Here is a 129714-nt window from a genome sequence, read left to right as displayed (position 1 = left end):
GGGTTGGTTTAATCCCTGCCTTCTCTGCCCCGGTGTCACATCCCCTGCAAGGAATCTGGGGGGGAAATATCCCCAGGGAGCTGTGAGGGACCCAAAGGGTCCTCCTGCACCCCTTCAAGCCCCCTGGTGTTTCCCACAGCATCCCCCTGCATTCCCAAGGAGACGGCACCAAGCACGAAGCCCCCACTCAAAGCCCATCCAAAAGGGGCTTGATAAAGAGCACGAGAGCCCTGGAGAGGAGGGGAAGGACTGGGAACGCCCGAGCCAGGAGCTGGGCTCCCTCCAGGAGGAGGTGGGAAGTGGCAGGGAAAGGGGATCCCAGCCAGGGAGGGAGCCCAGACCTCAGCATGAGCAGGGAGAGCGGGGCCTGGATGTCACCCAGGAGCTCCAGGATCTTCTCCTTCCATCCATCCCCCCGTGCCGGGCCACGGGCGGCAGCAGCATCCTGCACCCTGCGGAGGGATGGAGGAGGTGGAAGCATCCCGGCCCCCTTGCTCCAGCCACCCGATGGGATCCCCCAGAGCCCCTCTGCCCGCTCCCACCTCCTGCTGCGGCAGAGCCGTGCCGGGAGGTCCCCAGGGGTGTCAGCAGGAATCCGCCAGGAGCAGACAGCCAGGAGCCCGCAGACCCTGCGCGCCAGCCAGCCCCGGAACCTGCGCACGGGCACAGGGAGCCGTGGCAGAGGCTGCTCCAGGCCCGGAGCTCTCCCTCCCTCCCCACCTTACAGCTCCTGGGGCCAAAGGAAAAGGCTTGGGATGGGCGCAGCCCCGGAGCTGGGAGAGGAGGGAGAGGATGGAGCATTGGGAAGAGGCTGGGAGCCCGCGTGAGCTTGTCCCTGTGCCGGCTTCCAGCCCCCCAAACAGCCCCTCCTTGGAGGCACGACGGAGCAAGGCTGATGGAGAGGCGTCCCCAAGGCTCCTGCGCAGCAGGGGAAGGGGTTTCCATGGGGATTGGGAATTCCCTGGGGGATAAAGCACCGTTTATGCCCCGGCCTCACCGCGTGTCCTTCTCCGTCACCCGGCTGATGTCGCGGAAGCCGAGGGAAGGGAAGCGCTCGGAGTAGAAGCCATCCTGGAAGCAAGGAGGGAACGGGCATTATGGGGGTTCAGCCCCACATCTCCGGTGCCGAGATGGGGCTCATCCTCGCCACCAGCATCCCAAGATGCCCGGGGTAGCTCCACGAGGCTCTTACCCAGCTCATGGGGGTGCAGGTCTGGCAGCAGCGCCCCGAGTCCGGGTGGCACCTGCCCAGGAAGGGCAGCACGACCTCCACCCTCTGCCCCCCAACACAGAGCCACGTTCTCATCTGCGGCAATGGCAGAGACCGGGAGGCTCCGGGAATGCCGAAGGGGGGGAATTTCCCCCCCAAAACACTGAGCAGAACTCACTGCATCGGGGGGGGACGGGACAGGGAGATGCCGCTAAGGGGAGATCAAGGGGGGGTCACCCACGTTTCTCACTCAGACCCGGATCCGCTGGGATCAGCACTCGGGAAGGCTCCAGCAGCAGGTTCCGTGCAGGGAGGAGCCCTTGGAGCAGAGCAAAGCTGTGGGGCACAGAGCAGGGGGGCTCAGTGAGGGGTAGGGGGGGGGCCCTCATCCCACCAGCCCAGGACCAGAGCCGTGGGGCAATGGCGTGAGGCAGGATGTGACCTGTGGGGTGCTGGTGGCGTGAGGGGAGCGGGGTCACCCCCTTGCTGGGGGTCCCCTCCGTGCCCACCCTTGTCCCCAGGGGGTCCGGTACCTCGGGATGGGGCTGTCCTGGTGGAGACACAGCCCTGGGTGTGGGGCTGGGGCGGGGGGCAGCAGAGGGGCTGGGATGCTCCAGGATCCTGGAGAACAGGAGGTGGGAATGGGCAGAAGGGGTCCGTTGGGAAGGTTTAGACCCGTGTCCTTACAGGCACTTGTGGGGTGGGTAACACACCCCATAGAGGCCCCAACACCCCATAGGGACTGGAGGGGAGTCCATGGGGGACCCAATGTTCCCTATGGGGGGCGGGGGGAACCGCAACCCCCAACACCCCTTACAGAGCCTTGAGGGGGAACACACCCCACACAGGCCCCACACACCCCATAGGGTAACACCCGCCACAGCCCCTATAGGGCCTTAGAGGGGGTTATGGAGGATGTGGATGGGGGGGGGCAGCACACCACACGCTCCCTATAGGGCCTGGGGGGGGTTATGGGCCCCACATATCCCATAGGAGCAGGGTTACACAGCCCCACACGGGCCCTGCGCACCCCATAGGGGCTGTGGTTGGGAGTGAACGCATCCCACAGCCCCTGCAGGGCCTTGGGGGGGGGGTTACGGCCCCACACGAGCCCCACATCCCCCCCCCCAAGCCCCACTCGAGGCCCGCGGGGCCCCGCGCCCACCCCGGGCCCGCTCTCCCGCGCTCACCGCCGCAGGCCCGGCCGCTGCTCCCGCTCCGCCCCCGCGGAGGGCGGCACCGGCCCGGCCGGAACCCCCCGGGCCGCGACCCCGGCCCCGCCCGCGGCCTCTGGAGGGGGGGGCTCGGGCTCGGCGCCACCGCTGGGGTTACCCCGGGCCCCGCTCCCAGACCCGTCCCTGTGCGGGAGGGGCGGAACGAGCGCGGGGGCTGAGGCGCGGCTCGGAGCGTGCGGGCCCGGAGGGTCCCTGGGGAAAGAGGGGGCGAGAACGGGGGGGAAACAACGGAGAAGGGGAAGGGATGGGGGGGAATGGGAGAAGAGAAACGGGAAAATAGGGAAAGGGAAGAAAAACGGGGAAAAAAAGATTAAAAAGGAAAAAAAAACGACGAAAAAGGGGAAAATAAGAAAAAACGACAAATAGGGGAAAAAGAAAAATAAGGAGAGAAAAAAGAAAAAAAATAACGCAAGAAAAAAAGGAAAAATAAGACGGAAAAAGAGAAAAAAATGGAAAAAAGGAGAAAAAATGGAAAAAAAGGAAAAACAAGGAAAAAAGGGAAATAAGATGAAAATATGAAGGGGAAGTACAATAAAAAGGGGAGGGAAAAAAGGAAAAATAAGAAAAAGGAAAAATATCACGATAAAATGGAGAAAGACGATAAGAAAGGGAAACAGTATATGAAAAAAGAGGGAAAATATAGAAAAAAGGAGAAAAAAAGGCAAAATACAATAAAAAAGGATAAAAAAAGTGAGCAAAAAAAGAAAATATAAAAATGGAGGGGGGGGGGAGGGAACAGGCAAGGAAAAGGGAAAAAAAAGACAAAAGGGAGGAATAGAATAAAATGGGGCTGAAAAGACATTAAAAAAGAGAAAAAAAGAAAATATAAGGAAAAAATACAGGAAAAGAGAAATAATGAGGGAAAAAAGAAAATACAATTAAAAGGGAGGGAAAAGAAAATACAAAAGTAAAAGAGGGGAAAAAAGCAAGAAAAAATGAAAACTTCAATTCAAAAAGAGGAAAAAAAGGGGAAAGACAAGGGAAAAATGGGGAAAAAAGAGAAAATCCCAGAGAACAGGGAAAGCAGAGGAAGGAAGCCCCTTATTGCCGGGCACTCATTGCCAGTTGGGAGCGCAAAGCCCAGGCAGCAGCAGGCTGAGGCCTGGCCAGGGCTCATCCCACCTCCCACGGCAGCCAAGGGGCAGAAACCCTCATTTCACCCCATTTTAACCCAATTTAACCCACTTTAAGTGATTTTGAAGCCAAACCCCTGGAATTTCCAAGGCTTTTTTTCTGCTGCAAACCCGGTTCTGTTGCTACGAGCCGGGGGAGGTTGGGAATGAAGGCATCACCATGGCAACCCCTGGGATGGTTTGGGGGGTTCTGGGGGTGCCGCTGCCTGTGCCCCCCCCCCCCCCATGGGGCCACCCTATGGACCCCCCCCCCCGCACGCTGTGGGGCGCAGCCGTGGGGCAGAGGACGCGGTGCTGGCGGCGTGCGCGGCCCCGCGGCTCCAGCCCCGTTCACACGACCTCTCCCACCCCGAGCATCGTCCCAGCGCGCCGGGACGGGAGAGCAGCCAGGCTGGGAATGGGCTTCCCAAAGCTCCGGTGGAGCCGGGCGGGATGGAGGCGGGGAGATGGGGCCGCGTCCCCTGGGAAGGGGGCTCTGGGGTGGTGGTACCTCAATGGGGTCAGCGCGCGCCAGGGTGAGTCACGGCGCATCCGTTCCGTGTGAGTGGGGATGCACCAACACGAGTCACGACACAGCCGTGGGGGTCGCAATCTCCTGCTGCGGGTCACGACAATGCCACTGCAAGCGTGGGTTGCCATTCCCTGCTGTGGGTCACGATGTGGTGGTGTGGGTCACGATGTGGTGGTGTGGGTCACGATACGGTGGTGTGGGTCACGATACAGTGGTGTGGGTCACGATACGGTGGTGTGGGTCACGATACGGTGGTGTGGGTCACGATATGGTGATGTGGGTCACGATACGGTGGTGTGGGTCACGATGTTGTGGTGTGGGTCACGATGTGGTGATGTGGGTCATAATGTGGTGTGGGTCACGATATGGTGGTGTGGGTCACAATGTGGTGTGGGTCACAATACAGTGGTGTGGGTCACGATATGGTGATGTGGGTCACGATATGGTGGTGTGGGTCACGATGTTGTGGTGTGGGTCACAATACGGTGGTGTGGGTCACGATATGGTGGTGTGGGTCACGATATGGTGGTGTGGGTCACGATACGGTGAAGTGGGTTATAATACGGTGATGTGGGTCATGATATGGTGATATGGGTCACGATGTGGTGATGTGGGTCGCGATGTGGTGGTGTGGGTTACGATACGGTGATGTGGGTCACGATATGGTGATGTGGGTCACGATACGGAGATGTGGGTCATGATACGGTGATGTGGGTCACGATACGGTGATGTGGGTCATGATACGGTGATGTGGGTCACGATACGGAGATGTGGGTCACAATACAGTGATGTGGGTCATAATACAGTGATGTGGGTCACGATATGGTGATGTGGGTCATGATACAGTGGTGTCGATCACTGTCATGCATCACAATACACCAGTGTGGGTTGCGATACGGTGGTGTGGGTCACGATATGGTGGTGGTCACCACGCTGCTGTGGGTTACCCCAACCCAATTGTGGGTCACAACCCATGAACCCTCTTGAAATGCAGCACCAAGGCGGGCAGCAAAACCCCTATATGAGCCTCCCACGAATCCCCACTGGGCCCCCGAGGGGGGGTTGAACGCCCTCAGGGCCAGCAGCTGGTTCATCACTTGTGTTTAATTAATTAATTATTATCATTATTATTTATTCCTTCTATAATTTATGGTGCTGCCATAAATAACACCACCCCCCCCCCCAACATCATGTTCCTGCTGCTGTCCCCAAGTGTCCCCAAGGGATGGGGGGGGGGACACGACACACACGACACGATCACACCCCCAGCCCCCCCCTTGAAAACAAGGGAATGGTTTTCTTATTCCAAAATAGTTTTTATTGTTGAAAGGCCTGGGGGGGGGGGTCTCTTGGGATGGATCCCCCCATTCCATGTGCCGGGTCCCCATGGAAACCTGGCAACAAGCAGCCATGGGAGGGGGGGGGCACCCATCATCACTTTGGGGGGCTTCAAAGCTCAACCCAACACTGAGCGCAGGCAGGAGGAGGAGGAGGGGGTGTGGGAGCCCCTCACCAGGGCGTCGGGGCCCGGCAGCGGCACAGGAGCCGCCGGAAAGCCTTGCGGAAGTCCTGGTTGAACACGGTGTAGATGACGGGGTTGAGGGAGCTGTTGCAGTACCCGATCCAGAAGAAGAACTGGAAGACGCCGTCGGGGACCTTGCAGCGCCGGGGGCAGAGCGCGCCCAGGCTGTAGAGGAAGAAGAAGGGGAACCAGCAGAGCACGAAGACGCCGATGACCACGGCCAGGACGAAGGTGAAACGCTTCTCCCGGTTCACCTGAGCCTTCCTCCTCCAGGGGGTCAGGGCTGGCGAGCGCCGCGCCAGCACCACGCGCCCCGTCCCGGTGGCCACCGTGTCCCTGCGGGGTCCCGCGGGCGGTGGGGACGTCCCTGCCCCGGCGCTGGGGGACGCTGGGGGTTCCTCGGGGCTCAGCAGCGAGGTCCTGTCCACCGGTGGAGGGGCGCCGGCGGCCGGCGCGGGGATGCTCGGTGGCACCGGCGGGGGTTTGGTGGCGCCGGAGCGGGCGCGGTGGCGGCGCCTGGCGATCAGGTAGATGCGCAGGTAGACGAGGATCATGATGAGGCACGGGGCGAAGAAGGAGCCGACGCTGGAGGAGAGGATGTACCAGGCCTCTTCGTTGAGCTTGCACTGCGGCCGCTCGCCCGCCGCAGCCTTCTTCTCGCCCTTGTAGACGAGCGGCGGGAGGGAGATGGCGGCGGCGATGGTCCACACGATGAGGATGCCGCACTTGATGCGCCGCGGCGTGCGCTTGGCGTTGTACTCGATGGCGCGGCTCACGGCCCAGTAGCGGTCCAGGCTGATGGCGCAGAGGTGCACGATGGACGAGGTGCAGAAGAGCACGTCCAGAGCCAGGTAGATCTCGCACCACGTCCTCTCGAAGTACCAGTAGCCCAAGAGCTCGTTGGCCAAGGAGAAGGGGATGATGAGGGTGGCCACCAAGATGTCAGCGGCTGCCAGCGACACCAAGAAGAGGTTCTGGGGTGCCTGCAGCGAGCGGCTGCTCAGCACGGCCATGATCACCAGCGCGTTGCCCGCGATGGTGAAGAGCACCAGGAAGGTGATGGCAGCGGCGATGGCGGCGGTGGCTTGCACCGAGTACCCCCCCGGGGGGCTCCCCGTGCTCCCAGAGCCTGTATCCATCTGGATGGATGCGGCTGCTGTGCTCAGTGGTGCTGTGGGGTGCAGGAGGGCCAGGACACCGGGTGCTGGGGGACACTGGTGTCCCTTCCCATGCTGCCTGCCCTGCCTGCACCCCCCTTACCCTGCCTGCACCCCACTGCCCTGCCTGCACCCCCCTTACCCTGCCTGCACCCCACTGCCCTGCCTGCACTCACCTTACCCTGCCTGCAGCCCCCTTACCCTGCCTGCACCCCACTGCCCTGCCTGCACCCCCCTTACCCTGCCTGCACCCCACTGCCCTGCCTGCACTCACCTTACCCTGCCTGCACACCCCCTGCCCTGCCCGCACCCCCTTTACCCTGCCTGCACCCCCTTTACCCTGCCTGCACCCCCGTCCTGCCTGCACTCACCTTACCCTGCCTGCACCCCACTGCCCTGCCCACACCCCCTTTACCCTGCCCGCACCCCCTTTACCCTGCCTGCACCCCACTGCCCTGCCTGCACCCCACTGCCCTGCCTGCACCCCCCTTACCCTGCCTGCACCCCGCTGCCCTGCCTGCACCCCCCTTACCCTGCCTGCACCCCGCTGCCCTGCCTGCACCCCCCTTACCCTGCCTGCACCCCCCTTACCCTGCCTGCACCCCGCTGCCCTGCTTGCACCCCCCTAACCCTGCCTGTAACCCCCTGCCCTGCCCGCACCCCACCTCTTGCCGCCGCTGTCGGTGCCGCTGCCCGTCCCTGCCGGTACCGGTGCCGTTGCCGGTTACCGGTGCTGGTATCGATGCCGCTGCCGCCGGGCTCTGCGCTGCCGAGCGCCTCCTCCGCGGGGTTTTAAGCGGACGCGGGGGGGGGATGAAGCAGCCGCCGCCCCTGGGGCGGAACCGGGAGAGGGGACCCGGTGGGGCCGCGCTGAGCTCCGCTCCCTCCCCAGGCCCCTCCGGCCCCACATCCCCCCGTACCCGGGTCCCCCCCAGCACCCTCCATGCCCCCAGCACCCTCCCGCAGCTCTTCCTCCATCACCTTTTACCTCCCAGTTTGGGCTTTCTCCTCCCTTTTTAGGCCCCGAGGATGTGCTTGGAGCCCCACATCTGACCCCGGCAAACCCCACGCTGCCCTTCCCCACGCTCCAGCCACAGGCCCAGAAGCAGCTCCAAGTCCCAAAGGCTCTTTTCCATCCAAAGCAGCTGAGTTGATTCTATTTTTCCTCCTTCTAACCACTTCTGTCAGTGCCAACACACACAGTGACACCCCGGGGACTCCAGCGTGCAGAGGACGAGCTGTCCCCAGCACCCAGCAGTAACACCCAGTGGGCCATCTCCCACCCTCCTGGGTGCTGCTGGAGCCGGGACTGTACTTTGGAACACCATCTCCATGCTCCAGCATTGCTAAACTGGGGGTACAGATGGGAGCGTGAATGTGGGACACACGCACGGACTATCCCAGCCCCACGGCTGATAAATGCACCCTCTCGTCCACGTTTTCCTCCTTCACATCCAGATTCCAGCCTGGAAGGATTGTTTCTGGGGGGTTTGTGCCACAAGATCTCTCCCCTCGGTGGCATTCCAGGCTCCTGGCTCGGCCAGGGGCCCCTCTCCTCGCCCTGCGCCCACCAGCGAGCCCCATAACCGGCACTAGGAGCCGATCCGGGCTCTCCCTATGGATCCTCTCCCGGTGTTTCAGCCGAGCCGGGGCTCACCCTCCAGGTCACACAGGCCAGTGAAGCTGAGCTCCCGGCTGGAAGGGGAAGGAGGGGATGGGGGGTCAGGACCCTCGGCTGTGGGGCTGCGGTTCACAAAGGCTTCCAGGGATTTCAGGAGCTGCTTCGGCTTCCTTTTGGTGGATGACTCCAGCTCTGAGGAGGGCAGAGGGCAAGGTGTGAGGATGGAGAGTGGGGACGGGGTCAGGGATGCTCTAAAGCTGCTGTCCCTACAGATCCCCTTGGGAAAGGCTGCCCCATTTTCCTCACCAAACCCCAGCTAAGCTCAGCACCATCCCAAGATCCCCCCATAAGGGAATCCCGGGGTGAAGATGAAACAAGGAGCGGTTGGGGGTTTCTGGGGGTTACAACCCTCAGGCCAGACCCAGCGGGACACTAAGACCATGCCGGGTTCGGCCTTGGGTTGTTTCCCTTGGGAAAGAAGGAGGAAAACCCGGGACACAAACCCTTCAGGAGGAAGCAGGAGTCGGCGATGGTCTTGTGCTGCCCCTTCCAGACGCGGTAGAGCCGCAGGAAGGCGGCTGCATAGAGGTCGTTGAGCACAGCAATGACCTGCTGCCGGCGGTTGCACTCCCTGCAAGAGGTGCAGAGGGGCTGAGCCAGGGCCTGGAGCGCTGGGAAGCAGCTCCAGATCCCAAATCCCTTCCTGGCCTGCCTATGGGAACTGCTGGAACGCACCGGGAGAGCCGCTCCTCCCGCAGGGCCTGCAGGACGATGCGGGTGATGTTCACGGACATGATGCCGAAGGGGAATTCCTGCAGGAGAAGGAGTGTTACGGGAATCCCAGCTCGCTGAGGTGCCCACACAACCTCCAGCCCTTCCACACCGCCCCAAAGCCGTGGGATGCGGCCTGCAGGCCACAAATCCACGCGGCAGGATAATGGTCCTGAGAATACAGCTTCGATGGATGCTGCACGACAAGATCCAGGCTTAACCCCAACTATGTCCAAGATGAAAAGACCACGTTTACGGAGACACTCGCTCCCGTTTTTCACTTGGATCTTTGTGATTCCCACTCCCGGAGCGTTAGGAATTGTTAAGGGAGGACCTGCCTGGGTTTCGTGCTGGGACAGTTTGAAGATGTCCAGAGCCAGAGGCAGCATCTGAGGGTCCATGACGAAGAAGAGCAGCTGCATCAAGGCCAGCATCCCTGTGCCTCGCAGGTCTGTCCCGGGATCTGTGCCTGGAAGGGTGGGATGAGCCTGGAGTCATTCCCTGTCACCTCCCTGCTCCCATGGCCTTTTACACCACTCAAATCCCTTCAGGAACTGCATCCTTAGGACAGGTTTTTGAGGGGGTTCCCAAGCCGGTGTTGTCACCTCCTCCCTGTTGCTCCCCCACCCATGGGCCCATTCCCAACCCTGCTCCAGGAATGAGCACCTTTAAGCTCGACCAACCCCAAGACTGTGAAGCATCACCTAAAACCAGTTGTGGAGCCACAGGAGCTGCTGGGTTCAGGCTTTGTCTATCGAGTGAACCAGAAGGTGCCGGCGAGGCCACGTGTGACACCTTTAATCACCCTGGGTCTCTTAATGACATTGTTTTTCTTACCCAGCTGAGGCCACCTCAGTGACAGAGACCCGGCCTGCGCCAGGGAATGGGCCACGGCTCATTAGCTCTAATGAAGAGCATTAACGACACCATGGAGCTGGTGAAGGGCCTGGAGCACGAATGTGCTGAGGAACAGCTGAGGGACCTGGGGGGTTCAGCCTGGAGAAGAGAAGGCTCCTGAAAGGGAGACCTGAGAGCAGCTCCAGTGCCTGAAGGGGCTGCAGGAAAGCTGGAGAGGGGCTTGGGACAAGGGATGGAGGGACAGGCCAAGGGGAATGGCTTTAACCTGCCCGAGGGGAGACTGAGCTGAGCTCTTAGGCAGAAGCTCTTCCCTGTGAGGGTGCTGAGGCGCTGGCACAGGGTGCCCAGAGAAGCTGTGGCTGCCCCATCCCTGGCAGTGCTCAAGGCCAGGTTGGACACAGGGGCTTGGAGCAAGCTGCTCCAGTGGAAGGGGTCCCTGCCCGTGGCAGGGGTTGGAGCTGGGTGAGCTTTAAGGTTCCTTCCAGCCCAAACCAGGCTGGGATCCCATGAAATCACCCTGGGAAGGAGGGAGAACAAGGACCAAAACCTTTACCCTGTGTTTGCATCCCACCTCCGGAGGAGGGAATGGGACCAGTGTGATCCCTCCCAGCACAGGGAGCTCCCCAGGTCTCTCCCTCTGCCCTACCTTGAAATCCAAGTTCTTCCCAGTGCGCTCCATAGCGCGGGCAGCCCAGGTGGGAGCGGGTGAGTTTCTTGTAGATGGTCTGCAGGATCCTCATGTGCACGCTCTCGTTGTCATCCAAAGCACCTGGTGGAGAGAAAACACCTGTCAGCACCCAAAACCCACCACTTAGCACCCAAACCCTGCCCATCAGCACCCAAAAGCCACCCCTCAGCACCCAAAACCACCTCTTGGCACCCAAAAACCTGCCCCTTGGCACCCAAAAACCTGCCCCTCGGCACCCAAAAACACCTCTTGGCACCCAAAACCACTTGTCAGCATTCAAAAAGATCACCCCTTGGCACCCAAACCCCACTCCTAGCACCCAAACCCCATCCCTTGCAATACAAAACCCACCCCTTGGCACCCAAACCCCACTCCTAGCACCCAAACCCCATCCCTTGCAATACAAACCCCACCCCTTGGCACCCAAAACCACCGTCCCAGCACCCAAAACCTGCCCCTCAGCACCCCAACCCCACCACTTGGCACCGACACAGAGTGGAGAAAGAACCACCCCCTCCCCAGCAGCGGGGGGAAGCCAGAGCCCTGGACACGAATGGGTGCTGGTGCTGGTGCCAGGAGGACGTCCCGGCCGCGCTCATCCCGCGGGATGGAGGAGGGAAGAGCAGGACCACGTCCCCCGGAGCCACTCACACTGCGCCATGGCCAGCGCCAGCTCCTGCTCCCCCCGCAGCTGCGGCTGGAGCCGGGGGGGCCCGAAGAGGAAGCGGAGCAGAGCAGCCAGGCCCTGCCTGCGCCTGGGCGCACGCAGCTTCCTCTGCAGGGAGAGAACAGCGGCGGATGAGGGATGGGGAACGGGGATGAGGGAGGGAGAGGCAGGAGGGAGCTGCGGGAAGGGCAAAGGGAAGGAGGGAGCTGCCTCTCCCCTCTCCTACTTACTAAAGCTCCCCCCGCGGCGGGGCCCTGCCCGTACCCTGCACTCGCCCAGCTCGGCCGTCTCGAAGAAGTGCAGCGCTTCCCGGAAGGAGATGGGGGCTGCGGGCACCGCCGGCGTCCCCCCGAGCCCTGCGGGGGGCAGAGAACGGGGTCACCCCCCCCCCCCCCCCCCAGCTTCTCCATCCCAGCACGGAGTGAAGGGAACGGCTGAGGGACCGGGGGGGTTCAGTCTGGAGAAGAGAAGGCTCAGGGGGGACCTGATTGCTCCCTACAAGTGCCTGAGAGGAGGATGGAGCCAGGAGGGGCTGGGCTCTGCTCCCAAGGAACAAGGGATGGGACAAGAGGAAACGGCCTCAAGCTGCCCCAGGGCAGGTTTAGATGGAGCTGAGGAACAATTCCTGCCCCGGAGGGTGCTCAAGCATTGGAACAGGCTGCCCAGGGCAGGGCTGCAGTCACCGTCCCTGCAGTGCTCACACACCCCCGGTGCCACGGGTCAGTGGTGGCCGTGGCAGTGCCGGGATAGGGGTTGGACCGGATGATCCCGAAGCTCTTTTCCAGCCCCGCTGACTCCATGATTCCCAGCCAAGAGCTTGCTCCCAGCAGGAGGGTGAGGACTTGAGGAATCCCCCTCCCCTTCCCGCTGGGCTCTTTCCCAAGCTCCCTCCTCTCCCAGCCTTCCCCACCCGCCCCGTATCCCAGCGCCGGCTGTACCTGACTGGATCTCTTCCACAGCCTCCCATTCCTCCCGCGCCCGCTGCAGCTCCTCACTGATCCCTAATGAAAGAAGGGAGGAGGCATCAGAGACCCATGGCGGGGGGGGGATTTGCTGCCTTCTCCCAGGGCTGCTCAGGGCAGGATTCCCCTTCCCTAGGGATAAACCCCAGCTGAAGTGCTGCGGGGTTTCTCTCTGGAAGCTTTATGGAATCGTGGAACGGTTTGGGATGAAGGGACATTAAAGCGCTTGCCACAGGGACTGCTTTAGTGGGAGGCTGCCTGCGGCAGGGGGTTGGAACCGGAGGAGCTTTAAGCTCCCTCCACCCCAAACCATTCCACGACGCCGGGGCAGAGCCAGCGGGATCCACGCAGGGCTCCTGGGGCTCTGGAGCCGCCGGGATAACGCCCTGGAACCGGAGCTCACACTCACCATCACCCGCGGGCGGCTCCGCTCCCTGCACCAGCGCCTGCAGGAGCCCGTTCTGCCCCAGAGCCGAGAGCTGCGGGGGACACGGGGACACCGATCACACACCGGTCACACACCGGTCACACACCGATCACACACCGGTCACACACCGGTCACACACCGATCACACACCGATCACACACCGATCACCCACCGGTCACCCACCGGTCACACACCGATCACCCACCGGTCACCCACCGGTCACACACCGATCACCCACCGATCACACACCGGTCACCCACCGGTCACACACCGATCACCCACCGATCACACACCGGTCACCCACCGATCACACACCGATCACCCACCGATCACACACCGGTCACCCACCGATCACCCACCGGTCACCCACCGATCACCCACCGATCACACACCGGTCACACACCGGTCACACACCGATCACCCACCGGTCACCCACCGGTCACCCACCGATCACACACCGGTCACACACCGATCACCCACCGATCACACACCGGTCACCCACCGATCACCCACCGGTCACCCACCGATCACCCACCGATCACACACCGGTCACACACCGGTCACACACCGATCACCCACCGGTCACCCACCGGTCACCCACCGATCACACACCAGTCACACACCGATCACCCACCGATCACACACCGATCACCCACCGATCACACACCGGTCACCCACCGGTCACCCACCGATCACACACCGGTCACCCACCGGTCACACACCGGTCACCCACCGGTCACCCACCGATCACCCACCGATCACACACCGATCACACACCGGTCACACACCGGTCACCCACCGGTCACCCACCGATCACCCACCGATCACCCACCGATCACACACCGGTCACCCACCGGTCACCCACCGGTCACACACCGATCACCCACCGGTCACCCACCGGTCACCCACCGATCACACACCGGTCACACACCGATCACCCACCGATCACACACCGATCACCCACCGATCACACACCGGTCACCCACCGGTCACCCACCGATCACACACCGGTCACCCACCGGTCACACACCGGTCACCCACCGGTCACCCACCGATCACACACCGATCACCCACCGATCACACACCGATCACACACCGGTCACACACCGGTCACCCACCGGTCACCCACCGATCACCCACCGATCACCCACCGATCACACACCGGTCACCCACCGGTCACCCACCGGTCACACACCGATCACCCACCGGTCACCCACCGGTCACACACCGATCACACACCGATCACACACCGGTCACACACCGGTCACCCACCGATCACACACCGGTCACCCACCGGTCACCCACCGATCACCCACCGGTCACCCACCGGTCACCCACCGGTCACACACCGGTCACCCACCGATCACACACCGGTCACCCACTGGTCACCCACCGATCACACACCGATCACACACCGGTCACCCACCGATCACCCACCGATCACACACCGGTCACACACCGGTCACACACCGATCACCCACCGATCACACACCGATCACACACCGATCACACACCGATCACCCACCGATCACACACCGGTCACACACCGATCACACACCGGAGCGCTCCCCGTCGGGACCGGGACCGGGACCCGGCCCCTGCGAGCGGGCTGGGGCGGGGGGGACACGCACGGGGAGGGACTTGCCGGGCGGGGGGAACCGCTGCCGCTCCTCGGGCCGCTCCGAGCCCCCGGCACCTCCGCTCATGCCCTGCGGGGAGAAGGAACGGGCCCGGCCCGGCCCCTTAGCGGCGGCACCGGGGCGGGGGAGCCCGGGCCCGGCTCCGCCGCCGCGCAGTGCATGCCGGGAGCTGTAGTCCGCCCTGCGTCACCCGCAGGACTACAGCTCCCAGCAGGCACCGCGCAGGGCGGGGACGGCGGCCCTGGAGGGTCAAACCGCACGGAAGGCGCGATGGCCGGTCCCGGGGCTCGGTGCCAGCGCTCAGCGGTGCGGTGCCTCCCGAGGGCGGAGCGGGGTCCCGGTGCTCCGCAGCAGAAGGTGCCGGCGCCATGGGGCTGTACGCGCTGCTCTGCCTCGCCTCCTTCATCCTCCTTCCCCTCCTCTCCCTCGCCTGGCTCCTGCTGCGCTCCGGCGGCGGCCCCAGCCCCTTCGCTGCCGATGCCCGGCGCCCGCCGGCCCCGCTCGTCACCGACAAGGCGGTCCGCAGGACGGTCGTTAAGACAGGTACGGGAACCCCCCCCCCCCCCAGCAGCACCTCCGGTACCCCTGTGGGATCCCTCCAATGACCCGGTGCCACCCCTTCATCCTCCAGTGGGACCCCCAGAACACCCCAATGGGACCCCTCCAGTACCCCGCTGGGACCCTCCATTCCCCAGTGGGCCTCCCCCCATAGGACCTCCAATCTCCCTGTGGGACCCGCAGTCTCCCATGGGACCTCCCAGTCCCCGGTGGGACCTCAACATCCCCCCGTGGGACACCCAATCCCAGGTTGGACCCCCCCCAATCCCCAGTGGGACCCCCCCAGTGCCCAGTGGGACCTCCCTAATAACCCTGTTGGACCCTGCATCCCCCCCCGGGAGCCCCCATCCCTCAGTACAACCCCCCAGTCTCCCAGTGGGACCCTCCAAACCCCCGTGGGACCCCTTCATCCTCCAGTGGGACCCTCTCCCAATACCCCAATGGGACCCCCCCAAACCCCAGCGTGACCCCCAAATCTTCAGTGGGCCCCCCCCCAAATACCTCAGTGGGACCCTCATTCCTCTGTGGGACCCCCACATAGGACCTCCAGTCACCCTGTGGAACCTCCCAATCCCCAGTTGGACCCCCAAATCCCCAGTGGGACCCCCCAATACCCTGGTGGGACCTCACCATCTCCCAGTTGGACCCCCAATCCCCAGTGAGACCCCCCCCAGACCCCAGTGGGACCCCCCTGATCCTCAGTGGGACCCCTCAGTGCCCAGTGGGACATCCCTAACACCCCAGTTGGACCCTGCATCCCCTGGTGGGAGTCCCCCCTCCCTTAGTATGACCCCCAGTGGGACCCCCAATCCCTTATGGATCCCCCCCATCCCAGCTCCACTGGGTCTGTGTCACCCCTTGGAGGCATCTTCCCCCCCCACCTCCCAGCACAGCATCACCCTCTGGACCAGCATCACCCCCAGCACAGCTGGGCATTGCCCACAGCGGTTCCATCACCCCCCAGCACAGATTCAGAGGTCACCCCTGCGTACCCTGCGCATGCCCTGGGGGGGTGCTGCATGCCGCCACTGAAGATGCTCCCTGTGTGTGTGTGTGTGTGTGTGTGTTCTGTGCCCCCCAGTTTTCTCTGCAGACAAGGTGCCAGAGCAGCTCGATGCCATCGTGGTGGGCAGCGGCATCGGGGGCCTGGGAGCCGCGGCACTGCTGGCCAAGGCGGGCAGGCGGGTGCTGGTGCTGGAGCAGCACGGGAAGCTGGGGGGCTGCTGCCACACCTTCACCGAGAAGGGCTTCGAGTTTGACACCGGTATGGCCCCATAGCAGGGATCGCATCCATAGCCCTGTGGTGGGGATCACATCCATAGCCCCATGGTGGGGATCGCATCCATGGCCCCGTGGTGGGGATCGCATCCATGGCCCTGTGGTGGGGATCGCATCCGCAGCCTCGTGGCACTCCCCTGGCTCCCAGCCTTGGTTATACAAGTGCTTTTCCGCCTGAGCACGCGATATCCTGTGGGTTCCACACCCCAAAAGCCTCCTGCCAGAGGGCAAGGCAGGGCCGCTCACACCCCTAACCCCAACCCCTCGTGATACTCGATGGACCCAGCCCATGTCTGTAGAATTCCCCATAGACTGGGTTGGGTTAAAGGGACCTTAAAGCTCCCTCAGCTCCAACCCCTGCCACAGGCAGGGACCCCTTCCACTGGAGCAGCTTGCTCCAAGCCCCTGTGTCCAACCTGGCCTTGAGCACTGCCAGGGATGGGGCAGCCACAGCTTCTCTGGGCAACTTGCGTGTTCAACTGTGTCCCAGGGATATCACCTGAGGGCATATTCCCTTGACAAAGCCTTTCCGGCAAGACAAAGTCCAGCCCTGCATCATTAATGTTCGGGATTAATGATTTACAGCAAGACAGGCAGGAAAAAACAGCCACGCAGAACAGCGTTCCCAACCGCTGCTGAAAACCATGGCATCGAGCACTTTCCCCATTGACCTAAAGCGGTGGGAGGGTGTTTCCCAACTTTTCCCATTCCCCTCCACATGGAAAAATAAGAGGAGGGTCCTCGTGCATCCTGGGGGCATGAAAACAAGGGAACCCCCCCGTAAAACAAAGGGAAACCGCATCTTCCAGGTATCCACTACGTGGGGCGGATGCAGGAGGGCACCAGCCTGCGCTTCCTGGTGGACCAGCTGACGGAGGGGCAGCTGGAATGGGTCCCGCTCCCGCCTGCGTTCGACGCCGTGGTCCTGGGGGAGCCCGGCAGAGCCAGGACCTATCGGCTCTATTCGGGGCGGGAGGGCTACTTCCAAGGCTTGAAGCAGCAGTTTCCCGGGGAGGCGGCTGCCATTGAGGAGTTCGAGCGGTTGGTGAAGGTAAAGGGGGCTTTGCCTTCACCTGGGGGGATGGTTTTGGCTCTGGTCGCCCCCCAGCACTCAGCTATGGGGCAAGTGCACGTGCTGGTGTGGCACAACCTGCCCCTGCCCGGCCCTATCTCCCCTTCCTGCCTCAAAACCCTGGAGTTTGACCTCCCCTCCCTGAGGATGCTCATGGTCCCATGGGGTGCGCTGGGACACCCATGAGCTCCAGCACCTCCATGGGGTGGTGCTCCAGGACTTCCCCATGGGGTGATTGCAGTCCTTATCGAACCAGTGCTGCAGCAGTGTCAATTGTGCCTTGAAACCCTCACCACAGGGAGTTCTATGGGGGGAGGAAACGCTCCCTGTGCCCGAAGCAACTCGGGATGCTGTTGTCTTTGCCAGCCAAGCAGTGAACTGGATAGAATCGTGGAATCCCAGCCTGGGTTGGGCTGGAAAGGACCTTAAAGCTCACCCCAGCTCCAACCCCTGCCACGGGCAGGGACCCCTTCCACCGGAGCAGCTTGCTCCAAGCCCCTGTGTCCAACCCGGCCTTGAGCACTGCCAGGGATGGGGCAGCCACAGCTTCTCTGGGCACCCTGTGCCTCAGCACCCTCCCAGCCCCTGGAAGGGGCAGAGATGCCCCCGAGCCTGTCCTGAGCAGGCTCCTCCGTCCCGCAGAGCGCCAGCAGAGGGGTCCCGCTCCTGGTGCTGCTGAAGGTGGTGCCTCGGGCGCTGGCAGCGCTGCTCTGCCGCTCGGGGCTGCTCCCCCGGCTCTGCCCCTTCCTCCGCCTGGCGTCGCGCAGCCTCAAGGACGTGGTGGCCGCTCTGACCCCCAACCGGGAGCTCAGGGCCGTCCTCAGCTACATCTTCCCCACCTACGGTAGGTACCAGGGCGCTCCCTGCTCCTCCCCGTTTCCCACATCCCGCATCCGCCCTTCCCTGCAGCGCGCCCAGGGCTTTCCTCGTCCTCGCACCTTCAGGAGGAGCCACAGATCCCCGCGGTTTGGCACAAGCTCACCCGACCTTTCTCACCCCTTTCTCCAGGCGTGGTGCCCTCCAAGGCCAGCTTCTCCATGCACAGCATCCTGGTGGACCATTTCCTCTGCGGCGCATGGTATCCCAAAGGAGGGGCTGGGGAAATCGCCTTCCACACCATTCCTGTTATCCGGAAAGCTGGAGGCAATGTGTTTGGAAGGGCACCAGTGCAGAGGATCCTGCTGGACTCCCAGGGCAAAGCCTGTGGTGAGCATGGGATGGGGCGCCCGTGGCTGCTCCCTGCTGTGGCGTTGCTTTGAGCCATTCCTCCCTCTCCCACCTTTCCCTTCCAGGTGTGAGCGTTAAGAAGGGTCAGGATCTGGTGAACATCTTTGCTCCCATCATCATTTCGGATGCCGGGATCTTCAACACCTACGAATGGCTCCTGCCGGCAGAGGCGCGGGCATTGCCCGGTACCCCAGCACCGTCGGGCTTGGGTTGGGTTTCACTGGGCTGATGGTGTTAATCCTGCTCCGAGCCACAGCAGAATCCTTCGGATTGGTCCTTAGTCATCCTCAAACCTTGTTGCTCATGTTCCAAACACCACCCCTGGCCGGGCATTTCACCACAGGGGTTTTAGTGCAACCGAAATGAGCTCACCCAACCTGGTCATGGTTAGCAAAGCCTTGGCTTTGCTGCTCCATCTCCCTAAAAACCACAGCAGAGCACCCAAACCATGGGGCAGTCGGTGGAACGTCCACGTAAGGTTGGGTTTAGTGGTGCCACGAAGTCTTCGTGCTGCTTTGGAAGGGGCACGGTTGGGTGGGAGCGTTGTGGGCACCCATATGGTTGGTCTCCAAGCACTCAACAGCTGCAGAATTGGGTTCAAGGAATCCAAGAGATGAGTCAGTTCTAGAGGCAGCAACGGAGGTAGGAGTGGGGCTGCTTCTAGGAGAAACCACCTCTCTGTTGCTGAGGATCCCAGGGAATACTGATTTTCCCCTTCTTCCCTCCGTATCCAGAGATCCAGTCCCAGCTCCGCATGGTGACACACGGCGAAGGGGGTTTCACCATCTTTGTAGGTCTTAATGGCTCAAACGAAGAGCTGGGGCTGGAGCCCACCAACTACTACATATATCAAGGACATGACCTGGATGAAATGTAGGTTTGGCTTCACCTTGGATGTGCTCTGTTAAGCATAAAGAGATGAGTTCCAGGGTGGTGACGCAGCAAAGGCTCCTGCTTGATCCTCACTGCACGGGGGTTCGGTCAAAACAAGTCCTGTGGGCAAGGTTCGGGCCAAACCCTCCTCCGACCTCTGCATCCCTCTGCAGGATGAGTCGCTACCTGTCCTCGTCCAGGGAGGAAGCTGCCAAGAGCATCCCCATGCTGTTTGTCAGCTGCCCGTCGACCAAGGACCCCACGTGGGAAGCGAGGCACCCAGGTGAGGGCTGGAGCCCAACCACACGCTCCCTGGAAAGCACTTGGGGACTTGGTTGGGTTTACGGCTGCGCACGGGGAGCTCCTCCTGCCGTGGCCGTGGTCAGAGCTGCTGAGCAGGTCGCTCATGGAAAGCGGTCTTCAAGGGGCCTGGCTGAAGGATCTGGGGCCACAGAGGAGGCTTGTGGCAGCGCGATGGTGTCGTGAGGGCGGGCAGGGGGACACCAGCCCCAACCTTGTCCTGCTGCAGGTAAATCCACGTTGGTCGTCGTGACCTTCGCCAGGTACGAGTGGTTTGAGGAGTGGAAGGACAAGCAGGTCCACAAGCGGGGCGATGACTACGAGGAGCTGAAGCAGACCTTTGTGAACACCGTCATGCAGACCGTCTTCAAGCTCTACCCTCGCATCGAGGACAGGGTGAGGAAGCACCCTGGGGCTCTCAGGTGCTCCAGCTCTTCTCCTGGGTCTCCTTTACCCAGCCCCATGCAGTGAATGTAGGAGCAGGACGTGAGGTGACACCAACCCATCACCCACCCCTGACCATGCCTGGTGCGAGGGGAGCCACCGCAGGGGGTGCAAGGAAACCCATCCCAACCCGCACCCCACAAACGCAGCTCTCTGGGGCTGGGACACCCCACACCTGCACCCCCCTCCTCCCTGCAGACCACGTTGTCCCTTTGTCCCCTGCAGATCGAGTACCTGTCCAGCGGGACGCCCCTCACCAACCAGCACTACATCGCCAGCCCCAAGGGGGAGTTCTATGGCGCTAACCACGACATGGCCCGTCTGCAGGCCGAAGCCATCGCAGCCGTGAGGGCCCAGACGCCTGTCCCCAACCTCTACCTGACAGGTACCGTGCCCAGCACCATGAGGACCCTGCTGGGGAAGCGGGATATGAGGGAGGGAAACCTTCAACCCTGCAATGAACCAAGGGCACGAGGCACCCCTGTGCCATGCGCTGATGCACGGGCATGTCCGAGTTGCATGGACCCAATGGGAGGAGGACAGCTCCTGGGTGCTGTCCCCATGCCTGGTGTTGGGAGTGGCTGGGCAGGATGAGGCCCTTTCCCCACTGGGAAGGAGGAAGGGGGCAAGCAGGGACCCCCGGGGTGGTGCAGGGCGTGATGGTTGGGGCTGGCGATGCTGGAGCAGCGCTGGGGATGGAGGACACGGGACCATGGCTGCTTCGCACACGATTGCAGGGCAGGATGTGTGCGTGGGGGGCTTCGCGGGAGCCCTGCAGGGAGCCCTCATCTGCGCCAGCTCCGTCCTGGGGCGCAACCTCTACATCGACATGGAGCGGCTGAAGCGGCGCACGGAGGCCGAGAGCAGCGGCAAGAGGGACTGAGACCCCGGGACCGGGACCCCCCCATCCCACCGGATCACCCCCACTGCCTCGTTCTCACCTGCAGCACTTCCCTCCCTGGCGCCAGGCCCACGGGGGAACAGCCCAGGAGGGCGCTGCTCCCGTTTCCAGGCACTTTGCTTTGGACCTTGTGCACCTCCGGCGCTGATCCCTGCCACGCTCCCAAGGTCAAACCCCTCATCCTGGTGCAGGGACAGGGGTCTCCGTGTACAAGTCAAGGCAATCCCAAACCCGGCCTCCACCAGACCCAACTGTTTCCACCGGCATTTGGGGGCTGCTTGATCCCCACCAATGTCCGAGAGCTGCTGGACCATCGGGGGAGCATCACCCTCCACCTGCATCCCCAGAGCTGCAGCATCAGTGGGGATGTTTCCTCCCTTTCTGATGCTAAGTTGGGCTCAAAGGCTCGGGGAGGAGCTCACCGACGTGGTCCTTCAGGCAGGAACCAGCTCCTGCCTCACCGGGGTGGTGGATTAAGCAAATCCTCACATGCCAGGGCTGGGTGTGACGGATTTAAGATGGGATTAAAGCTAAAGAGCAACAGCGCGTGGTGCTCCCAGACCAGTGCCGAGGAGCAGGATGCAGCCCCATGGTGCTGCCACCCCCCATTGCCCGTGCAAACACCGATTCCAAGCCTGGGAAAAGCTTGGGAACGGGATCAAAGCCCTCTCCAGAGATCAGGAGTTAATAAAAGCATCCTCATCATCTTGTGATTTGGGCCTCGTGATGTGGGAGCAGCAGGCGGGGATGGGGGACAGCGGCTTCCTGAAGCTCCGGTTTGGGAAGGGCAGAGGGAATGCAGGGGAGCCCCATCGGTGGGAGTGTGGCCCTGGGGGGCTGCTTTGGGAAGGGATGATCACGGAACGGCCATAAACAGGTAAATCAGGCACTAAAACCAGCTGGGAAGCACCTCCTGGAGCAGGCAGGGTTCGCAGTGCGTGGCACCGGCTCAGGAGCCCGCTCCAGGGAGCTGGATGGGGTCTGCAATGGGAAACGGGAATTACCTGGTGAGGGAGGCAGCGGGATCCTGGTTGCTCCATGGTTCCCTCCGTGCCGGCGTTCCCAGCCCATCCAACCCCCTTGGAGGCACAAACCCTGCTCTTCGCTGTTTTCCTCCTTGATCCTGTGCCCAGTGACCTGTGCCCGGTGCCATCGCACACCCAGTGCCAGGCGCTGCCCTTCACACCCAGCCACGCCGGTGCCGATGGAGCGGGATCCATTCCCTGCACTTCCCAACGGAGCACTCGGGGCCCATCACGAGCCTGGGGGGGGTTGGACACCATTCACCTGCCGGGGGCCCCCTGGAGAGGAGCCAAGAGGGAAGTGAAGCTCCCCAGGACACTCAGCTCAGCTGAGAGGTGGAGCTGATGCACAAGGTGAGAGCCAAGGGGATAGCAGAGCTTTAGCAGCAAGGTACCTGTCCCACTGCCAGCCCCAGGACCCGGCTTCTCTCCCAGCCCCACTGCGTCCCGTTTTCCACCTCTCTATCCAGGTAACGCAGCCCCTTTTGGCTGGCTTTGGGCTGAATCAGGCTGGCACAAGCAGGAGGCTTGAGGCTGCTTCCATGGTGGATTTTGGGACACCCATGGGAGAGCTCGGGCCCTTCGTCGCTCCCCGCACAACCTCCCTTTTCCTATCTCCTTTTCCTGCTCCCGCTGGTTCTGAAGTCAAACTCCTCTGCAGGCTCTCCTCACCCACCCATGTGTCCCTTTGGGTCTTTCCCCAGCACCTCCAGATGGGAGCGTTTCTGGGTTTTCCATGAGCGGTGACCTTGCTGGGATCAACCATTGCTCCTGGATCCGTAAATCCATCACGCAGGACAAAGGACCACGCGCGAGCTGCGCTGCCCCGCTGGATGTGCTCCAAGGGAAACCCCTCCCGGCGTGTTCCCAATGGACTCTTGTGTTTCCATGCGGAATGGCACCTGTGGCAACGCATTTACCAGCAAAGGGGAAATGCCGCAAGGACGGGAACCAGCGTAAGGAGAAGAGGGAGTCCCATCTCTAAGCTCATCACAAGAGAGATGCAGTGGATGAGAAGGGGAGAGAATGGGTGAGCTGGGAAGGGAATGGAGATGGAAAAGGAGCCAGGTGGGGCTGTGGGACTGCGGGAATGGGAGCTGGAAGGGGCTCCTCATCCTGGGCTGGGCTCCAGGCTTGGCTTGGGGGGGGTCCTACAGCTCTGTTTGCAGCTCCCCAAAGACCCCAGGAGCTTGAGGCTTGCCCTGGAGGTGGGCAAAGAGGAGGGAGCACAGGGAAACATGGACAGGGGGATTGAGGGCACCCTCAGTGAGCTCACCGATGACACTGAGCTGTGTGGTTCGGTTGATACCCTGGAGGGAAGGAATGCCATCCAGAGGGACCTCGACACGCTTGGGAGGTGGGCTGATGCCAACCTCATGAAGTTTAACCATGCCAAGTGCAAGGTCCTGCACCTGGGTGGGAGCAATCCCAGGCACAGCTACAGGTTGGGCAGAGAAGAGATTCAGAGCAGCCCAAGGAGAAGGACTTGGGGGTGTTGGTGGATGAGAAACTGAACATGAGCCGGCTTCAGTGTGCGCTCACAGCCCAGAAACCAACCGTGTCCTGGGCTGCATCCAAAGGAGCGTGACCAGCAGGTCATGGAGGGGATCCTGCCCCTCTGTTCTGCTCTGGTGAGACCTCACCTGGAGCATTGTGTGCAGTTCTGGGGTCCTCAACATAAAAAGGACATGGAACTGTTGGAACAAGTCCAGAGGAGGCCACAGGGATGATCAGGGACTGGAGCACCTCCTGTATGGAGCCAGGCTGAGAAAGTTGGGGCTGTTCAGCCTGGAGAAGAGAAGCTGCGTGGAGACCTCAGAGCAGCTTCCAGTATCTGAAGGGGGCTACAAGGATGCTGGGGAAGGACTCTTCATCAGGGACTGTAGTGACAGGACAAGGGGTAATGGGTTAAAACTTAAACAGGGGAAGTTTAGATTGGATCTAAGAACAAATTCTTTCCTGTGAGGGTGCTGAGGCACTGGAATGGGTTGCCCAGGGAGGTTGTGAATGCTCCATCCCTGGCAGTGCTCAAGGCCAGGTTGGACAGAGCCTTGGGTACCCTGGTTTAGTGTGAGGTGTCCCTGCCCATGGCAGGGGGTTGGGACTGGATGATCCCAAGGTCCTTTCCAACCCAAACTGTTCTATGGTTCTATGAAAAGCAACAGGACACCCGCCCTGGAAAGGTTCCAGCCCTTCAGACACCATCTCACCCCTTGGTGGGGTCTGCTTTGATCTAAGCAAGCCCTCATGGGCCATGGCCTTTGTGTCCAGAGGCAGAACGGATGCATGGGCCTGGCTGGTGCCCTCCCCACAGGGACAGCGTGGAGGCTGTGAAGGTGAGCTCATGCTCCGATGAGGCTGCTCCAGGAGTCGAAGCCCAGCCAAGGAAGTGCCAATAAACCAAGGAGGGCAGGAGGCAGGAGCCCAGCTTCACTCGGCTCCTTGGTACCATCGAGATGCTCAGAACCCACCCGAGCTCCAGTGTGGGAGGTGGGCACAGCCCTGGTCTGTGGTGGCTGCAGGAGGACAGGGCCCTGGGAGGGGTGAACCCCTCCACCAAAGCAAGCCCCGTTCTGTGCTCCTGCATCAGCCTCAGCACTGATCCTGCCCCACCTCTCCCCGAGGGCTCGTGGATAAGCGGCTCAGTCGGCATCTCCTCAGCCCCGCTGCCAGATCCCTTTGAGCTCCTTTAGTGCAGGACCTCGGCTCCTGGGCAGCCCAGCTCAGAGCTCCCCATGGCCCACACGTGGGGTGGGATGGGAGGGACCTCCGGGGCTCTTCCTTCCCCGCTACAGGGAGACCTGAGAGCAGCTCCAGTGCCTAAAGGGGCTGCAGGAAAGCTGGAGAGGCCAAGGGGAATGGCTTGAACCTGGCAGAGGGGAGACTGAGATGAGCTCTTAGGCAGAAGCTCTTCCCTGTGAGGGTGCTGAGGCGCTGGCACAGGGTGCCCAGAGAAGCTGTGGCTGCCCCATCCCTGGCAGTGTTCAAGGCCAGGTTGGACACAGGGGCTTGGAAGGTGGAAGGGGTCCCTGCCCGTGGCCGGGGTTGGAGCTGGGTGAGCTTTAAGGTCCCTTCCAGCCCAAACCAGGCTGGGATCCCCTGAAATCACCCCGAAGACACCCAGCACTGGTGCTTTGATCCAACCCCTCATGTAGGAGCGCTCAACCCAACAACGCGGTGTGCGGATGAAATAATTCCCATTGGAACTCCCCATTTCCACCTTTTCTTCCTCCCCCAAGCACCCCCCTTGTTCCAGCCCATCGTCTGCTCTCAGTGTGGGGCTGGATGGGTGCAGGAAGGTGCAATCCCCCCTTTCAGTCTCCCAGCGGAGCCGGGGCTGCGCTGGGATCCTCCTCAGAGCCTCCCTGTGGGGGAAAAGGGGAAACACAACAGGAAGGATCCCAACGCAGCCCTGCACAAGCAGCTTAAGCTCTATTCTGAGGAGGAAGAACCCGGCTCCCGTCCTGAGCCGCTCAAGAGGAACGGGGCCGCAGACCAGAACCGCTGCAAATCCGCTCTGGGCTGGAGGCTGGCGGGGCTCCATCCGGCCCCGGGCTCTGTCGGTCACACAAGGGCGGGTTGAGCACACAAAGAGCCCTGGGCTTGCCCAAACGATGGTGTTTTGTGCACAAAGAGGAACCAAGCCGCACTGCTGGGGCCAGGTTTGAAAGGGGCCCGCGTTCAGAGCACCAACACTGTGAGCAGAGGTGAAAACTCGCTGCTTTTTTTTGGTTTTAAACCCATTTATTGACTTCAACACACAGGAAACCAGAAGAAAAAACTACAAAGAAACAGAAAACTTGAGATCCTTCAAAGCAAAGTGCAGCAGAAAACAACCTCTTTGCTCATTCAAACCCTCGAAGGAGCAACGGTGGCCCAAAACAGAGGTACCGAGAGGCCCCATCCACCCACTGAGCCAGGAGCCCCTGGGAATGGGGACAGGAGATCCAGGGAGAACCCCCTTGGTCTAGCCTGGCCTGAGCTGTGCCTCCTGCCGGCACTGAGCAAACCAAGGTCCTCATCCAGCTCATGCACGAGCTCCTCGTGCTTGGTCCCAGCTGGGCTCGAGGTGTTGGGGTCCGATGGTTCCCAAGAGCTCACTGCTCCCTTTGCTGACAGCAGTGGGGCTCCCAACACCCCCTGGGCTGGAGAGAGCACTGGGACAGCTCCCGGGATGGAGAAGCAAACAGCTTTAAAGAGAACGAACCCCTCTGTCAATCCGTTCTCCATCAAACCCAAGAAGGCAAAGCAGGAACACGGCACGCGGGAGCAGCTCGGCAGCGCCCGGCATTGCACGTGTGGAGCCATCACCTCCCACCCCACACCCCGTCCATAAGCCAGCCGCACACCACTGGAGCCCCAGGCTTATCCCATGGGATCTCGGACCAGTGGAGCCTTGCTGCAGGAGCCCCCCCGAGGTCCGCTCCCCCCGGGGGACGTTCCTAACCTTGTTCTCCTTTCCCTTCCCTCCCAGTCTCCAAAACAGCTTCTGCAAGCACGAGCTGGGCAGGCACTTCATGGCCTCCGGGGGAACATCACACAGACATCTTTGGAGTAGAAGTGCAAGAAGAAGCCGACACCTCAGAGCTGTAACCCCTTGATGAACGCATCTGGCAGCTCTAAACCACCCCAGGATGCCCCCACCCTGGTTTAAGTGCACCAAAGGGACCGGCCGCTGGTTTCATTACATTCAAGCCCTCAAAACCAGGGCCAGCAGAGGCGAGGATGTGCTGGTGACACCAGGAGCCCTTCACGTGTTGGTCACCGGCTCGAGGAGGTGACCTCAGGGGGAGGAAGTCCTGTGGTGATGCAGGCACAGGCGGTGGTGCCTGTGCTGTGGTTTCCCAAGGCAAGAGGCTCTGCCAAGGCTTGTGCAAGCAGCTCAGCCGGGTGAGAGGGCACTAGAGCAGGAGCCAGCACCGAGGGCCCGGTAGCAGCGAGCTCCATGGTGGGGAGGCTCCTTCAGCTTCCTTCTGGGGCCTCCATGCTGCACTTCCAAGGAAGAGGTTTGAAGGGTGCGAGTTCCGTTCATCCCAGTGCTTCGGGGTTACCACACACTCTACATCGCGGTGGAATGATGCCGACAAGGGGGTGGGAAGCCACCTTCCAGGCGAGGTCTGCTACAACCACACCGTGCCAAGCTGGCACAGAGCTTCCTCAGCCTCAGCTGTCCTCCTGCATAGCACTGGATGGCAGCTGCCACCTTCAAACAGTGCAAACAGCTCTGGGGGGGGGAGAGAGGGAGGAGACAAGCAGGGAGCAGGGAAGGAAAGAACCCCACGGGGAACAGAAGATGCAGGCGAGGAAGTTTAAGCTACAACCCAAGGGTCAAAGATGTGCAGGAAGAGAGAATCTGGATGTTAAACCCCAACATTGTCTTCATCACCCAGAGAGGGAAATAAATCACATCGGATCAGAGGCCTCAGGGGATCACTTCCAAACCAGTGCAGTTGGTCACACGCTGCAGTGGAGCATCCAAAGACAGCGGACAGAAGAGGAGCACGCGTGTGCCTCGAGGTGCTGGGTACGACCAGAGCTCTCGGGCTCTGGAAGGGGAGGGTCCGACGGCTCATTTCGCAGGCAGATAGATAGATATATCTCTCTCTATATATAATTTCTTTCCCCCAAGAGGAGACATCAGTACAGTAGTTGGCAAATTCCATTTCATTTGGCCACAGAGGCTCTGTCAAGTGCTGGGCGCTGGCTACAAGCCAGAGTTTCATCTTCAGGCAGGTGGAAAAGGAGGAACGTGTTATGAGGAAGTGAAGGGTTTAACGTTACCAAGGTGCAGGTGCAAAGCTAAAAGCACTTCCCCTTCTTCTTCCTGCTGTCTGGAACCTGACCATGGTGCGCAGCTGCAGCGGGGGAGGCGGTGGTGTCCTGGGCTTCCTGCACTTTCAATGCCATCCATCGCTACGCTGAGCATCCAAGGAGGAAGCTAGATCTGGAAAGGCAAAAAGCAAGGTGACGGCTCAGCATGGCTCTTCTGCTCTGAGAAAGCAGCGGGCTTTGAGCGGGCTGCATGGCTCCAATGAGCTCTTCCTAACTGCCTGGCTGCTTCGCTGTGCCCCAGGGACGAGTCGGGGAATTCCTGGCAAGGGAAGCAAGCTCCTGAAATCCTGCTGAGGTTAAATAGGGAAAGTGAAGCAGGAAAACCAGCCCCGTGGCACTTGGGTGGCTTCCGAGCCAGGTGTGGCTGCACTTTGGGAAGGGAGAGCGCTGCTCCCAAGGGCAACACTGAAACCGAGCTGGGCACTGCTGGAGTGCAATCCCTAATCCCGTTTGGAAGTGTCCATTGTCACGGCCCCCCACATGGCAACAGCCTTCCCAAAGCCTGAGCTTCAGCTTCGGGTGACTTTCTGCTTCCTTCCCGTGTCTCCTCCTCTTCCTACTGCAGAAAATAACTGCAGACACTTCCAGCTTCAGGGACAACCGGGGAGAAAAGGTTCAAGGGGGAAAAAAGTCCCCAAATCCTGCCCTTTTCCTGCTAAAATCCTCTTGGGAAAAAGCCATTTGAGCCCGTGACCCAGCAGAGCCGAGCTCAGGACTCCCAAACCTCCACCCTGTGTTAGCTCGGCCACCATTTCTCAGCACTTCCACTTCCCTGTTTCTACACCAAAAGCGGGGATTTTCCTTAAGAATCCAGCTTTCCAGCCCCAACCCCGTGTGGGTTCGGGCCCATTCCCAGGGCAAGAGGCCAAGGTACCGTGTTCACCACCCAGACCAGCCCCAGAACCTGCCCAGCTCCGCTTTTGGGCACATTTTACCTTCTGATCCAGTCTCTGATAGTCGCCAGATTTGGGTCGTCGACCGCTTTTGGATCTCTTTCCTTCCAGAGCAAAAGCAATGATCTTTGGGGAGAGAACGGGGGGCAAGGTGAGTGGGACAACAGCGACCAAATCAGCTTTTCCTCCCTTCAAACACGGGTGCTTTCTAATGCTTGTTCCAAAGCACTTGCAGCAACTGCACGCCACTACTAAAGCCAGCACAGATGGGAAGCAGGCGGTACCTGAGGTCCGCCTCACGCACAGCAAACAAGAGTTTGTTTTCTGTCTCCTGCCCCTAAAATAGCTTTACAGGAGGAAAAAAAAAAACCCAGCAGCAAAGTTACATCCCTTGAGCTGTGTGAAGACCATTTAAGGACAAAGCTTCTGCAACCTGCTCCAGAGAGCTCCCTGGCAGCAGGAAAACACGGGGTAACATCACTCATCTCCTCCTTTTCACCTCTCTCAGCTGAAAATAACCACCAGAGCTGAGGCCACCTGATTCCCACAGCGATCCAACCCTTTTCCCAGCTCCAGCACCCTCCCCGCTCCTCCCAAAGCTCTTGGGTCAAGGCTTAATAGTAAATTGACAATAGTATTAGCATTCTTATATCAAAGCAATGCCTCTCACCTTGCGCTTGTTGTGATACGCTACGTACAAGGCAGCGACGATAATCGCAGTGGTCACCAGGTAGGCGAAGAAGTGGCTGCTCTCCGACTGGTCCCTGGGAGAAGGAAGGCTCTTCCCTCTCTCCCTAGCAAAGGAGGAGGCATCGCTGCTCCCTTTAGCCCCTTCCTCTTCCTCCCTGGGGGTTTCTTCATTCTCTAAGAAGCTGTCGTCCTCACCAGCAGAGGAAGCTGGTTGTGGTGGCACGTTTTTATCCCTCGGTGAGCCCCCATCATTGCCCTGGCTCCCGGTGTCGCTCTCCTGGTTCCCATCGTTACTCTCCTGGTTCCCATCGTCACTCTCCTGGCTGTTTTCCTGCTTCTTGTCATCATTTTCCTTGTCCTCGGTGTTGGTGTCTTGGCTGTTGGCCTGGCTCCCACCGTTACCATCTTGGTTGCTGGCCTGGCTCTCATCCTCAGCTTTCTCCTTCTCAGTTTCCTCGTTGTTGGCCTGGTTCTTAGCCTCAGCTTTCTCCTTCTCAGTCTCTTTCTTGTTGGCGTGGCTCTTGCCAGTCTCGCTACCCTCGCTGCTGCCCTGTTTCTCGCTGCTGGTCTCCCCGTTCTTGCTCCCACCCTCAGCATCGCTCCCCTGGCTCTTGGTGTCCGTGTTCTGGCCAGTGACCTGACCCCCGCTGTTACTGTCGGTGGGCTTGCTCTCGTTGTCAGTGCCGGTGCTGTGGTTCTTGCCTGGGTTATCAGCGCTGTCAGCACCACCGGGACTGCCGTTACTGCTGGGGGTGTTGCTCTGCTCCTCACCTGTGCTGCTGGTCTGGGTGTTGGTCCCGTTCTCGTCGTTACCGCTGGGGCCGGTGCTCTGGTTTGTACCGCCACTGCTGCCACTCTGGGTGCTGTTGGCCTTGTTGTCCGTGCCGCCGGTGCCCTGGTTCTGGCCATCGCCACCCGCTTGTGTGCTGCCCTGGGTACCTGTGCTGCCGCTTAGGCCATTCTGGCCATCCCCATTCTGCTTCTCCGCCCCGTTACCAGCGCCAGCCGCAGCCTGCGGGACCCCCTCTGCCACCTCCCCACCGCTCCTGCCCTGCTTGTCCTCGCCTGGCATCCGAGCCGACCCGGAGCGCTGCCCTCCGCTCCCGTTGGCTCCATCCGCAGGCTCCTCGAGGACGCCGCTCCCTCCGGGCTGGGCCGCTCCGCCGGTGCCCGCAGCAGCTCCGCTACGCTCGGCTGCGGAACACAGAGCTCAGTCACCCGCGGCCCCGCAGCTCCCGCTCCCGGTCCCCATCCCGGTCCCGTTCCAGGTCCCGGTCCCGGTCCCGATCCCGGTCCCGATCGCGATCCCGATCCCGGTCCCGATCCAGGTCCCGCTCCCGATCCCGCTCCCGGTCCCGATCCAGGTCCCGCTCCCGCTCCCTCTCCCGATCCCGATCCCGATCCCGATCCCGGTCCCGGTCCCGGTCCCGATCCCGATCCCGGTCCCGGTCCCGGTCCCGGTCCCGGTCCCCCCATCCCCGCTCACCGTCCAGGCGGAGCAGCAGGAGCAGCAGGAGCAGCCGCCGCACCATGGCGGCCCCGCACGCACCGCGTCCGCTTCCGCTTCCGCCCCGAGATGTCGCGACAGAGGAGGGGCGCGGCGACAGCGGGAGGGGCTTGAGGAGTCCGGGGCGGAGCGGATGCGGTGTGGGCGTGGCTTATGGAGATTGAGAGGCGTGGCTTATTTCGACCGACGGGCGGGGCTTGCTGCGTAACGGGCGTGGTCTATGTAAATTAGGGGCGGGGCTTAGCGCCGAGGGCGCTGTGCCCGTGAGGACCGCTCACCCTGGAGCCTGCCTTACCCAGCCCGTGTCCATCTCTCCCTATGGGATGTCCCTGCTCCCTTCCGGGCTCCCTCCGCACCTGCACCCAGGGCTCCTCCACCTCGGTCAGCAGAGCGGCCATGAGGATGTCATCACCCTCCGCTGGCAATCCCGCTCCTCTCCAGCCTCCGGCTCTGCTCCGGGGATGGGAACCAGCCTGGACTTGACGCACACGAAACGAAGGAAGCTCCCCACATCCACCCGTCATCCTCCTGCCACGGTCTGAGCTCCTCACGTGGATTTGATGTCCTCGGGTCCGTTCCTTCGCCGTATCCCTCTTGCTGTATCCCTTTCCGAGCAGATGTCGGCTGAGCCGTGGCTTTTGTGGGATCCCGGTTAACCAAAGATCTCCACATGTTCCTCTTGGGTTTTCTCCCTGCCCATCACTGCTGCCTGGTGACCCCACACAGGTCTGGGTCCCTCTCTTTAGGGACTTTGGCATGGGGGCACATCATCCATACCCCCCTGCCTGTCCTTCCCAAAGCCAGAGCTTTGGTATCAGTTTTCCAGGTGCAGGAATCCCACCATCAAGTCCCTGTAATTTGCCTTATGAGTATCAATCCCCATTTGTCCTCACTCCTTTCAGATCAATGGATTTGCTTTCCTCTCCACCCAGGATGAACTTCCTTGGTGCTCAACCACTCCAGAGCATGCTGTCACCAGAGCTGTATCTCATCCCTAACACGACATCCTGCTGAAGGACACGCACCCAAGTCTTTAGAAGGAACCACAAGAACGTCCCAGATCCTTCAGCCGCTCCATTTAACACTAAAACCTGGAAAAACATCCCACCACCATTCACCATGCAACCAAATGAGTCCTGTGCAGCGATAATACCGTGGGGAATAATCCTGACTTGGCCTCAGAGCACAATGGATTATGTGCTCGATTTTTCCTTCTTTGCCCCCCCTCCAACCTCCATTCAATTCAACCCATTCCAACGTTCCCAGCAGCTCGGTTCTGCCCATTCCTGCCCTTCCAAGGAGACACAAGAGCAGTTGGCCCAGTGCTTTTGCTGACATTTAAAGCAGACAAGCGGGGCCGTTTCTCATGCCCAGCCACTTCAGCTTTCACTCACACCCTGGAAGTCAAGAGCAACGGAACAGAGGCCAAGTTCCTCTGGATTTACAACAATGCATCTGGGAATGGGATCCTGCCCAAGATACCAAGTCCCAGGCTGACATCAGCTGAGCGCCGGTGCCTCGCTCCGGGCTCCTTTGCCTTCAGCACTTTTCTTGGCTAAAATGGGATAAACAGGAGCAGTGACCTCCCCTGGCCTCCGGGGCTGCCCCCTCCCCGCGCAGCCGGGAAACGGGAAGCTGCATCAATGTGGACAACAAGGAAATTCCTTCTGGCTTCAGCACGGCCACACGGATGTGGGCTGGAGGGAGGGAAAGGAGGAGGATTGGGGATTATTCTGTCTGCAAAGCAGAAGGAGGAAATTCCCTCTCAGTCTCACCCAGGTGATGGCAGCTGCTGGTCCTTTATCACCTTTAACCCAACCCCGTTCCATTCCAACTCCAGCCAGATCCGCTTGGTTTCCTCATCTCTTCCCATAAATCTCTGTGGGATGTTGCTTTTTGGGGATGACTCTTTCTGCGAACGGCCCCTATGACCAAGACCAGGGTGTACACCCAAATCTGGACGAGAACTGAACCGACTGAGGCACTTCAATGCTTGGAGCTAATAAAGTCCTCACCTTGTCAGAAGCGCCTGCATCCCCCATCCCAACCCTTTCCCCCGGAGGGCTAATCTGGTCAGGAGAAAGGATCAAAAGGAGAAACAATTAGCAAATGGAACAATTTAATGATGCTAATTAAAATGTATTAAGTGTAGCCAGTGCCTCTGCACCAGCTGCTATGGCAGGAGCCTGGAGCCCACGGAGCGCCCAGTGCGGGGCCGGGAAACGGGACATCTGCTGCATCCCCCCCCTCCCCGGGCTTGAGGAACGCTCCGTCTCATTGCTGCCGCTCGCAGGGTTCACCGTGGAGCCTCTAATTAGCTCCATCTCTGCAGGAGACCCCTGGGACCTCATTAGGCATTTCAATTAGTGAATAGCCAGAGCTGGGGGGGAGCGGGGCTGGGGGCTGCTTGATGGAGATGCTGTAATTAAGCAAGAGGATGGAGGTGACAGGAGTAACCCTGCTTCCAAGCAGCGGCAGGGAAAGCACCAGCTCTACCACAGGTTTGCTCCTGACAAGCTTTGAACCAGGTCCCGGCCATAAGACCCCGGTGATGGGCGCAGGAGGCTGGGCTCTGCATGGAAGCAGCATCCTGCAATCCAGGGTTTAAACCTTTCCTCATTGCAGGAAAGGCTCATGGAGGAATAGCTGCCAGTGCTCAAGGCCAGGTTGGGCACAGGGGCTTGGAGCAAGCTGCTCCAGTGGAAGGGGTCCCTGCCCGTGGCAGGGGTTGGAGCTGGATGAGCTTTAGGGTCCCTCCAACCTGGCCTTGAACACCACCAGGGATGGGGCAGCCACAGCTTCTCTGGGCACCCTGTGCCAGCGCCTCAGCACCCTCACAGGGAAGAGCTTCTGCCCAAGTTTTCCTCATTTCATTCCCACCCCGACCTTTTCCCCTTTGTTGGATGTGATGGTGGGGAGCCCTGTGAAGAAAAGTCACCTCCAAGGCAGGAGCAGGAGTTGTGCAGTGGCTTTCTATTGGGAACCTGTCTAAATGCAACACTTCCATAAAGCATGAAGGGTATGCAGGTACCACCATCAGCCTGGGTCAGCTAGGAGAGCCTCAACATGTCCTCTTGAGATGGAGCACCTTGGAACCGGCCTTGTCCTCCAGGAGAAGCCAAGAGGGCTTTGGTGCCCAGTTGCATCTCTTCTAGCAGGGGATAATCCAAGCCTATCCCAGTTTGGGAGCACCGCGAAGGCATCGGAACAGATGTTCCTTTTCTGTATGGGAAAAGGCAGAGCAAAACAAAGGAATATTCTCCTGCTGAAGTCCAACATCTGTTGGAAGCTGTCTGGCTCCGGTTCAGCCTCTAATTCTTGTGACAGGTCTCTTCATGCCTTTAATTTCCCATGAAATCTAATTCAAGCAGTTGTTTGCCTGCAGCCTGCTCCCGGTGTTGGGCACGGCGGGGCCGCATGCGCTCCAGGCGTTCCTCGCAGGAAACCGGCTCCTTGGCACGGCCTCTCTGAAGGCAGCAGCGTTTTGCCTCTTCCAGCCCACGGGCACACGTGGTTCCAGGGGCTCTCTAATCCTCTGGAGCCTGGATCTCGCACCACGTGCCATCAGGATGCCATTAATGCAAGCTGCGTGCCTGGTCCTCTTGGGTGCTGGGGTGGAGGCACCGTGCCATGCCCCCGTGCTTCAGATCTGTCCTTTGAAAGCAAGAGCTTCAAACCATCTCCTGTGTGGAGTGGAAACCTCCAGCAAGGTCAGGGCTCTCTGGGCTGCAGCAGGGACTAAAGATGCTCCAGGCACTTTCTCATGCTCTGGGCTCCATCCGATGGGGTTCCAGATGCCGGCGTCACCCCATGGCACACGCTCGTCTCACGCAACATCTGGTAACGCGGACAGCATCCTCCTCGAGGACAAGACACCGAGATGGTCCCTTTTCCCCTCTACCTCCATACGGACATCTGCTGCCGCTAAAAGCACTTCCCTGGTGGCTCCTCGAGCAGCTCAGCACTGGAAAGAAAAATGTCACATATGCCATTAATGAGCAAAAGCACCCCCCAAACTGAGAGCCGAGCGGGAAGGGCTCAGCCCATCACCCAGGGAGGGTCTGGGTGCTGCTCGGACACCCTGGTCCCCCCCATGCAGCACTGGGCCAGGGGGAGAGGAGCCAGGCTGGGTCCTGGGCAGTGGAAACCAAGAGGCTCAGGAAAGGGAATGAACCAGGACTATAAACAGCACAAACCACCCCTGGGCAGGAGCAGCTCGGGGTTAAACCTGCGACAGAAAACACGGTTGTGATTTTCAGTGGGACACTTGGAAACAGAGATTTTCCTGTTAAAAAATACAGCACAGGAGGAGTCTTGATGAGCTCAAGTGTTAAACTGACCAAGAACTTCCGATTGGTTGAAAATCCACGGGGTGCCCCTGGCTGGCTTCAGTGCAGGTCCTTTGTCATCCTCATGTGGCATCCCTGGGCTGGAAGCAGCAGGCACAGGGCACCCTGCAGCTCCTGGCTGAGACAACTCCCGATCCTCCGCTCCTCAGGCCCCCCAGCACCTGCTTTACCCAAACCCCATATCCTGCTGCCCGTGTCTCCCCGATGGACACCCCTAAAGCACCCTGTGCCCATCGAGGGAGGCACCTGGGGCTGGACCAGAGCCCCAGCCTGATGCTTCCCAGGATGCGGTGGCACCGGAGCGCTGTGGAGGAGGCAGTGATGGGCAGGGAGCGCTCCCTGCACTGACCACGCTCACGCAGCGAGTTACAGCTGAGGTTTTATTTCCTTTAGTGAAAAATAACAGGGTTTCATGGGGAGAAAACGCCCCCAGCCAGGGCTCAGCCCCGGATCCTGCCCCCCGGTACGGCCGCAGCACGGAGCATCCCCAGGGCAGGATCCAGCTCCTCGCTGGGATGGAGCAAAGCCATCGCTGTGGCCGGGAGCAGAGCCACAGGACAGGAGGGGTTTGGAGCACCAGGAGGCAGCGGGTCTGTCGCTGGTGTTTCTCCTCTTGCCTCCGGGATGGATGCAATGCCCGCTGCATTCCGTGCTGGACTGCCCATGGCATTGGGAGCACTCGCTTCATGCCCGCAGGCGCCTCGCAGGATGTTTCCATCATCGGCAGCTTACGGAGGGGCTATTTTCTTCTTTTTTTTTTGCCTTTTTTTTCCTTTTTTTTATTAATAAAAACGGTCTTTACGTGTGAGCAGAAAGCCCCTTCCTCCAGAGTCTGCTTACAAAAGAGTTCAGAGAGGGTCAAATATTGACCAATAATGGTTTTGGCTGCGTTTGAATCTTGATTGTGGCTTCTGCAATGTACAGCAGGGAGGGGACGGACGGGCCGGGGCCGAGAAGGGGGACAAGGTTTTCCCTTAGTCAGCAGGTTTGGTGACCAGGGAGAGGGGCTGCGTCTGCAGCACGGCCAGAGCAGCCGGCGGGGACGGGATGGTGGCCGCGAAGGATGGAGGCGAGGACAGGAGAGCCGCGGAGGGCACCGAGGTGAAGGGGATGGGTCTGGAGAGGAGCGAGGGCGGGCTGCCGAGGCTCGAGGAGGAGGAGGAGGAGGAGGAGGAGGAAGAGGAGGAGGAAGAGGCGGCTTTGCCCGAGAGGAAGCTGGCGGAATGCACGCTGAGCCTGGCCTCCGGCTTGGTGGTGAGCGACAGGGGCTGCGCCTGCTCCGAGTGCGTGGCTGCCGGCGCGGCCGGGGACGCCAGCGCTGCCGACGGCGTGGCGGGCGAGTCCAGCATGCTGCCGTGCGACGAGGCGGGGCTGGCGCAGGGCTTCTCGGCCGGCAGGTACTGCACGCACGGCTTCTTGCCCTTGGACACCAGGGAGCCTGGAACGGGGCGGGATGGGGTGAGCGGGTGCAGCCCCGCAGGGGGAAAGGGACCGGGACGGGGGATACTGACTGTCCGTGTCGTGGCTCTGCTGCTGCTGCTGCTGCTGCTGCGCCAGCTTCTCCCGCTTCCTCTTCTTCTTCTTGCCCTGGGAAGGGTTATAAAGTCCTCAGGTGGTTTGTGCCACCGCAGAGGCCTTGGGGGTGCCCCTGATAGGGATTTATCTGCAGGGATTCAGCACCAGCGCCTCAGGTTGCTCCATGAGCAGAGCAACGAGACAAACACCCAGTGAGGGGACAGGAGGGGACACCCCATCCCAGACAGACACCTCATCCCAGATGGACACCCCATCCCAGATGGACACCTCATCCCAGATGGACACCTCACCCCATCCCAGACGGACACCTCATCCCAGATGGACACCCCATCCCAGATGGACACCTCATCCCAGATGGACACCTCACCCCATCCCAGACGGACACCTCATCCCAGATGGACACCCCATCCCAGACGGACACCTCATCCCAGATGGACACCCCATCCCAGACAGACACCTCATCCCAGATGGACACCCCATCCCAGATGGACACCTCATCCCAGATGGACACCTCACCCCATCCCAGACGGACACCTCATCCCAGATGGACACCCCATCCCAGACGGACACCTCATCCCATACCAGACGGACACCTCATCCCAGATGGACACCTCATCCCAGACGGACACCTCATCCCAGATGGACACCTCATCCCAGACGGACACCTCATCCCAGATGGACACCCCATCCCAGATGGACACCCCATCCCAGACGGACACCTCATCCCATCCCAGACGGACACCTCATCCCAGACGGACACCTCATCCCAGACGGACACCTCATCCCAGATGGACACCCCATCCCAGATGGACACCCCATCCCAGACGGACACCTCAACCCATCCCAGACGGACACCTCATCCCAGACGGACACCTCATCCCAGATGGACACCTCATCCCAGACGGACACCTCATCCCAGATGGACACCCCATCCCAGATGGACACCTCACCCCATCCCAGACGGACACCTCATCCCAGATGGACACCCCATCCCAGATGGACACCTCACCCCATCCCAGATGGACATCCCATCCCAGATGGACACCTCACCCCATCCCAGATGGACACCTCATCCCACCCCAGATGGACACCCCATCCCAGACGGACACCTCACCCCTTCCCAGATGGACACCTCATCCCAGATGGACACCTCATCCCAGACAGAGACCCCATCCCAGATGGACACCTCACCCCATCCCAGATGGACACCTCACCTCATCCCAGATGGACACCTCACCCCACCCCAGATGGACACCCCATCCCAGATGGACACCTCACCCCTTCCCAGATGGACACCTCATCCCAGATGGACACCCCATCCCAGATGGACACCTCATCCCATCCCAGATGGACACCCCATCCCAGATGGACACCTCATCCCAGACAGAGAACCCATCCCAGACGGACACCTCATCCCATCCCAGACAGACACCCCATCCCAGATGGACACCTCATCCCATCCCAGATGGACACCCCATCCCAGATGGACACCTCACCCCACCCCAGATGGACACCTCATCCCAGATGGACACCCCATCCCAGATGGACACCTCATCCCATCCCAGATGGACACCTCATCCCAGATGGACACCCCATCCCAGATGGACACCTCATCCCAGATGGACACCTCACCCCTTCCCAGATGGACACCTCATCCCAGATGGACACCCCATCCCAGATGGACACCTCATCCCAGACAGAGAACCCATCCCAGACGGACACCTCATCCCATCCCAGATGGACACCTCATCCCATCCCAGATGGACACCTCATCCCATCCCAGACGGACACCTCACCCCATCCCAGACGGACACCTCATCCCAGATGGACACCTCACCCCAGATGGACACCCCATCCCAGACGGACACCTCACCCCATCCCAGACGGACACCTCATCCCATCCCAGATGGACACCCCATCCCAGATGGACACCTCACCCCATCCCAGATGGACACCCCATCCCAGATGGACACCTCACCCCATCCCAGATGGACACCTCATCCCATCCCAGACGGACACCTCATCCCAGACGGACACCTCACCCCATCCCAGATGGACACCTCATCCCATCCCAGATGGACACCCCATCCCAGATGGACACCTCACCCCATCCCAGATGGACACCCCATCCCAGATGGACACCTCACCCCATCCCAGATGGACACCTCACCCCATCCCAGATGGACACCTCATCCCATCCCAGATGGACACCTCACCCCATCCCAGATGGACACCCCATCCCAGATGGACACCTCACCCCATCCCAGATGGACACCTCATCCCATCCCAGACGGACACCTCATCCCAGACGGACACCTCATCCCATCCCAGACGGACACCTCATCCCATCCCAGAGACCCCATCCCCGCCGGTCCCACATCCCCATCCCTTACGTAGTTGTCCCGCGCTGACCACGTCGGGTAGAGCTGCGAGTGGAGCTGCCGCTCTTTCCGTGCCAGCTCGTAGTACTTCGCCTGCTCCTCCCGCGACAGCGAGTGCCACTGCAGGGGGAGAAGAGACCACGCTGCAGCCCTCGGGACACGCTGCCCTGCGGCTGCAGAGCTCCCATCCCATTGCCACCTTGGAATGGCTTTAATAGATAGAGGGGAGACTGAGCTGAGCTCTTAGGCAGAAGCTCTTCCCTGTGAGGGTGCTGAGGCGCTGGCACAGGGTGCCCAGAGAAGCTGTGGCTGCCCCATCCCTGGCAGTGCTCAAGGCCAGGTTGGACACAGGGGCTTGGAGCAAGCTGCTCCAGTGGAAGGGGTCCCTGCCCGTGGCAGGGGTTGGAGCTGGAGGAGCTTTAAGGTCCCTTCCAACCCAAACCAATGCCAAGGGAAATGCCCGTACCCGTCTGCCCAGGATCTGGTTGATGGCAGCGCTCTCCTTCAGCGTGCACTCGGCCACCACCTTGGCCCTCATCTCCTTCATGTACAACATGAAGGCATTCAGCGGCTTCTTGATGTGGGGCTTCTTCTCCTCCTCCTTCTTCACAGTCACGGGGGATTTCCTGCAACGAGGAGGGGTCAGGACCCCCTCTGCCCCACACAGGGGACGAGCCCCTGTCCCCGGGGCTGCTCTGCCCCACACTCACGTGTTGCCTCCAGGGCTGACGCTAGGCTGGGTGGGTTCCTGCTTCACGATGGGCGAGACGATGGTGGGGTGCGGGATGCCCGAGGGGTGCAGCCCATGGGTCGGGGGGGGGACCATGTGTGGGGAGAAGCGGCTGGACATCAAACTGCAGCAGAGGGAGCAGGAGAAGAGGGCTCGTCAGCTCCCCACCGGCACCAACAGCCCCGGTTCCACCCCAAACCCTCCTGAGAACCTCCTCGGTTAAGAGACCACCAGCTCCACGGTGTAACATGGACCCAAGTGATGCTCTGAGCCCATGGGCTGGCGCTTTCCCCCTACCCCTGGGGACCATCCTCAGCCTTCTGGGGGTATTTTTGGCCAAGGAGGCCACCACAACCTCCTGGGACTGGGTTGTGCCCGTGCGGAGCAGGGTCTCCCACTGTGGAATGAGTCCCACATCCTCAGGGAAGCAGCTAAAATCCCGCTGCAAGCTCTGGGATGCCCAAGGAGGGTCCCTCATCCCTGCAGAGACAAACCTGGACATGGAGGCGTTCATGGCGAGGGCAGGGTAGGGGTGCCGGAAGCCGCCAGGAGGGATGGAGTACACGGGCTGCCCTTGCCTGCAAACACACCAGCTTCAGTGGAGAAATCAGCCCCTTGGACCCATCTCCAACTCCCCATCTCCTCCCTTCCCACCCGCCCCATCAGCATCCCACTGCGTGGATAATGGGATGAAGCGGGAAGAGGAGAAGGGGCTCACGGGACACGGCCCTTCCTTACTGCGGCACGAGCCAGCCCAGCGGGTGCGGGATCTGGCCCACGGCTCCCGGTGACAGCGGGTAATAGGGGGGCAGCTCCGAGGGGTGCTGCGGCCGTGGGATTCCTGCCGAGGAGGGAGGGAGACAAAGGGGAAGGTGTCAGAACATGGACACGGGCCCTGAGCACACGCTTGGGATCCCAGCAACTCGTCTGCCCCCATGCACCCTTCCTCTGAGCACTCCAGCTCCCACCAAGCATCCCATCTCCTTCCAAGCATCCCATCTCCTTCCAAGCATCCCATCTCCTTCCAAGCATCCTATCTCCCTCCAAGCACCCCATCTCCCTCCAAGCATCCCATCTCCCTCCAAGCATCCCATCTCCTTCCAAGCATCCCATCTCCCTCCAAGCATCCCATCTCCTTCCAAGCATCCTATCTCCCTCCAAGCACCCCATCTCCCTCCAAGCACCCCATCTCCTTCCAAGCATCCCATCTTCTTCCAAGCACCCCATCTCCTTTCAAGCATCCTGTCCTCCTCCAAGCATCCCATACCCTTCCAAGCCTCTTATCTCCCTCCAAGCACCCCATCTCCTTCCAAGCATCCTGTCCTCCTCCAAGCACCCCATACCCTTCCAAGCACCCCACCTCCCTCCAAGCACCTCATCTCCTTCCAAGCACCCCACCTTCTTCCAAGCATCCCACCTCTGTCCCAGCACCCTGCTGCTCATCAGCAGCATGAGGAGGGGATGCTGAGACCTGGAAGGATCCCCACTCACCCCAACCAAACCTGAGCCAGGCGAGGACCCGTCCCCATCCACCGCCTGCATCCCCTTCCCACCACCCAGGGCCCAGCTGCGGAAGCCACGGGGAAGCAGTGGGACCATCCAGCAGAGAGCCCCCCGTTCCCAGCACGGCTCTGGTCCCTTTGCTCACCCGTCTTGGGGTCGATCTCGGGTGAGAGGTGCCCGGGAGGTGACCCCGGTGAGAAGTGGTCGTTGCTGTAGGTGATGAGCGGCGTCAGCGGGTGCATGTGATGGGCGTGCTGCACCACCGGCACCTTGTTCGACTGCGGGCAGAGCACACGGGAGGGAGAAAGCGACCTCACGTCAGCATCACGGGGGGCTGGGAACCCCTCATCCCGGTGGGATGCAGCGGCTCTTACCAAGTGTGCGGGCGAGGGCGAGCGGCTGTCCTTCAGCGTGGCACCAGCGGGCACGTCCAGCAGCGGCCACTTCATCTGCAGGTACTGCGGGACAGCGGGGGTCATGCCCTCCACCAGACCCCAAATACCCCCAGCTCCGCCTGCACGCTCGGCTGGGGCACCCTGACCCGTGGACGTGACCGTGGGCTGGTGGCAAAGGGGTTTTGGGGGCACACGGGGCTGTTTTCAGCCCTATTGCACCCCTATGGACCCCATGACTGGTGCCAAACCCCAGCCCCAAATCCCTGCTCTCTCACTGGGGAGCCACGAGCCCCACACCCCTCCCTGCCCACGCTGATGGCACCCTTTACCCTCCCCCAAATCAGCTCCGTGGGGCTCCGGCACCAACCTCCCATTGCCACAGGGCACAAACCCAGCCCCATGCTGCAGCGACGGCTGCGGGGTGGGGGGGGGAAGGCAAAGCTGGGGCTACTGTGGGGGGGTTCCTGCTCGCTGGGCTCAGCTCGGCCCTGGACACCCCAAAGAAAGGTGCTTTGTGCCGAGGGGCCGGGGGCGGTTCCCGGCAGATCCCGGCGTCCCTCGGGATGCCGGAGCTGGGGAATGTGGCCCGGACGGGCCGCAGCTGCGCGCAGGAATTTCCCCACGTACAAACCTTCGTGATCCGCAGCAGCTGGAAGGAAAACCCAGCGAGGAGCTGCGGGAGCGTTAACCCCTCCGTGCCTGGCCGGAGGCTTCCCTGCCAGCGCTGCCTCCTGCAGGGACCCCAAAGTGTCCTGTGTCCCCCCCTGCATCGCCTCCCGCTTCCCCACAGTCTCCAACGTCTCCCCATTGCCTCCAGCATCCGTCCTACACTCCCCATCCTTTCCTGCATCCCCATCCCCTCCTGCATTCCCCGTCCTTTCCTGCATTCACCTATCCCCTCTTGCTTCTCCCTATCCCCTCCTGCATCCCCATTCCCTCCTGCATCCAGCTGGCCACACCTACTGCATCCCCCCATGCTTCCCCCTATCCTCTCCTGCTTCCCCCCATCCTCTCCTGCATCCCCTCCTGCACCCCTCATCCCCTCCTGCATCTCCAGTACCCCCCTGACATCCATTCTGCATCTTCTCCTGCACCTCCAGTGCACCCCAGCTCTGTCTCCAGCATCCTTCCTACGTCACCAGTATCGCCCCTCTCCATTCCCAGTATTCCATCTCCAGCCCTTCTTCCAGCACCCCCTGTCCGTCGGCACTCGGTCCCACTCCACCAACAGCCCCACAACCGGGGGTAAGCCACAACCCCACCGGCAAGTCCCGGCAGCCTCAAAACCCAAGTGAAGCCCATCCAGAGCAGGCCAGGAGTCCAGCAGCCGCTGGGATGATCCTGCTGGAAGCCCCACTGGATACAGCACGATCCCAACGAGCCCGGGATGAGCATTCCCTGTGAACCCAAGTGCAGGCACAGGGAACCCCCCCCAAAACCTACTGCAACGCCATCAAACCGCTCACCCGTGCCCATCGCGCGCACAGGGATGCTCCAGCACCCCGGGCCCGATGCTCCACGCGCTCTGCCCAGGTTGATCCTTGGCACTGCCGGGATAACGGTGACAGGAAGGACCCCTCAGAGCCAGGGAGCCGCAACCAGACCCGGCCCTTGGCCGCTGCTCCCAGGGCCAGTTGTGGAGGAGGAGGCAGGGAGCCAGGGCTCGTCGGAGCACGCCTGGTACGTGAGCGGTGCCGGCCCCGGGCTGCAGCCTGCACCGGGGCAGCCCCTGGGTCTGACTGCCAACAACAGCTCAGCACCACCAGGCTGGCTCTGCAGAGCCAAGAACCACTGGAGCTGCTGCGGCGTGTGGATGCGGAGAGGGTTTAGCATTGAGATGCTCCTGGAGATGCTCCCAGTGGGAGCGTGGCTGAGGCAGTGCCATGAGCATCCCTGAGGCCGTGCCAGAGGTGGCCCAACAAAGAAACACATTGGTTTGGGTCTCCCTAAGAGCTCATCTCAGTTTCCCCTCGGGCAGGTTAAAGCCATTCCCCTTGGCCTTGTCCCAAGCCCCTCTCCAGGTTTCCTGCAGCCCCTTCAGGCACTGGAGCTGCTCTCAGGTCTCCCCTTCAGGAGCCTTCTCTTCTCCAGGCTGCCCCAGCCCAGCTCTCTCAGCCTGGCTCCAGAGCAGAGCTGCTCCAGCCCTCGCAGCAGCTCCATGGCCTCCTCTGCACTCACTCCAACATCCCTGTGCCCACGCCAGGGCAATGCAAGAGATGCCCCAATGTCCCCACGGCTGCACTGGGGTCACACACAAGATATCCCAACACCTCCATAACGGTCCAAAGGGCAACGCACAAGATGGGCATCCCCACGGCTGGTGACACACGAGAACACTTCCCCATCCCTGGCAGTGCTCAAGGCCAGGTTGGACACGGGGGCTTGGAGCAAGCTGCTCCAGTGGAAGGGGTCCCTGCCCGTGGCAGGGGCTGGAGGAGCTTTAAGGTCTCACCACCCCGTGGGGCCAGGGCAAGGCGGGAGATGCCCCCCGTGTCCCCAGCGGGCGCCCGTGGCTCCTCCTCGCCATCCCCTGCCCGCTGCCCCCCTCACAAAGGGGCTTTCTCGTCTATTCTGTAAGCGGAGAAGCCGCTGGGGGACGGCGGCGGGGGGGAAGCCGGGGGTATAAAAGGCTTCTTCTCATGGTGAGGCCGTTTCAGGAGGCCGGGGAGGGGAGAGGAAGGGGGGGACCCTTTCAAAATATACAAAGGGGGGGGGGGGAGCTGGCGAACGGTTCAGTGCTAATGTGGAAAACTGAAGCCCCTTCCCCTCGGGAAGCGCGGACACAGCTCCCACTGTCCCTGCACGTGCGGGGCCGGCGCGAGCGGCACATTGGAGCTATTAGGGGGGAACAAAAACAGAAGGGAGAAAATAGCTGAAAATCGGTCACATTCCAGAGAGATTAGAGCAAGTTCTGGGTCCTCGTTACCAGCCACCCCCCAATTAAAAGCAGGGAGTTAACCCCTTCCCTGCCAGCCGGCGCTAGGACCACAATGAAGGCTCCTGTCTGTCCGTCCATCCATCATCCATCCATCCATCCATCATCCATCCATCCATCCATCCATCCATCCATCCATCCATCCATCATCCATCCATCCATCCATCCATCCCCTCCCCGGGTGGGATGACCCCAAACCACGGCCCCAGCACAGAGGAAGGGGTGGTGCTGGTGGTGGTGCTGGTGGCTTCTGACCTCCATGCTCAGGGAGGAGGCAGCAGCTCCATGGGATCCCCAGTGCCCAATTAGGGGCTGGAATGAGCGGATTTCCTCTCCTCTTCCATGCGCGGGGCTCAATCCCGGCTCAGATGTTCATCCTGGGAAGGCAGGAAAAGGTCCTGGCTGGTGGCAGGGTTGGTGCTGTGTGTCCCAGCATCGCATGGCTGCCATTCCATGCTGTATGTCCTGGTGCTGTTTGTCCTGGTGCTGCGTGTCCCTCCATTGTGTGTCTTGGTGTTGCATGTCCCAGCAACACATGTCCCAGTATCATATCCCAGCACTGCATGTCACGGTGTTCCATGTCCCAGTATCATATCCCAGCACTGCATGTCATGGTGTTCCATGTCCCAGGATCACATGTCCCAGCACTGCATGTCACGGTGTTCCATGTCCCAGTATCATATCCCAGCACTGCATGTCACGGTGCTCCATGTCCCAGTATCATATCCCAGCACTGCATGTCACGGTGTTCCATGTCCCAGTATCATATCCCAGCACTGCATGTCACGGTGTTCCATGTCCCAGTATCATATCCCAGCACTGCATGTCACGGTGCTCCATGTCCCAGTATCATATCCCAGCACTGCATGTCACGGTGTTCCATGTCCCAGTATCATATCCCAGCACTGCATGTCACGGTGCTCCATGTCCCAGGATCGCATATCCCAGCACTGCATGTCACGGTGTTCCAAGTCCCAGGATCGCATATCCCAGCACTGCATGTCACAGTGTTCCATGTCCCAGGATCACATATCCCAGCATTGCATGTCACGGTGTTCCATGTCCCAGTATCATATCCCAGCACTGCATGTCACGGTGTTCCATGTCCCAGGATCACATATCCCAGCACTGCATGTCACGGTGTTCCATGTCCCAGTATCATATCCCAGCACTGCATGTCACGGTGTTCCATGTCCCAGTATCATATCCCAGCACTGCATGTCACGGTGTTCCATGTCCCAGTATCATATCCCAGCACTGCATGTCACGGTGTTCCATGTCCCAGTATCATATCCCAGCACTGCATGTCACGGTGCTCCATGTCCCAGTATCATATCCCAGCACTGCATGTCACGGTGTTCCATGTCCCAGTATCATATCCCAGCACTGCATGTCACGGTGCTCCATGTCCCAGGATCGCATATCCCAGCACTGCATGTCACGGTGTTCCAAGTCCCAGGATCGCATATCCCAGCACTGCATGTCACAGTGTTCCATGTCCCAGGATCACATATCCCAGCATTGCATGTCACGGTGTTCCATGTCCCAGTATCATATCCCAGCACTGCATGTCACGGTGTTCCATGTCCCAGGATCACATATCCCAGCACTGCATGTCACGGTGTTCCATGTCCCAGGATCACATATCCCAGCACTGCATGTCACGGTGTTCCATGTCCCAGGATCACATATCCCAGCACTGCATGTCACGGTGTTCCATGTCCCAGGATCACATATCCCAGCATTGCATGTCACGGTGTTCCATGTCCCAGGATCGCATATCCCAGCACTGCATGTCCCAGCAGCTCACAGCCCAGGATTGTGTATCCTGGTGGTGCTGGTCCTGGTGTTACACCTCGAGGCTCTGCCCATCCTCCTGGCATTGTGCATCCCAACACTGCACATCCCGATGTTGAACATCCCAGCATTGCACATCCCAACACTGCACATCCTGATGTTGAACATCCCAGCATTGCGCATCCCAATGTTGAACATCCCAGCATTGTGCATCCCAACACTGCACATCCCAATGTTGAACATCCCAGCATTGCACATCCCAACACTGCACATCCCAATGTTGAACATCCCAGCATTGCACATCCCAACACTGCCCATCCCAGTGTTGAACATCCCAGCATTGCACATCCCAACACTGCCCATCCCAGTGTTGAACATCCCAGCATTGCACATCCCAACACTGCACATCCCAATATTGAACATCCCAGCATTGCACATCCCAACACTGCACATCCCGATGTTGAACATCCCAGCATTGCACATCCCAACACTGCACATCCCAGTGTTGAACATCCCAACACTGCACATCCCAGTGTTGAACATCCCAGCATTGCGCATCCCAACACTGCACAACCCAATGTTGAACATCCCAGCATTGCACATCCCAACACTGCACATCCCAGTGTTGAACATCCCAGCATTGCGCATCCCAACACTGCACAACCCAATGTTGAACATCCCAGCATTGCACATCCCAACACTGCACATCCCGATGTTGAACATCCCAGCATTGCACATCCCAACACTGCACATCTCGATGTTGAACATCCCAGCATTGCACATCCCAACACTGCACATCCCGATGTTGAACATCCCAGTATTGCACATCCCAACACTGCACATCCCAGTGTTGAACATCCCAGCATTGCACATCCCAACACTGCCCATCCCAGTGTTGAACATCCCAGCATTGCACATCCCAACACTGCCCATCCCAGCATTGCACATCCCAACACTGCACATCCCAGCATTGCACATCCCAACACTGCACATCCCAGCATTGCACATCCCAACACTGCACATCCCAATGTTGAACATCCCAACACTGCACATCCCAATGTTGAACATCCCAGCATTGCACATCCCAATGTTGAACATCCCAGCATTGCACATCCCAATGTTGAACATCCCAGCATTGCACATCCCAATGTTGAACATCCCAGCATTGCACATCCCAATGTTGAACATCCCAGCATTGCACATCCCAATGTTGAACATCCCAGCATTGCACATCCCAATGTTGAACATCCCAGCATTGCACATCCCAATGTTGAACATCCCAGCATTGCACATCCCAACACTGCACATCCTGATGTTGAACATCCCAACACTGCACATCCCGATGTTGAACATCCCAGCATTGCACATCCCAACACTGCACATCCCAGTGTTGAACATCCCAGCATTGCACATCCCAACACTGCACATCCCAGGGTTGAACATCCCAGCATTGCACATCCCAACACTGCACATCCCAGTGTTGAACATCCCAGCACTGTGCATCCCCACGGGATGGCATAAGGTCATGGCAGCCTCTTCTCCACCAGCCTCTCCTTTTGGGATAGAAAAGGTTCATTTAGAACCTGAGCTGCCGCTTTTCCAGGGAAACCCCTTTTTCCTGGATGAAAGCCTCCGCACCAGCATCTCCCTCTGCCTATGCTGCTCCATCCCAGCAGAGAAGACCCAAATGATGCCGGCACCCAGCAACTTCATCCCATCCCCAAAGACCCAGAAAGCATCCAGGGAAGCATCCTACCAGAACATTCCCAATATCCATCCATCCATCCCTCCCTCATCACCTCCATCCCTGAGAGCAGCCTGGGGCAGGCGGTGCGGACAGGGACCCATCCCAAACACCATGCCCTTTTCCAGCCCTAATGCCCGGGGTTTGGCAAAGCCGGACCATGGCCCCGCTGATCCCCCCCGGCCTGTTTACACAGCTGTGGGATAACCATCCGCTTGCCCTTCCCCCTCCTGCCTCCAATCCAGCCCTTTTCCCCCCCAAAATCCATCCCAAAACCCTGCGGGGGAGGTGGGAATGGCCCGTTTTCTGGGATGCTTGATGGAGCCCCCAGAACCCTTTGTCTGGGTATCGGATGCTCCACAGCATCCCAAGAAGCAGCATCTTTGGCTTGTTTGGGATAAAACCAGGCAGATTTGGCTCCCGGCAGCTCAGGGGGTCAGAGGAAAATGGGAGTTCTGAGGGAAAAGGGTTTTCTTGGCTCGAGGCATCGTCTGATCCCACAAAATTCCGCCTGGGAGCCAAAGGCTGGCAAAGGCCCAAATCTGCCCCGGCAGGAGGTCCTGAGGCTGCAGGGGAGGAGGGAGGGGGGGGTGGCTGAGCCCTGAAAAGGGGGAAAGAGAGGAGGGGAAAAAAGGGAGGGGGGGAAGGAAAAGAGGAGGAAGGGGAGGGAAAAGGGGGGAAGAAAGGGGAAAAAGGGAAGAAGAATAAGAAGGGGAAACGGGGAAAAAGGGGAGGAGAAAAGGTGGGGAAAGGGGAAGGAAGGGGGGGCAAAAAGAGGGGACAAAGAGGGGGAAAGAGAGGGGAAAGGGGGGAAGCAGGAAAAAGGGAGGAAAGAAGGGGGAAAGAGAAGGGAAAGGGGAGGGAGTGGGGGGAGAGAAGGAAAGAAGAGGAAAGGAAGAGGAGAGGAGGAGGAAAAGAGGGAGCAGGGAGGGGGAAAGGTGATGGAAAGGGGGGGAGAGGGAAAGGAGTGGGAAGGGGAAAAAGGGGGAAAAAGGGGTGGAATGGGGCAAAAAGGGGGGCAGGGCAAAAGCTCCTTCTCAAAGGCCACCATGGGCCATGGGAAGCGAATCCCACTCGGAGGAGGGCGGCCGCACGCTCGCTCGCCACCGGGATTCCACCCCGGGGCAGGAATGGGATGAGGGAACCCAGTCCCTCGCCCTCCCTCCGAGCTCGGATCAACCACCTTCATGGCAAGGAAAAGCAGGGAAAACCAAGGAGCATCCCTCCCAGCCCCTCGCCCATCCCGCATCCCCGCACGGAGCCGCCGCATTCCGCTTCCCTGCGGATAATTAGGGAGGGAGAAATCCCAATTACAGCTGGGATTTACAGCCCCAGAAACAAGCCATAAATCCTCACCCCTCCTCCCACTCCCAGCCGCTTCCCAGCCAAATCTCCTCCAGATGTTGCCAGTTTCCAGCTGGAATGAGCCCTTTCGGGGGGTGTCCTGCACCCCTGCATCCTGCCCAGGAGAACCCCAAGAATTCCTGATGGGATTCTTCCTTTTCCCACTGGGGTTTTAAAGGGCTGCGAAGGGGCGCAATGCTGCGGCCCAGGTTGTCCCCACGGCTCCTGGTGTCCCTTCCCAGCATTCCCAGAGTGACACAAACCAAGTCAATGGCTTTGGGGACATGGGTTTGGGGTAGGAACAGGTGCTGGGTGCTTGGGACTCCCCACTAAAGGATGCTTGACCATTCCCGTGATGCTTCCCAACCCCCTCAGCCAGTGGCACCAGGTGGGAAATGCCAACAGCACTGGGATGGGAAACCAGGAAAAGGGGCTGGAAGCTGGGAAATGAGCCCCACAACATCCCCATTTGGGATGAGCTCGGAGAGGCAGTGCTTAAAGCCGACCTTAGCTCAAGGTACAGCCCCTCTGTTACCACACCGGGAATGCCAGGGAGCAGCCTGGACCCAGCTACGGCTCCACAAAGGAAAAGGCAGGATGGAAGGGATGGAAGGAAGTAGGATAAGGCTCACAAGCAATACCAAGAGCCAGCTTCATCCCAAAACAGGGATGCTCCAAGCATCCACTGCCCATGGGTAGGAGCATCCTCCATGCAGGGATGCCCGGAGCATCCCTGCCGCTCGCAGGAGCCATGGAACAAGCTGGGATTGGACTCACCACGATCCAACCGACCGCAATTCCCTCCCTGAGCCCCAAACCTGCCGGCAACAAGTTTTCCCTGCTGCCCCCAGGCTTTTGTATGCAGCTTTCAGCTCCCGTCCATCACGCTGAATGGCTCCATTCATCCCCCAGCGGCTGCATCCGCGCCGGGGGGATCCCAGCGGGTGCAAAGGGCTCATCCCACCCCGGCAGGAAAAATCCCACCGGCTCCAAGCCCCCCCCCTGCCCCGAGCATCCTTGGACCTGGGGGATGTGACACGCGATGTGCACCCCGGGAAGAGGTTTGAATGGGTTTCTGCGTGTGTAAAACGCTTAAGAGTCCATCCAGGGTGTTGGAACGACGGGAGACGTCCCTGGAAGCCACCCTGGCGTGGGACTGCGGGTGAGGAGGGTCCTGCTGCTCCCAATGGACACGGAGCTCCTTATTTTGGTGGCTGCATCTCTGCATCCTGACGGGTGATGCTGCACCCAGGCTTGGGGGAGCACCAGGGCAGCATGGGACACCTGGGGGTCCTTTAACACAACAGGCAGCACCCACGGGACAGCAGCTCACCCGGCAGCATGGCCTGCCAGCCTCCCCTGCCCTCTGCCATGCTTCGTGGGGGGCTCCCCAGGGCACAGGAATCAATTCCCAGGCCCCAGGGACTGACCCCAGGGCTCAGGAAGCCATCCCCAGGGCTCAGGGATCGATTCCCAGGGCTCAGGAACTGATCCCCAGGGCTCAGGAACTGATTCCCAGGGCTCAGGGATCGATTCCCAGGGCTCAGGGAGCGATTCCCGGGACTCATGGATCAATCCCAGGGCTCAATCCCCATGGCTCAGGGATCAATCCCCATGGCTCAGGGACTGATCTGCAGGGCTCAGGGAGTGATTCCCAGGGCTCAGGGATCGATTCCCAGGGCTCAAGGAGCGATTCCCAGGGCTCAGGGAGCAATGCACAGGGTGCCAGAGCTGCCAAAAACTAACCCCATAAAGAAGACGTGGAATCGTGCATCACCATCACCATCACCATCATCACCATCACTCCTTCCTCATCCTCCTCCCTGGTACCTTCCCCATCCCATCCCATTGCCCCCTCAACCCTCGACCCAAGCCTGGAGAGACGGCGCAATCACAGCCTTCCTCTGCCCTTATCCCTCCTCTTCCTCCGGCCGGGATGCGCCAGGCGCTTTGCTCCGGGTTCCTCTTTTCCCTCCCGCTCCCGCCAGCGACTTCAAGGAAGGAAAACTAATGCAAAGCAGCTGCTGGGAATAGCAGCGGGATGATGAATGCGTGTTAAGTCCCCTTAACAAAACCAGGTCTGATGAGAGTCGCCCGGAGCACTTACTTCATTGCTTTCATTTGGGAATCGTGTTGGAAAAGGGAGGGAGGAGGGAGAAGCTGGGGGGGGGGGTTAGTGGAAACCTCCTGTAGGTCTCATTTAGCCCCTCCAAGCAGACCTCAGGGTAATTAGCCGAATGGCATAATTAAGGAAGAGACACAAAGGGGCCATTGTGTGCAGAGGCTCAACAGGGGAAACTGAGGCACAGGCTGGGGTTGCTGCAGGGAGGCACGCGATGGGCACGGCTGCTGAGCAAAAGAAGCCAAAAAGTGGGAAAAATCCTTTGGTTTTCCTTCCTGTTTCCCAGGTGGGGACAGAAACTGGGAGGGGGGGGGGAATCCCAAAGAAACCAGTGAATACCAAGGAAGTGCCCGGAGCCCAACCGGCGATGGATGCTGAGCCCCCTGCATCCCAACACCTCCATCCCACATCCCGCCGGAGCACGAGCCAAAGCCCTTCCCGCTCTGGCGGAGCCTCCGGCAGCACCCGCCCGGCTTTGGGAACAAGCCCTTTTCTTGCCAAAAAACTCGGAATTTGAATCATTTTCCTTGGCAGCCGCGCGGGGCCAGGATGGATTTTCCTTTGCAGACAGATCTGCCTCTGTCCCGCGCCGGGATCGGGAGCTGGGCTCGGGAATGGCAGGAACAAAGCCGAAAGGAGCCCAAGTGATGCTTTTCTCCCTCATTTACTTGAGGGCCACAACCCAGCGATGCATTAATGACACCAGAGCACGGATGACTTCGGCACAGGGAGCTGGTTGGGTGCCTGGGCTGCATCGAAATCCTTGCCTCCAGACTGGAATTCCTGGGATTAAACTCCTTGTTTTGGGACGGAACCACGACAACCCCACGTGAGGTTGGTCAATACCAATGCATGGTCCCGGCTTCTCCTCCCTGGTGGTGCTGTGCCTGGTTTGGGGATGCTGAGTGTCCGGTTCCATCCCTTTCCCAACCTGGAGGAGGACATCCCAGTCTGATTTTGCTCCACTATGGATCCCGCTTGTTCCAGGGTTGGGATAAAAGGCACCAGCTCCAAATGATCCTGATGGGATGGATCCAGTGCGGCGGCAACAGGGGTTTGCATCCATTCCACTCATGGTGCCCAGAGCTTTTCCTTCCCATCCGGCCTTGGGTAGCTTCCTATTTTGGGGAATTGAGGGGTGATGATCCCAGGGAGCCAAACTCAGCCTCAGGAGTCCTCAAATCCTGATTCCTGGTGCACCCATAGGGAAAACCAGGCTAAAATGCTGCTCTGAATGGCAATGCCAGCATTAGATCCTGCCGAATTCCAACCCCACCTTGGAGAGGCCTCAAAATATTCCAGAACAGCGATGCCAGGGAATGAGGAATCCCAAATTCCAGTGTCCTGAATGGAACCAACACCGGTGATATTGGAGCGGATTAACCCAAAGAGCTGGAGCGTCCCGTGGCTTCAGTGCCCAGCAGCTTTGCACAGGGATGGAGGCGCTGCTCCTTGTTTAGGCATCGCGTTTCCACATCCCAAACTCATTTTCCAGGTTTCCAGGTATTTGGGAGCACGAGAGATGCAGAAGCAGCCGCTTGCCTGCTTGTTCATCCCAAAAAGCTCATCCAGTGGTTTAGCTGCTGCCGTGGCTGTCCCAGCATCCCCCGGCACAGAGATTCTTGGGATTTGGGGATTTTCCCCTCCAAAATCTTCCCTTTCCTCACTCGGAGCAGTGCGGTTCAAGCCGCAGCCCCCCCAGGGATGCCGTGGCCACCAGGATGGCCGGATCCCGTGGATCAGCTCATTTCCTCCAACGGCTGCAGGGGGGAAAAAGAAGGAAACGGGAAAACAAAAAGCTCCCGGGGCTGCTCCCGCCACCCTGTGCCGCACGTGTCCGGTCTTGCCTCGAAGCTTCCCGGGATGAGGGTGGGTGGTGCCTGGATGTGGAATGGGCTCGGGATGCTGCGCCCCATTGGCTCCAGGATGCAGGATCGAGGATGATGTCCCAGCCGAGGCTCCCCCGTAGTTGGCATCCCAGGGTCCAGAGGATGGGGTTTGCCGAGTGGTGCAGAGCTCGGTGGGGGGGGGGGGGGGTGTGTGTATTCCATGAAACGGGATACGGCGCAGCACATTTCCCTTTCCAGACACCTCCTGGTTGCAATGAGACGCAACGTGCACCCCCAAACCCCCCCTCCAGTTTGCCCCTACTGCGATGCTTCTGCACTCAGTCAGTGCCCCAGGCTCAGCTCTGCATAGGACCCAGTGGGATTCGGCCCCAATCCGGGGCTTTCCCATCCCCACTCATCCCCCAACAGGCTCAGCATCAACACCCGGGATGCAACAGCAGCTCCTCTCCCAGCTCCTTTTAATTAATCTCCTTTTCTGGGATTCATTAAATCATCGTTAGCGGCCAGGTTCTACGAATCCCAGTCCCTTTTCATTATCCCGTTTTCCTTGCCAGTATTTGGGATCGTGGCCAGTTGCGCATCATCTCCAAAACGTATTCAGACCAAAAGTGACAAACTGGGGATACAACCTTTATCCCACTCCCGGCCAGCAGTCGAACTCGGGAGATTTCTCTAACACACCCCCTGTCCTCATCATTCAAACCAGTTACTTCCAATAAATCCCAAAGAAACCCCAAACACACAGAAAACTCACCACACGACACCACTGGGAAGCCAGACCCCAACCGGGCTTTTAAGCCATTTTAACTGCACTGTTTTTTGCCCTCCTTTCCATATTACATATGGAAACACAGCTTCCAACAGGGCAAAGGATGGGCTTTGAATTCTCCGGTGCCACCGAGGGAGAAATCCACCCGGAAAACTGCAATGCTGCAGCCGGGATTGACGGGTACCATAGCACATCCCTTCCCGGGATGGGGAAACTGAGGCAGGGAACGGGGTCCTGTGGCTAAACCCGGTTTAACCCAGTGTCCAAATTCACTTTGGAGCTCTGAATTCACTTCGAGTTTCTCAGTGAGGCTCATGGCCATGGCCCAGGCTGGAGTTTGGGATGCTCTGGGTGCAGAGGGGTGATGCTGAGGTGTGGGGGGAGGTCAATCCCGTTCTCCTTTGTACCCCCCCCCTTTTTCCCCTCCCCAAATCCTCACTCCATTTGCTTAATCACTTTCCTAAGGGCCAGACAATGTCAGCCCATTGAGAGCTCCAACATCAGCCCATTGAGAGCTCCAACAAGTAGGTTTTCAATGAGAAAAGAGGCGCAGCTCAGGGTCAGGTTTCAGGGCGAGGACCCCCCCCCAGACTCACCGACACCCCCGGGGGGTCCCTATACCCGCGAGGGGGCAAACCAGCTCAATGTAAGGGGAATGGACCCCTCGGGGGTTGCCAGCATCAGGCGGTTGCTTCCCTGCAGGGAAGTGGGGTTTGAGCATCCCAGAAAGGGTCTTGGGGGGGGGGCCGGGGGGACACTTACGGTGCGGGCGCCACCGGGGGACAGGGCTCCGTTAGCGAGGTAGGGGCTGCCCAGCTCGGGGAGCATCAGGAAGGGGTAGCCGGGGTAGGGGGGGCCCTTAAAAAACCCCCCATCTTGCTGGCGTCTGACCACTGGGGAGAGAAGGAAGGGGGGGGGGTGTCAAGAGGGGGTGGAATCGGGGGACACACACGGAGGATGGGGGTGCTCCCATGGTGGGGGGAAAGATGGGAGCATGGGGGGGTTAGGTGAAGGTCCCTTCGGGAGTGCTGAAGTCCCCTGGGGGGGGGTCACTTGGTTCTTCTCGAAGGGGGGTCCCACTTGGGGGTCCCAGGTAGGTCCCTCTGGGGATGCTCAAGTCCCTCGAGGTGGTCCTCTCGGGGCGGAGGGGGGGGGCACCCAGGTCCCTCAGGGGGGTCCTTGGTTCTTCGGGGGGGGGGGGGGGGGGGGCCGCAGTGGGGGGGAGGGGCGCAGTTCCCTTAAGGGGGGGCCCCATCTGTGGAGGTGGGGGGCACCGGGCTGGCGGCGAGGGGCGAGGTGTCCTGGACCGATCGCCCCCACCCGAGGGGGTCCTCGGCTGCACGGGGGGTCCTGGGGGACGGCTCCGCGGTGGGGGTGGACACGGATCCATCCGTGGGAAGCGATCGGGGGCCGGTTAACGGGGGGAGGGGGGGGGGGGGGGAGTAGGGCCCTGGGGGCCGCGATCGCTGCGGGGGGGCCGCCGGGACCGGTTCCTCCGGTGGAGGGGGGCCCCGACACAGCGGGGGGGGGGGGGAACGGGGGGGGTTGGACAGAGGGGGGATGACCCGGGGGGGTTGGACGGGCACCGGGAAAGGGTTGGTTGGACACGGGGGGGGTCCCGGGGGTCCCGCCCGCAGCCGGGGGCGGAAACAAAGAAGTTGCGAAGTGTCGGATGGTCCCGGGGGGATGCGGCGGGGGCCGGGACCGGGACCGGGGCCGGGGCCGGGGGGGGATCGGGCCGGGGGGAGCCGGTACCTTCTGCCAAATAGTCCCGCGGCTTCTGGAAACTTTCCCGGGGCTGCGGGGGCCGCTCCGCCTGCGGGGAGAGCGCGGTGAGCGCGGCCGGGAGCGGGTCCCGCCGCCCGCCGCGGCCCCCGCCGCCCCCCGGCCTCACCTCGGGGTCGGAGCCGGAGCCGGAGCCGGAGCCGGCGCCGCGGTTCTCGGTCTCGCTGACCAGGGAGGACTTGAGCTCGTCCAGGTCCCCGTGGGCCGAGCCGCGCCCCGCGCCCTTGTCCTGCTCCTCGCCCTCGTCCTGGAAGGCGATGAGCTCGTCGGGGGCCCCCAGGTCGTCCCCGGCCGCGGGCTCCAGCTGCGGCATGGTGGGGGTCCGGCCCCGCCGCCCCGCTCCGGCCCCGCCGGGCCCCGCCGCCGCCGCCGCCGCCGCCGCCCGGGAGGGTCGGGAATGCGCGGGGCGGCGGGGGGAGGAGGAGCCCGGCTGCAAACCGACACCGCGGGGCAGGGCAGGGCGCTCGCACCGCCCCGCGACCGGCCCCGCCACCGGCGAGCGCCCGACGGCGGGACCCGGACCGGGCAGGGCAGCGGCGCCACGTCCAGGGGCCCGGAGCCCTCCCTGGGGCTCCCCAGCACGTCCAGGGCTCCCCTGCACGTCCAGGTCCCCCCCCATCCCATCTGTGTTCCCTCTGTTCCATCCAGGGGCTCCCCGGTACGTCCACGGTGTCCCCTGCAGGGCCAGGGCTCCCATACTGTCCAGGAGCCCCCATCCCATCCAGGGTCCCCCCATCCCCTCTGTGTTTTCCCCATCCTGCCCAGGTCCCCCACCCTGACCCTGTCCCTGCAATCACACCCAGGGCCCGTCCTACACAGACAGGGCTCCTATTCTGGGAGTCCCTCATCCCATCCAGGACCTCCCCTGTATGTCCAGGGTCCCCCTATCCCATCTGTGTTCCCTCATCCTGCCCCGGTCCCCCCCATCCTGTCCAGGGCCCCCCATCCCATCTGAGTCCCTCATTCCCATCCAGCACACCCCATCCCATCCAGATCCCCCGCCATCCCATCAGTGTTCAATCTTTCCATGATCCCCCCATACCATGTGCTCCCCATCCCATCCAGGCTCCCTCTATCTCATCCAGACTTCCTCTACCCCATCCAGCGTGCCCTATCTGAGGTGCCTGTATCCCACCTGGGTACCTCCCTTCCATCCAAAGTCTCCCCATCCCATCCAGGGTGTCCCATCCCATCTGGGTGCCTCCATCCCACCCAGCACACCCCATCCCACCAGAGGGACTCCTCATCCCAGCTGGCTGCCTCCATCCCACCCAGCACACCCCATCCCACCAGAGGGACTCCTCATCCCATCTGGGTACCTCCATCCTTGTCCTTACCCTGCCCCATCCCATTCAGGTGCTCCCCTCCCACCTCAGTGCCCCTGTTCCACCAAAGGTGCCCCCATCTGCCAGGGTGCCCCTGTCCTGCTGGGGTGTCCCTATCCCATTTGGATTCCTCCACAGAATAGGAGACCCCCCCCCATCTGCAAAGGCTGATCCTGTCCCTCCAGAGTGGCCCCATCCCACCGAGGAAGCCCCATCCTACCCCTGTGCCCCACCAAACCTGAGCATCCCCATCCCACCAGGGTGTCCGTGTCACCCTCACCAGTGGCCTTGTTCCCCCATGACAGGGACACAAGGGTGGGATGGGTGCCCACCCAGCACCCCCTTAGGTGAACCCAGCAGGGCCTCATCCAGCACCTCCAACCAGCTTCACCGCAGCCATCACCCTCAGCCTGGCCGTGACCCCCAGGCTCCAACCGGAATTCCCACCTCCCCATTTCACTGGCACAGTCCTGGATTCCTGCTCCCAGGAGCCCCAGCCCCAGCGCTCCCTGCCAGCCCCACAAAGGTCCTTCAGTTGCTTTGCCTCAAAGACTCCATGAAAAGGCTTTTGTAACGTCGGGATAACTGGTGACCCCAGTCCCCCCGGCCAGAGTTCCTCAGGGAATAGCGGGAAGCCCGGCCCCGCTCCCAGCCCTCCAGATGTTTCATTACCCGGCTTTTAATGAACCTCATCCATGTGCTGAATGGGGAGTTCAGAGCTGCCCCTTCCCAGGCAGATCCATGCTCTGGGGTTCAGGAGAGCCCGGATGTGTCCGGGGGCTGCTAAAAGAGAGAAATAATCAGTGAAATCCTTGTTTTTTTCCAACAGTCTCCCAGCTCCAGTGTGAATCCATAAAGGAGCAAGGGGAGATCCATGGCATGGAGGAGATGACAGTGGGACGGGAGGTCCACGGGATGGAGGAGGTGACGGTGGGACGGGAGGTCCACAGGATGGAGGGGTGAGCTGGGACGGGAGGTCCACGGGACGGAGGAGGTGACGGTGGGACGGGAGGTCTACGGGACGCAGGAGATGACGGTGGGACGGGAGGTCCATGGGATGGAGGAGGTGACAGTGGGATGGGAGGTCCATGGGATGGAGGGGTGATGGTGGGACGGGAGGTCCATGGGATGGAGGAGGTGATGGTGGGATGGGAGGTCCACGGGACGGAGGAGGTGACGGTGGGATGGGAGGTCCGTGGGATGGGAGGTCCACGGGATGGAGGGGTGAGCTGGGACGGGAGGTCCATGGGATGGAGGGATGACGGTGGGACAGGAGGTCCACGGGACGGAGGAGGTGATGGTGGGACAGGAGGTCCATGGGATGGAGGGATGATGGTGGGACGGGAGGTCCATGGGATGGAGGGGTGAGCTGGGACGGGAGGTCCATGGGATGGAGGAGGTGACGGTGGGACGGGAGGTCCACGGGACGGAGGAGTGAGCTGGGACGGGAGGTCCATGGGACGGAGGAGGTGACGGTGGGACGGGAGGTCCACGGGACGGAGGAGGTGACGGTGGGACGGGAGGTCCATGGGATGGAGGGGTGAGCTGGGACAGGAGGTCCACGGGACGGAGGAGGTGACGGTGGGATGGGAGGTCCACGGGATGGAGGAGGTGACAGTGGGTCGGAAGGTCCACGGGATGGAGGAGGTGATGGTGGGACGGGAGGTCCATGGGATGGAGGGGTGATGGTGGGACGGAAGGTCCACGGGATGGAGGGGTGAGCTGGGACGGGAGGTCCATGGGATGGAGGGGTGATGGTGGGACGGGAGGTCCATGGGATGGAGGAGGTGATGGTGGGATGGGAGGTCCATGGGATGGAGGGGTGATGGTGGGACGGGAGGTCCATGGGATGGAGGGGTGAGCTGGGACCGTCGGACACCCCAGGACCCTCAGACACCCCAGGAACCTCAACCACTCCCAGAGCCTCGGCGGCTCCAGGACCTGTGGCTGCCCCAGGAGCTTCAGCTTCCCTGGAATCCTTGGATAAGGTGGAGGCTCCAGGCAAAACTTGGCAAGTTGGAAATTGAGGAAATCCATGGGAGCCTGGAGCGAGAGGGCTGGATTCGGAGCGGCTCTGTTGGACCCCTGGAAGTGGGGGGCACTGGGGCCATGTCTGGGTGTCTTGGGGTGCAGGGTGTGGGGCCACGCTGGGGGTTGGGGACCCCTGGGGTTGTGATGGGACAGGGGACCCCGAGAACCACCCCAAAAACTGCTCTGGGATGGGGCTCCCCAAAACCTGGGTTGAGACCGGGTCTCCAAGAGCCGTCGGGGGATGGGGAGCCCCGAGAGCTGCCCCGGGAGGGGGGCCCTGCAGACTCGCCCCATGTCAAGGTCCCCATGAACCCCCAAAGGACGGGGCCCCCAGGGGTGGGCTCCGCGCGTTCGGGGGGAGCCGGCGGGGGGAGCCGGGAGGGGCGGGGCAATACGTTGGGGGGCGTGGTCTGCAGTGCCGTCATGGGGCTGGGCGATGGAGGGGGGCGTGGTCTAGAGATCAAGGGGCGTGGTTTAATGAGGGGCGTGCAGTCCAGGGGCGGGATCATGTATGGGGCGTGGCCTCGAGGCCAAGGGGCGGGGTTCTCCGAGGGGGCGTGGCCTGGCGGTGCAGGGGGCGGGCCGTGCCGGGGCGGTTCCGGGGCGGGCCCGCGGCAGCGCGGCGGGGCGGGAGCTGTCGGTGTCATGGCGCTGAACCTCGGCAAGAACGGGCGGGCGCTGCAGGAGGCCTACGGGCGGGTGGTGGCGGTGGGGAGCCCCACCGACTGGTGAGGGGCCGGCGGAGGGAGGGCTGGGTCCGCAACGGGAGATTGAGGGGGCCTGGCAGGGATGTGGGGGTGATGGGGGGGGGATGTGGGGTTCATGGGGGTGATGGGGGGGATGTGGGGTGCATGGGGGTGGGGGGGATGTGGGGTGCATGGGGGTGATGGGGGGGATGTGGGGTGCATGGGGGTGGGGGGGATGTGGGGTGCATGGGGGTGGGGGCAGATGTGGGGTGCATGGGGGTGGGCGGAATGTGGTGTGCATGGAGGTGGGGGGGATGGGGGGTGCATGGGGGTGATGGGGGGGATGTGGGGTTCATGGGGGTGGGGGGAATGTGGGGTGCATGGAGGTGGGGGGGATGTGGGGTGCATGGGGGTGATGGGGGGGATGTGGGGTGCATGGGGGTGGGGGGGATGTGGGGTGCATGGGGGTGATGGGGGAAGTGGGGTGCATGGGGGTGATTGGGAGGGATGTGGGGTGCATGGGGGTGATGGGGGAAGTGGGGCGCAGGGAGGTGATGGGGGGAAGTGGGGCGCATGGGGGTGATGGGGGGATGTGGGGTGCATGGGGTGGGGGGGATGTTGGGTACATGGGGGTGGGGGCAGATGTGGGGTTCATGGAGGTGGGGGGGATGTGGGGTGCATGGGGGTGATGAAGGAAGTGGGCTGCATAGGGGTGGGTGGGGATGTGGGGTGCATGGGGGTGGGGGGGATGTGGGGTGCATGGAGGTGATGGGGGGATATGGGGTGCATGGGGGTGATGGGGGGAAGTGGGGTGCATGGGGAGGCTGTGGGATGCATATGGGGTCTGTTGGGGTGCTCCAGGGGCTTGTAGGGTGTATGGGGAGGTCTGAGGGGGAGTGGGTGGTAGAAGTGGACCCGGGATAAGGAGGTTTGGGGGTGGCTGGTAGGGTTTGGGGGGTGCATAGGGGAACGTTTAAGGCTTGGCTGGTGCCTCAGTGGGGCTGTGGGGTGGGAATTGTGAATGAGCGGTGTGGGGGTGTCTGTGGGGTGCATGGCAGGGACTGGAGGTGAGGGGGTGTCGGGGATGTGGGGGTGTGAGGTTGGGACTGGGGGTGTCTGGGGGAGGCTGTGGGGTCTATGGGGGTATCAGAGGATGTGTGCTGTTGGGGGGGCTGTGGGGGGCTCAGGTGGGGCAGGCAGCGTGGGGGCCCCGTGGCACTGTGTGCATTGAGGTGAGGACCCCCCCGTGGGCACCGGGAGCCTGGGCAGGTTTTGGGCTGCGCCACAGGGGCTCAGCTCCGCTCTTGCCTTTCCTTCAGGGCTCTGTTCACCTACGAAGGCAACAGCAACGACCTGCGCGTGGCCGGCTCCGGGGGTGAGCGCGGGGGGACCTTGGGTGAGGCTGGGGCTGCTTCCAGGGCTCTGCTCCCCGCATCCAGCCGGATCCTGTGCCTCGGGCCCCTCACTGATGGGGCTTGTGTCTCGAGCCCTGAGGGCAGCAGCACGGGGGAGCTTGGGGCAGGTTCTGGGTCTCTTTTCCTTGCGTTTTTCCCCAAGGATCTGAAGTTCTGGTGCCCCTTTGTGGGCCTGGCGTGGTTTAGATCCCAGCTGCCCGCAAAGGAAGGACCGGGATGCGCTTCCTGGCTTTCCCAGGCTGCTGCTGCCGGAGCGGCCTCTGCTCTCCTTGCTTCCCCCCTTGATGGAAGTTAGCGTGTGTGTTTCTTCTCTGGCTGCTGATGCCCACACAGCAGCTGGAGCCGTGGGAGCGCAGCCAGGCAGGTTGCTCTGCTCTCCCTTTGCATCCTGCAGCGCTCGCTGCCTCCCCTCCGCTCCCCTCCCCTCCTGCCTTGCCCGTTTGGGAGCGGTTCCTCGCAAGCCCTCGGTGGTCGCGGTCAGGTGAGGAGTCCGGTGAAGCCCCTGCTCTGTGTGGTTTGGTGCTGGAGCCTTTAGATGAGCAGGAGCTCTTCAGGGAGCTGTTGGGGCTGAGAGCACGTTTGCTGCTCTCATAGAATGGTTTGGGTTGAAGGGACCTTAAAGCTCCCCCAGCTCCAACCTCTGCCACGGGCAGGGACCCCTTCCCTAGAGCAGCTTGCTCCAAGCCCCTGTGTCCAACCTGGCCTTGAACACTGCCAGGGATGGGGCAGCCACAGCTTCTCTGGGCAGAAGAGTTGTGGTTGGATGGGGGGACTTTTGGCGTGCATCTCTGTGTGGTTCCGTGGACCCCGCTCTCATGGGCACAGTGTCACCCTGCTGCTCCCCGCCAGCGGAGCCCTGACCTCTCCATGGAGCTCCGCTCCTCCCTGCACTTCCCTTTGTGTCCTTCCCCACCTGCTGCTGTGGTAATCACTGACCTGGCAAGCATGGGCCCTGCCAGCCCATCGCCTTCAGGCTTCCAGCCTTCAGCTTCCCTGCGGGCTGCGAAACCACGGTGCCAAATTTAGAGCCAAAGCATAAATATTTAATAGCAGAGGGGAAGCCGACGGCGGGTCCTGCTGCAGTGCAGAGACCGGCTCCTGCTGGTGCCTGGGGGAAAGCAGTCACTGCTTTTCCAAGGGTCAGACAAGCCCAGGTAGGAGGACGTGTGCTCTGGAGGGCTGTTTCTGTTCAAAGGACACATGCTTTTGCGTTGTCTCTCCTTTTCTGGCGGTTTTTTGGCATCAGCTTGCAGCAGGAGGGATGCTGCGGTCCATGGGGCAGCGCAGCGCTTCCCATCGCGCACCCTCCGATCACTGAGCAGAGCTGGGCTCTGCTGCTCCATCCCTGAGCCCTGCCCTGGGGTTACGCCAGCCGGGGTTTCCTCTTGCTTTACCCTGCACCAGCCTCTTGGTCTCTCCTCTACTTCCTCCTTGGTGAAGCGCCAGAGGTGGAAGGTGGGACGGGACCAAGGCCCAGCCGGTTCCTCCTCTGCTTCTCAGGACTTCTCTGATCCTCCCCAGGCTCTTTGCTGGTGGTGGAGGTGCTCACCGGGCTCTCCTCGCAGCGTGGTTTGGGGTAGGGAGCACCGTTCCCACCACGTGTACGTGATCTCCTGTCTCACAGCATCTCCTTTCTCTCCTGGGGCAGATGGTGGCCTGGAGGAGATGGTGGAGGAGCTCAACAGTGGGAAGGTGATGTACGCCTTCTGCAGGGTGAAGGATCCCAACTCCGGCCTGCCCAAATATGTCCTCATCAACTGGGTGAGTGGGGACTGGCCTTCACCTTTCCCAGGAAGGGCCTCGGGGGAGAAATCACTGTTTCTCCCTTCAATTCCCTTTGGAATTGCTCACGCCCAGCACATTGAATCCCTTCCCCCAAGCTGCAGTACCAAGGACGTACCGTGCCCACTGCTGTGGGCGTGTAGCCCAAACCCCATGGACGCAGGCAAAGAGAAAGAGGGAGGATTCACTTCCCTGCTGCAGCTCTCTTGGCCATGGAGCTCGCTTGGCTGCTGGTGACATTGCTGGGAAATGGCTCTGAACCCATCTAGGATGGGTTGAGTGAAGCACCTGAGGACGGGCAGGAGCCTGGAGCCCTCCTGGTGCGGCCGTTGTCATAGAATCATGGAATGGTTTGGGTTGGAAGGGACCTTAAAGCTCCCCCAGCTCCAAGCCCTGCCACGGGCAGGGACACCTTGCACTGGAGCAGCTTGCTCCAAGCCCCTGTGTCCAACCTGGCCTTGAACACTCTCTTCACAGACTGGGGAAGGTGTGAATGACGTGAGGAAAGGAGCCTGTGCCAACCACCTCAGCACCATAGCCAACTTCTTAAAGGTCTGCTCCTCTTCCCTGCTTCCTCCCCACGTCCATGGCCCCTGGGTTAGGGAACGGCCATGGGGACCCTGCTTGGCTCACACTGCTCTTTGGGTGGCACAGAGGTGTCTGCAGGCAGGAGCAGGGCTGGGGATCGCTGCCCCAGCCTCAGGACTCCCTCCACTGTCACAACCCAAACCTTCTGCAGTCAAAACCAGCTCTGGAGACTGCAGGGGGGGGGGGAAAAAAGCCCCTCTGAGCCCCAGGGAATGTTTGCTTACCCAGCATTGGGATATCTTAACGTGGCTGGTGACCTCTTTTACTCATCTGAGCCCTTTTCCTTCCCTTGGGAGCTCTGGGAGCACAGATGGGACCCGTCAAGGCAGCGTGATGGGTTTAGTGGCTTCTAGAGCCACCCTCTCACTCCTGTGCTGCCTTTCCTCCTGCTCAGGGGGCTCATGTCACCATCAACGCTCGCGCCGAGGAGGACGTGGAGCCTGAACTCATCATGGAGAAGGTGGCCAAGGCCTCTGGGGCCAACTACAGCTTCCACAAGGAGAACAGCAAGTTCCAGGACTCGGGCCCTCAGGCTCCTGTGGTGAGTTGGCTCCATGGGGGCTTCCTGGGCCCCAGCTGCACAGAGGAGCAGCGGCGGCTCAGTGCCTGCTGCTCACGCGTGCTGCCTTCGCCTCCCCCAGGGCTCTGTCTACCAGAAGACGAACGCAATGTCCGAAATCAAGAGGGTCAATAAAGATAATTTCTGGGCCAAAGCTGAGGTGGGTGCTGGAGGATGAGGCTTCAGGGGGAGATTTCTCTCCGTCCACACCTTCCCTCTCTGACCTGCCTGGAGTCAGGGCTCCAGACCCCAAGGGAGTGTGGAGCTGGGCTGGGTCCTGCTGCAAGGGCAGCGCTGGGCTGCAGCGGTGGCACCAAGGCCCAGCAGCATTAAGCCCGTGCTCTGCTGTGTGTGCCCTGGTAGAAGGATGAAGAGAACCGGCGGCTGGAGGAGAAGAGGAGAGCAGAGGAGGAGCGGCAGCGGCTGGAGCGGGAGCGGAGGGAGCGGGAGCTGCAGGAGGCTGCAGGGAGGGAGCAGAGATACAAAGCGAGATCCAATGAGATCGAAGCCCAGAAGTGAGTCCCTGCCACTGGCGCTGCCTGGATCCTGCTCTCGGGGATCTCTTGGCTCTGCTCTCCACCCTTGTCCCCACCGCTTCCGAGCTGCAGGCAGGGTTGTTCCTCAGCTCCTGTCTGTGCTTTCCCTGCTGCTGCAGTCACTGCAGTTCCACTTAAACCCCCCAAAGGCAGTGGGTGCGGAGGGGATTGGCTTCAGGTCACACTGGGGCAGGCTCAGCCCCGTGGCACTGTGCCTTCGGGGCTCTGATCCCTCTCCTAGTGCCTGTGCGGCCCGAGCAAGCATCGCCCTGCTCCTGCTGATGTGAAGGGGTTGTGTTCCCCTTGCTCACTGTCCTGGAGCGGTGGTGGAGGGCTGGCCAGGCTGGGGGCTTCCCCCAGCTGCATGTTCCCTTGGGGGGAGACAGCATCTCCCTGGCCAGACCAGCACCAGGCTTGGCTGCTCGTCCCGCATCGTCCATGGCTCTCCCTGCCCCAGGACCAAGGCCTCCCTTTGTAGGGTGCTTCTGAAACACGTTTCTGAAGCCCGTAGCCGCTGTTTGTGGGGTACCAGGGCTTCAGGCTGGCTGGTGCGGGGGCTCTGAGCCCTGCAGAGAGGAGGCAGCTTGTGCAGGGCCCTCTCTCTGCTGATTTCCTTCCTCTCTGAGCCTGTGTTGGGTGGTGGAGCTCGCTCTGCAGCAGCAGCGGGCACTGCCTTCCTGTTTGGAGCTCGGATGAGGAAGTCTGCGTGGCCCCTCTGTGCTGGATGCTCGTGTCTGTGCCGCTGAAGGAAGAGCTTCTGCTGCTCTGCCCCTCTCTCCTTGCCCTTGCCCCCTGCACAGCTTCAGGGGTGGCCTGTGCCTCCTCATCCGGCCCAGAAGTGAGGGGCAGCATCCTTCCTGTGCTCTTCCCTGTGTAGCTCAGCGGGGCAAGGTCCCAGAGCAGCCCCATGCAGGGCAAACCCCTCGTCCTGCCTGGTTGCTAACCTCACTTTGTCACTTGTCTCCTCAGGAGACTCCAGCAGCAGCAAGAGGCAGAGAACAGGGACAAGGAGCAGCAGCAATGGGTGAGCTTCAGCGTTAGCCCCATTTCTTCACCCACCTTCCGTGATGGAGAGCACAGGGTGCTGTGTGGCAGAGGCAGGAAGGTGATGGAGGAGCTCCCCAGGCATCCCCGGGCACTGCTGTGGCATGTGGGGGACATGGGAAGACCCACGGACATGCTCTGGCCTGAGGAGAAGAGCCTGGAGGAAACCGAGTCCTTATCCCGAGCCATCCCTGGGTCCGTCTCCCTCCCAGATCCAGGGGGTTTCTCCTCATTCACCCTCCAGCACCGTGGCTGTTCCCTGTTCCCTGTTCCCATCTCTCTGGTCCTTGGGGCTGCCTGGGGAGGGAGGGGGCTGGCCGGGCCCCCAGCGAGGCTGCAGCAAACCCTCTTGTGCCGCAGAAGGAGCGAGCTGAAGAGTACGAGGCCAGGCGGCAGAAGGGCTGCACGAGGAGCGAGTCAGTGGAGAAGGCGCAGGTACAGAGCCAGGCTCCCCGCTCCCGTCCTGCCTTGGCTCCAGGGGTGCCTTGACCGTGGGGTCTTCCCTTTGCAGGAGGCTGCCTCGCTGATAGCACAGAGAGAGGTGAACCCCCGGGACATCTTCAAGCAGAGGGAGAGGTCGGTGCCAGTGGACACAGCAGCAGCTTCGCAGCCAGGTACAGCGGGGAGCCGGCTCCTGATCCCGGTCCGGGGTCAGTCTGTGTGTTCCCTGTGAGGCCACAGTTCCTGCCCCCCCCCCCCCCCCCCCGTGTTCTCTGCCGTGGGCAATGTCACACCCAGCCCATGTAGTTTTCCATGGGAAGGCTCTCGCTGGGGGCTGTGCCAGGTTTTAGCGGCAGGGGTGAGAGTTTTCATGCTTTGGCTCTACTGCTGAAGCTTAAACTTCATATTTAAAGTGAAAATCAAGCACATTAATGGCAGAAAGGGACCCCTGTCATGGTGTGTCCTGGCTGCCATCCATTCACCTGCACTGGGCACTGGTGAGGCTGCACCTCGAATCCTGTGTTCAGCTCCGGGTTCCTCACTACAAGAGAGACATTGAGGGGCTGGAGGGGGGCCGGAGAAGGGCAATGGGGCTGGAGCAGGGCCTGGAGCACAGGGGTGATGGGGAAGGGCTGAGGGACCTGGGGGGGCTCAGATGGAGAAGAGAAGGCTCAGGGGGGACCTGATTGCTCCCTACAACTGCCTGAGAGGAGGATGGAGCCAGGAGGGGCTGGGCTCTGCTCCCAAGGAACAAGGGATGGGACAAGAGGAAACGGCCTCAAGCTGCACCAGGGCAGGTTTAGATGGAGCTGAGGAACAATTCCTTCCCCAGAGGGTGCTCAGGCATTGGAACAGGCTGCCCAGGGCAGGGCTGCAGTCACCGTCCCTGCAGTGCTCACACACCCTCAGTGCCGTGGGTCAGTGGTGACCTTGGCAGTGCTGGGAACGGTTGGACTGGATGAGCTTAAAGGGCTTTTCCAACCTGGCTGGGTCCATGATTCATTCCACCCATTTTCCACTGGCTGAACTAAGCAGGAGCGTGTTCTTTCAGAAGAGACCAATCTGATCTATCATCTGATCAGATAGAAACCAGGAAGCTGAGAAAGCAAAGCTGAAAGCAGCTGAGGAAGTAGCTGAGCACACGTGCTAGCCCTGGGTGAGCGGCTGCTCTTAGGCAGCTCAGCCTCCTCCCAGGTATCTGGAGTTCATCTGGAATAAGCACTCCTGTGATAGGAGCACAAAACCCCTTGGGGTTTCCCTCCCTAGTATTTGACAGCTTCCAGTGGTGGAAAGGGAGACAGAGGCCCTGGCACTGATAAAACCCAGGGGCTGAGGGTGGGCCTGTGAGTCTTGGTGCTTGCTGAGGGCTGTGCTGGGGTAGGGTTTACCTCATAACTCTCCTGCTTTGCTTGTGTTTGTCTTCGGAGGCGTAGATGGAGGAGATAACAGCGGATAGTTACCTTCTGCCAAAGGCCCACTTTGAATCCTACCCCTCCCATTGCTGCTCCTAATGCCTGGAATTCAGGGTGCTCCAGAGATCCTGCGGGAAGCGCTGGGTGACCCCATCCTCCCCAGAACTCTTCCCCCCCCCCCCAAATGCCTTTTTCATCTTTGTGCTGCAGCTCCTGCTGTAACCAGGAGACAAACTTGTTTTCCACAGCCAGGATTAGAGCTGGAAAATCCTGCTCAGGAGGCTAATGGAGCTGGGGGCTCCTACGGCAAAAAGCATCCCACAGCCCCCCTCAGTAACTGAGCCCTTTGGGCCACGGAGCTGCTGCTGCATGGCTGGAAGCCTCAGTGCCTGCCCAGCTCCTGCAGCTCATCCCGCTCCTGTCCTAGGCAAGCTTCGCAGCCCTTTCCTGCAGAAGGAGGTGGACTCAGTGCCGAGCCCTGCCTGCCCCGGGTCCCCTGCCCGGGGCGCTGCCCCGACCGCCTTCATCCCCTCTGCTGCACGGGGGACGCCTCCAGCCTCTCCGGTGCCCGCAGCAGGTACGTGGCCTTGCTTCCTCACCTACCCAGCGCTTGCCACCGGCAGTCCCAGATGGGCAGCTTGAGGCCAGGCTTGGAGTTTCTGGTTCAGATCTTCAGGCCAGAAAGCAGAGTTTGTCCCAAGGGCTCAGTGTGATGCTGAGGCTGGGGAAGAAGGCGAGTGAGTTCCTGCTGCCTGGTGGGGAGGTCCCTGCGTTTCCTCCTTCAGCCTTCCAGTGCCTAAAGGGGCTGCAGGAAAGCTGGAGAGGGGCTTGGGACAAGGGCCTGCAGGGACAGGCCAAGGGGAATGGCTTTAACCTGCCCGAGGGGAGACTGAGATGAGCTCTTAGGCAGAAGCTCTTCCCTGTGAGGGTGCTGAGGCGCTGGCACAGGGTGCCCAGGGAAGCTGTGGCTGCCCCATCCCTGGCAGTGCTCAAGGCCAGGTTGGACACAGGGGCTTGGAGCAAGCTGCTCCAGTGGAAGGGGTCCCTGCCCGTGGCAGGGGTTGGAGCTGGAGGAGCTTTAAGGTCCTTCCAACACTGACCAGGCTGTGAGTCTGTGATAAGCAGAAAGCTCAGTGGCCAAGGGGCTGAGGGCATCTCCTGGCTGAAAGGCTGCAATTCAGCTCTGTGCACCCCCAGAGCCCCTCCTGCTGCAGGGGATGTGCAGTTTGCTCTCAGGCCTTTCCAAAATGCCTTTGACAGAAGCAAAGGACCTTTCCTGGCCCCGTGCAGGAGCACTCGTGCGGTCAGGGCTGTTCTATCACCCAGTGAAGGCAGAGGACAGGTGCTTGTTGTCAGTGCGGGGTTGCAGGGCTGGCAGTGCCCATCTGCCTGCACATCGCTGCCCTCACTGGGGCGATGGCAGGGAGAGGGACCCATGCAGGGAAGAGCTTGCTCTGCCTGTGGGGAGATGCTCTGTCCTCTTCCAGGCGGTGTGTGGGGGAAGAGCAGATCTGGAGGAGGGCTGGCTGCATCCGGAGGGTCTCCCCATGGGCCGAGGGTGACACGGAGGTGTTCCCTTGTCCTCGTGTGGCTTCACATCCCTGCTGGCTTGTCCCCAGGCTGCTCCCGGCCCTGCCCAAGGCTACCGCAGTCACCACTAGATGCTGCTCTTGACAAGGGTCTCTGCACCAAGCCTTCCCCGTCAGGCTTGAGGAGCAACTTGGGAATGGTTCATCCCGAGCAAGCTTATTCCTTCCCTCATTGGAGATCCTGGGGCTCTCCCTTGTCCTTCCTACCATTCCATAAGCCCCCACTGGCCTCGCGGCTGGGTTTGTGCTTGCAGGACAGGTCAGGGAACATCCATGCCCCACAAGTTTGGTGGCACTTCAGCCTGGAGCGGGAGCTGGACAAGTGAGGGGCCAGGGGGAGGTTTTGGGGGGGTACCATGGTGAGATCCCGTGTGTTTCTTTCACAGGGCGAGACTCTGGGTACAATTCCAGCGTCCCAGCTTCCCACGAGGAAGAGGCAAATCTGTACGAGGAGCCACCGGACTCCTCGGCCATCTATGAAGAACCCCCTCGGGTTGGTGCCATGGGAGCTAGAATCAGTGCCGAGCTCGGGCTGCATCCACGTGGGAATGCTGTTGCATCCTTCCCATTGCCAACAGGGAGTGGTGCTGGTGCTGAGCCCCTCTTACCGGCCCCGGTGTCACTGCCCCAGGAGGTGACAATGGGGGAGGCTCTCAGCAGCCTCTTCTCCTCCTGCTGCTTTGCACGTCCCAGTCCGGCGGAGCAGACAAAGCCCAGCTCTGTGGTGTGCTCTGTCAGCTTCTCCACTGGCTAATAGCGGGGTTGTGTCATGCTGCAGTGTTTCCCTTGGAGATGCGGTGGCCGTGTGGTTTCCTCCCCTTTAGTCATCCGCCCGTTCCCGGCTCTCAAACACAGAAGCATTTCAGACAGACTTGATTTTCTCATTCCCAAATCTGTCTGGAAGTGTTGAGCTTCCAGAGGAGCAGGAGTGGGGAAACTGGAGCTGGTCCAGCTTCAAGGGTGCATCCATGGGGTGATGAACCACTGCCTGCAGCAGAGATCCCAAGGGATGTGGACTGGCTGCCAGAGGGATTGTCTGCTGCCGGTCTCTGGTGCTTCTGCTTATGATGCTCCTTTAGGAGTCCAGCAGAGACACTTGGTGTGAGCTTCCCAGAGCCAGGGGGGCATCTGGGACCTGCACACAGTGCTCTGAGCCTGGGGGGGCTGCTGCGAGTCTCTGGGCGCTGCAGGGTGCTGTACACCTCCTTCCCGCTGTTTCTCCTGCAGTTCAACACCTCCCAGTCCATCCAGGGAACCAGGATGCTCTGTGATGTGCACCCCATTGTGTTGGGGTGGTGAGAGCCTGTTCTGCAGCCCCTTGCTCTGCTAACAAAGCCCGAGCTGCATCGTGCACACTGGTAACTCCTTTTCTTCTCTCTCCTTCCTGAAGGAACATGTGGATGATGCCAAATACGAGTACCCGGTGGAGTACCAGCAGCCGGACCTGACGGGGAAGGGGATCTGTGCCCGGGCGCTCTACGACTACCAGGCTGGTAGGAGCTGCAAAGCCCAGCTTCCCCTCTGACCCTAGGGAGGGGGGTTTGCTGGGTCCAGGCTGTTCCCATCTTGCTACTGCATAGAGGGTCTTGCACCCAAACTGGAGCTGGAGTGGTTTGGGTTGAAGGGACCTCAAAGCTCCTCCAGTTCCAACCCCTGCCACGGGCAGGGACCCCTTCCACTGGAGCAGCTTGCTCCAAGCCCCTGTGTCCAACCTGGCCTTGAGCACTGCCAGGGATGGGGCAGCCACAGCTTCTCTGGGCACCCTGTGCCAGCGCCTCAGCACCCTCACAGGGAAGAGCTTCTGCCTAAGAGCTCAGCTCAGTCTCCCCTCTGGCAGGTTAAAGCCATTCCCCTTGGCCTGTCCCTCCAGGCCCTTGTCCCAAGCCCCTCTCCAGCTTTCCTGCAGCCCCTTCAGGCACTGGAGCTGCTCTCAGGTCTCCCCTTCAGGAGCCTTCTCTTCTCCAGGCTGCCCCAGCCCAGCTCTCTCAGCCTGGCTCCAGAGCAGAGCTGCTCCAGCCCTCGCAGCAGCTCCGTGGCCTCCTCTGGCTTCTCTTTTTCCTCCGTTGGCTTCTCTCTCTTTTCTCCCCTAACGCCTGTTTCTCACTTCCCTCCCTCGCTCTGTCTCATTCCAGCTGATGACACTGAGATCTCCTTTGATCCGGAGAACATCATCACCAACATCGAGATGATCGATGAGGGCTGGTGGCGCGGCTACGGCCCCGACGGCCACTTTGGCATGTTCCCGGCCAACTACGTGGAGCTCATCGAGTGAGGGGCCATGGGGCTCACTGCCAGGCTCCTCCCGCTCCTCCCAACGGCTCTGCCTTTGATTTCCTCCTCTTTTGACTCTGATTCTCTCTCCACACTGGTGCCATCGCCCCGCTCCCGGTGGGGCTGACCCCAGCACTGCTCCCTTCTCCCATCCCCTATTGCCAGCCCTTGGTTGGGATGAAGGCCCCGGTCCCATCCCGAGCCCTGCAGTGCTCCTACCTTTGGGTCAGGCTCTGAATTTTCTTGCAGGGCTCAGGGATAAGGGATGACAAATCCCTTCCAGGGCATTTTCAGGGAACAAGTTGCCTCTTTCCCCACGCTCCCTCTGACCCTGTGGCCGCAGCAGAGCAGCTTTCCCCGTTCTGGCTCGCTGGCGAGGCCCTTGCATTGACTCTAGCATCTCTCGGGGTTTAACATCACCTGCAGAGATGAAACCTCCTCTGCAGCGTTGTCACCACCCCTGAAACTCGCCGTGAGCGTCCCCCTCTGCTGTCCCCACCACAGGGGTTTGCTCTTCTCTTCCCTGTCCCCAAACCACGCTCCAGGCTGTGTGAATGAGCTCCCATGGAGGGCGCCCAGCAAGGCCAAAGGAGGGTTTGGGTCTATCTTTTGGTCTGTCTCCCATGAGTGTGGGACCCCCCCCCCATCACCCCAAATTCACTGTGAACAAGGAAGAGCCCAGCCCAGCCGCCACCTTCCCCTTGTTGAGTCTCTTCCCTGGTGTTGCTTTAGAAGTAGGAGAGGATGGGTTTGAGGGTACCCGTTCCCCCCGTGGCCCTGTGGGCTCTTTCCCCACTGCTTGCTCCTCCCCATCCCTCCCAGCAACAATAAAAGGGCTTTTCTTTGGTGATGGATGTGTGGTCCCGTGCAGGAATTGGGGTGAAATGCCAGTGTTTTGGTGCAGGGAGGGCAGAGCTCTCCTATTCCCAACATCACCTATGAGCACTAAGGGGAATCACCCCATGGTTTTGGAATGGGTGCCCCAGCATCAGGCAGTGAGGGGCAGGACTTGACCCCATCCCTTTATTCACTGGGGCCCAGGTGCAGGATGGGGAAGATGCATTGGGATGGTGGCAGTGAGAGCGTGGGGACAGCGGGGACATGGGGGTGATAGGCACAGGGGTGCACAGGGCAGGACAGTGTTGAGGGCATGCGGGTGGTGGGGGTGCAGCAGCAGTGACAGTGGGGAACTTGTGCTGGCACAGGGTTACCATGGGCAGGGCACAGGCTGGAATGCTGTGGGGATGGGGAAGGGAATGGTGTGGGCAAAGGGGTGGGGATGGCACAGGGATGGGATGGGCAAGGGGATGAGGATGGGGAAGGGAATGGCGTGGGCAAAGGGGTGGGGATGGCACAGGGATGGGATGGGCAAGGGGATGAGGATGGGGAAGGGAATGGCGTGGGCAAAGGGGTGGGGATGGCACAGGGATGGGATGGGCAAGGGGATGAGGATGGGGAAGGGAATGGCGTGGGCAAAGGGATGGGGATGGAGAAATGGATGGGGATGGCACAGAGACAGGATGGACAAAGGGGTGGGGATGGGGAAAGGGATGGGCTTGGCACAGGGATGGGATGGGCAAAAGGATAAGGATGGGACGACACAGGGATGGGATGTGGATGGGAAAAGGGATGGGGATGGCACAAGGATGGGATGGGGAAAAAAGGGATGGAGATGGGGCTGGCAGAGGGGTGGAGCTGGGGACAGCATGGTCACAGGGCAGGGCGCAGGCAGTGGCATGGAGCTCACTTCCAGCCAGTGAAGAATTGCTTGAAGAGCGGCGTCTCGTGGCCCTGGGGCAGGATTTCCACCTGCAGGGGCAGGGATGTGGTGACGCTGCCTGTGCCAGCCCGTGCCCCCCCTCACCGCTGCACCCACCTGCGTGCGGGGCGAGTGACCCATGCGGGCGATCACCTCCTCAGCCACCCTCAGGGCCGCCTGGCGCTCCTGCTCGTTGGCCTTGTGCCCTATGGATAGGGCATCAGAGCCACACCAGGGGTTTTCCCTGTCCCCGTGTGCCCCCATCCCCATCCCTGGGCACCTTTCCAGACGTAGACCTTCCCACCGGCGCCGTTGTCCAGCACGAAGCAGTCGTCGGAGCAGAGCAGGCTCTGGCTGAAGGGGCTGCTCGCAGCCACTTGGGTCAGGTCCATGCGCCCCGTCGCGTCTGACACCTGCCCGGGGACAGGGAGTCACCTCCTGCAGCAGTGTCCTCTGGCCATGCCTAGCCCCATACGTCCCCTGGGGCCACCATGGTGTTCCCAGCCATGCCCGGCGCCCGGTGCCACCGTGGTGTCCCACCGTGTCCTTGCCTTGTAGAGGACGGCTGCCCGCGCATTGCTCTGGTCGGCCACAGCATCCTCCTCGGGGCTGCCCTCTGGCAAGGTGGGTTTGGGGCCCAGCACCTGCCGGGAGAGCGGACTCAGGCCTTAGAGCCACCCCCCGGGGACACTGGGGACCCCCTCTCCTCCCACTGGGGACATTGGGGTCCTGCCATACCTGGAGCATCTCCGGTGGCTCCTCGCCATCAGCCACGATGTCCAGGCGCGCTCTGCCGCGCCGCTCGCTGTCCCGGATGGCTGCGGCCAGCTCCTGCGCCCGGCTGCGCTCCAGCGCGTTGCACCCGGAGCCGCACCAGACCAAGAGCGTCTGGGGACAGGGAGCGGGATAGTGGGGACAGAGCCATAGGTGGTGGCTTCAACCCACCTCACCCAGGCTGGGGATGGAGCGGTCACAGGCAAAGGGACACCCAGATGGACGGACACAGGGATGGATAAATGGCTGCCCCAGTGGGTGCATGGACACACGCAGGTGGATAAGTGACTGTCCCAGTGGATGGATGGACACACACAGATGGATAAATGGCTGCCCCAATGGGTGCATGGACACACGCAGGTGGATAAGTGACTGTCCCAGTGGATGGATGGACACACACAGATGGATAAATGGCTGCCCCAATGGGTGCATGGACACACGCAGATGGATAAGTAACTGTCCCAATGGATGGATGGACACACACGGATAAATGGCTGCCCCAATGGGTGCATGGACACACGCAGATGGATAAGTAACTGTCCCAATGGATGGATGGACACACACGGATAAATGGCTGCCCCAATGGGTGCATGGACACACGCAGATGGATAAGTGACTGTCCCAATGGATGGATGGACACACACGGATAAATGGCTGCCCCAATGGGTGCATGGACACACGCAGATGGATAAGTGACTGTCCCAATGGATGGATGGACACACACAGATGGATAAATGGCTGCCCCAATGGGTGCATGGACACACGCAGGTGGATAAGTGACTGTCCCAATGGATGGATGGACACACACAGATGGATAAATGGCTGCCCCAATGGGTGCATGGACACACACAGATGGATAAGTGACTGTCCCAGTGGATGGATGGACACACACAGGTGGATAAATGGCTGCCCCAATGGGTGCATGGACACACACAGATGGATAAGTGACTGTCCCAATGGATGGATGGACACACACAGATGGATAAATGGCTGCCCCAATGGGTGCATGGACACACACAGGTGGATAAGTGACTGTCCCAGTGGATGGATGGACACACACAGGTGGATAAATGACTCCCAATGGACGGATGGACACCCAGATGGAGAAACACCCCAGCAATCACACATCCCTATGGATCAGGGAACCCCCCAGCTGATTGATGGGCAACCCAAGAGACAGAACTCTCTAAGGACAGACAGACACCCCTATGGATGGAGCCAGTGGACAGATGGCTACCTCGAAGGGCAGACAAACAGCACAACAGACTGACACTTGGAAGGACAGACAGACATCCCAGCAGATAGACACGCCAAGGCAGACAGCCCTGTGTGTGGATGGACGCCCCAAGAGAAGGACAAACAGCCACCCAATGGATGGCCAGTAGCCCTGATGGACCCAGTGAGTGGATGGGCACCCCAATGAGCTGACAGACGCCCCAGGGGGCAGATGGACACCCAGCAGGACACATTGCCCTGGGTTTGGGGCACAGGGAGGGGATGGTGGGGACAGAGCTCGCACCGCACCTCGCCCAGGTCAAGGATGAAGCAGTCGCCGGTGTTGAAGCTGCTCCAGGCCAGGTCCCTCTCGCTCGCCCGGATGTTCCTCCTGCCCTTCACCTGGTAGAGTCGGTGCCCGGGGCTGGCGCTGGGGCGCGGGGTCTTGAACGCCGAGGCCACGCCACCATCCTGCAGCATTGGGGTGCTGAGCGCCCATGGTGGGACCAGCATCCACCAGGGATGCTGAGCACCCAGCAGAGATACCAAGCACCCAAAAGGTGAATGCTCAGTGCACAGCCCAGCACTCAGTGGGGATGACGAGCACCGAGTACAGATCCTGAGCACCCCGAGGTGATGCTGGGCACCTACCAGGAAGGCTGAGCACCCTCCAGAGGTATCGAGCACTCAAAGAAGATGCTGAGTGCCAGGCATCTGGTGTTGATGCCCCCAGCAGGATGCTCTATATATGCCAAGGATGCTGAGCACCCACCAGGGAAGCTGAGCGCCCACCAGGGAGGCTGAGCACCTACCAGTGATGCCCAGCTCCTAGAGGGGAGTCCCACATGCTCAATGGGGATAAGTGAGGGTGCCAAGAGTACTCGATCAGGATGTTGAGCATCATGTGGAATGCTGAGTGAGCACTCAGTCAAGATGCCGAGCACCGGGTCAGGATGCCGAGCACCACGCAGGATGCCGGTGCTCAGGGGATGCTGAGGGCCGGGAGCACTGTGGGGGTTCGCAGTGGTACCTGGTAGGTGATGCCATGCGGGAAGTACTGCATGAAGAGGTCGGACTCGTTGCCCTGCACCTCGCGGTGGGTGACGGGGCGCTCGCCCAGCAGCGCGTTCAGCTGCGTGGACAGGAGGGCGCAGGCCCCCTGCTCGTCCTGCGAGGAGTCCCGGGCTGCGGGCACCCGGTGTGAGCCGGTACCTGGTACCCAGCGTGAGCCGCGGCTCCCCCAGCCCCGGGACCTGGTACCCAGCGTGAGCCGCGGCTCCCCCAACCCCGGTCCCCAGCCCTGGTCCCCAGCGCGCACCCAGCCAGAGGTGCAGGTGCACCCGCTCCTCGGGGCCGTTGTGCAGCACCAGGTACGCGTCCCCCGAGAAGAACACGCCCCAGCTCCGCTCCGGAACCTCCACCGGCCGCAGCTTCTCCACCCGCCAGACGTGCAGCCCCGGGCGGGAGGCGGTGGGGCCGAAAGGGGAACCGCTGTGGGGAGAAGGGGTTGGGGGGGGGGGGTGAGGAGGGGGTGATGGGAGTGATGGGGGTAATGGGGGTGTGAGCAGGGGGTGATTGGGGTGATGGGAGTGATGGGGGTGATGGGGGTGTGAGCAGGGGGTGATTGGGGTGATGGGAGTGATGGAGGGTGATGGGGGGTGATGGAGGGATGTGAGCAGGGGTTGGTTGGGGTGATGGGAGTGATGGGGGTGATGGGGGTGTGAGCAGGGGGTGATTGGGGTGATGGGAGTGATGGAGGGTGATGGGGGGTGATGGAGGGATGTGAGCAGGGGGTGGTTGGGATGATGGGGGGTGATGGAGGGATGTGAGCAGGGGGTGGTTGGGGTGATGGGAGTGATGGGGGGGTAATGAGGGGTGATGGGGGTGTGAGCAGGGGGTGATTGGGGTGATGGGAGTGATGGAGGGTGATGGGGGGTGATGGAGGGATGTGAGCAGGGGGTGGTTGGGGTGATGGGGGGTGATGGAGGGATGTGAGCAGGGGGTGGTTGGGGTGATGGGGGGTGATGGAGGGATGTGAGCAGGGGGTGGTTGGGGTGATGGGGGGTGATGGAGGGATGTGAGCAGGGGGTGATTGGGGTGATGGGAGTGATGGGGGTGATGGGGGTGTTAGCAGGGGGTGATTGGGGTGATGGGAGTGATGGAGGGTGATAGGGGGTGATGGAGGGATGTGAGCAGGGGGTGGTTGGGGTGATGGGGGGTGATGGGTGTGTGTGTGAACAGGGGGTGATTGGGGTGATGGGAGTGATGGGGGGGTAATGAGGGGTGATGGGGGTGTGAGCAGGGGGTGATGGGGGGTGATGAGGAGTGGTAATGGGAGGCGATGGGGGGGGGGGGGAGGAAGGTGGTACCTTGTGGGGATTGCGGTGTACATGGCGTCAGGGTGGACGGATGGACCTGTGGACAGAGGGGCACCGTGAGGTGAGAACCAGGAGGTCAAGGACACCCCAACAGGGAGATGGATGCCCAATGGACACCCAGAGGACAGAGGATGCCCCCGTAGAGAGATGGACACCCAGAAGAATGGACAGACACCCCTACGAACAGGTGACTGCCCCTATGGATAGGGGGACACCCCTACAGACAGACAGACACCCCGATAAATGGCCACCCAGGGAGACAGACAGACAGACACCCCAGTGGGTGGGAAGCCCCCAGGGCAGACAGATGGACACCAGGATGGACAGACAGACCCCGTCCCCCTGACAGACCCCTCCCCGAACGGACGGACCCCGGCTGACAGACAGACAGACCCCGTTGCTCGCAGCGCCTGCAGCAGGACAAACGGACGCCCCAGCAGCCGCGGGGCACCCGGAAGACGTCGGAGGTGACTCAGGAGCAGGAAAGGGTGGGGACGGGGGGGGGTCATATGGCCTTGGGTGGGGCCCCCACACTGGGAACGGGGCACCCACCATGGAACCCCCCACTGCTGGGACCTCCCCTTCACCATCATGGGACCCTCCCCACTCCATTGGGACCCCCATCCCCCCAACACCCCCCCCCCCCCCACTACTGGGACCCCCAAGCCCACAGGGGCTGGGGCAGGTCTGAGGGGGCTGTACCTGGTGCAGGGGCCATACTGGGAGCTGCACTTGGAGAGGGTTGTACTGGAAGGGGGTTATACTCGGGTATGGGGGGGCTGCACTGGGGGGGGGCTGTACTGGGGGTCCATGAGGGGTTGGGGAGGCTGTAATGGGAGCAGAGCTGGAAGGCGGGGGCATTACTGGAGGCTGCATGGGGCTCATGGGGAGGCAGGGGGAGCTGCACTGGGAGGCAGGGAGAGCTGCACTGGAAGCACTGGGAGGCACTGGGAAGCGCTGATAACATGAGGAGCTGCAGTGGGAGCACTGGGACGGACTGGGAGGCACTGGGAGCCGCACTGGGAGGCAGGGAGAGCTGCACTGGAAGCCCTGGGAGGCGCTGGGAGGGACTAGGAAGCACTGATAACATGAGGAGCTGCAGTGGGAGCACTGGAACGGACTGGGAGGCACTGGGAGCTGCACTGGGAGGCAGGGAGAGCTGCACTGGAAGCACTGGGAGGCACTGGGAGGCACTGGGAAGCACTGATAACATGAGGAGCTGCAGTGGGAGCACTGGGATGAACTGGGAGGCACTGGGAGCTGCACTGGGAGGCAGGGAGAGCTGCAGTGGAAGCACTGGGAGGGACTGGGAAGCACTGATAACATGAGGAGCTGCAGTGGGAGCGCTGGGACGGACTGGGAGGCACTGGGAGCTGCACTGGGAGGCAGGGAGAGCTGCACTGGAAGCACTGGGAGGCACTGGGAGGGACTGGGAAACACTGATAACAGGAGGAGCTGCAGTGGGAGCACTGGGACGGACTGGGAGGCACTGGGAGGCAGGGAGAGCTGCACTGGAAGCACTGGGAGGCACTGGGAGGGACTGGGAAGCACTGATAACATGAGGAGCTGCAGTGGGAGCACTGGGACGGACTGGGAGGCACTAGGAGCTGCACTGGGAGGCAGGGAGAGCTGCACTGGAAGCACTGGGAGGCACTGGGAGGGACTGGGAAGCACTGATAACATGAGGAGCTGCAGTGGGAGCACTGGAACGGACTGGGAGGCACTGGGAGCTGCACTGGGAGGCAGGGAGAGCTGCACTGGAAGCACTGGGAGGCACTGGGAGGGACTGGGAAGCACTGATAACATGAGGAGCTGCAGTGGGAGCACTGGGACGGACTGGGAGGCACTGGGAGGCAGGGAGAGCTGCACTGGAAGCACTGGGAGGCACTGGGAGGGACTGGGAAGCACTGATAACATGAGGAGCTGCAGTGGGAGCACTGGAACGGACTGGGAGGCACTGGGAGCTGCACTGGGAGGCAGGGAGAGCTGCACTGGAAGCACTGGGAGGCACTGGGAGGGACTGGGAAGCACTGATAACATGAGGAGCTGCAGTGGGAGCACTGGGACGGACTGGGAGGCACTGGGAGCTGCACTGGGAGGCAGGGAGAGCTGCACTGGAAGCACTGGGAGGCACTGGGAGGGACTGGGAAGCACTGATAACATGAGAAGCTGCAGTGGGAGCACTGGGATGAACTGGGAGCCGCACTGGGAGGCTCATGGCGGGCCCTCCCCCCCCGCAGCCCCCCCCCCCCGGCAGCATGGCTGGGCCGTGACTCACGCGTGTGACGAGTGCGAGCGGCCTCAGCCCCAGCGCGGCCCGGGGAGCCTGCGGGCCCCGGGGAGGGGATGCTGCGAGTGGTGCGTGTGAGCTGCATCCCATGTACAGCAAGGGCATGGTGCATGTGTGCGGCGCTGCCTGACACACCGCGCGTCCTGCGTGCTCTGTGCGGTTGTACACGCGTGTACAGCGCGTGTCCCGTGCGCAGCTCTGTGCGATGGGGGGGTCACACGTGCTGTGCACGCCGTGCCATGTATGTAGTGTGCCTGTGCTCCGCGTGCCCAGGCCCGTGCGCCCGCACGATGCCGGGGGGCGCGGTGCCAGCGCCCGTTCCAGTGCAGAGCTGGTGCCGCCTGGTGCCCGTGCCAGCGCAGTGCCGGTGCCGTCCCAGTCCCGCGCAGCGCTGGTGCTGCTGCCCCATGCAGTGCCAGTGCCGTTGCAGTGCCCGTTCGGGGCTGGTGGCACTGCCGAGCGGGTCCCGTGCACTGCCGGTCCTGTGCTGATGCCGGTGCCGGTTCCAAGCGGGTCCCATGCAGTGCCAGTGCCGGTCCCGTTGTTCCCGTTCTTCCCGGTGCCCAGCGGCTCCCTCTCGCCCCCCCCCCCCCCCCCCCAATTCCCCTCCGCTCCGTCGGTGCCGCCCCCGCCCGCCCCGCGCCGCCGCCCCCCGTCCCCCGCCCGCTCTCGCGCTCCCGGCCCGGTCCCGGCGGCGTCGTGCGATGGGGCCGCCCCGGTCCTGCCTCGTGCTCGCGGCCGCGCTGCTGCCGCTGCTGCCGCCCGGGGCCGCGCCGGGACCCTCCGCGCCCGGACCCGCCGTCACCGACGCCGAGATCGAGGCGTTCCTGCGCGGCCTCCTCGGCACCGGCGACCGCGACGGGGATGGGGACGACGACGGCACCGACCTGGGCTTCGGCATCGACCCGAGCATCGGCACCGGCAGCGACACCGGTGAGCGAGGGCGCCGCGGCCCCGCGGGGGTGCAGTGGGACCCTACGGCCTGGCCCTGGCGCCCCTCACCCCGCGGCGGGGCGGCTGCCCCCCCCCCCCCTTCCCCTCCGTTCTCCTCCCTCCAGGCTCCCCGGGGCTGACGGAGCCCGAGAAACCCAAGAAGGGAAAGAAGGAAAAAACTCCAAAACCCACCAAGAAGCCCAAGGAGAGAGCACGGGGCTCCAAGAAGGACAAGGACAGGGACAGGGGCCGGGACAGGGACAGGGACCGGGACAGGGACAGGGGTCGGGACAGGGACAGGGACAAGCCCCCCAAGAAGCCCAAAGAGAAACCCCCAAAAGGCTCTGAGAAACCACCCAAAGGCTCCAAGAAGCCCAAGGAGAAGCCACCCAAAGCCACCAAAAAACCCTCTGGCAAGAAACCACCGGAGCCCCCGACACCTCCCCCGGAGCTCCACATCACCCCACAGCCCCCGTGGGGTGAGGATGAGGAGGGAACACCCCAATTCCCAAAGCAGCCTTTGCCCTATGAGGAAGAGGAGGATGCGGGTGGCAGAGGTGAGTCTTGGGGAGCTCCATCTCGCTACCAACTGGGTTTTGGGGGGGTCTTGGCACTTCACAACATCACCCTGTGTCCCACAGCTCCCAGCTGCCCCGGCTTTGTCCCCCTGGGGTCACGTTCCCCCCTCAGCCTTCCTCCCACCATGGGCTTTACTGCCTGGATGGGCCCTGTTTGAGACTGGGTTTGGGGCTGGGCTTGGGGTCTGGGGTCCCCACCAGTGCCTTGCTCTGTCCCTGTCCCCAGGGGAGCCAGAGGAGCCACCAATCTGGGAGCTAGGCCGGGAGGACTCACACCCCGAGCCTGGTGAGTGCCCTGGCCCTAGGCCACTGCCCTGGGTCTTGGGGCCACCTCCCTGCACCCCAGTGTCACCTCCCTGCACCCCAGAGCTGCCTCCCCATGCACCAATGTCACCTCCCTGCACCCCAATGCCACCTCCCTGCACCCCAATGTCACCTCCCTGCACCCCAATGCCACCTCCCTACACCCCAATGCCACCTCCCTGCACCTCAATGCCACCTCCCTGCACCCCAATGCCACCTCCCTGCACCCCAGTGTCACCTCCCTGCACCTCAATGCCACCTCCCTCCACCCCAGTGTCATCTCCCTGCACCCCAGAGCTGCCTCCCATGCACCAATATCACCTCCCTGCACCTCAATGTCACCTCCCTGCACCCCAATGTCACCTCCCTGCACCTCAATGTCACCTCCCTGCACCCCAATGCCACCTCCCTGCACCCCAATGCCACCTCCCTGGACCCCAATGTCACCTCCCTGCACCTCAATGACACCTCTCTGCACCCCAATGCCACCTCCCTGCACCCCAGTGTCACCTCCCTGCACCTCAATGCCACCTCCCTCCACCCCAGTGTCACCTCCCTGCACCCCAGAGCTGCCTCCCATGCACCAATGTCACCTCCCTGCACCTCAATGTCACCTCCCTGCACCCCAGTGTCACCTCGCTGCACCTCAATGTCATCTCCCTGCACCCCAATGCCACCTCTCTGCACCCTAATGTCACCTTCCTGCACCCCAATGTCACCTCTCTGCACCCCAATGCCACCTCTCCAAGTCCCAGTGTCACCTCCCTGGTCCCCAGTGTCACCTCCCTGCACCCCAGTGCCACGTCTCCAAGTCCCAGTGTCACCTCCCTGCACCTCAATGTTACCTCCCTGCACCCCAATGCCACCCCCTGCCCCAGCCCCCCCCCCGTGCCCCTTTCCCAAGTGCCCCCTCCCGCAGAGGCCCCCATGGAGCCGGAGCCCCCGACCCTGGACTACAACGAGCAGCTGGAGCGGGAGGACTACGAGGACTGTACGTAGGGGAGGGGTCCCGCTGCGGGGACGGGTCCCCCCGGCACCCCCAGTCAGTGTCACCCCGCGCTGTCCCCAGTCGAGTACATCCGGAGGCAACAGAAGCCCCGCAAGCCCCCTGGCAGGAAGAGCCCGCAGAGGGTCTGGCCCCAGCCCGAGCAGCCACGTGAGTGGGGGGAGCAGGGCAGGATAAGGGGGGGGACAAAGGGGGTGGCACCCTCGGGGGAGGACGGTGCCCAGGCTTGGGCACCAAGGGGAGCATCGCTTCGGGGCAGCCTGGAGCCGGGGTGGGCACGGGGACCCCATGGGGGTGTGGGGACCTGTGGGGATATAGAGGGGGGGACCTGTGGGGATATAGAGGGGGGGACCTGTGGGGATATAGAGGGGGGGTCCTGTGGGGATGGGAGGACCTGTGGGGATATAGAGGGGGGGACCTGTGGGGATATAGAGGGGGGGACCTGTGGGGATATAGAGGGGGGGTCCTGTGGGGATGGGAGGACCTGTGGGGATATAGAGGGGGGGTCCTGTGGGGATGTGGGGACCCTACAGGGACATGGGGTCCTTGCAGGGATCCCACAGAAACATGGGGGACCCCACAGAGCCATTGGGATCCTATAGAGGCGCCCTACAGGGGCACTGTAGAGGTGTGGGGACCCCATAGAGGAACAAGGGGTCCCATGAGTTCCCTTTTACCCTCCCCAGCAACACCGGCAGAGACCCCCCCAGCGCCCCCCCCACCGCCCGTCCTGGTGACTGAAGGGGACTACGATGAAGGCTTCTTGCCACCTGACTACGATGATTGTGAGTGACACATGGGGCACCCCAGAACCCCATCCCTGTCCCCATGGGCCCCACAGGCCCTCCTGTGCCCCAAAGGCGTGTCCCAGCCCCCCCCCTTTTTGCACCCACAGTTTCCTATGGGCTGCCCCCACCGAAGCCCAGGAAAACCCCAGACAAAGGGGACGAGATGGAGACGGACGAGGAGAAACTCAAACCCTGTGAGAGATGGGCAGGGGCTGGGTCCTGGGGTGGGTGACATGGCCCTATGGTGGGTGACATGTCCCTGTGATGGGTGACATGGCCCTATGGTGGGTGACATGTCCCTGTGATGGGTGACATGGCCCTGTGGTGGGTGACATGGCCCTATGGTGGGTGACATGTCCCTATGGTGAGTGACATATCCCTATGGTGGGTGACATGTCCCTATGGTGGGTGACATGTCTCTATGGTGGGTAACACAGCCCTATGGTGGGTGACATGTCTCAATTGTGGGTGACATGGCCCTATGGTGGGTGACATGTCCCTATGGTGGGTAACACAGCCCTATGGTGGGTGACATGTCCCTATGGTGGGTGACATGTCCCTATGGTGGGTAACACAGCCCTATGGTGGGTGGCATGTCTCAATTGTGGGTGACATGGCCCTATGGTGGGTGACATCGCCCTATGGTGGGTGACATGTCCCTATGGTGAGTGACATGGCCCTGTGGTGGGTGACATGGCCCTGTGATGGGTGCCCCATCTCCAGTAGGGAAGCCCAAGAAAGGCAGCAGCAGCAAGGAGGAGGAGGAGGACCCCTGGGCAGAGGAGAAGGGCCGGGACCGCAAAGGTGGGTGCTCCTGTCCCTGTCCCCATCCCCTCGCCCCCCTCTCCCTCCCAGGCTCTGCCCCCACCACCGTGCCCCTTTTCCAGGGAAACCCAAAAAGCCAGGCGGAAAGAAGTGGGAGCCAGACGAGGACGAATGGGAGCCTCCGGAGGAGAAGACGAGTGAGTGCCCCTGCTCCATGGGGCAGCAGTCACCCCGCTGTGGGGCCATGTCCGTCACCCCCCCTTGTCCCCAGGCTGCCCCCCCATTGGGCTGGAGTCCCACCGCATCGAGGATGACCAGCTCCTGGCCTCATCCATGCTGCGCCACGGACTGGGTGCTCAGCGCGGGCGCCTCAACATGCAGGTGAGGGGCACCCATCCTGCCTCCCCCCCCACCCAAAGCCAGGGGACCCCCGGACCTGTCATAGAACCCCAGCCTGGTTTGGGTTGGAAGGGACCCTAAAGCTCCTCCAGCTCCAACCCCTGCCACGGGCAGGGACCCCTTCCACTGGAGCAGCTTGCTCCAAGCCCCTGTGTCCAACCTGGCCTTGAGCACTGCCAGGGATGGGGCAGCCACAGCTTCTCTGGGCACCCTGTGCCAGCGCCTCAGCACCCTCACATAAATCACTTCTTCCTTATCTCCAACCTGAACTCCCCCTGTTTCAGTCTGAACCCATCACCCCTTGTCCCATCCCTACAGTCCCTGATGAAGAGCCCCTCTCCTGCATCCTTGCAGCCCCCTTCACACACTGGAAGCTGCTCTGAGGTCTCCTCACAGCTTCTCTTCTCCAGCCCCAACGTTCTCAGCCTGGCTCCATTCGGGAGCTGCTCCAGCCCCTGAGCATCCTCGTGGCCTCCTCTGGACCTGCTCCACCAGCTCCATGTCCTGACGCTGGGGACGGTGCACCCGGGGGGGTTCCGGGTTCCCCGCTCATCACAACCAAGTGATGTTCAAGGTCCCTCTCGCTGTCCCCACCGCAGGCGGGCCCCAACGAGGACGATTTCTTCGACGGGGCTTGGTGCGCCGAGGACGACAGCCGGGCGCACTGGCTCGAGGTGGACACGCGCCGCACCACCAAGTTCACCGGCGTCATCACCCAGGGGCGCGACTCCCAGATCCAGTACGGGAGCAGGGGCTGGGTTTGGGGACATGGGGTGGGGGGAGCGGATGGGAACCCCCCTCCCAACCTGTCCCCTTCCTCCCGCAGCGAGGACTTTGTCACCAGTTTCTATGTGGGCTTCAGCAACGACAGCCAGAACTGGGTGATGTACACCAATGGCTACGAGGAGATGGTAGGCACCCCAAAAGTGGTTGGGGGGGGGACAAGGGGGACCCTTTGCCCCCAGTTTGGCTACGTCTCCCCCCCTTCCTCATGGCAGAAGTTCTATGGTAACGTGGACAAGGACACGCCGGTGCTGACCACGTTCCCCGAGCCCATGGTGGCCCGTTACATCCGCATCTACCCCCAGACATGGAACGGGAGCCTCTGCCTGCGCCTCGAGGTCCTGGGCTGCCCCCTCTCCAGTAAGAGCCGCCCCAAGGAGGGTTGGGGGGCACGCGGAGGGGGGTGGCATCTCTTCAGTGTCCATCACCGCCTCCCTGTCCCCTCCACAGCCGTCAGCAGCTACTACAGCCAACAGAACGAGGTGACCTCCACCGACAACCTGGACTTCCGCCACCACTCCTACAAGGACATGAGGCAGGTGAGCACCTCCCTGGGGTGGGATCCTCCATGGGGCAGGATCCTCCACAGAGGGTGGGCTCAGCCCCCCAGCACTACCCCATCTCCCCCCCCCCGCCTTGTGCCCGCAGCTGATGAAGGTGGTCAATGAGGAGTGTCCCAGCATCACCCGCATCTACAACATCGGCAAGAGCTCGCGTGGGCTGAAGATCTACGCCATGGAGATCTCGGACAACCCGGGCGAGCACGAGACCGGTGAGGCAGGAAGGTTCTGGAAGGGACCCGGAGCAGGCAGGGGTGCAGGCATCACCCTGAGCCTGTGCCCTGCCCACAGGTGAGCCCGAGTTCAGGTACACAGCCGGGCTCCATGGGAATGAGGTGCTGGGCCGGGAGCTGCTGCTCCTGCTCATGCAGTTCCTGTGCAAGGAATTCCAGGATGGCAACCCCCGGGTGCGGAGCCTGGTCACCGAAACCCGCATCCACCTCGTGCCCTCCCTCAACCCTGATGGCTACGAGCTGGCCCGCGAGGCGGTGAGGGCACGTCAGGGATGGGGCAGTGGATGCGGGTGGTGGATGGCGTCGTGGTTTAAGTGCTGAAGCCAGGACAGATGGAGATGATGGGATGTGGGTGGTGGATGCAGGTGATAGATGCAGGTGGTGGGATGCGGGCGATGGATGGAGGTGGTGGGATGCAGGCGATGGATGCAGGTGGTTGGATGCAGGTGGTGGATGCAGGTGGTGGATGCAGGTGTGGATGCAGGTGGTGGATGCAGGTGTGGATGCAGGTGGTGGATGCAGGTGGTTGGATGCAGGTGGTGGATGCAGGTGGTGGATTCAGGTGGTGGATTCAGGTGGTGGATGCAGGTGGTGGATGCAGGTGTGGATGCAGGTGTGGATGCAGGTGGTGGATGCAGGTGGTGGATTCAGGTGGTGGATGCAGGTGGTGGATTCAGGTGTGGATGCAGGTGGCGGGATGCAGGTGGTGGATTCAGGTGTGGATGCAGGTGGTGGGTGCAGGTGGTGGGTGCAGGTGGTAGATGCAGGTGGTGGATGCAGGTGGTTGGATGCAAGTGGTGGATACAGGTGGTGGATGCAAGTGGTGGATGCAGATGGTTGGATGCAGGTGGAGGGATGCAGGTGGAGGGATGCACCCTCCAGCTCACTGCTGCCCCGGGCTACTGCAGGGCTCTGAACTGGGCAACTGGGCTCTGGGCCACTGGACAGAGGAGGGCTACGACCTCTTTGAGAACTTCCCTGACTTGGCTTCAGCTCTGTGGGCAGCTGAGGACAGGAAGCTGGTACCTCACAAGTTCCCCAACCACCACATCCCCATCCCTGAGCACTACTTGGCTGAGGATGCCACGGTGAGCTGCAGAATAGGGCATGGTGGTGGGGATGTGACGGGGCAGTGAAGGGGAGGTGATGGGGAGGCAATGGGAAGGTGATGGGGAGGTGAAGGGGAGGTGATGGAGCAGTGACGGGAAGGTGATGTGACAGTGAAGGGGAGGTGATGGGGCAGTGAAGGGGAGGTGATGGGGCAGAGAAGGGGAGGTGATGGGGCAGTGAAGGGCAGGTGATGGAGCAGTGACGGGAAGGTGATGTGACAGTGAAGGGGAGGTGAAGGGACAGTGAAGGGGAGGTGATGGGGCAGTGAAGGGGAGGTGATGGGGCAGTGAAGGGAAGGTGATGGGGCGATCATGGGGAGGTGATGGGGCAGTGAAGGGGAGGTGACGGAGCAGTGAAGGGCAGGTGATGGGGCAGTGAAGGGCAGGTGATGGGGCAGTGAAGGGGAGGTGATGGGGCAGTGAAGGGCAGGTGATGGGGCAGCGAAGGGCAGGTGATGGGGCAGTGAAGGGGAGATGATGGGGCAGCGAAGGGCAGGTGATGGAGCAGTGAAGGGGAGGTGATGGGGCAGTGAAGGGCAGGTGATGGGGCAGTGAAGGGCAGGTGATGGGGCAATCATGTGGAGGTGATGTCTCACACCACCTGCCCCCTTCGGCAGGTAGCGGTGGAGACGCGGGCTATCATGGCGTGGATGGACAAGAACCCCTTTGTGCTGGGAGCTAACCTGCAGGGCGGGGAGAAGCTGGTGTCTTATCCCTTCGACGCAGCCCGTCCTGTCAGCGAGACCCCAGCGGCCGCCCCGCGCCCGCCGGACGAGTACGAGGACGAGAACCCGGAGCTGCAGGAGACCCCCGACCACGCCATCTTCCGCTGGCTCGCCATCTCCTACGCCTCGGCTCATCTCACCATGAGCGAGACCTTCCGCGGCGGCTGCCACACGCAGGACATGACCAATGCCATGGGCATCGTGCAGGGCGCCAAGTGGCACCCCCGGGCAGGCAGTAAGTGGGTGCCACGGTGCGTGGACCAGCTTGGCCACCACGTGGAGGTGCGAGCGAGCAGCTGGGTGGGTGCTTGGCCGTTTGTCTTGCAGGCATGAATGACTTCAGTTACCTGCACACCAACTGCCTGGAGCTCTCCATCTACCTGGGCTGTGACAAGTTCCCCCATGAGAGCGAGCTGCAGCAGGAGTGGGAGAACAACAAGGAGTCTCTGCTCACCTTCATGGAGCAGGCAAGTGCTGGGTGCGCCAGGCAGGGAGCGGGCAGGGCCCTGCCTGCCCCACACAGCTCCTCTCATCCCCCTTCCTGCCCCAGGTCCATCGGGGCATCAAGGGCTTGGTAACGGACCAGCAGGGAGAACCCATCGCCAACGCCACCATCGTCGTGGGGGGCATCAACCACAACATCAGGACAGGTAGGGCGCGGGGCAGGGTGTGGGGCAGGGTGCTGCTAGCATTGTGCAACCAGCTTCACACGCCGCCGCGTCCCCTCGCTGCCTGCAGCCAGCGGTGGGGATTACTGGCGCATCCTGAACCCCGGTGAGTACCGCGTCTCGGCCCGAGCCGAGGGCTACAACCCCAGCGTCAAGACCTGCAGCGTCCTCTACGACATCGGGGCCACCCAATGCAACTTCGTGCTGTCGCGCTCCAACTGGAAGCGCATCCGGGAGATCATGGCCATGAACGGGAACCGGCCCATCCGCCGCATCGTGCCCGGCCGCCCCATGACGCCCCGCGAGCGCCTGCGCCTGCAGATGCGGCTCCGGCACCGCATGCGTCTACGGCAGCAGATGAGGCTCCGGAGGCTCAATGCCACCACTGCTGCCAGCAGCCCCACGGCCCCTGCGCCCACCACGGCCATGCACATCTCCTTCAGCAGCACAGCCTATGTGCCCTGGAGCCAAGAGCCACCCACAGCCAGCACCTGGGAGATGGAGACCGAAACAGAGGTGGTCACGGAGGTGGTGACCGAGACGGAGACCTGGGAGCTGGGCACAGGGACGGTGCAGCCCTTCACCACGGCCGAGACCTACACCGTGAACTTTGGTGACTAGGGGTGCTTGTCCCCTCGTTCCTGCCTCAGCCAGGGCCGGACACTCGCCACAGGCTCCGGCATCGCTTCCAAAATCTCCTCGAGCCCAGCAGCCCGCTCCGGGTGGGCTCCAGCTCCTCACCCATGCTGCTTCCTAGGGCTGTGCTGCTGCTCGCCCCAAGGCTGGGTGGCTGCGGGGTGTCCCCCGTGCCGCTCTCCAGGGCCAGCACCAAGAGATGCGCTGCCCCATCCCTGAGACATGGGATGGGGTGAAGCAGTACACAGCCCTCACCCCATCCCATCCTGGTGGCGTTGGCAGGGGTGGTCCTGCTCTCCAGGGCAGGGCCCGACGGAGGCAGGCGCAGCCCCACTCCCCTCCACACAGTTTTTTGTTACACAAATAAATCAAGTTATATTGGTAAGAGAATCTCTCCTTTGCAACCAGCAGCTCCGTGCCAGCGCTCCCAGGAGGACAGCCAGGAATGACACAAAGGTGGTAGGCGCTGGTATGCTCTGAGGGGTTTATTGAGTCCATGCCTGCTCTGTCAGTGCTTGACGTCCATGTCCCCATCATCGTCCTCAGCCCCAAAGCCAGAGAAGGAGATGGGCTGGCAGCTGAGATCCCGCAGGTTGATGAGGCAGGCGGTCTGCGTGGTGCTGAAGGTGGGCACTGTCACCAGCAGGACCTGCTGCCCTTTCTCCCCTGCAGACACAGGCGGATGAGCCCCCACTCACACCCTGGCACAGGGTTGAGGGTGCTGCAGGCACTGGACTCACCTGTGAGCAGCTTGGACTGGAAGCGGGGAGCGTTGCCACAGAAGTAGACGTGTGGGCACTCGGTGATGATGAACGGGTCCAAGTTGTAGAAGGGGTAGCAGCCTGGGAGGGATGGAAAGCAGGGGGTTAACTTGCACCCCCACAGCAACACCTGCCCGGCTCAGCTGCCAGCAGCCCTTGCCTCACCCAGCGTGTCCGGCGCTGTGGGGCTGATGTGTCCTGCCAGCAGCGTCCATTCCAGGATTTCCAGGTAGTCGTCCATGCTGCTGTACTTGAAGATGTCACTGACGTTTTGACCCGATGTCCCCAAAAACCTGCATTTTGGAGGTAGAAAGGGGATGTTCACCCGGCTGTACCTGCCACGACTCGGCCCACGATCCCAGAGCTGCTCGCAGGCTGGCACAGGAGGTTTTACCTGACGCCGTCCACATCGGCCTGGTAGGGGTTGGTGACCAGGCGCAGCGTGGCGTAGGCGCTGGCGAGGGGCAGCATGCAGTGGTGCAGCGGCTGCTGCGGCAGCATGTAGTTGGTGGGGTCAAACTCACCGGGCATCACGTCCACAGGCACTGAGCTCTGTGGGGATCAACAGGGATAAACCAAACTCTGAAGGGGCTGGGAGCAGCTGGAGCTGCTGCCGGCTCTGCCTTGCTCCCCCATTTGGCTCCTGCTGCATCCCACAGGAAGCCTCTCTTGGCTTCACCACACAGACCAGATGCCGGGATCCGGGCCGGGCACTGCTTTCCCATTCGGCACCACATGGACTGCTCAAAGGGAATGTGTGGCTGGGGAAGGGGCCCCCCTGAGCCCCTGGGCTGCTGGCAGAGCACCATTCCCTGTTTTGGGAGCCAGGCACCCTCCCCCAGCAGGTCCTGATTCCCTGGCCAGCCCCATCCTGCTCCACATGCTCACACAAAGCTGCAGCAGGATCTCATCCAGCATCTTCATGGATTCCACACTTGCTGCCTGCGTCTTCTTGGTCAAGTACCTGGCCTGGGTCGGGGGAGAGACAGTGAGGAAAGGACCCTGTCCCCTCGCTGGTCCCTCCCTGCCCAGCACCTGTCCCCGTTGTACCTTGTTGAGGGTGTCCCGGCTCTGGGTGTTCTGGCTCAGCATGTTCCCAGCCAGGATGACACGGGAGATGTGTGCAGCGCAGCTCTGCTGGCCCTCAGCACCCAACTGCCCCGTGACCACATCCAGCAGCAGTTGGGTGCTCAGCAGGGACTCACCACTGCCACTGCCCAGCCCCAGCCCCGATGCCAGCAGCACGAACCTGCATGAGTACGGGCAGCACCTGTGATGCCTGAGTACACCCAGCCCTGCCTGCACCCAGCCCTGCCTGCACCATCCCTGCCTGCACCAACCCTGCCCGCAATGGGGTGCTTCAGAGAGCTGGAGCAGGATCATGAGCCCCCATACGTGGTCTCTTGGCACAAGGCTCCTACTCCATCGGGCCCAGGGGACAGCGGGGACACAGTGCCAGCCCCTCCTGTCCCTGCACTCACCGGTCGGAGCTGGGCCCGTTACGGGGCAGCGCTGGTGGCAGGCTGGCGAAGCAGTGATCCTCCACCAGGAACTTCCCGTTGTCCTGCTCGTAGCCGTACACAGCAAAGATGGTCCCTATGGCACAGAGTGGATGGTCACCCCTAGCCCGGGCCCCGAGGTGGCTGCCAGTGAGGGTCCGTTGTCCCCTACCTGTCACCAGCTTCTGCACGTCAACAGCTCCTTCCAGCTTGATCCGCTGCAGCTCATCCTCCAGGATCAGCTCGTCGGAGGGGTCGATGTACTTGGGCAGGGGTGGCTGTGGCACCAGGTTGTACTGGGGGAGACACACACAGGGGAGGCTGTGACAGCCTCAGCGATGGCAAAGAGCCCTTCCACATCCCAGCCAAACTCTGCTCATGGCAACCAGCCCTGGTGCTGCTCCGGCACTCAGAGGGGCTGCTTTCACCTAACGATTCCCACAGTGCCCAGCAAAGCCTGGGAAAGAGGAACTGGGACATGGAGCATGGCTCACGTCTGGAAATGTGTCTGCAGTCACCACCCTGCGTATCCCAACCCTCGTGCTTCAAACTTCCCAACGTGCTCCCCGTGAGCCGGCCCCAAGGATGGAAAAGCTTCCCTGGACACCCCCCACATCCTCACCCTCCAGAATAGGGAAAAGGGGGTTGCTCTGCTAATCCCACTGGATCCAAATACTCCAAGGGCAGGAAAAGCAATGCCAAGCTGGCAGCAAGGGGTGGCACTAAGAGTGATGGGGTGGGCACAGAGATTATTATCCATCAGCTCCCCAGGTTGAAGCCCTGGCAGCTCCCAGTTGCTGGGCCACAGCAAGCATGAGGGAAGCGATGGGAAGGCGGCTGAGGTCCTGGTGTGTGTTGGCACATTCCCCGGAGGAGAAGGAGGAATGTTCCCTCCTTACCTCCTCGCTGATCTCCTGCAGGATGGAGGGCTGCAGCTGCATGGCCTTGAAGAGCGTCCCCACCACGCAGCACTTCTCTCCTGCCTGCAGCTCACAGAGCTTCCTCAGTGCAATGTCATCCCCTGCAGAGAGAAATGGGGCTCAGGCACGCGACGTGAGGCAGTGAGGGAACGGGGGGAAGGCTCCCACTCATCCTCAAGGCACAGAGCTCAGCTCACACGTGTGGGCCAGATGGGGCCAGCAGAGCACAACCAAGAGGCAGCACTGGTGGAGGGGAAGCTGGGCCATGCCCAGCAATTCCCAGGAAAGGAGGGAGCATGGAATGGGGACTGGTGTGCTGGGCACACAGCTGGTGCTCTTGCCCCTGGGCATGCAGGGCTGGTGCTGCTGCTCTCCACCAGGAGATGACACAAACATCCCACTTGGGTTGAACAGGCAGGAGAGATCACTCCCCCCTGTCAGGGCTGGATCCTCCACCCAGGATCCCCATCACAGCCAGCAACATTTGGGGAGATCCCAATGAGAAGGCAGTGGCAGGAAAGGCACAAATGGGATCCCCAGAGGAAACCAGGCCAGGAACCAATCTGTGCCTCAGCAGCACAGCCCCAGCACTCCATCACCTCTGCAGGCAGAACCCACATCTCCCCCACCACAAGCTGAGCCCCATCCTGTATGTGTCTGTAGGACTTTTATCTCCTGCTGTTTAAACCAGCCCGTGAAGCCCATCCATGCCTCCACCTCCACCCTGCAGTGAGCAGGACTGGCTGCCAGGCGCTGCCGCTCTCCTCTCCCAGAACAACACTGCCAGATCCCGCTCTGGGCCGGCTCCTCCAGCCTTGCTGTGTGCCGGGGGGGTGACATTTACCCCCCCAAAACCTCTCCCTTTGCTCATCACGCGCCTGCTGAATGTGACTCCCGTCCATGGGAAGGGCCCTGCTGGGCTCACAGGCAGCCGGGGCTCAGCAGAGCTGGAAACACGAGTTCATCCATCCCAGGAATGCAAACACTCGGCGTCAGGAAAAACAATACGGGGTTGGTTTCTTATTCTTGGCTCTGCCCCCCAGCTCAGGGGGAGGGGGCTGCACTCTGCAGACACAGACCCAGAAATCTCATCCCATGACTCCACACGTGGAGCTTTAGGAAACCGCTGGTTCCCGTCACCGCGGCCCAATCCAGCTCTGTGGAAGTGCCGCAGCCTCAGCTCCACACAGCCCAGGGGCTGGGGAGAGGAAGGAAAACAAGCGGCCAGCCCAAAAAGCTCCTTAGAAGGGCAAAACCGAGAACTCGGCTGGGCCAGGAAGGTGGAATTCAATCATGGGCTTTACCATGCCAGAGGAGCCGTGGTTTCAGGAATGCTGGAACACTGCCTAGCAGGGAAAACATTCCCAGGAACACGTGTGGGGTATTCGACCCTCAAACGTGTGTGTAAGGTGAGGAAACCAGAGGGGCTGTGTGAGCCTGAGGGACCTGGGGAATTGGGACCATGTGAACGCCATGGACTTCAACAAGGCCAAGGGCAGGGTCCTGTCCCCAGCACAAGCCCAGGCTGGGGGCGACTGGATGGAGCAGGCTGAGGAGAAGGACTTGGGGGTGTTGGATGAGAAGCTCCCCATGGCCTGGCTTCAGTGAGTGCTTCAGACCAGAACCTCCCCGTGTGCTGGGCTGCAACCGCAGAGTGTGAGCAGCAGCTCAGGGAGGGGATCCTGCCCCTCTGCTGAGCTCTAGGGAGACGCCCCCCGCAGCCCTGATCCAGCTCTGGGGCAGCAGCACAAGAGGGACATGGAGCTGTTGGAGGGAGGCCAGAAGAGGCCACAGAGCTGCTGCGAGGGCTGGAGCAGCTCTGCTCTGGAGCCAGGCTGAGAGAGCTGAGCTGGAGCAGCCTTGGAGAAGAGAAGGCTCCTGAAGGGGAGACCTGAGAGCAGCTCCAGTGCCTAAAGAGGCTGCAGGAAAGCTGGAGAGGGGCTTGGGACAAGGGCCTGGAGGGACAGGCCAAGGGGAATGGCTTGAACCTGCCCGAGGGGAGACTGAGCTGAGCTCTTAGGCAGAAGCTCTTCCCTGGGAGGGTGCTGAGGCGCTGGCACAGGGTGCCCAGAGAAGCTGTGGCTGCCCCATCGCTGGCAGTGTTCAAGGCCAGGTTGGACACAGGGGCTTGGAGCAAGCTGCTCCAGTGGAAGGGGTCCCTGCCCGTGGCAGGGGTTGGAGCTGGGTGAGCTTTAAGGTCCCTTCCAGCCCAACCCAGTCTGATTCTATGAAGCTCCCAGTGCCCTGGCTGTGGGGCTCTGTCCTCCTGCCCCACAGACGGGGTTTCCCCACTCACCCCACTTGCTCCGCGCGCGCTCCTGCAGGATGGGCCGCATGCGGGCCAGGCGCACGGCGTAGATGTGAGCGTACTGGTGCCCGAAGCTGCGCTCGCCCAGGCGGAAGGGCTGTGACTGATCCGTGTACCCCGACAGCGGCACCCGCGCGAACTTGGGGGGCTCGGCCGAGGGGGGGCTCAGCAGCCCCTGCGCCGTGGGGGCCGCCCGCTCCGAGAACATGGTGGGTGCTGGGGGGGGCAGGGACTGGGAAAGAGAACGGGAACACTCAGGATACAGGCACCTTCCCGGACCCCAAAACACGTCGCGCGCCCCGCAAAAATACTGCCCTGGACCCCTAAAACAGCCCCGGACCCCCCCAAACACTGTTTTGGACCCCCTGAAACAACCCCGGACCCTCCAAAACACTGCTTTGGACCCCCTGAAACAACCCAGGACCCCCAAAAACACTGCCCCAGACCCCAAAAACAACCCCAGACCCCCCAGAACACTGCTCCGGACACCGCAAAACAACCCCGGACCCCCAAAACAACCCCGGACCCCCCCAAAACACTGCCCTGGACCCCTCCAAACAGTGCCCCGGACCACCCAAAACAACCCTGAACCCCCCCAAAACACTGCCCCGGACCCCCCAAAATAACCCTGGAAGCCCCCAGACACTGCTCTGGAGTCCCCAAAACCCCAGGATCCCCTAAAAGAACCCCAGGACCCCCCAAACCAACCCCGTACCCCCCAAAACACTGCCCCGGACCCCCCAAAACAATCCCGGACCCCCCAAAACACTGCTCCCGACCCCCCAAAACAACCCAGGACCCACCCAAACACTGCTCCGGACCCCAAAAACCAACCCCGGACCCCCTAAAACAACCCAGGACCCCCAAACAGTGTCCCGGACTCCCGAAACAACCCCGGACCCCCCCAAACACTGCTCCGGACCGCCCAAAACAACTCCGGACCCCCCAACATTGCCCCGGACCCCCCAAAATAACCCAGGACCCCGCAAAAAAACCCGGACCCCCTTAAACCCCGGACCCCCCCAAACACTGCCCCGGACCCCCCAAAACAACCCCGGATCCCCCCAAACAACCCCGGACCCCCCCAAACAACCCCGGACACCCCCAAGCAACCCCGGACCCCCCCAAACAACCCCGGACCCCCCAAACTCTGCCCTGGAACCCCCAACCATCCCCCCGGCACCGGGACCCCCCCCGAGCCCTCTCAAGCACCAGGACCCCATAGAACACCACCACCACCCCCCCCCCCGGTACCCCTGTTCTCACGTTCCCCGGAGCCCAGGTCACGTACGGGTCAGAGGTCAGGGGTCAGAGGTCGCGGTCCCGGTATCACGGACCCGCCATGAGGGGGTTGTGGGGGGTGGGGAAAGAGAAAAGGCGCGAACGGCGGCGCCACCGGCGGAAGTGGCGTAGCCGCGGAGCGGAAGTTGCGTCAAGGCAGCGGGGTCGCCGTGGCAACCGCTGGCGGCGTTACCATGGGAACGCGACGGCCGCGGGGGGGGGGGGTTGTACCGGGACCCAGAGGGCCCCATCGCCATGGGGGTGCATGGGAGGCACTTGGGGGTCCCGTGCCCCCAGGAGGGGGTGCCCCTCCCTGCACTGGGGACATGGCAGCGCCCTGGGGACACCAGGAGGGCTCTGGGGGTGCAGAGCTGATCCCTCCCCGGGGACACTGCAGAGGGATGGATGGGGGTGCTCAGAGGGACCCCAAGGGGTGCCCCATCGCTGGGGGTCACCTGTGTGCCCCTCTGTGTGGGGTGGGCTGGGACCTGCTGGGTTTTGTAGGCTGGGGGTGGGATTTAGCCCTTGGTGGGGTCAGTGCTGCAAGGGGGTGTTCGGGTGCCCCCCCCCCCGTCTTCAATGTGGGGGGAATCCCCAAAACTCAGTGCCTCTCGCACAGCTCTGGTGCACCCCAGTTGGTCTCTGCACCTTGGGGGCCCCTGTTCTCCATCCCAAATGCCCCCCAGTGCCCTCAACCAGCTCCTTGTCTCCCAGCCAAGCCACCTGGGGGGGTCTCCCCAGAGCTGGGGGAGGACGCAGGGGGCTGGGAAGGCACAGGAGGACCTTCAGCATCCCCACACGTGTGGGGCAGCCCCATGGCAGGGGAGACGAGGAGCTGAAGCAGCCCCGGAGGAGAAGTCCATGCAAACCCCGTTTATTGGGGAGCTGCCTCCACCAGTGGCAAATCCCGCGTCCGTGTGTGCTCCACGCAGAGCTGTGAGCGGGACCAGCGGCCTCCCACCCCCGCCATCATCATCATCATCATCATCCTCCTCATCCTCATCCTCATCCTGCTGCTGCCCGAGTCCTCTCTCACTGCCCCATCATGCAGGCCATCTTGCAGGCGACGGCGGAGATGAGCGCGGCCCCGCGCCCGCTGCCCTCCTCCGACTGGATGAAGGTGATGTCGCAGCCGGGCGTCAGCTGTCGCACCGTGGCGTGGAACCGGTCCTTGAAGCTGCCGGAGCAGGGAAAACCGCGGGATCAAAGGCAGGACAAGGAAGGGGACGGCGGCGGGAGGGAGGCTCCCTGGAATCCTCACCTGGGATGGAGCTTGTAGACGGAGCCGTCGACACCGACGGTGATCTTGAGGGTGTCCTGGCTGCGGCTCTCCCGCATGCGGTTGATGACCCCGGCCAGCCCGGCCGAGCACATCTGTGCCGCGCGCGTGGACACGCTCTCGCACACCATGCGCACAATGTCGCAGTCCGTCCTCGAGGGCAGCAGCTCGAAGGAGGTCAGGATGTTGTAGATCTGCTTGCGGTCATCCGAGTCGCTGCGGCGGGGACGGAGGGGTCACCCAAGGGAGGGGGAGCTGCTGGGACCCCGTGTGGGGCTGGTTTGGGGGGGCTGCCCCTTGCCATACCTCTCGATCTGGGACATGAAGCGAGTCTCGAAGGTCCCGCGGGTCTTGAGCTTCTCAGAGGCTTCCCCGTTGAAGAGCAGGTTCTCATCCACCAGCTTCAGCAGCACCAACCGCACGATCTCCCCCATGTACTTCCCCCCGATGATCTTCTCATAGCTGGGAAGGGGGTCACAGGCTGTCAGGGTGGGATGTGGGGGACAATGTCCCTTGGCGCACCCCCCCTTTGCCAGCATGAAGGACCCCGCTTCAGGAGTGCCTGTGATGAGTTGCTCCGGCATCAGCTGAGCCCAGGGCCTGGGGAAGGAGCAGGGCGGGCGCCGGGGATGGGGGACACCCAGAGGAATGGGATCTGTCCTATTCCTTACAGTTGCTGACCGGGGTTAAGTGAGGTCTCATCCACCACGCGGTCGTACTCCAGCAGGAACTCGTCCAGCTCCCCCGAGGCGCCGAAGGCTCCCCACTCCGTGTTGACACACATCCGGCCCTCGTCGCCCTCCACCAGCTCCACGTTCTGCATCTCCTCCATGTAACAGGCGTTACAGCCCGTTCCTGCCAGTGGGAATCAGGGATGGTGGGGACACCAGCACCCACCAGCACCCTCCAACACCCGCATTCCTCCCATATAAGCAGCTCCATGGGGCAGCTGGCGCCGTCCCCATCCCCCTGTGCTCGGGGAAGCTCAACCCTCCCACTCCTCTCTGGGCCTTGTCCCCAGTGGGTGCCGGTGCCGCGGTGCAGTGAGGGCAGCCGTGCCTCCGAGGAGCTGATAAACAGCCCAGCGCTGCAGCGCTGTGTTTACCCAGGCCGAGGGGAAGGTGCCAGATCCCAGATGGCCGCGTGCTTGCTGTGGAGCTGGGAGGTGCTGAGGGCTCAGACCATCCCCCTTCACTGGGTCCCTACCCATGGGGTGAGACCTTGGGGATGGACCCATTGAGGTGACCATCCCCTTTGTACCCCATCACTGGGGCCAGGCAATGCCATGCAGTGTCCCCTGCTGCCACCCCACCCCCCCGTCCTCACTGTGTCCTTCCAAAGGACAAGCTCCTGCCCACAGCAGGGGCCATGGGAACGGTCGCCCCCTCCCTGCCGCGGTCCCTGTGGGAAGGGGCATCTTACCCACAATCATCCCAACCTCGCACCGGTGATCTTCGTAGTAGCAGGAGATCATCGTGGCCACCGTGTCATTCACCATCGCCACCACGTCCATCTCGAAGTCCTGCAGAGGGGAGAAGCACCCTCAGGGGCTGTCCCACAACAGGGTCTGGGGTGAAACACACCGGGCTCCAGCTGGGAATGCTGGGGTCTCCCTGCTGGCACAAACCCTGCGATCATCTCACCCCGCGGCGTTTGATGGCATCTCTCAGGAGCCCGACCACGTTGTTCCCTTCTGCGCCGGAGGCTTTGAAGCCCTTGGTCCAGTTCAGGAGGATGCCCTGGAGCAAGGGTAAGACTGAAATGGAGCTGTGGGTGCAGCTTGGCGACCCCCAAACCCTCGTCCTGCTCAGCCACCCCCTCACCTTGTCGATGTCCTCGTGCCGCACAGGGAAGGAGAAGGTGAAGCCCAGTGGCAGCTTTTTGTGCTTCATCTGGTGCTTGTCCAGGAAGTCGGAGATGCACTCGGAGATGTAGTCGAAGAGCTGGAAGAGAAGAGGTGCTCACTGCCACCATCCCCACCACAGCTCCCCCGAGTGTGGCCACCTCCTGTTGTGGAGGGATGAGGGACGTACCGGTGGCACAGCGAGCCCAGCACAGTGACAGGGACAGCGTGGAGGGGATGGGGTGCCCTGTGTAACCTGCTCACCATCTCGGCCGTTCCCGTCATGGCATCCTCTGGGATGGAATACATCTGGTGCTTTGTCTTCACCTTCCACTGCCCTTCCTCCCCCTCGCCCACCTTCACCAGCATCACACGGAAATTGGTGCCTCCAAGGTCTAGTGACAGGAAATCTCCAACCTCTGCAGAGCCGGGGGAGGACAAGGGGTGACCGGCTCAGGGGGGATTCACACTGAGCCTGGTGAGCTCTGGGAGGATGGGACACAGCAAAGGACCAACCAGGAGCACCTGCAGCACCATACCTGAGCCCTCGGGTGTGGAGCGGACGTAGGTGGGCAGCATTTTGACAGAGGCTTCCTCGTGCGTCTCCAGCTTCAGCCCTCGGTCCATCTCCTTCTGCATCCGGTACATCACCTTCTTCAGGTCCTCCTCCTTCAGCCGGAACTCTGACAGGATCTGCTCCACCTGCGTGGAATGGGCGGCATCAGCTGGGGCCAGGGGGTATGGGACACTGGTGGCCTGAAGTGAAATAACTAACCCACATTTCCTCCCCCTGGCCCTGGTTTTCCCCATCAGACACCCTGAAACACCTCATCCCACCCCTGCTACCCTGATGGACGTGCTGGAGAACCCGCAGGACTGGCACAAACCACCACTGGCTCTGGATCCTTTGGCTGAAGGATGGTTGCATTGAAGACAACATCAGAACAAGTGACCTTGGACATCCCATCCCACCAAATCCCAGGGTCTTTCCCAGCAAGGAGCGCTTCCAGAGATGCCATTTAGGAGCTCAGCAGCTTGCACTGAGGACGTGGGACTCCTCTGTGCCATGATGGGGATGCCAGTGGGATGCTCGGTCTGCCGGGAGCCGGGAGCATCCCTTCCCCTGTATTCCCGGGGAGCTGCAGGTATCTTTTCCAGCCTATCAAACCTGCTGTGAACAGGGAGCAGGACCACAGGCAGGATACTGGGAATGCTCTCAGGGCCCTCTCAAGGGGAGTGCACGGCAGGACCCGTATTTACCCTTCCTGCAGCAGCAGCCTCCATTAGGCACAGCCCATGCTTGGGGCAGCAGCCCGGGGCTGTCAGATGGAGCCGTGGGGAGCAGCGCTCGCTGCTCGGCGGCATTAGAGGGGCTCATTAGTCACCGTGTTCCGGGCAAGCTCAGAGCACTCCCGCTTGCATTGTCACCAGCAGACGGATGTTTTCCTGGAGCCTGTGGCCGTTTCCCACTGTGTTTCAGGTTGGGAGGCTCTGTACAAGCCTTTGGGATGTGGTTCGGAGCATCCCGGTGTTGGCACAGCATCCACGGCCTGACCCCCACTAAGTGAACCTGCCTCATGGCCTGGCCCCAAACGCCATCCCCTCGGCCTCCAGCACCCCCAGACTGTGGCTTGTCCCAAGTATCTCCTCACCCTGAAAGCTCCCAGTCTATCCTGGTGGGATTCCAGCACATAAGCACCTCTCCAGCCATCCTGCCTCGTCCAGGCCAGTGGAGGGGCTCCAATAACACTGAACCCCGAAATAAGAAGCCAGAAGATGCAGCTGCACCATGGAGGATGCCACCGGCCCCCCTCAGAAGGGGCAGCTCTGTGGTGAGGTTCACTGTGACTCGGAGCGTGTTCAGCCCAGGATGGTTGGAAAAATCCTGCCAGGAAAAGCATGGAGCTGGTTTTGACCACCTCCCCTGAAGGTGTCCACTGTGAAGCTCTCCTGTGGCATCGAACACCAGGTTTGCTCCCGAGGCTCCGAGTTTTATTCCTGCCGGCTCATCCCTTCTCATGCCTCCAACACAATGGGTTTGGCTCTTCCTTGGTGGCATTTGGCTCTTCCCGTGCAACCAAAATGAGCTCTCAGCTTCTCAAGGGAACTGTTTGCTATGGCACATCCCGCAAAGGGGATAAAGCTGAAATCCACGTGGCCAAAGGCTGCGATACCTGGCGATGTCCAACGCTGCCAGCCCTCAGTACATGCCAGGTCCCCTTTGTGTCCCCTTGGATGTCCCTGTCCAGAGCAGGGAAGCATCTCGGTCCTTACCCACAGCCCCATGAGCTCAATCCATCCAGGAAAAGAGATAGGAGCAGCTTCTCCCAGCTGGTGTTTAGCTGGGGAAGAGCTGGGTGCCATCTGCCTGGGTGACAACAGTGATGGGCCCCATCTCATCCGGTGGCTGCTTGACTGGCAGCAACGTGTGAATCCCAGCCAGTGGTGGGGTACCAGGGACGCTCCAGGCTCCATCCCGAGTTCTCGGTGCCATGGGGACTGGGCATGACCTGTGCCATGCCAAGATCCAGCGTTCCAAAAGGCAGAGCCCCAGCTTACAGCACACTGGGGCTGATTCCAGGCTGCCTGCGGCTGGTGTCTTCCCCTCCCTCTGCTTCCATCCCCAATGCAAGTGGGAGATGTCCATGGGGGTGGCTGGAAGTGCAGGGAAAATCCGCTTCCACCTTGTGCTCCCACCCCATCTCCCCATCATTCCCCCCAGCACTGCCCTGGCAGCGGCCTCACCTTCTCCCTCCTGCCGCTCTCCATCCTGGCTCTGTGATCCAGCATGGGGGCAGCCGTGGGGGCCGAGCAGCAGCGCCTGGCCCGGGAAGCAAGCCCCGTTCCCCGTCCCGCCGGGCGTGCTGCCGGCGCTGCGCTGCTCCGTGCCTCGCACCGCCGGAGGATGCTCCACTTTCGCCGCTTTATCTCATCCGAAGCCTCTGCAGCACCCACGGAGGGGGGTCCCGCTCCCCCCCGACCTCCGGCCCCTCAAGCGCAGGGGCAGGGAGAGGGGCCCGGCGCCCCGGCGGGCTCAGCGCTCTCGCCCCGCATCCTCCGCACCGCTCACGCTCTCCGCACTCGCTTCCTTCCACCGGGGAGGTCGTTCGGGTGGGTTTGGGTCAGGAGCGCACCCCGGTGGGGTTGTCCGGCCGGCGGGAAAGTCCCGGTGCGGCGGCGAGGCTCGGCCCCGTCATGCGGAGCACCACGCCCCCGGGCCACCCGTGTCCCCGCTCCAGTTGTCATATCAACGGCTCGATGCGCTGCCCGCGGTGGCAAGCACTCCACCGGACGGCTTAGCAACCCAGCGCGCTCCCATGGAGACCGCGCCGGGCAGGAGGAGCCGGCGGCTGCATGGCAAAGGTTACGGCCGCCCGGCGAGGGGCGAGGGGAGTGCTCTGCGCCTCCGGGATGGGAAAGCGCCGGTGGTGCCGGGATTCACAGCGGGTGCCACGGCGGAATGCGGGCAGCCACTGGTTTTCGGGGAAGGGGACACGGTGACCCCCCCCCCGTTGTCCCTGGATCGGTGCCGTCGGACAAGTACAGGGGGGGCCCAAGGGGCAGTGAGGCTCGTGGGGGTCCCGATGAGCAATAGGATGCTCCTGGCCACGGGTGAACCCCAAATCATCCCAGTGCTGACCCGTGGCAGAGTCTCCCGTCCCATGGAGCTGGGAAGGACCAAGGGGGGTCCTCCGGGGAGGGGAGGATGGGGGGAGCCGCAGACACTGGGCTGCGCTGTGGGGACGGCGGAGGGTTTGGGGGTGTCACTGCAGGGCCGGGGGGGCCCGGCCTGCCCCACAGGTGGCAAAGGGGCGCCGGTATCGCAGCGCCCGCCCGGTACAGCGCCCCCCTCTGGCAGCCCTGCGAAAGAAGCCCCGCCCCCCCAGCACACGTATGGCGCTGATTGGTCACTCAGCTCGGAGGCGTGTCCAACGTGATTGGGCGTGGCCTGAGGTCGTGAGACGGGCCGTCATTGGTTAATATTCCGAGGGAAGGGCGGGGCGGAGCCGGCGCCCGCGCAGGGAGGAGGAAGCCCCGTGGCAGGGGCCTGCGCGTGACGTCACTTCCCGCAGCCGCGGTTCCACGTCCGGGTTGAGCTCGGTCCGCTCCCGGCCACCGCCTCAGAGCCGCCGGTACCGGATGAGGGGGAGCTGGGGGGACCGGGACCGGATGGGTTGGGTTGGATCGGACCGGGGGGGGGGGGGGGGGGGGGGGAGGGGGGGGGGGGGGGGGGGGGGAGGGGGGGGGTTGGGACCGGGGGGTCTCACCGCTGGTCTCGTCCCTCCCTTCGCGCAGGAGCCGCCGCTATGAGGCTCTACAGCCTCAGTGTCCTGTACCGGGGCGAGCCCAAGGTGCGGTTGCTGAAGGCCGCCTACGACGTGTCCACGTTCAGCTTCTTCCAGCGGTCCAGGTGGGTGCGGGAGCGCCGGGGGACACCGGGAGAAGGGAGAGGGTTCCCCGGTGCGCTGCGGGAGGGGAGCTGTGGCCCCGCGTACGCGGTCTGAGGGTGCTGGAGCCCCCCCCGAGCCCTCCTCCAGCTCCGTTTGCCGCAGGAGCAGCCCGTGGCCGGCAGCAGGAGGCCGGGTTTGAGCCGCAGAGCCTCTGTCCAGCGGTGGGAACCCCCTGGTGCTGGGAGGAGGCTGCTCTGTGTCAGGCAGTCGGGGCGCGCCCCACGCCTCCGCTGCCCTTTCATTTACCTGCTTGGGCTCAGCCGAAGCATTCCCCAGCCCTCAAACCCCGCTGGGGTCATTGCGGCAGCGCCAGGTTCCGGCTCTCCTGCTCCAGGTTGCTCATGGAGCTCTCCCAGCAGCTTCTAAAAGCCTCTAAATGTGTAAAATGAAGCAGGTTTCTGCTGTGGAGCAGGTGGGTTCTAAGCACCCTGCTCCAGACGCTAAAGGCTTTAGGAAATGGCCACAGGATTCACATTTTCCATGCCATGTTCCTGCCAAGTCCTCATGGAGCCTCCAGCGCGATTGGTTCTGCAATTGCAGGGATAAAGGGAAAATACCAAAGTAAGAGCAGCTGAAAGCCATGCTTGGCTTAGCCAAATGTGTGAGAGGGATAAAGGGGCTGTGCCGGCGCTTGAGGCTGGAGTGCAGCGGGTGAAATAATCACTGAACAATCCTCACTACTCACTGCTTGTGGCTCCCAGTGTTACAGATGCTGAGAAGATTCCTTTTGGGATTTTGCTTCTGGCCACGGGCAGGGACCCCTTCCACTGGAGCAGCTTGCTCCAAGCCCCTGTGTCCAACCTGGCCTTGAGCACTGCCAGGGATGGGGCAGCCACAGCTTCTCTGGGCACCCTGTGCCAGCGCCTCAGCACCCTCACAGGGAAGAGCTTCTGCCTAAGAGCTCATCTCAGTCTCCCCTGTGGCAGGTCAAAGCCATTCCCCTGTCCCTACAGGCCCTTGTCCCAAGCCCCTCTCCAGCTTTCCTGCAGCCCCCTTTAGGCACTGGAGCTGCTCTCAGGTCTCCCTTTCATGCATCAGAGGGGCAGGATCCCCTCCCTGAGCTGCTGCTCACACTCTGGGGGTGCAGCCCAGCTCACGGGGGGGTTCTGGGCTCAAGCGCTCACTGAAGCCGGGTCATGGGGAGCTTCTTGTTACCCAGCACTCCCAAGGCCTTCTCCTCAGGCTGCTCCATCCAGTCTCCCCAAGGCTGTGTTTGGGGCAATCCTTCTGAATGATCTGCAAGGGAATGAAGTTTCCAGTGGCTGATTCCTCCAGGAATACTGTGAAATGCTGGAGCTGTGGCAGCAGGGGCTGTGGCTGCAGCAGCTCTCCCAGGCCAGGGGACCGTGTTGCTCCTCCAACTTTGGCAGAAACAGATTTAAGCAATCTTTGGGCTGGTTTTCTCTCTGCAGCACCGGAAACGTGGTGGTTCAGGGTCCCAGTGCAGCCAGTGTCTCATTCCATAGCATCCTGCCTGGGATTGATGCATTCCCCCCCAAGGAGGATGTAACCTGGGAGAGGCAGACCCCTGTGTGGGGCTGACAGTGCGGGAGCCATTGGGCTCTCTGGCTGTTGATGTTTCCTTGGCATCACTTGAAGCTCCAGAGCCGGGGGTGTGGGAGCAAACCCGACTTTGGCTCCGAGTGTGTGGTGTGTTTGTGGCTCAGATGCGAGTATGGACTCGTGCAGGAGAAGGGACTGGAGTGCTCCTCACCGGGAGCGGGGCACAGCCTCTCTGCTGTCTTTGGGCACGTCTGTGGCTCCGTGGTGGTTTAGTTCCTGCTAAATCACCAAAACCCAGGTTTAGCCCCAGCACCGGGGCCTCAGGCTGCAGCTGAGGTCTTTGCTGGTGGCTGCAGCTCTGTATGGACACAGGGTCTGCCCTCTTCGCCCCGGAGGCTGCATTACCAGATGTTGTGGTGGGGATATGGCTGTGTGGGACAGCACTTGTCCCGCTTTGTGCTTCCAGTGTGCAGGAATTCATGACCTTCACGAGCCAGCTGATCGTGGAGCGCTCGGAGCTGGGCAGCAGAGCCTCTGTCAAGGAGCAAGGTGAGGGGAACGTGGGGCCCCGCGGCCACAAGTGCTGCTTCCTCCTCTGCTTATGATGGGAGATGAGACCTCAGAGGGCACCCGGGTGAGTGGCACCGAAGGGGTGAGGTTGTTGAGCTCAGCCCTCCCTTGAGAGAGCAGCAGGGACCTGCCCCACAGCCAGCAGCCCCCTTGGAGCCACCCTTCAGCCTGTCCCCTGGCCCCACACAGCCTCCTCCTGCCCCTCACCCTTGGGCTCTGCCCCACAAGTCCTGGCTCCATCCCCTGACCTCTGGCCTCTGGGACATGCAGGGTGTGGCCTGGAATCAACTTAATGACACTGCAGGCTGGTGACACGTCGGTGTTGTTAAAACCAGGCCAAGTGCTTCTCCTCCGCTGTTTGTTCAGCCCTGGCAGGACCTGCTCCCCTGGGCAGGCAGTGCCATGTCCTGCCCTGTGCAGCCAGGCTGCCCTGACCTCCCCGGGCACCACTGGGGACTGATCTGGAGCCTCCTTTGAGCCCTTTCTGCTCTTCTCGTGAGCTGTAGTCACTGGTGGAACCTCTCAGAGCAGTTTGGGGGTGGATGAGCTGCCGGGGCCGGGTGGGTGCTGGGGTTGCCTCTGACGCGAGTTCTGTGCCCAGAGTACCTCTGCCACGTGTACGTCCGGAACGATGGCCTGGCCGGGGTGGTGATTGCAGACAACGAGTACCCCCGCGGGTTTGCTTCACCTTGCTGGACAAGGTGAGTGTGGGGCTGATGGGGCTGTGCTGGGGACCTCCCTCCTCAAGCAACCAACTCATCAGTTGGGGGCTGTCAGAGCCGAGTTGAGCTCAAAGCCTCTTGAGCTGTAGCACAACGTGGCTTTGCCTACCAGGACTCAGCTCTTCATGAGCACCCTGTCCTCCCTGTCTGCTGTGGGGTTTATGTGGGGCCAAAGCCCAGTGATTAATGTGTGACAGGGTGCAGTGGGGACAGCCACCCTTCCCTGGTGTGGGCACTGCTCTGTTTGCTGAGGAACTTGGGTTCTGTCTCCTTCAAAGAGGAACAAGGAGGAGAAAAATCATAGGATCATAGAGCAGTTTGGGTTGGAAGGCACCTTAAGGTCATCCAGTCCCAACCCTCTGCCATGGGCAAGGATGCCTCGCACTAGACCATGTCACCCAAGGCTTTGTCCAACCTGGCCCTGAACACTGCCAGGGATGGGGCATTCACCACATCTCTGGGCACCTGTGCCAGTGCCTCAGCACCCTCACAGGGAAGAGCTTCTGACATCCGGGATCTCCTGGGTTTGAGGAGAAAACCCCTCCTGGTGGCCATGGCAGTGACCCCCGTGTCCGTGTGCCGCAGGTGCTGGATGAGTTCTCCAGGCAGGTCAGCAGAGCAGACTGGCCCTCAGGATCCCCAGCGACCATCAGCTACGCGGCCCTGGATGGGCACCTCAGCAAGTACCAGGTACAGCCCACGTGGCACAGGGAGGGGGGAGCCATGGGGTGCCGGGGGTGCTGATGTCCCTGTTGTTTCTCTCCCAGAACCCCCGTGATGCTGACCCTATGACCAAAGTGCAGGCAGAGCTGGATGAGACCAAGATCATCCTGGTGAGGAGAACCCCCAGGCCACAGTCCCATCCTGCCTTCTCGCTTCTCCAGAGAGATTCCTGTGGGTGCTTCCTGTCCCCTTCTCTCCTTCCCCTTTGTTTTCTGCTGTCCCAGTGTCCCAGTGCAAGCACCAGGGCACTCACCCTCCTCCCTTCCCATTGTTATTGGGGCTGGGGTTGCTCCCTCCCTCGCCGGGGCTGTGGGAAGAGGGAGGCTCATCCCGGGATGCAGCAGTACCTGAGTCTGCTCAGTGCGGGTCAGGCCCTGGGGGCCGGTGCCGTGGATTAGCACCAGTTTCCTTGGCAGCACAACACCATGGAGTCACTACTGGAGCGAGGGGAGAAGCTGGATGACTTGGTCTCCAAATCAGAGGTGTTGGGGGCACAGTCCAAAGCCTTCTACAAAACTGTGAGTGCAGGTGGTGGCCCAGGCGAGGGTCGCCCTGTCCCTGAGGCACCAGCGATGGGCTGGGGAGGGGTGGGATAAATCCCTGCGGAAGAGGATGTGTAAAAGAACTGTCCGGGTGGCCGCACACAGAGAGTTGTGGTCAATGGCTCAGTGTCCAGCTGGAGACTGGTGATGAGTGGGGTCCCTCAGGGGTTGGTGTTGGGACCAATCCTGTTCAACGTCTTTGTCAGTGACATGGACACTGGGATCGAGTACCCTCAGCGAGTTTGTGCTGACACCGAGCTGTGTGGTGCGGGGCACACACTGGAGGGAACGGATGGGATCCAGAGGGATCTGGACATGCTGAGAGGTGCCCAGTGCCAACCTCATGGAGCTCAACAAGGCCAAGGCAAGGTGCTGCCCCTGGGTAGGGGCAGTCCCAGGCACAGACACAGATTGGGTGGAGAAGTGATTTGAGAGCAGCCTGAGGGGAAGGACTTGGGGGCGTTGGGTGAGAAGCTCCCCATGACCCGGCTTTGGTGTACGCTTGAGCCCAGAACCCCCCGTGTGCTGGGCTGCACCCCCAGAGCGTGAGCAGCAGCTCAAGGAGGGGATCCTGCCCCTCTACTCTTGTGAGCCCCCCCTGCAGCCCTGTGTGCAGTGCTGGGGTCCCCAACATAAGGACATGGAGCTGGTGGAGCAAGTCTAGAGGAGGCCATGAGGATGCTCAGGGGCTGGAGCAGCTCCTGTATGGAGCCAGGCTGAGGATGCTGAAGGGAGGGGCTCTTCATCAGGGACTGTAGCAATAGGACAAGGGGTGATGGGTTCAGACTGAAACAGGAGGAGTTCAGGTTGGAGATAAGGAAGAAGTGATTTATGTGAGGGTGCTGAGGCGCTGGCACAGGGTGCCCAGGGAAGCTGTGGCTGCCCCATCCCTGGCAGCGTTCAAGGCCAGGTTGGACACAGGGGCTTGGAGCAAGCTGCTCCAGTGGAAGGGGTCCCTGCCTGTGGCAGGGGTTGGAGCTGGATGAACTTTAAGGTCCCCTGAGCCCAAACCCTTCTGTGCTTCCATGGTTCTGAGTATATGCTGGGCAGGGATCACATCCCCTGTGGGTGTGGGACTCCTTGAGACATCCCTTGCCCTGTGGCTGGTGCTGGTCCCAGCTCCGGCGGTTCCCGGTGCTGATCCTGGCTCTGGTGATGCAGTGCTCCTTGCCTGGGGGGCCGGTGCGGGCGGGACGGGGCTCTGCAGCCTCACTGCCGCTTTTCCTTCTCTTCCCAGGCCCGGAAGCAGAATTCCTGCTGTGCCATCATGTGACACAGACCCCACATCTCCTGCTCCGGACCTCCAGCCCTGCGCTGCCCTTCGGCAGGAGCCGCAGCGCGTGCCCAGGCCGGGGCTGGCGGCACCCTCGGCACTGAAGTGACTTTATGGCCCCATGTCCAGGGGCTGGTATGGGGCCGGTGCCCATGGGGCAAAGGGGGAGCATGGGAGCCCCCCCGGCCCTCACGTATCCCGAGGGCAGCCGGGACCATGGGGCACCGGCTGAGGGCCCCTTCGCATTGCCCCATGGCCTTTCCCAGCACCTCGGGGGGGGGGGGGTTGTGTCTCTGTGTCCCAAGGGTGAGCCGGGGGGTGGGGAGGGGGGGAAAGCAGAAGCGCTTTCCCATGGTGGGGGGGTGCTTGCTGCTGGGATATTATTGCCTGTGCCCAGGGAGGGGGTCGCCTCTGGGTGCCTTTGGTGGTGGTGTGGGATGGGACAGCTGCCCCGGGGGGGCTCAGGATGGAGGGGGGGCTGTCCCCTGTTGTGCTGGCTGGGGGCCTGTGTCCCCCCCTTTGACCCAGTGAAACCAGCCCCAGGGCTGCGGTGCCTGCACCAGTGGGAGGGAAGCAGGGCCGGGGTGGGGGGGAGTCTCCTGCTTCCCGCCCCTACTCCCATCACCTCGGGGGGCTCCAGCAGCCCCCGCTGCCTCCTCTTCCTCCTGTGGAAGGGGGAAGAAAAGCTTTTGCTTGAGGTTGTCTCGTGGTCAGTGTTGCTGTCGTTCCCGGGCTGTTGCCCGCAGCGCCCAGGCAGGATAAAATTGTCTTTGGCACTTGTTGCCCCGCTCTGGCTCTCTCTGGGTGGGAATCATGGCATTAACCTTGGAAAAGCCCTTTAAGCTCATCCAGTCCAACCCTTACCCCAGCACGGCTGAGGCCACCACCAACCTATGGCACTGAGGCCTCGTCTCCATGGTGTGTGAACACCTAGAATGATAGAATAGTTAGGGTTGGAAAGGACCCCAAGATCATCCAGTTCCACCCCACCCTGCCCTGGGCAGGGACACCTCACACTAAACCATGGCACCCAAGGCTCTGTCCAGCCTGGCCTTGAACACCGCCAGGGATGGAGCATTCACAACCTCCCTGGGCAACCCATTCCAGTGCCTCACCACCCTCACAGTAAAGAACTTCTTCCTTAGATCCAATCTAAACTCCCCCTGTTTAAGTTTGAACCCATTACCCCTTGTCCTGTCACTACAGTCCCTAGTGAAGAGTCCCTTCCCAGCATCCCTATAGGCTCACTTTAGACACTGGAAGCTGCTTTGAGGTCTCCATGCACCTTCTCTTCTTGCAGGGACAGTGACTGCAGCCCTGCCCTGGGCAGCCTGTTCAATGCCTGAGCACCCTTTGGGGGAAAGAATTGTTCCTCAGCTCCATCTAAACCTGCCCTGGTGCAGCTTGAGGCTGTTTCCTCTTGTCCCATCCCTTGTTCCTTGGGAGCAGAACAAGGGCTCCATCCTGCTGCCTGGCAGTTGTAGGGAGCAGTAAGATCCCCCCTTATCCATTGTTTTTTCTCATAATTTATTTGCAGTTTTCCCGAGACAAAAACGAAATCCGAGGAATCTTTTACACTTACAAGGCTCAGAAAGAAAAGACGAAGGGTTTTGTTTGGTTGTTTTTTGGAGGGGGGCAGGAAATGGGTGGAAAAAGAATGAGAGAAAAAGGGGGAGAAGAGTCAAATTTGGCAACGATCCACCAGCATTCATGGGACAGAAACAGCTCAGCTCAGCTCCTCAACATACAGCGTTAGCGCCCGAGGGTTGCTCCCGCGCAAAGGGCATGCAGAAACGACTGATCAGGATTAAAAAAGAATCATCATCATCATCATTATCATAATAAATACCCCCCCCCCCAAGCCCAAACCAGCCCCCAGCAACACGGTGCCTCTGGATGTGGAGATGGGCCAACGGGAAGCGCATGGCCGAGCTGGGGAGTGCCCAGAGCCCCTCCCTGGGCAAGGGGAGGTCGGGGGTGCCGGGGTGTGTGTGTGTGTGTCCCCCTGAGAGGGGAAGGGGTGCGGGGAGGGGAGCGCTGCCCGGTGCCATGGGGGGACCCCCGGCGGAGCAGCCTGTGCCCCCTAAGAGACCCGTTCTCTTAGTCTAAAGTGCTTTCGATGCTGCGTCAGTGCTGGCTGGATCGCCCCGAGCCCCTGTCCCAGCCCTGGTACGTGGAACTCGCGCCCCCCCCACCACCCCCGCCCCCCCGAGCCCCGTCACCCCCACAAAACCCACCAGCACCCAGAGGTGCCTCTGTCACCGGGCAGGGGACACAGAGGTGGCTGCCAGAGGATCCCCCCCCAAAGGCACCCACCATATCCCCAGCGCCGGGACTTTGCTGGGGGAGTCCCTTGTGTGTGTGCCCCCCCCCCCCCCCCCCCCCCCAGCAGCCGGGGCCCCCCCATGGGAATTCAAAAATAAAGAGCTCTCTCTATGTACAGGGACGGGGAGAGCGAAAGCGGAGCCCAAAGAACAACATCCACCACCAGCAACAGCGACACGCCACAAGCACAGCCGGGGCCGGGGGGGCCGGGCAGGGACCCCCCTCCCCGCCACAGCCGGGAGACACCCCCAGGCGGAGACGGGCAGAGAGGGGGGTCTGGCCATGGGAGCGCCCCCCCCCCCCCCCCAAGTCCCCGCCTGGGCTGGATCTGGGGTGGGGGTTGGGGTTTCCCCCCCCACCTCTTTTTTTTTTTTTTCTCTTTTTGGGTTTTTTTGTGTGGTTTTTTTTTTTTGTCTTTTTGTTTTCTGCAAACACAGGCACTGGAGGGGAGGAGCGGGGCGGGGGGGGGGGACGGGGACAGGCATGCGGACGCGTGCTTCGGGGCCGCAGCTCCGGCTGCCGGCTCGGCTCCCATCGCCGGCTCCGTCAGGCTGGAACCAGGACAGCCACCGCCAGCTCTGCGGGGATGGGGGGGGTGAGGCCGAGCCGGGGCACCCCCGGTACCCTCCCGATGCCCCCCCCCCCCCCCCCCCCATCGCCCCGGCCCTGCTTTCACCTTCATTCACTGCAGCGGGGCGACCGGGGCCCCCGAGCCGTGGAAGTGGACGTTCTGCCACTTGCCGTCGCGGCGGTGCCACACGCGGGTCTCCTCGGACTGGCTGGTGCGGGGCCGGCCCTGGCCGTCGATGTACTGCGTGAGGCGGATGTAGGCGATGCAGGCGGCGTCCTCGCCGATGACGTGCACGTGCGGGTTCAGGATCGTCGTGTGGATGGGTTTGTTGTTCTTGGAGAGCACTGCGGGGCGGCCGCAGGGTCAGGGGTGGGCAGGGGAGGGAGCGGGGCAAGGGGGCAGCAGGATGGACGGGGCGGCCGTGCGGGCAGAGAGGGGTGGATGGGTGGACAGGCGGCCAACGCACAGGCAGGATGCTGCTGGCAGAGCTGGGTGATGGACACAGGCTGGAGCAGGCAGGGGCCAGGGAGAGGATGGGCAGAGGGACCAAGCAAGGGACTGGTGAGACACAGGCAGGGGCAGACAGGGCAGGGGATGGACAAGTCTGGTGGGCAGGGGGAGGGCTGGGGACAGGCGAGACAGGTGACAAGACAGGATGGACAGAGGGACAGGCAGGACAGGAGGATGGATGGGCAGGCATGCAGACAGGAGACAGGCAGGGAGATGGGGGGGATGGAAGGGGATGGGCTGGGCAAGGACAGGCAGGACATGGGCAGGGTAGGCAGGGCACAGGTAGGGGGGAGGCAGGGTGCAGGCACAGGCAGAGGGTAGGGTGCAAGGCAGAGGCAGGGAGCACACCAGGTGCAGGGCACAGGCAGGGTGCAAGCATGGTGCAAGCAGAGGGCAGGCAGGGAGAAGGCAGGAAGAAGGCAGGGTGCAGGGCACAGGCAGGGTGCAGGCAGTGAGAAGGCAGGGTGCAGGCAGGGTGCAGGGTGCAGGCAGGGGGCAGGGCACAGGCAGGGTGCAGGCAGAGGGCAGACAGGGTACAGGCAGGGAGAAGGCAGGGTGCAGGGCACACGCAGGGTGCAGGCAAAGTGCAGGGCACAGGCAGGGTGCAAGCTGGGTGCAGGCAGAGTGCAGGGTGCAGGCAGAGCGCAGGCAGGGTGCAGAGCACAGGCAGCATGCAAGCTGGGTGCAGAGCACAGGCAGGGTGCAGGGCACAGACAGGGTGCAGGCAGAGCACAGGCAGGGTGCAGGGCGCAGGCAGGTGCAGGCAGAGCACAGGCAGGGTGCAGGCAGGGTGCAGGGTGCAGGGCACAGGCAGGGTGCAGGGCGCAGGCAGGGTGCAAGCTGGGTGCAGAGCACAGGCAGAGTGCAGGCAGGGTGCAGGCAGCGCCAGGCACTCACAGTTCTCAAAGTAGAAGCGGTGAAAGTCCATCCCCTCCACCAGGTTGCCCAGAGCCTCGGGCTCGAAGGAGGTGAGCCCCGGGTCGCAGATCTTCCTGTGGAGCAGCCGTGGGGCAGCCGTGGGGCAGCAGCGGCCATGGCCCCCCCCCCCAACCCCCCCTGTGACCCCACTCACGCGTAGGCTTCGAAGTCTCCGTTGTTGACGGCCTCAATGAGCTGCTCTGTGATCTTGATGATCTCCTGCTTACGGGCTGGAGGGCCACCGGCACCATCACCACCCTGACCCCATGCCCTTCCCATCCCCCTCCCATCTTCAACCCTATTCCACCCTATCTCGTTCCCCTCCCCATCCCATCCCTATCTTTAACTCCATCCTTGTTCCCATCCCATCTCCATCCCATCATCCCTATCCCCATCCCATTCTGTCCCTTCCACAGGTGCCCTGTGCTGGAGGACTGGGGACAGACACAGACACTATGGGGGTGGTGACAGGGCCGGTGGGACAGAGACATATCCATGTCCTGGGAGATACTGGAATGGACACAGGGACATGGGACATGGTGAAGGGATACATGGGGAGAAGGGATGGGGAGACAGATGGTGGGGACAGATGGACCATGGGAACACACACAGGGACCTCCATGCACCCAGGGCCCTGCAGCTCTGCCCTGCCACACCAGAATCGGCCTCCCCATGGTCCTGTGCCCTTCCAGCACATCCCAGCACTGCCCAGTGCCATCCCAGTGCCCTTCCAGCACATCCCAGCACTGCCCAGTGCCATCCAGTGCCCTTCCAGCACATCCCAGCACCATCCCAGTGCCCTCACAGAACACTGAGGCGTCCCAGTATCCTCTGAGTGCCACCTCACCATGTACTCCCTGTACTTTTCAATGTCAACCCTGCATGTCCCACTATATCCCAGGGCCATTCCAGTGCATCCAGTTTCATACAAGTGTTTCCCAGTGATATCCCACTCTGTCTCAGTGTGATTCCAGTGCATCCCAGTGCATTACAATAAATCCCAGTTCCATGCAAGTGCATCACAACACATCCCAGTGCCATCCTATTGCATCCCAATGCATGCCAGGGCATCCAAAATGTCCCAGTTCCATCCTAGTGCAATCCCACTGCATTTCAGTGACACCCCAGTACATTCCAGTGCATTCCACTACATCTCACTCAGTTACACCCTGGAGTGTTCCGGTACCACTCCTGGGCATCTCGATACACCCCAGTTTCCAACAGCACATCTCAAGGCCATCCCAGTGCATTTCAATGCAATCCAGTGCCAGCCTACTGTGTCCCAGTGCCCTTCAAGCATTCCAGTTCATCCCATTTCCATTCCAGTGTCACACTGTTGAATCCCATCATCCTCCTATTGCATCCCAGTGCCAATCGACTGAGTCCCAGCATTATTCCAGTGGATCCCACTACATCCCAGTTCCATTCCAGTGCATTGCAGTACCATTCTACTGCATCCCAGTACACCCCAGTTCCAACAAGTGCATTCCACTGCTATACCAGTGCATTTCAATTCACCTCGGTACCATATCACTGTATCCCAGAGCCACCCCGGTCCATTTCTGGGTCACCCTCATGTGTTCCAGTGCCATTCCAATGCATCTCAGTGTGACTCCACTATATCCCAGTGTGTCCCAGCGCATCTTAATGCCACTCCTGGGCCACCCCAGTGTTTCCCAGTGCACCCCATGTCATTCCAGCACATTCCTACACAGCCTAGTTCCACCTCAGTTTGTTCCAGTGTCATCTTAGTGCATCCCAGTGTCATTCCAGCACAATTCCAACACAGCCCAATTCCATCCCAGTGTGTCCCACTACTACTGCAGAGCATATCTTTACACTCCACTCTGCCCCATGAATCTCAGTGATGTCCCACTGCATCTCAGTGCCAATCTGCTGAGTCCTAGTGCCATTCCAGTGCATCCCAATACGTCCCAGTACAGCCCAGTTCTAAAAAGTGCATCTCAATTAACCTTGGTACCATGCCACTGTAGGCCAGCATCGTCCCAGTGCATCCTGGTGCATGTCAGGCCATCCCAGTGACATTCCAGTACATCCCAGTGCACCCTCATGCACCTTGGTGCCATCCCAGTCTGTCCCCATGCCATTCCAGTGCATCCCAATCCACCCCAGTGCCATCTTACTGCATCCCAATGCATCCTAGTGCCATCCCAGTGCACCCACGCATCCCAGCGTCATCTCAGTGCATCCCAGTGCCATCTCAGTACACCTCAATGCATCCTAGTGCCAGCATCAGTACATCCCAGTACATCAGTGCATCTCAGTACATCCCAGGACATCCCAGTCAGTGCATCCCAGTGCCATCTCAGTGCATCCCAATGCATCCCAGCATCATCTCAGCGCATCCCAATTTATCCCAGTGTCATCCCAGTGCATTCCACCCCCCTCCCAGTGCCATCTCAGTGCATCCCAATGCATCCCAGTGCCATCTCAGCACATCCCAGCATCATCTCAGTGCATCCTAACGTATCCTAGTGCCACCCCAGTGCATTCCACCCGCCTCCCAGTGCATCCCAGTGCCATTCCCAGCATCCCAACGCATCCCGGTGCATCCCAGTGCAGACCAGCGCCACCTCGGTACATCCTAATGCATCTCAGTGCCATCTCAGTGCATCCCAATGTATCCTAGTGCCACTCCAGAGCACTCCAACCCCAGTGCATCTCAGTGCCAGCCCCCCAGCGCAGCCCCCATCACCTTTGGTGTCCTCATCCTCGATGGTGGTGTTGGTGCTATCGGACGACTCCTGCCAGCGGTGCCGGGGGAGAGACACAGACAGAGAGCAGGGTGAGGCCAGGCCCCACCGGGGATGGGGGGGAAGAGCCTGGCTGGGGCCCGGCCGGAGCCCGGTGACACCGGTTGTGCTGGGGACGAGCCGCCGCCGCCGTCACCCCCTCCCGCCCCGCGCCATGGCTGATGCTGGGGAGATGGAGGCGGAAAGCGGGGCCCAGACGGCCCCGGCGCTACCGGCTGTGGCGGGGGCGAGGGGAGGAGAGGCAGCAATACCTTAACGCCGTCCGCGGGGTTATGGATTACCGTAGTTTGAGGCTCCTATGGGAGAAGGGAGAGAGACAGAGGGGGGGGGGGGGGGGGGGGGAGGGTAGGAAAGGAAGGAAGCAAGAGCCCGGAGGGGGGACAACGGAATTGGGGGACGACGGAGCGAGCGGCACGCGGACAGGGGCGAAGAGAGACCCAGACCGGATTTGGGGAGGGCAGAGGGGGGAGAGAAGCAGAGAGTCATTAGTCCAGCGAAAGCCAAATGGTTTAATTCACAGAAAGACAGAGGCTGGGGGGAAAGAGCTGGGGCAGGGGGGAAGGACACAGCAAGAGGAGAAGCTGCAGGGTGGTGGTGGAGGGCAGCCCCGTGCCCATGTGCACTGCACTCCCTGTGCCGGCCGAGCAGCCTTCCGCCTGCTTCCCGCACTCACTGCCTGAGCTGGACATCCCCTTACCTGCAGCCTGCATCCCCCACAACAGCTCGGTGTCCCCATGCCCGTCTCCTGGAATCACGGCACCAGCTGGGCGTCCCCATGCCCATATTCCACATTCATGGTACCAACTGGGCATCCCTGTGCCTGCATCCTGCATCCACGTGCCCGTATCCTGGACTCAAGGTACCAATGGGCATCCCTGTGCCTGCATCCTGCATCCATGCGCCTGCATCCTGCATCCATGTGCCTGCATCCTGGACTCCCTGTGCCTGCATCCTGCATCCACGTGCCCATATCCTGGACTCAAGGTACCAATGGGCATCCTTGTGCCTGTAATCCTGCATCCCTGTGCCTGTATCCCATACCCACCTTGCTGTCCACGTGCTGGATCATCCCTGCACCCTGCTCCCGCTGTGACAGCCCCATCCCGTATTCCACACACACTTCACCATGCTCTGGTCCTCTGTGTCCTGCACCCACCTCGTGCCCAGTGGTGGGGTCCCCCCATGTCCATACCCTCTGTGACGGGTACCCCAGGGTGACATCTTGCCACCACTCCAGTGCCGCGGCAGGAGCACTCTGTGCTGTGTTCTGCACCCACCTCACTGTCTCCATTGTGGGGACACCCTTGTGCCCAGGTCAGGAACCCACCTTGTCCCATGGCAGGGCCATCAGGTGCCCATATCCTGCACCCATCTCACTGCACCCCCAGCAGGGGCACCCCCACGCCCATATCCTGCACCCACCTTATCTGTATGGCGAGGGCACCCCTGTGTCCGTATCCTGAACCCACGCTGTCCATGGCAGGGCTGGCTTGTGCCCGTATCCTGCACCCGTATCACAGGACACTCCTGGGTGCATCCTGCACCCACCTTGTCCACATGGCAGGGCTGTCCCTTGCCCGTATCCTGCACCCATGGTGGTGACACCCCCGTGCCTGTATCCTGCACCCGTGTCACAGGACACTCCTGTACCAACATCCTCGCACCCACCTTGTCCATGGCTGGGCTATCCCTTGGCCGTATCTTGCACCCATCTCGCTGCACCCATAGCAGGGGCACCCCTGTGCCCACATCCTGCACCCACCTTGTCCCATGTCAGGGCATCCCCGTGCCTGTATCCTGCACCCATCCCACTGCACCCATGGCGGGGGCACCCTGTGCCTGTATCCTGCACCTACCTTGTCCCATGGCGGGGGCACCCCTGTGCCTGTATCCTGCACCCACCTTATCCATGCTGCATGGGTGCCCCCATGTCCGTATCCTGCCTCCCCCTCTCCATCCTCATGCCCCCCCCTTCATCCCCAGCAACACCAGGGCCAGCCGGACAGACAGACGGACAGGGTGGGGGTGCCATGGCGATGGATGGGATGGGGTGGGATGATGGGATGGATCCAGGGTGGGGGGTCAGGGAAGCACCTACCAGTGCAGCGGGCGGGAGGGTCCCCTTGGGGCTAGTGACACCGGCGCTGCCTTTGGTGCTGTTGGTCTGAGGCTGAGGGAGGGGAGAGAGAGTTGGGGGGCTCAGTGGCCATTGGGGGGGTGACCCCCCCCGACCCCCCCCCAGCTGCTCACCTTCACACCATCCGCCTTCTTGTTCAGTAAGCTCTTAGCTGCTGCGGGGGGGGGGAAGAGCGTCAGAGGCCATCCCCCCCCCTCGGGGACAGGGGACACTGCATGTGTGTCCCCCCACCCTGAACCCCCACCCCTGGCCCCCCACCCTGATGCCCCCCCAATGTGCCAGCAGCAACCATCAACCCCGGTGTCGGGGAGGGGGAACATGCTGATGGGGGGGTGGCCCCATCCTGGGGTGTCCCCACATGAGCTGGGGGGGGGGTCCCCACCCTGGAGGCCCCCGCGGGGGCTGGCTTACCTTGGAGGAATGCAGAAAGGAAAGCGAGAGAGAGAGGAGGGGAGCGAGAGAGAAACGGGGGAAAAAAGGGGGGAAAAAAGGGAAAAACATAAAAAAAATCATAAAAAAGACGAGTTGAGTGCAGGGGGGCAGGGGGTGGCAGGGTGGCCCCTGTGCCCCACCGTGCTACCCTGGAGGGAGACGAGGACGGACGAGGAGCATCTCTCACTGCTGTCACTGCTGTCACTGCTATCGCGAGCTCTGCCAGTGGGTATGGGGGGGACAGGAGGGGGTCACAAGTGGCCTCGGGGGGGGCTGGTGTCACCTTGAGCATCCTCATTGCTCCGCCAAGCTTGGGGACCCCCCCGCTGGTGTCACAGCGCTGGGGGGTGCTGGGGGGTGACACGTCCGGTGACAGCAGGGTGACAGGCATCAGCCCCCAATATGGGGCAGACTAATGGGGGGGGGGGGGGGCACGACACCCCTGCCCCCCCCTTTGGTGGAGCCGTGTCCCCATGGGGGTCCCTGTCGGGGTGTCCCCAAGGGTCCTGGTCCCTCCTCAGGAAGCAGGCGGGCGCTGAGAGGTGGGGGTTTAAACCAGAGCCGAACTGGGGGGGCCGGGGGGGGGTACCCCGGGGGTGGGGGGGGGTGGGGGGGGCAGATGGAGCCCTTTGGAGGAAAGGGGGGCCCGGTTTAACACCCGCCGAGTGTTTCGCGGCGCCACGAACACCGGCTGCAGCTCTCAGGAAGCCATGCGGGGGGGGCACGTGCTGGGGGGGGCCATGGGGCATGCAGCTGGTTTCTTCCCTCCATGCAGCACCGTGTCTCCCCATGCAGCATCTCCCCATGCATCTGGGGGGGGGGTACCCTAAATTATCTCCACCTCCCCCCCCCCCCCCCCCCCCCCGCAATGTCCCCATTGCTGACCCTAACCCCGTGCATGTCCCGTCCTCCCCCCGGGGGGAACCACAGAGCAGGGCACAGGCACCCAAGCAGCGATGGGGGAGCACAGGGTGTGACAAGGGGGGGGCACAGTGGAATCTCTGTCCCCATAGGGGTGATGCGGGGTGGGGGGGGGGGGGCGATGCAGTGCGGGGGGGGGGCCATGCATGCGCTCCGATTTCCGAGGAGGGCACCCGAAACCCGTTGGGGGGGGTGAGGAAGAGGATGGGGGGGGGGGTGAAGGACACAGAGACCAAGCGGGGCCGGGTTGGGGGGGGCCGGGCGGGCCCTTTGCGGACGCGTCTACCTTGTTCCACCAGCCCCAGGGGGGCCCCGGCGGCGGCCGCCGACATGGTCGGAGGAGCGGTGGTCTGTCTGCCCACTGCCGGCAGCGGCACGGAGAGGAGAGAACGGAGCGGAGCTCCCGTTAGGAACGGGCCGGGGGGGGGCGCTGAGGGGGGGGGCGCAGCCGGGACCCCCGCTTCCCACCCCAGCAACGGCACCAACGGGGCCGGGCCCTGCTGCTGCTCCCCTCACGCACCCTGTGCCCCCCCCCCCCCCCGGCCTCTACCGGTCACTGCGGGGGGGGGGGGGGGGGACACGGGAGCGGGCACTACCTGCTGCTGTGTGCGGGGGGGGGGGGGGCCGCGTCCTGCCCCCCCCTTGGCTACCGCACGCCCCGTCCTCGGCGACAGGGGAAAAAACGGGGGGGGGAGGGGGTGTCAAAGGGGGGGGTTGGGGGGGGGTAAAGAGAGAAAGACAGCGACAGAGAGAGGGGGCGGGGGCACCAGCCTCGGCGGGGGCTGCGGGCGGGGGGGCTGCGGCCCCGGCTCACCCCGGCAGCGGGAGCCCCCCCTTACCTGAAAAGTTCCTCGTGGCCAACATGGTGGTGAGGATGGCGCCCTGCGGGGGGGGGCACAGAGAGAGAGCTGCGTGGGGCCGTGGGAGGGGACCGTGGGGTCTGGGAAGGGGCCATGGGGTAGGGGTGCAGGAGGGTGCAGGATAGGGCCATGGGGTGCAGGATGGGGCTGTGAGTTGTGGGGTGCAGGAGGGGGCTGTGGGGTCCGGGAAGGGGCCATGGGGTAGGGGTGCAGGAGGGTGCAGGATAGGGCCATGGGGTGCAGGATGGGGCTGTGGGTTGTAGGAGGGGGCTGTGGGGTCTGGGAAGGGGCCATGGGGTAGGGGTGCAGGAGGGTGCAGGATAGGGCCATGGGGTGCAGGATGGGGCTGTGGGTTGTGGGGTGCAGGAGGGGGCTGTGGGGTCCGGGAAGGGGCCATGGGGTAGGGGTGCAGGAGGGTGCAGGATGGGGCCATGGGGTGCAGGATGGGGCTGTGAGTTCTGGGGTGCAGGAGGGGGCTGTGGGGTCTGGGAAGGGGCCATGGGGTAGGGGTGCAGGAGGGTGCAGGATAGGGCCATGGGGTGCAGGATGGGGCCTTGGGTTGGGGATGCAGGATGGGGCCATGGGGTGCAGGATGGGGTTGTGGGGTGCAGGATGGGGCTGTGGGGTCCGGGAGGGGGCCATGGGGTAGGGGTGCAGGAGGGTGCAGGATAGGGCCATGGGGTGCAGGATGGGGCCTTGGGTTGGGGATGCAGGATGGGGCCATGGGGTGCAGGATGGGATTGTGGGGTGCAGGATGGGGCTGTGGGGTCCGGGAGGGGGCCATGGGGTGGGGGTGCAGGAGGGTGCAGGATGGGGCCATGGCACTGTCAGAATGGGGCTGTGCCGGTGGGAACGTGCTGGGATGGGCCCGTGTCCGGGGGGGGGTCACTCTGGGGGGGTCTCACCTTGAGCTTCCTCCGGGCATTGAACTTTTTCAGACACTCGACCGTCTCCTGCCTGTGCATCATGGAGGCCACGGTGGAGCGTTGCTGTGGGGACAGGGGGGTCAGCGCCAGCGCCCCGGCAGTGGGGGGGGACAGAGACCCACGCCGGGGTGGGGCACAGCGGGGCAGAGGCTGGACACTTACGCAGACCCACGGGTGCTTGAGGGCCTCGTGCGCTGTGATGCGCTTGGCCGGGTTGATGGTCAGCATCTGGTTGATGAGGTTTTTCGCTTCGGGGGTGACCGTGTCCCACTCGGGTGAAGGGAACTGGGGGGGGACAGACACACAAGGGGACAGCAGGGGGTGAGGCTGGGGAGGGACAGCCCCACGGTGCCTCGCTGCACACCCCCAGCCCACCAGGGGAGAAGTGGCCCAAAGCCTTTCCCCAGGCTCTGTCCCTCAGTAGGTTCCACGGTCAACCCCCGGCACCGGTGACTTACATCGTAGGCACCGGCCTTGATCTGTTGGTAGAGTTTGTGCTGGTCCTCGTCCCAGAAGGGCGGGTACCCCACCAGCAGGATGTAGAGGATGACGCCTGCGCAAGGGACAGAGGCATCAGGGCCAGGGCACGCGGCTGGGGTGGAGGCAGGATAGGTCCAGGGATGGGACCAGGATGAAGGGGACGGGACCAGGATGAAGGGGACGGGACCAGGATGGGGACAGGATGAAGACTGCGATAGGGCTGGGACAGGAACTGGGCTGGGGGGACATAAAATCAGGATAGGGAACAGGGTGAAACTGGGATGGGAATAGGATGGAGCCAGGAAGGTGATAGGATTGGGGCTGGGTGCGGATCAGGATGTGACCAGGAGGGGGATCGGGGAGGCACCAGGCAGGGATCAGGTGGGGATCAGGCAGGGACAGGGATCACCTACCGCATGCCCAGATGTCCACAGGTTTGCCGTAGGCCTCTTTGCGCAGGACTTCAGGGGAGAGGTATCCCGGTGTGCCCGCAAAGCCTGGACGGGAGATGGGCAGGAGCTGAGCCATGGCAGCATGGATGGGACAGGACAGGACAGGACAGGACAGTGACAGGACACGGGCACAAATGGGGACAGGGACAGGAGCAGGGACACAAACGGGGGGGGACAGGAGCACGGACATGGACAGGGATAGGGACAGGACAGGGACAGGATAGGGACACGGACACGACTGGAATACGGACACAGGGACAGGATGCAGTGGGCATTGGACTGGTGCACAGGGATGGAGCAGGGATGTGCTGGGCACAGGGTAGAGACAAGGTGGATACTGGGGGATACAGGGGACATGGGGGGACACAGGGGCAGGGGCACTCGTGGCACTCACCGAACCAGGCCTGCTGATCCCCCTGCACCTCGATGGCGAGGCCGAAGTCGGCCAGTTTCACTGCAGCCCCTTTGCACTTGCTGGCCAGGAGCAGGTTCTCCGGCTGCGAAGCCAGCACCAGGTATGGGCAGCACCGGGTGCAGGCAGCACCAGGTATGGGCAGAACCGGGTATGGGCAGCACTGGGTGCAGGCAGCACCAGGTATGGGCAGAACCGGGTATGGGCAGCACTGGGTGCAGGCAGCACCAGGTATGGGCAGAACCGGGTATGGGCAGCACTGGGTGCAGGCAGCACCAGGTATGGGCAGCACCGGGTATGGGCAGCACTGGGTGCAGGCAGCACCAGGTATGGGCAGCACCGGGTATGGGCAGCACCGGGTACAGGCACCACCAGGTACAGGCACCACCAGGTATGGGCAGCACCAGGTATGGGCAGCCCTGGGTATGGGCAGTGCCAGGTATGGGCAGTGCCAGGTATGGGCAGCACCAAGTACAGGCAGTGCCAGGTATGGGTAGCACTGGGTACGGGCAGTGCTGGGTATGGGCAGAGAGGGAGAAGAGGACATGGGAGGAAGTAGAGGGGCTTTGCAGCCACCATGGAGCGGGTCCTGCCCCGGGGGGGTCTGTCCCCCGTACCCCAACAGGTTGAGCCCCCCTCGTGAGGAGCCATCATGGGGGGGTCACATGCACCCCAGAAAGGGGTCCAGATGAGGGGAGCCTCATCCCCAGGGGCAGCTCAGTGACACCCCCCCCCCCAGACCCAGGGGCTTGGGAACCCACCGAGCCAGGGCCCCCCCACCCAAGGGACCCCTTGCAGAGGGGCAGACGGACGGATGGGGGGGCTCACCTTGAGGTCCCTGTGGACGACCCCCATCTGGTGACAGTGGAGGACGGCCTCCAGGATCTGCTGGATGCAGTGGCTGCGTGCAAATGGGGGGGGGTGGGGGGGGTCAGGGACACGCTGCCCCCCCCACCTCCTGCACCCCTCCTGCCCCCCCAAACCAGCCCCTGGCCCCGCTGCGCCTTGGGGTGACCCCTACAGAAACATCAGTATCTCATATTGGGGGGGTGCTGAGCTTGGCACCCCCCAAACCTCTGCCTGGGGGGGGGTCACTGCCTGGGGGGACACCCCTGGGTGCCCCTCAGGGGGTGCCCCCATCTTAGCATGGAGCTATGGGGGTCACCCTCCTGGTGCTGCTGTGCCGCCCCCCAGCCCTGCTGCCTCTCGGGACCCCCAGACAGGACTCACAGGGGAGGGACGGGGGATGCGGGCAGGGTGGATGGAGACGAGACAAGAAAGAGGGAAGGAGCGGGGGGATGAGAGGCTGGAATGGGGGTGAAGTTGGGGGGGCCCTCGCCCGGCTGTGGGGTGCTGGGGCATGGGGGGGGGGGGGGGGCAACCTCCCTGCAAGGGGGTGGCAAAAAAAAGTGTGTGGGGGGATGACAGAAAAAGGAGGGAGGAGAGAGCCCCAGAGCGGGGTCCCCGTGAGGGCAGCGGGGCCGGGAAGCACAGATGCTCCGGCAGGCGGGGGGCACGGCCCCCCCGGCCCCCCCCGTTATACTGACCTGCGGCTCCCTCTGCACAGGGGCAAAGTGATGGGTGGGAGAAACGCGCTAATAGCTCATGGACACAGTGACTGCAAAACAAAACGGGGGGCGGGGGGCGGGGGGGCGGGATGGCGGGGGGGGGAGGGAGGGATGGGGGTGAAGGGGAGGGATGGGGGAATAGGTGGGAGGGGTTAGGATGGGGATAAAGGGGTGGGATGGGAGAGGAATGGGACAGGAGTGGGGGGCAGGAGGACAGAGGGGCAGGTTGGGGGGGCAGCAGGAGGTAAAACAGAGGGAAGGGGGTGCCGGGGGGGGGGCAGCGAGCACAGGGGCAGCAGTGGGACAGACGGACACATGGACGGACACACGGACACGCACAGAGCCCGAGCGACGCGTGATGGGAGACAGGGAGGGATGGGGGGGACAGGGGAGGACGGATGGAAAGGGGGGGGGTGGGATGGGGACAGGGTGGGGCGGAGATGGGGGAACGAGAGAGGGGGGGAGAAACAATGTTGTGAAAGCCCAGAGACCACGGGGACGGGCACACGGTGGCACACAGGGCACTGGGGGCCTGGCACCGGCATGGGGGGGGCCCTGGGGGCCCCCCACCAGCCACCAGCCACTCCCCACACACGGCGGGGGTGGGACATGGGGGGGGCCCACTGAGCACCCAGCAGCAGGACGGAGCCGGGGGGGGCGCAGGGTAAGAACCACCCCCCCCACACTGGGTGCCCCCCTGCCTGCCTCGCTGGAGCTGCCCCATCCATGCAGCCCCCCCTGGGGGGGGGGGGGGGTGGGGTGGCACTGGGGGTGTCCAGGGGGGGTTTAGGGGGGTCTGGGTGGGGGCGCGGGGCTCACCTGGCATCGGCTTCACTGTAGTATTCCCGCGCCACGATGTCCTCGAAGAGCTCACCCCCGGTCACCCTGAAACACACGGAGCCAGCGCTGTCACCACCGGGGCATGGCCCCCCCCCTCCCCCCGGGACCCCCCCGGTACCCCCGGCCACACTCACAGGTCGAAGACGAGGTAATGGAAACCCTCCTCCGAGATGCTGTCGTGGAGCCGCACTGCAGGGACAGGGATGGGCACAGGGATGGGCACGGGGGCAGGAGCCCACACGCGGGTCTGTGGCGTGCACCTAGAGCCAGCGCGTGCCAGCACCCAACAGGGACCCAAGGCGGGGACCCCCTGTGTCCCAGGGGCACCCAGGGCTGAGACACCCCCCCCCCCCCATGTCCCCAGGGGCACCCCGCACACCGGGGGGTCCCCGCAGTGCCCGCTCACCGATGTTGGAGTGCTTCAGCAGCCGGCAGATCCGGGCCTCGCGCTCCAGCTTCTGGTGGTCTGAGAGGAGAGGGGTGAGGCAGAGCCCTGGCACCCCAAGAGCACCCAAGCCCCGGACACCCACCACCTGCACCCCCAGGTCCCCATCCGGAGCAGCCACACGTGAACACACGTGGCTCTGTGGGTGCAGGTGGCTGTGGGCGTGCACCATATATAGGTGCACATGTGTGCAGGTGTGCGGTTGTGCGTGCTGATGCAGCTGCGATGTGGTTGTGCATGTATGGATGCGTGTGCACGTGTGTGGCTGTGCATGCGGGCAGTTGTGTGTACATGTGTGCAGTTGCGGGTGTGGATGTAGGTGGGGTTGTCAACGCATGTACACGTGTACAGGTGTGCTGTGTGAGGCTGTACTTGGGTGGATGGGTGAACCTGTGTGTGGCTGTACATACACGCACATGTGTACCTATGTGTGGCAGTACATGTGTGAGGCAGTACATCAATGTGGTCACGCTTGTGTGCACACGTGTATCTTTAGGTGTAGCTGTACCTGTGTACGGGTGTACACCCGTGTGGCTGTACCCCTGTGTATGTGTACCCATGTGTGTGTATTCACGTGCATGTACCTGTGTGCCGGGCAGGGCGGTGAGGGTGCACACATGTGCGGGTGTACATACATGTGTGTAACCATGGTCGCACATACAGCTCACACGTGTGCACACACACGGAGCATCACAGACACGACATGCACACATATGTGCACACGCACACACACAGCAAACACACATCCATGGCCCAGTACACACATGTGTGCACGCATAGAGCACACGTACACAGCCGGCTAACGTGTGCACACACGTCACACACCTGCACACACGCACCCCATGACACACTACAGGCACACATCCTGCTCATGCATGTGCACATACCCCCCATGTACAGTGCACATGCCTGTACACGTTGCACATGTTGCTCGCACATGTGCACACACACACTTGTGCACTCTCCATGTGTGTGCACCCCTGAACAGTCATGTGCACACACACGTGCACACACATGTACACATCGCACATACATGTGCACACACACTGTGCACACGCACACACTGCTCACACCCATGTGCACCCCCCATTCCACTCACTCCTGGGCATGCACACACACCTCTGCACATAGCACACGCATGTACACACACACATGTATGCACATACACATGCATGTACACACACATGTACACACACGTGTATGCACATACACATGCATGTACACACACGTACACACACACGTACACACGTAGGCATTCACATGTACACACGTACACACACGCATGTACACACACACATGTACACACCCATGGACAACACACACGTACACACACACAAGTACACACTCATACACACACAAGCACACACACATGTATACACACATGTAAACACACACAAGTACACACACATACACACATGTACACACACATGTACACAAAACAAGTACACACACACATGTACACACACATGTACAACACACACAAGCATGTACACACACACATGTACACACACAAGTACACATACACACATACACACACGTACACACACACACATGTACACACACATACACACACACGTACACACACACAAGTACACAAACACATGTACACACACATACACACATGTACACACCTACGCACGTACACACACGTACACACACACATACAAGTACACACGCACATGTACACACATACAAACACAAGTACACACAAGTACACACACATGTACACACACAAAGTACACGCACAAGTACATACAAACGTACACACACACGTACACACATGTACACACACGTACACACACACGTACACACACACGTACACACGTACACACACATGTACACACACATACACACACATGTACACACACACACATACACAAGTACACACATGTACACACACACGTACACACACACGTGTACACACACACAAGTATAAACACACACACAGAGCTCACACGCATGCACAACCCCTGTGGTGGCGTGGGGACCCTGTGGGGCAGCAGGAAGGAACGGGAAGGGCCAGAGCCAGCCCCATGGAGCACCCAGCAACCTCCCAGCACCACGGTACCAGGGGTGTGACGGGTACCAGGGGTGTGATGGGTGCCCCGGGTGTGATGGGTACCAGGGGTGTGATGGGTACCACGGGGTGATGGGTGCCCCAGGTGTGACGGGTACCAGGGGTGTGACGGGTGCCCTGGGTGTGATGGGTTCCAGGGGTGTGATGGGTGCCCCGGGTGTGATGGGTACCCCGGGTGTGATGGGTACCAGGGGTGTGATGGGTACCACGGGGTGATGGGTGCCCCGGTTGTGACGGGTACCAGGGGTGTGATGGGTACCAGGGGTGTGATGGGTACCACAGGTGTGATGGGTGCCCCAGGTGTGACGGGTACCAGGGGTGTGATGGGTGCCCTGGGTGTGATGGGTGCCAGGGGTGTGACGGGTACCAGGGGTGTGACGGGTGCCCCCGGGTGTGATGGGTACCAGGGGTGTGACGGGTACCAGGGGTGTGATGGGTGCCCCAGGTGTGACGGGTACCAGGGGTGTGATGGGTGCCCCGTGTGTGACGGGTACCAGGGGTGTGATGGGTGCCCCGGATGTGATGGGTACCAGGGGGTGTGATGGGTGCCCTGGGTCTGATGGGTACCACGGGTGTGATGGGTGCCCCGGGTACCAGGGGTGTGATGGGTGCCCTGGGTGTGATGGGTACCAGGGGTGTGATGGGTGCCCCGTGTGTGATGGGTACCAGGGGTTTGACGGGTACCAGGGGTGTGACGGGTGCCCTGGGTGTGACGGGTACCAGGGGTGTGACGGGTACCATGGGTGTGATGGATACCAGGGGTGTGATGGGTGCCCCAGATGTGACGGGTACCAGGGGTGTGATGGGTGCCACGGGTGTGATAGGTACCAGGGGTGTGATGGGTACCACGGGTGTGATGGGTGCCCCGGGTGTTATGGGTACTGGGGTGTGATGGGTGCCACAGGTGTGACGGGTGCCACAGGTGTGATGGGTACCAGGGGTGTGATGGGTGCCATGGATGTGACGGGTAACACAGGTGTGATGGGTACCAGGGGTGTGATGGGTGCCATGGATGTGACGGGTAACACAGGTGTGATGGGTACCAGGGGTGTGATGGGTGCCACAGGTGTGATGGGTACCAAAGGTGTGATGGGTGCCATGGATGTGACGGGTAACACAGGTGTGATGGGTACCAGGGGTGTGATGGGTGCCAGGGGTGTGATGGGTGCCAGGGGTGTGATGGGTTTCCCGGGTGTGATGGGTGCCGCAGGTGTGACGGGTACCAGGGATGTGATGGGTGCCAGGGGTGTGATGGGTGCCCCGGGCATGCCGCACATCCCCATGGGCACTCGGGGGAGTGCCCGGGGGCTCCTACCTCTGGCCGAGAGCTTTTTGGTGTTGATGATCTTGGCGGCGTACTCATGGCCGGTGCAGAGCTTGACACAGCGCCGGACCACCGAGAAGGCGCCCCTGGGGGGGGGGGGGGGGGGGGCAGGGATGGCCTCAGCCCCCCCCGACCCCCAAACCCGGCTCCCCCCCGTGACTCAGCACCCAGGAACGGGGCTGCACTGCCCGTGACTCAGCAGCAGGGGGTGAACCCGGCACCGGGGGGGGAGGGGGACACGGACCTT

General features: G+C 61.9%; 13 protein-coding genes across 22 annotated transcripts in view; 4 read left to right on the top strand and 9 right to left on the bottom strand.

The window, feature by feature from the left end:
• LOC133263557 (glycerol-3-phosphate acyltransferase 2, mitochondrial-like) overlaps nt 1–1768 on the bottom strand; it is a 6243-nt gene extending 4475 nt beyond the window's left edge. The window contains exons 1-6 of one of the 2 annotated variants that reach the window (XM_061443380.1): nt 1744–1768; nt 1452–1546; nt 1193–1306; nt 998–1071; nt 543–653; nt 342–452 (exon numbers count right to left, since the gene is read on the bottom strand). In XM_061443380.1, the coding sequence (XP_061299364.1) occupies nt 342–452; nt 543–653; nt 998–1071; nt 1193–1306 (410 nt within the window). In that variant the 5' untranslated portion in view covers nt 1452–1546; nt 1744–1768. The remainder of the gene's footprint in view (nt 1–341; nt 453–542; nt 654–997; nt 1072–1192; nt 1307–1451; nt 1547–1743) is intronic. The other variant, XM_061443379.1, reaches the window with a different exon arrangement.
• Nucleotides 1769–5533: 3765 nt separating this feature from the next.
• On the bottom strand, nt 5534–6842 carry ADRA2B (adrenoceptor alpha 2B). The gene has a single exon (XM_061443394.1). The coding sequence runs from the start codon at nt 6748–6750 to the stop codon at nt 5599–5601; it is 1152 nt and encodes a 383-aa protein (XP_061299378.1). The 5' UTR covers nt 6751–6842; the 3' UTR covers nt 5534–5598.
• A 1051-nt stretch (nt 6843–7893) lies between these two features.
• ELMOD3 (ELMO domain containing 3) lies at nt 7894–14516 on the bottom strand. 2 transcript variants are annotated; one of them, XM_061443396.1, is made up of 10 exons: nt 14394–14483; nt 12745–12814; nt 12312–12374; nt 11638–11729; nt 11358–11475; nt 10665–10787; nt 9499–9629; nt 9125–9201; nt 8893–9020; nt 7894–8581 (listed from the first exon to the last, which is right to left on the bottom strand). In XM_061443396.1, the coding sequence occupies exons 1-10, from the start codon at nt 14466–14468 to the stop codon at nt 8406–8408; spliced, it is 1053 nt and encodes a 350-aa protein (XP_061299380.1). In that variant the 5' UTR covers nt 14469–14483; the 3' UTR covers nt 7894–8405. The 2 variants fall into 2 exon arrangements, with proteins under 2 accessions (XP_061299380.1, XP_061299379.1); XM_061443395.1 differs by lacking the exon at nt 9125–9201 and having other exon boundaries at nt 8893–9016; nt 9495–9629; nt 14394–14516.
• A 218-nt stretch (nt 14517–14734) lies between these two features.
• RETSAT (retinol saturase) lies at nt 14735–21064 on the top strand. Its single transcript, XM_061443385.1, has 11 exons — nt 14735–14945; nt 16042–16224; nt 17048–17289; nt 17953–18154; nt 18319–18516; nt 18603–18722; nt 19272–19410; nt 19584–19693; nt 19940–20106; nt 20380–20539; nt 20892–21064. Exons 1-11 carry the CDS (start codon nt 14771–14773, stop codon nt 21035–21037), a joined length of 1842 nt encoding a protein of 613 aa, XP_061299369.1. The 5' UTR covers nt 14735–14770; the 3' UTR covers nt 21038–21064.
• Nucleotides 21065–27293: 6229 nt separating this feature from the next.
• On the bottom strand, nt 27294–30564 carry TGOLN2 (trans-golgi network protein 2). Its single transcript, XM_061443376.1, has 3 exons — nt 29473–30564; nt 28845–28928; nt 27294–28021 (listed from the first exon to the last, which is right to left on the bottom strand). Exons 1-3 carry the CDS (start codon nt 30562–30564, stop codon nt 28016–28018), a joined length of 1182 nt encoding a protein of 393 aa, XP_061299360.1. The 3' UTR covers nt 27294–28015.
• A 5150-nt stretch (nt 30565–35714) lies between these two features.
• Nucleotides 35715–56638, bottom strand: TCF7L1 (transcription factor 7 like 1). Of its 3 annotated transcripts, none has more exons than XM_061443384.1 (12): nt 56349–56638; nt 56210–56270; nt 55217–55347; nt 41873–41956; nt 41644–41776; nt 40734–40836; nt 40490–40573; nt 39976–40119; nt 39732–39891; nt 39278–39385; nt 36860–36935; nt 35715–36786 (listed from the first exon to the last, which is right to left on the bottom strand). In XM_061443384.1, exons 1-12 carry the CDS (start codon nt 56550–56552, stop codon nt 36323–36325), a joined length of 1752 nt encoding a protein of 583 aa, XP_061299368.1. In that variant the 5' UTR covers nt 56553–56638; the 3' UTR covers nt 35715–36322. The 3 variants fall into 3 exon arrangements, with proteins under 3 accessions (XP_061299368.1, XP_061299366.1, XP_061299365.1); XM_061443382.1 differs by having other exon boundaries at nt 56210–56264; nt 56349–56625; XM_061443381.1 differs by having other exon boundaries at nt 41644–41956; nt 56349–56625.
• Nucleotides 56639–60175: 3537 nt separating this feature from the next.
• On the top strand, nt 60176–72768 carry DBNL (drebrin like). Its single transcript, XM_061443386.1, has 14 exons — nt 60176–60323; nt 61601–61656; nt 63345–63457; nt 63956–64030; nt 64461–64607; nt 64708–64785; nt 64989–65140; nt 66131–66185; nt 66566–66640; nt 66717–66819; nt 68486–68635; nt 70034–70140; nt 71038–71140; nt 71780–72768. Exons 1-14 carry the CDS (start codon nt 60241–60243, stop codon nt 71917–71919), a joined length of 1437 nt encoding a protein of 478 aa, XP_061299370.1. The 5' UTR covers nt 60176–60240; the 3' UTR covers nt 71920–72768.
• Nucleotides 72769–73661: 893 nt separating this feature from the next.
• CAPG (capping actin protein, gelsolin like) lies at nt 73662–78138 on the bottom strand. Its single transcript, XM_061443399.1, has 9 exons — nt 78036–78138; nt 76985–77157; nt 76697–76851; nt 75976–76137; nt 74416–74565; nt 74229–74321; nt 73958–74090; nt 73795–73883; nt 73662–73727 (listed from the first exon to the last, which is right to left on the bottom strand). Exons 1-9 carry the CDS (start codon nt 78056–78058, stop codon nt 73662–73664), a joined length of 1044 nt encoding a protein of 347 aa, XP_061299383.1. The 5' UTR covers nt 78059–78138.
• A 2857-nt stretch (nt 78139–80995) lies between these two features.
• AEBP1 (AE binding protein 1) lies at nt 80996–90210 on the top strand. Of its 2 annotated transcripts, XM_061443377.1 has the most exons (21): nt 80996–81267; nt 81393–81824; nt 82072–82131; nt 83068–83139; nt 83218–83304; nt 83841–83939; nt 84050–84136; nt 84669–84746; nt 84830–84904; nt 84979–85088; nt 85706–85845; nt 85933–86017; nt 86105–86249; nt 86340–86428; nt 86538–86661; nt 86741–86937; nt 87591–87770; nt 88409–88751; nt 88844–88983; nt 89067–89166; nt 89255–90210. In XM_061443377.1, exons 1-21 carry the CDS (start codon nt 81039–81041, stop codon nt 89803–89805), a joined length of 3423 nt encoding a protein of 1140 aa, XP_061299361.1. In that variant the 5' UTR covers nt 80996–81038; the 3' UTR covers nt 89806–90210. The 2 variants fall into 2 exon arrangements, 1 of the variants encoding a protein (XP_061299361.1); XR_009741507.1 differs by having other exon boundaries at nt 84666–84746; nt 88844–89166; nt 89255–89382.
• Nucleotides 90211–90277: 67 nt separating this feature from the next.
• POLD2 (DNA polymerase delta 2, accessory subunit) lies at nt 90278–95531 on the bottom strand. Its single transcript, XM_061443387.1, has 10 exons — nt 95297–95531; nt 92980–93101; nt 92253–92376; nt 92063–92177; nt 91632–91830; nt 91470–91550; nt 90976–91133; nt 90747–90874; nt 90561–90662; nt 90278–90486 (listed from the first exon to the last, which is right to left on the bottom strand). Exons 1-10 carry the CDS (start codon nt 95514–95516, stop codon nt 90329–90331), a joined length of 1407 nt encoding a protein of 468 aa, XP_061299371.1. The 5' UTR covers nt 95517–95531; the 3' UTR covers nt 90278–90328.
• A 2043-nt stretch (nt 95532–97574) lies between these two features.
• GCK (glucokinase) lies at nt 97575–103348 on the bottom strand. Of its 3 annotated transcripts, none has more exons than XM_061443372.1 (10): nt 102457–103348; nt 100251–100413; nt 99976–100130; nt 99692–99811; nt 99512–99607; nt 99291–99390; nt 98550–98723; nt 98175–98349; nt 97851–98084; nt 97575–97766 (listed from the first exon to the last, which is right to left on the bottom strand). In XM_061443372.1, exons 1-10 carry the CDS (start codon nt 102499–102501, stop codon nt 97622–97624), a joined length of 1407 nt encoding a protein of 468 aa, XP_061299356.1. In that variant the 5' UTR covers nt 102502–103348; the 3' UTR covers nt 97575–97621. The 3 variants fall into 3 exon arrangements, with proteins under 3 accessions (XP_061299356.1, XP_061299357.1, XP_061299359.1); XM_061443373.1 differs by having other exon boundaries at nt 98175–98330; nt 98540–98723; nt 102457–103345; XM_061443375.1 differs by lacking the exons at nt 99291–99390; nt 99512–99607; nt 99692–99811; ... (1 more) ...; nt 100251–100413; nt 102457–103348 and having other exon boundaries at nt 98175–98330; nt 98550–98683.
• A 344-nt stretch (nt 103349–103692) lies between these two features.
• Nucleotides 103693–109641, top strand: YKT6 (YKT6 v-SNARE homolog). Its single transcript, XM_061443398.1, is given in 9 exon segments — nt 103693–103844; nt 104008–104122; nt 106132–106214; nt 106837–106905; nt 106908–106936; nt 107543–107647; nt 107725–107790; nt 108097–108198; nt 109460–109641. Coding segments are annotated over 8 exon segments (594 nt in total). The 5' UTR covers nt 103693–103844; nt 104008–104018; the 3' UTR covers nt 109496–109641.
• A 1364-nt stretch (nt 109642–111005) lies between these two features.
• CAMK2B (calcium/calmodulin dependent protein kinase II beta) lies at nt 111006–125804 on the bottom strand. Of its 3 annotated transcripts, XM_061443389.1 has the most exons (18): nt 125756–125804; nt 125601–125666; nt 124042–124114; nt 123196–123298; nt 122763–122846; nt 122328–122422; nt 122032–122154; nt 121849–121932; nt 120923–120965; nt 120370–120444; nt 118844–118884; nt 118692–118763; nt 116845–116889; nt 116536–116584; nt 113974–114049; nt 113799–113893; nt 112497–112735; nt 111006–111292 (listed from the first exon to the last, which is right to left on the bottom strand). In XM_061443389.1, the coding sequence occupies exons 3-17, from the start codon at nt 124066–124068 to the stop codon at nt 112503–112505; spliced, it is 1245 nt and encodes a 414-aa protein (XP_061299373.1). In that variant the 5' UTR covers nt 124069–124114; nt 125601–125666; nt 125756–125804; the 3' UTR covers nt 111006–111292; nt 112497–112502. The 3 variants fall into 3 exon arrangements, with proteins under 3 accessions (XP_061299373.1, XP_061299374.1, XP_061299372.1); XM_061443390.1 differs by lacking the exons at nt 111006–111292; nt 116845–116889 and adding an exon at nt 112218–112398; XM_061443388.1 differs by lacking the exons at nt 111006–111292; nt 125601–125666; nt 125756–125804 and adding exons at nt 112218–112398; nt 124761–124827.
• Nucleotides 125805–129714: the final 3910 nt, after the last annotated feature.

This window comes from Pezoporus flaviventris, unplaced genomic scaffold, assembly GCF_033815535.1.
Source record: "Pezoporus flaviventris isolate CSIRO_AGI_PZ_B2104156 unplaced genomic scaffold, CSIRO_AGI_Pfla_v1 ptg000353l, whole genome shotgun sequence".
NCBI classification, from domain to species: Eukaryota; Metazoa; Chordata; class Aves; order Psittaciformes; family Psittacidae; genus Pezoporus; species Pezoporus flaviventris.
Note: the sequence above shows the minus strand (reverse complement) of the source record. Positions and strands in the feature narration are given on the sequence as shown.

What these genes read in the sequence shown, in the direction of transcription:
- ADRA2B (XM_061443394.1), bottom strand. Translation starts at nt 6,750, where the DNA reads ATGGATACAGGCTCTGGGAGCACGGGGAGCCCCCCGGGGGGGTACTCG.
- ELMOD3 (XM_061443396.1), bottom strand. Translation starts at nt 14,468, where the DNA reads ATGAGCGGAGGTGCCGGGGGCTCGGAGCGGCCCGAGGAGCGGCAGCGG. An exon ending in TGTGGAAGAGATCCAGTCAG is followed by an intron (nt 11,730 to 12,311) that starts GTACAGCCGGCG and finishes TGCCCCCCGCAG; the next exon opens with GGCTCGGGGGGACGCCGGCG. An exon ending in CTCCTGCTTCCTCCTGAAGG is followed by an intron (nt 8,582 to 8,892) that starts GTTTGTGTCCCG and finishes TGCCCTCCTCAG; the next exon opens with AGCTGGAGTCATCCACCAAA.
- RETSAT (XM_061443385.1), top strand. Translation starts at nt 14,771, where the DNA reads ATGGGGCTGTACGCGCTGCTCTGCCTCGCCTCCTTCATCCTCCTTCCC. An exon ending in AGTTCGAGCGGTTGGTGAAG is followed by an intron (nt 17,290 to 17,952) that starts GTAAAGGGGGCT and finishes TCCGTCCCGCAG; the next exon opens with AGCGCCAGCAGAGGGGTCCC. An exon ending in GGACATGACCTGGATGAAAT is followed by an intron (nt 19,411 to 19,583) that starts GTAGGTTTGGCT and finishes ATCCCTCTGCAG; the next exon opens with GATGAGTCGCTACCTGTCCT.
- TGOLN2 (XM_061443376.1), bottom strand. Translation starts at nt 30,564, where the DNA reads ATGCCAGGCGAGGACAAGCAGGGCAGGAGCGGTGGGGAGGTGGCAGAG. An exon ending in CGTATCACAACAAGCGCAAG is followed by an intron (nt 28,929 to 29,472) that starts GTGAGAGGCATT and finishes CTCTCCCCAAAG; the next exon opens with ATCATTGCTTTTGCTCTGGA.
- TCF7L1 (XM_061443381.1), bottom strand. Translation starts at nt 56,552, where the DNA reads ATGCCGCAGCTGGAGCCCGCGGCCGGGGACGACCTGGGGGCCCCCGAC. An exon ending in CCCCCGGTGGCGCCCGCACC is followed by an intron (nt 41,957 to 55,216) that starts GTAAGTGTCCCC and finishes GCTGTCCCGCAG; the next exon opens with TACCTGCAGATGAAGTGGCC. An exon ending in ATGAACGCCTCCATGTCCAG is followed by an intron (nt 40,120 to 40,489) that starts GTTTGTCTCTGC and finishes CCTCTGCTGCAG; the next exon opens with TTTGATGTCCAGCCGCTTCT.
- DBNL (XM_061443386.1), top strand. Translation starts at nt 60,241, where the DNA reads ATGGCGCTGAACCTCGGCAAGAACGGGCGGGCGCTGCAGGAGGCCTAC. An exon ending in GCGCGTGGCCGGCTCCGGGG is followed by an intron (nt 61,657 to 63,344) that starts GTGAGCGCGGGG and finishes CTCCTGGGGCAG; the next exon opens with ATGGTGGCCTGGAGGAGATG. An exon ending in AATGAGATCGAAGCCCAGAA is followed by an intron (nt 65,141 to 66,130) that starts GTGAGTCCCTGC and finishes TTGTCTCCTCAG; the next exon opens with GAGACTCCAGCAGCAGCAAG.
- CAPG (XM_061443399.1), bottom strand. Translation starts at nt 78,058, where the DNA reads ATGTACACCGCAATCCCCACAAG. An exon ending in TCATCCTTGACCTGGGCGAG is followed by an intron (nt 74,566 to 75,975) that starts GTGCGGTGCGAG and finishes CCCTGTCCCCAG; the next exon opens with ACGCTCTTGGTCTGGTGCGG. An exon ending in GGGCAGCCGTCCTCTACAAG is followed by an intron (nt 74,091 to 74,228) that starts GCAAGGACACGG and finishes GTCCCCGGGCAG; the next exon opens with GTGTCAGACGCGACGGGGCG.
- AEBP1 (XM_061443377.1), top strand. Translation starts at nt 81,039, where the DNA reads ATGGGGCCGCCCCGGTCCTGCCTCGTGCTCGCGGCCGCGCTGCTGCCG. An exon ending in GCGGGAGGACTACGAGGACT is followed by an intron (nt 83,140 to 83,217) that starts GTACGTAGGGGA and finishes CGCTGTCCCCAG; the next exon opens with TCGAGTACATCCGGAGGCAA. An exon ending in CGAGGAGAAACTCAAACCCT is followed by an intron (nt 84,137 to 84,668) that starts GTGAGAGATGGG and finishes CATCTCCAGTAG; the next exon opens with GGAAGCCCAAGAAAGGCAGC.
- POLD2 (XM_061443387.1), bottom strand. Translation starts at nt 95,516, where the DNA reads ATGTTCTCGGAGCGGGCGGCCCCCACGGCGCAGGGGCTGCTGAGCCCC. An exon ending in CGTGCAGAAGCTGGTGACAG is followed by an intron (nt 92,178 to 92,252) that starts GTAGGGGACAAC and finishes TCTGTGCCATAG; the next exon opens with GGACCATCTTTGCTGTGTAC. An exon ending in GCCGATGTGGACGGCGTCAG is followed by an intron (nt 90,875 to 90,975) that starts GTAAAACCTCCT and finishes TCCAAAATGCAG; the next exon opens with GTTTTTGGGGACATCGGGTC.
- GCK (XM_061443372.1), bottom strand. Translation starts at nt 102,501, where the DNA reads ATGCTGGATCACAGAGCCAGGATGGAGAGCGGCAGGAGGGAGAAG. An exon ending in GGCACGAGGACATCGACAAG is followed by an intron (nt 99,608 to 99,691) that starts GTGAGGGGGTGG and finishes CCCTTGCTCCAG; the next exon opens with GGCATCCTCCTGAACTGGAC. An exon ending in GTCTACAAGCTCCATCCCAG is followed by an intron (nt 97,767 to 97,850) that starts GTGAGGATTCCA and finishes CTGCTCCGGCAG; the next exon opens with CTTCAAGGACCGGTTCCACG.
- CAMK2B (XM_061443389.1), bottom strand. Translation starts at nt 124,068, where the DNA reads ATGGGGGTCGTCCACAGGGACCTCAAG. An exon ending in GGATCAGCAGGCCTGGTTCG is followed by an intron (nt 122,847 to 123,195) that starts GTGAGTGCCACG and finishes TCTCCCGTCCAG; the next exon opens with GCTTTGCGGGCACACCGGGA. An exon ending in ATGCCCGGAGGAAGCTCAAG is followed by an intron (nt 120,966 to 121,848) that starts GTGAGACCCCCC and finishes CCCCCCCCGCAG; the next exon opens with GGCGCCATCCTCACCACCAT.